The 121,896-nt window shown below is 38.1% G+C and overlaps 3 protein-coding genes, 1 long non-coding RNA gene and 5 other non-coding genes across 12 annotated transcripts in view; 5 read left to right on the top strand and 4 right to left on the bottom strand.

Annotated features, from left to right (window-relative positions):
- Positions 1-18,214: 18,214 nt before the first annotated feature.
- LOC135084996 (uncharacterized) lies at positions 18,215-49,183 on the top strand. 2 transcript variants are annotated; one of them, XM_063979756.1, is made up of 6 exons: positions 18,215-18,472; positions 19,503-19,671; positions 21,100-21,211; positions 39,796-39,867; positions 42,584-42,744; positions 46,627-49,183. In XM_063979756.1, exons 1-6 carry the CDS (start codon positions 18,457-18,459, stop codon positions 48,977-48,979), a joined length of 2,883 nt encoding a protein of 960 aa, XP_063835826.1. In that variant the 5' UTR covers positions 18,215-18,456; the 3' UTR covers positions 48,980-49,183. The 2 variants fall into 2 exon arrangements, with proteins under 2 accessions (XP_063835826.1, XP_063835827.1); XM_063979757.1 differs by lacking the exon at positions 46,627-49,183 and adding an exon at positions 45,188-46,620.
- On the top strand, positions 20,254-20,327 carry Trnan-guu (transfer RNA asparagine (anticodon GUU)). Its single transcript has one exon. It is a non-coding gene; the product is annotated as a tRNA-Asn (tRNA).
- On the top strand, positions 21,794-21,867 carry Trnan-guu (transfer RNA asparagine (anticodon GUU)). Its single transcript has one exon. It is a non-coding gene; the product is annotated as a tRNA-Asn (tRNA).
- Positions 28,859-28,932, bottom strand: Trnan-guu (transfer RNA asparagine (anticodon GUU)). The gene has a single exon. It is a non-coding gene; the product is annotated as a tRNA-Asn (tRNA).
- On the bottom strand, positions 31,152-31,225 carry Trnan-guu (transfer RNA asparagine (anticodon GUU)). The gene has a single exon. It is a non-coding gene; the product is annotated as a tRNA-Asn (tRNA).
- Positions 35,654-35,727, bottom strand: Trnan-guu (transfer RNA asparagine (anticodon GUU)). The gene has a single exon. It is a non-coding gene; the product is annotated as a tRNA-Asn (tRNA).
- Positions 49,184-51,973: 2,790 nt separating the features above from the next.
- On the top strand, positions 51,974-55,783 carry LOC135084992 (balbiani ring protein 3-like). The gene has a single exon (XM_063979753.1). The coding sequence runs from the start codon at positions 51,986-51,988 to the stop codon at positions 55,721-55,723; it is 3,738 nt and encodes a 1,245-aa protein (XP_063835823.1). The 5' UTR covers positions 51,974-51,985; the 3' UTR covers positions 55,724-55,783.
- A 51,477-nt stretch (positions 55,784-107,260) lies between these two features.
- On the bottom strand, positions 107,261-109,978 carry LOC135084833 (uncharacterized). 3 transcript variants are annotated; one of them, XR_010259942.1, is made up of 4 exons: positions 109,755-109,978; positions 109,448-109,656; positions 108,692-109,056; positions 107,261-107,546 (listed from the first exon to the last, which is right to left on the bottom strand). It is a non-coding gene; the product is annotated as an uncharacterized LOC135084833 (long non-coding RNA). The 3 variants fall into 3 exon arrangements; XR_010259943.1 differs by having other exon boundaries at positions 109,780-109,978; XR_010259941.1 differs by lacking the exon at positions 109,755-109,978 and having other exon boundaries at positions 109,448-109,732.
- A 10,442-nt stretch (positions 109,979-120,420) lies between these two features.
- The window catches only part of LOC135084840 (ephrin-B2a), a 4,673-nt gene continuing 3,197 nt past the window's right edge, over positions 120,421-121,896 (top strand). The window contains exon 1 of the mRNA XM_063979579.1: positions 120,421-121,896. This exon is cut by the window's right edge and continues 3,197 nt beyond it. Coding sequence (XP_063835649.1) covers positions 120,878-121,663 — 786 coding nt within the window. The 5' untranslated portion in view covers positions 120,421-120,877 and the 3' untranslated portion in view covers positions 121,664-121,896.

The raw sequence follows: 121,896 nt of genomic DNA, 5'->3' as shown, positions 1-121,896 counted from the left end.
AATAATAAAAAAGAAAAGGTAGCCCTTATGGGGCACTTTTAACTTTACATGTCTCCTTATCTTTTGGGCCCTACCAGCGCTTCGAGACAAACATATGGCAAGTGCTGAGAAGAAACGCCGGAACAAACTCAGTCACCGGTAATGAGTCAAATAATATAATCAGTAGACAGCTATAAAATAAATAAAAATAAGTTCGACACTTGAATAACTTATCCCCACTTATGAATCCGCCTTCTGGCGCAGTCAGATAAAAATATATTGCATTTTAATAGGCTAAACCTGTCTGAAAAACTATTAAAATGGACAGCTTCCTTTTAAATAAAGTTTAATAGAATTGTTTCAGCTGAAAAGAAAAAAGGAAGACCGTTTAGTGCAGATCGCCGGGTTAAATATATCGAGGGTTGATATGCTGTTAGGAGACGGTGGAAGATATAAACTGATAGCGTATCATAACGTAAGAAAAGTTTATTTATTCCACCTGCTTGACAATAGTATACAGGGAGTAATTTGCAAACATTATCCATTTTAAATTGATTAAGTTACTGATTCTGAGTCGCTAATAAAATTAAGACACTGATTGAAAAATCACCTGTCATGTAATTTAAAGATAATAGGTAATTCTATGGAAATAAACTTGTATGAGCGATTTCATTATAATTATGTACCTTTGTTTGAGATTTTCAAGAAAATTCGCTATGGAGTCGGGCAATGGATACTTACTCGTACCTACATAGCAAAAAAGACCGTTGCCAAATACGTCTCATTATCATCATTTCAACCACTGGACGTACACTGCCGAACATAAGCGGCCCCCAATGATTTGGATATTGACCGGTTGGTAGCTGCCTGCATTAAGCGCTTTCCTGCTACCTTAAGTCAAAGTGGACTCCACTCCAGAACCTTGTTGTTTCCTCCGGACGGCCGTCAGTTCTGCGTACTATGTGCTCTACCCATTGCCACTTCAGCTTAAGCGGATTAGCATGTAGCTTAAATATCAAAAATAATAAAAAAATATATTATTATTATTTTTTTTTTTTGTGGCAACCAAATCTCTTTGGGAGGTTTATTTCTGCCAATGTCGAGTGAAAAATATTGACATAGTTATCAATAGAACGTGGGTGTTTCAGTTCTATTGATTTTTCATGGATTCCGTGGATTTAAGTATGCCCGTAAGCAGGTTTCGAGACGCCACCGGGTTGTTCATACGACAACCCACTCGACACTCGATGCGCGCTCAAATTCGAAGTATTTCAATGTTTTTTATAATTTATCACTTCACTGCACTTTAGAACACAAAATAACACCAAATTTGTACGCTAAAGTCCATTAAATAATAAAATGAAACCATTAAAACAGATCGACCATGCTTCCCGTTCAACTACCCTCCACGGAATCTAAAAAAAAAATTATACCCCGCTCCTCTTGAGTTTCAGTAAAGTTGTGGCACTTTAAAGAACGAACGACGATTTCTTGACATTTTCAGCCACGTTCTCCAAAAAATCATGAAGATGCCAATGTATTTACTGCCACAGCAAAATCGCCATCCCCTCTCCCAAAGTCCCCCCATTTCCACTCGGAGAGCGTACCACTAATTAATTACCTTTCAGCAGTGGAAGCAAAATGGCCGCCGAAGATAAAAATACACGACACACGAAACCTTTTATTGAGAGCAATTGGACGTGGAAAAAGAATTGATCCATTTCAAAAATGTATTTGAAATAAAACAACTAACATGTTATTAAGTTTCAGTTATCTACTTATTGAAGTTTTGTCAATATTGGTGATGATACTATGGACGAAATGATACTGTAGACATAATGCCACTATGGACCTTATGCACCAGAATGGGTTTAAAGAGACATAATCCAAAACTACATTGAAAAACTTAACCCTCCTTCTGGCGCAGTCGGGTAAAAAGTTGACCGTTTTATCAACTTTCTAAGTACCTGTAATTTTAAAATTAGAGCAATAGCTATTTAAGAATATATTTTTGTGTCCAATTTATCGAGGAAAATTTTAAGCTGTTAGTTATACAGGGTGTTAGGTAAATAGCCGACACTAGCCCATGTCAACATGGGCATATATTATGGTATTGTGAAGTCAGAAAATTTATATCTTCATTTCAATTATTTTAATTTTCATACAAATCGGATTTTATAAAATTTATTTTGTATGAAAATTAAAAATAAATAAATAATGACATCAAATATCTGACTTCACCATACCATTTATATTCCCATGTTAACACGGGCTAGTGTCGGCTCATATACCCATTTACCTAACACACTGTATAACATCACCCTACAGCCAATAGGTGCGGAGCAGTAATGAAAAATGTTGCAAAAACGGGAAATACCTATTATTCAACGCGTACGAAGTCACGGCATAGCTCGTGTATGACGTTTTACTTTCTCGCCAGTTTTGATAAGCATTTAATTACCCAAATAAATATTAAACCTCCATCCTAACCAGATCAAAGACCCGACCGCAGTAAAGAGGGTAATGTTTCTAGTTTCCATAGCAAACACTCTTGACCGCCATAGACAATTTTTTCCCTCCATAGAGTTAGTCTATGGTTTCCCCAGCTGCCGGCCAGCCGAGTAGTCGAGCACACTCGACTGGCAATCTGGCTTGAATAGATTTATTAATTATTAATTATGTTGTACTGGGATTGTTTGGCGTCCGGCCTGCCATAGATTTGGTAGAACAGAGTCTCCACCACTCTGAAGTTAGTAATGAGTGATTACCAACATAAGTTTATACCTACCTATTTTAACCAATTTGAAAAAAAGAGAAGATTCTCCATTCAGTATATTTTTTTAGGTAGTAGTCATGTGCCTGATTACTCAATGATACTTGGAATGATTAAAAAAACATTTTTTTTGACAGAAAGAACATGCAGTATTCCATAAAAATGTTTTATGATAGTACAGTAGGTAGTTTTTTCAGTGTCCTGAAAATACGTAGTCGCAATCATCACTTACCATCAGGTGAGATTCAGGCTAAGAGCTTCCTCGTTGTGGATAAAAAAAAAAAAAAAAAAAAAAAATTTTTGATGATTCTTTGTTTGTTCGAAAGATCAAAGTTTCGAGTTAGTTTTTTTAATCGTGCTTATCATCTATTTTCTTTATAGAGGTTGATTGACACATTAAAATTATTTTAATCAATACTCAATAACTTTAATTTAATTTAATTATTTTATTTCTTTTTTATTTGTATAGGGATTGAAGCCTTTCGATCTAAATTGTTGGATTCAACAGTAACTAAAAGAGCAGCAAAATATTTTTTTATTAATACAAAGTCGTTTGGCATCGTAGGCATATTAATATAGAGTCACTTCTGCATCACGTGCATAATCTATGGCAACATCGACCGCCCTAGTGGCCAGTGCCATGCACTACCATAAAGTTCAAACAAATAATTGCGCATTGTCTATACCCAATTGCTTAGGGCTGGGGTCCGAGACATTTTCATGTTCTGAACTACTTTTTGTTTTGAGTATTTTTGTCCTTCCATTATTGTAATAGACTTTAAATTTTCCTGTCAAGTTTTAGAAATAAGCATTTGTTAATATTTTTTCTAATTACGCTGGACTTAACTAAAACAAAAGAAAAATATTGTAATGGATGCAAATTAGTTTACCTTTGGGCTGGAAAGTAATAAGCATTTTTTCTATTTTCCGTTTTATCGGTTAGTTTTAATTAAGATCTTGAGACCACCTTACCGAAAGAGTATAATGTATTTATTTTGCGTAAAACATTATAATAATGAGTATTTATAGTTTTTTAGACACATTTAATATCAGCATAAGAATTTTCCGTTTTGAAGATTAGCTGCAATAAATAAAAAGGGAGACAAAATAATGTAGATCTTTTTTACAAGAATCTTACTTTTCACGCATACCTATAGCACAAAACTGTTATTTCGATAATATCAGTTAGATAATAATATTCGATTTCATTCATTTAATTTTAAATTATAAATAACTTGAAAAAATCGAACTTGAAAAGATGGGACTCTTAACACTAAAAATTAAATTCATTAATTGAGTTTAGAATTAGATTTCCTTTTAAAAATATTTAAAAGGGCGAAAATAATGTCCTCTATTTTAAAATGCATTAATTTTAATAATACTTTAATTAAACGGTTTTGCACTTCACATTTCACACATTCCGCGTTCACGCCTTTTCACATTGGCCTCACACGGGCATAGACAAAACTATTGTCTATCGCCTTCCAATGGGCCCCTATGGCGACACCCCTTTATTTCAAACAATCAGCCGCTTTGAATGGCTAGCTTTTGGTCTATGGTCTAGGAATATAGAAATTTTTAGCCGTTAGCATATTTGGATAGGCTGGGAGAATTTACAGGGCTTGCGTATACCTAACTCAGTCAGTGCCTGAGGTATGGGAGCGACACGGAAAGTTTTTGGAGATGTTATAGTCAAACCTCGAAGTTCCGGCACTCCTAGGTTTGACTAGTCAATCCTCAGGTCTGACTAGAAGTCTTAGTCAAAGCCCAAACATTTCGGCCTTTGACTAAATAATGTTAGTTAGTTTGAGTAAATAATTTGGTCAGGCAAAGGTCGAAACTCAATTTAATGAAATCGGGGTCTACTTTTGACCGAGTCTGTCAGTCGTTTCTAAGATTGACTAGGCAAAGCCCGAAACAGATTATTTTAGTTTCGACGTTTGACTGAACCGTTTAGGCACTTCTAGGTTTGACTTAGTCAAAGGCCGAAATAAGAATTTACTTCGGGGTTTGCCTGAAGGCCTTGGTCAAACCTAGGGTAGACCAGTCATTCCCCGAAGAGACTGCATATCGACCTTTGACTATGACATAGACATCAAACGTCAGATTTGTATGCTCTGTCACATCTTAATGTGACAATCCCGCTCCTCCCGTGCCGCTCCCATACCTCAGGCTCTGACTCAGATATACGCTAGACCTATAGATTGTAATAGTTATTCAAATTTATGTATGCGAGTCATTTCTACTAGTATCTTAATATGTAAGTCTAGATATTAGCACGTCACTACCTTGTTTAATATACCACGCAATCTTGTATACCCATTCTTATAAGATACACCATACAAGAATGCATGGTAAATTCAGTGAACTGCTCCTGAATTGAATGTACCTACTACTACTATTTCTATTTATTTATATTAACCGGCAGACAGCTGTGGTGACTGAGTTTGTTGCGGCGCTTCTTCTCAGCACTTGCCAAATGTTGGTCTCGAAGCGCTGGTAGGGTAAAAAGATTATGAGACATGTAGAGGCTCCTTAAGAGCAAAATGACGATTTGTAAGAACTATTTATTAGTCTAAACAAATAAAGAAATTTTGACTTTGACTTTAGTATACTGCCCCAACGGCCATTGTCTCTACGAGCTATGTGCCCGCCCACTGCCATTTGATTTTAGCAATTCTGCGAGCTATGTCAGTCACTTTAGTTCTCCTGCGGATCACCTCATTTCTGATTCGATCACGCAAGGAAACTCCGAGCATAGCCCGCTAAATCGCCCTTTGGGTGACCTTGAGCCTTCTTAGGAGGCCCATAGTAAGCGACCGCGTTTCAGATCCATATACCATCACTGGCAACACACACTGGTCAAATACTTGACTTGAGAAGTTGAGACATTGCGGTATTTTGGACGTGAGATTTTTGTTTGATATTTTATAGCACGTAACTCGCATGAAATAATTTCATTCTACCCTCACAGACGGAGTGCGTTCAATAGGCGCTGAGGGCTCTCACTTCTCACATATTATTTTTCACGTTATTCCTGCTTTATGACGAGTACGGAGGGAGGCTGCAAGTGCGCCTTTGCGGAGGTACGTTGAGATCTGACTCCAGTGAAAGATGTTGGAAAAGATATCCATCGCTTTATAAATGACGACTAAAAAATGACAAATAGAAGAAAAAGAAATGAACGTCGATAAAAAAAATATTAAAAGCAAAAACAACTGAATTAGAGAGGGTCGTGCATCTGTAATGGAAACTAAATAACGATGATGTTTCACACATTTTTATAACTTCACATGCAATAATGCTCTACCCAACCTCAAAATGGTGGCAGGCCAGTCGTTTGTCACCCTGGATGAAAAAGTAGAGTTGAAAAAATCTTATCGGAAGAGGCTTACGTCCAAGCTTTCGACATAGTGGATCGCCTTGGGCTAAAATAATGATGATGAATCTGAAAGGTGACTGAGTTTCTTGCGCTTTTTCTCAACACTGGCTCATTTATTGTCCCGAAGCAGTGATAGGGTTAAAATAATACTGGGACGTGTAAAAACGCCTGTTCTCAAAAAATACGACTAAGATTTTTCCGCCACTTCTTCTCAGCACCATCCCATATTATGTTGTCCCGGCGAAGCAGTGGTAGGGCAAGCTATATTTGGGTTGTGTAGAAGTGCCCAGAGGGCCTATACAGCCTATAGACTAAATAAATTATTTGATTTGATTTCATTAATAAATCACTTTCAAATTGTGAATTTCGTCTTTCTAATTTCTCATATATTTTCTTCATCGCTTCGCTTGCACTGGACCCAATAACTCTACAATGGTAAGAACGTTTTGCCCGTTTTTCCTTGTCTATGCCTGTTAGTTTAACATGGCAACATCTTTCAGATTATTCACGCCGTTTAAACAGGCTGGCAACACTGCCGAGTGCTTTCATGGTGTACCTTTGATAGGCTTTTTCAGCGAACAAAGATGGAAATGTTCTGTGCTGTAAAACTGAGGGTTGTGGTTTTTATTTAATTTTTTGTTATTTTTTCTGTAAATTAAAAAGTGTTTCATTGTGTGAAAGTAAAAAAGTTTAAAAACCATCTAGCAATACCTTTGTTCCTTCTAAAATGTTGTCCTTTAATGCCATTTAAATTGGTATACCTACGAAGGCGAACTTAATACCATAAAGCATTTTTTACCAGTTAGCCTTCGGGCTAAACAAAAAAAAAATCGTTTGGTCCCCAAACATAACGTCCAAATTAACTTTTTTACACCCAGTTAGCTGGTGGCGGAAAACGCATTTTCCTTTTTCGTTCTTTTTTTGAAAACGCTCTGTTGTTTATGCCCCAATGCGCAACCGATAGAAAACTACACTTTTTAAATGGCAACCCGGTCACCGGGAAACTATTCAGCCTAGCCTGTCGCATAGTCTATGGTCCAAAATTAAAAATACCTTAATGACTGTAGAATGTATGTTATTATAAATCCTATCCAGTCACACGCCCGTATTCACAAACCATGCTTGCTTAAGTGAAGCTGCAAATCGAATGCACAGCATTGAATAGAGACTGATTGGTTCGGGTGACCCTGTGCGTCCACGCGCACTGTGAGACCTCATAGTAATGTTTGTGAATACGGGCGACACTGTTACTGCTTAGGACCTCTGTTTAAAATAATTATCTTTCCAACCAGTCACACTGTAGCCAGTAACAGTGTGACTCGTAAACACTACTGTTAGTCGAGTAGGTACTAAATTAAGAAATCTTTCTTTATTATTTCCCAACGGCTCTTAGCTAATGTCTTAAACTTGGAGTGCAAGTGTGGTTGTGTTCCCTAGTCGATGAAGCACATGATGTCTAAACAACTGCACGCGGGAAGATTGAATGAATGCTACTGACAACGCCACTCTTATAGCGGAGATTTGGGCTGACACTGTATAGGTTTGTTGTCGACAAGAAGAAGATTTCCCAACGGTTTTCACTGTAATTTTAAGCCATGATAGAGAGCTTTCGTTAAAAAGACCTATAAGATCGTTTCATCCACGAAGACGCGCCCCACCATTCTTCCGCTAATGTTAGAGTGTTATCGGTACACGCTAAATCACACTGCACACGCATACTACAATAATGACGCTCGGATTGCTCGGATCAAACTCCCCGCACCCCGCGCTTTGCTCGACCAAAAATTGGTGGGGCGCGTCTTCGTGAATGAAACGAACTATACCTATGGATGAAATCTCACACCATATTGATTTCTGGTCTCTTTAAAGTCCTGTAGTCCTGAGTCCCGAGATGTAGGCCACGAGCCTTGCATTATGCGGCCGCGCGCGCTAAACACCTATTACTGCGCCATAGACTACGCCCATAGACTACAGATCTAGAGCGGTTTAAGCTGCTATTAATAAAAAAGAGGCTAAATTATAACGGCATCATACGAGTAAAGAGTAGTAGAAATCAAGCTTTGTTACTGCGCCATAGACTACAGATCTAGAGCCGATTAGAGCTGCCACTCATAAAATAAGAGACAGGGAGAATCAACCTAAACATCTATTACTTATTGCACTATAGACTATGCCCACTGACTACAGAACTAGAGCGATTTAGAGTTGCCACTTTAAAAAAATAAGAGACAGGTATTTACTAAACATCCACCAACTTACTGCATCATAGAATAATTATGGTTTCCAGCTATACCTAGGAGCTAAGTACTTAACTAAGTACAAATTAGTTGTTTTGTTTTTACACTCGTTTTATTTATAATGATTCTTTTTTTGATTATATTACTAGCCAGTTCTAAATTATTTTCTTTTTGTTTTTTTTTTATTATTCCACTGCCAGTTCTATCTGTTGCACAGTCTATACCACATATTTTGATCGTTGGGGGGCCGCGGTGCCAAATAGTATTTTATTTAGTTTTTTTTTTTTTTTTAGTTTTTCCCTTTGCCAGTTCTATCCATTGCCCAGTCTATGCCACCTTTGATCGTCGGGGCCGCGTTGAGCGCTTTTTACCCAAATTAGACCATACGCAGCCACGCATTAATGTGACAAACGCAGTTTATGCAAACAACACCTTTGGCCGACTGCAGATGTGATGATAATGTTTAGGATAAGAAGTTACTGCAAATGAAAGTGGAAGGACTACCTTTGTTTTATCTTAGGATTTCTCTTATAAAGGATTGGATGACCCGGCGACTTCGTACCGCCCTATTTTGTTTTCTTATTGTTTAAACCTTTTCTGGACTTCCGACAAACATATCAAAACTTTTAACTGAAGAATAAGTTTGGCATTTAACAGTTTCAGTATGGGTAATATGTCAAAATGATCAGCCCCCTTAGACAAAACGCACTTTTTGATCGAATCGAAAATCGAATCCGTCAAAACTCCATACAAAAATTTTATAAAAAAAAAATAAAACCGACTCCAAAAAACCTACACTAAAACGTACTTAGAAAAATAATTACTAATTACCTACTTATTTATTAGGACGAATTATTAATATTTATGTAGGTATACCATGATTGATACTTCTGGAGTCGGTGCCAAGATTATGAAACATGTAAAGTTTGCCTGCACCGACTCCAAAAGTATCAATCATGGTATACCTACATAAATATTAATAATTCGTCCTAATAAATAAGTAGGTAATTAGTAATTATTTTTCTACGTTTTAGTGTAGGTTTTTTGGAGTCGGTTTTTTTTTTTTTTTATAAAATTTTACTTATTTCTTGCTTTTTAGTTAACTAATTATTACCTAGATGTTACCACTAAAGGTAGGCAGTACACTGAGACCAAAAAAAATTGATTCATAATCGGCGGAGATATTGCGTATAAAAAAGTTCATCCCCAATTTTCCACCCTAGGGGGTGAAATATTTTCATCAAATTCGCATGAAACCACCCTTTTGATAATACCTATTCAACAAAAAAATAATCGTTCAAATTGGTTTATAATCGGCGGAGATATTGCGTATAAAAAAGTTCATCCCCAATTTTCCACCCTTGGGGGTTGTTTTTTTTATTATTAAATTTAAATGGGACCACCCTTGAGGTATTACCTATACGCAGAAAAAAGATTTGTTCAAATCGGTTCATAATTGGCGGAGTTATCGCGTAACAAACATAGAAAAAAAAAAAAAAAAAAAAAAAAAAAAAACATACGGGTCGAATTGAGAACCTCCTCCTTTTTTGAAGTCGGTTGAAAAAGGGGCTTTTCGACCACTTTTCGACTGGTTTGCGATTATAATTTGCACTTTGTCTAGACCCACAGTTTATTCTTCAGATATAAGTTATCCGACGATGGTAAAATCAGCCCTTAATAAATGAGCTACGAGTAAATCGGCCTAATTCTTATAGATTGTCGCCCTTCGATGCATATTATGGTATGGGTCTTACGAAGACTTATCGAAATAAGTTGAATTTTTAAAAGAATGAACGATCAATTTGTGTCTCTCCATTTAATTTAAATGAAAATCATTATTTTTTAAATTTTTTAGTTTATTGTAAATTACTTAATTGTAAATAAATAAAGCAACAGTCAACATCTTAAAAAAAAATACAAAAAAATATTATAATTATCATAGAAAAATATTCACATCCGCATAAATTAAATTAAATTAAATACCATAATAATGAGGATTCTTTACAAAGAACTTATTACACTGTTCCTCTGTTTGTAACTGAATAAATATTTGCGATTTCCGGCGTTCTTTATTGCGTTATATTTCCGAAAACTGCATCCTCTTTTCCGCGTTTTCCCGGAAAAAATATCAAACGTTTATCCAAACACACAATAAATGTAAATTCCAGCTTTTCATGAGCTTTCCGCTGCGAGATGAAAAACTGGGGAAATATTTTGATCGAATTGGCTTATTATTCAGATGTGAGACGGCTGAGGTTTTTCTACGAGAAATGGAAGAGATTTTAGGAAATACTAGCTGTGCCCGCGTCTTCGTACCTATGCGTGAAAATAGTTTGAACCAGCGGCCTAGTTGATGGTTGAATTTAGCAAAATCCCGTCTTAGTGAGTACCTACGTTCTAAAGGAATCCCCCCATGCACAATTTGAGACTCCTAGCACTTGTAGTTTCTGAAATTTCGTATTGAGTGAGTGACCGATAGATTGATGAATTTGGTTCAGTAGTTTGTCTACTAAAATATCTGACTTTTCAAGAAATCCGTTCGTTTTTTTAAACAGTAAAACTATACTATAAGAAGTAAAATATGTATATTTTGAGACCATGTGTGTGTTCTCATCATCATCATCAGGTCATTCAGTCTCCACTGCAGGAGCACGACTCTCTAATTTACCAGAGGCAAATATAGGATTTGGCCTACACTCCCCACGCTGGCCAGACGGGTTGGGAAACGTGTCTAAACTTATTTAATGTTTAACAAACAAAAATATAAATACACAAGAAAGGTGATATCGATACAATACAGAATGATAAGGCACGATTTGAAAAGGTGAATGAACTAGCAATTGATAACAATCATAGAAAAAGGGCAGAATACAAATTGATTTGTACGAAGAGCCCACCCCTGCTCAGCCCTTCTGTAATGTAATACAGAAATTGAATCAATTTAGCAAAAACTTTTGAGAAGATTTCATTATTTTAGTATCGAAAAAAGATTTTCTCTTGACCAACGTTTTATAGAGCTTTATGGTACTAGCTTTTTCCCGTGGCTTCGCCTGCGTATTTATTTAACTAATATTATAAAAATATTTGATTGTTTATTCTTATTGAATACGCTCCGATATTTACTGGACCGATTTGAAAAATTCCTTAACCATTTAGTATCATACTTTATTTCTGATGAACGTGATACGTAGTTTGAAAAAAAATTTATGGGAGCTCACAAAAGGCATTTGCGAGTGTGGTTTTTAATGCGGACGCTTCTTGCATAGAAAAATGCGTCCTGCAATTCTATTACATTTTCACACTACTCATCTAGCGATATTACGCAATTATTTTTAATACCCGGCCCTCCAAGAAGCCCTAGGTGCGAGCTAGTACCTAGACTTATCTAGGCGAGGGGACTATCCCTTATGTACAGGGCCCTTTGATCTGAAGAATAGAAATATGTCAAGAGAGCGCCGCCATCTTGTGCGTAGGGAATGCAGAATTGGCGGGAGACGTGCGTCGGATTAAAACCTCTTTTCATGGCGTGGGTTTAATTATTTTTTAAATTAAAATGTGGTTGTAATTTATGATGGTGCTGGTTTTTGTTTGGATTGTGACTAACTTCGTCGTCGAAGTATACTTACTGCCTATGTTCACCAGAATAATAATGTAGGATTTTAATCGTGAAACATTTATTTAAAATCGGTCCAGCAGTTTCGGAGCCTATTTAATACAAACAAACATTGAAATTACTTTAGCGATAATTTTGGGTCAATTTTCTCTTTAATTAAGATCAAAATACAAGACATACTGTACTACTACATATTTTTTTTAAACTTATATGCACATAGAACAGTGTACATAAGACGGACTTAATGCCTTTCGGAATTTTCCTCCGGTCAACCTTAGGGCCAAATGCATAATATTATGTAGTGTAAGATTCATAAAAATAATTATGTACCATCCTAGACTTTTCACCAGATGCGATTGCAATCAAATACCTCGTGCCTTGTTATGAATAAAAAAATCTATAAATAGGCTTGTTATGAGCACTTTTTACAGTATCACTTTTAACCCTACCACTGCTTGGGGACAAAAGGAAAATCAGTGCAAGAAACTTAGTAACAGTGTGTCTCGCATAATACAGAGCGGAATTTTGCAATGCCACCTGGAGGGAAAGTCCTACTCTTAATATTGTAGATAGAATTTTTTTCTCAAAGGAAACATTAATTTATTTTTGAAAAGAAGTAGAACTGCATTCAAAGATTTCCAAAAAATTCCTACATATTACGTATTACGAGTAATATCATAGTTATAATATGATATACCACTAGTGTTCCATAAACACACAATCGACACAACGCAGATGGAACCCCAGCCGCGTGTTTTATTTTAACTCAAACGAGATCCATAGAGAATGGGATATGACGCGCCATAAAGGTGGATCCATCATGGCAGATTGAACTACTAGCTGAGCTGGCGTACTGCCTATGTTCAGCAGAAAAAAAAATCTAATGGTGTAAGAATTTTTCAAATCGGTCCAGTAGTTTCGGAGCCTATTTAATGCAAAAAACAAACAATCAAATCTTTCCTTTTATAATGTTAGTTTTCAAGGTTTTGGAGTGGAAACCACGTACCGGAAAATGAGAACCAGAATGAGACCTCCACCCACGAGGTTGACCGACGACCTTATAAGGTATGCTGTTTGTATGATCGTAGGCGCTGGATGCAGACCGCTACCAACTGGGTAAATAGAAATCATTAGCATCCCTTTTTTTCTTTTTCTTTTTTTGTGCCAAATAAACATTTCTTTCTTTTTTCTATGTTTTTTACAGGTTATTTTTTTTCTTTTTTTTGTGCGAACTAAATAAACTTTCTTTTTTCTTTTTTTTGTGCCAACTTAATTTTTTCTTTCTTCCTATAATAGGTTCCATCGCCAGTGTGGACGAGTCCTGCAGCGTCAGCTGGCCACCGAGTCTGTTATAATATTTGCCTAATGCAGCGGTTTGGTCCGCCATTAATGTCTAGCCGCTGTTATGGGGGTTTTTGTAATGGATTAGTTTTGCGACTAGATTTAGATAGATTATTCCACGTTTTTGGCTGATTCGTTTGAAAATTTGCGATGAGCAAGTGGGGTGCAAGTACAAGTCTACCTTCGGTTGCACCATCTTACTTTAATATACAAACGTCAAAAGTCTGTCAAACTACATTTAAACACACCGGTTAATTAGAATAGTAATAATAACTCATTAATAAACGTCGCGTTAGGACCCGTGTCTTACTATTTTAGTTGAAATGAAACGCAAAAGTTTAAAATCTTACACCGGTTAATTGTAGTTACGGTTAAAGTGCTACTCTATCCATCTTAGTAAAGACACACAGTAATTTGAAAAATGAATCATGATTTTTTTTATTGTATCTAGCACGTTCAATAATTTACTACGACAGCTGTATGTACCTACATCAGATTCTGAGTTATAAATTTCTGATTTCAGGACATTTAATTGTGTATAGTTCAGTAAAGTGTACCTATTTATCATAGACATTATGACGTCACGCCTTTGCCAATAATGGCGTCACATTTTTAAAACTCTATCCTGATAATGACCAAAACCTGCCATCGTGTTTCGAGCCCTAACACAATGACACAAGGTCTATATTTGCACGTAATCATTAGCTATTAACCCTGCCACTGCGATTTTACTATAAATGAAAATTTTATGCTAATTTAACCTTTTGGGTGCCATTAAAGGTCTTCAGCATTTTTAAATGACCTATCTTTGTAGGTTTTTTGAAGAAAAAATGGGAACAAATTGTGCCTGAAAATTTCAAGAATCTGGTTGGGCGGATAATTTAAAAATGATTATCAAAATCAATGAAAATAAGATTAATTTTGTAACAACCAACTTTTAATTGGAATGTTTTTAGCTTGCTTACTTATTAACAAATTTAATATTGATAGACTGCATTAAATAAATTAATAAAAAGGGAAAAGAAAGAATGAAAAAAAAAATTGGTACGAAAAAGGCAGACTTTTAAAGTCTATTCGGATATTTATTGACAGCAATAATTTTGAAAAATAATCTTATATAAAAAATGCTAATTTACAGGATACATTTTGAAAAAAAATATAATTGAAGCTTCTAAAAATAGTAATTTAATGAAGTAAGTATGTGTTTATTGCAAAAAATTCAATCATTTTCTAGAAATAGTTTCACACAAAGCTTACTCAACTGAAATTCCTTTAAGTCGGCTAAAAGCATTCAAAAAAGCAATCCATTCATTCTGATCATTTCTTTCACACCAACTGTAATAGAGAAGGCTTCATTCAAATCGTTTTAATTGAGGGTAGAGACGTCCCACACTTCTCAAGTGGCCGATAGGTGTGAAAAGTATTGGGATCTTTTGTCCATAGGTAAATTAAATGGAAGAAAAAGAGGCGCGGATTGTGAGTGTTAAAAAAAATATTTATTTATTTGAATATCTTTATTGCATTCAAAAAATGCGATGCAAAAGGTAAAATTTATGCCATGTGGCATTCTCTAAAACCTTTTTAAAAATTGACGCAATAAAAAAATAAAAACAAGTTTATTAACTTTGATGTATTTTTGGAGTTTCCTTTTGAAAGATTTTTGTCCAAAAGTTTTATTCATTCAAAGAGGCATTAAAGCGCTTTTAATACAATATCTTAGTGCAATTATTTTAACCCTATCAATGCTTTGATACAAAAATGTATAATGTGAGTTAGAGCTGAGAAAAAGCGGCGGAAAAAGTATAGTGTAATAATATTAATTCTGATAATAATTATGATGAAAGTACGTAATTGTATTATTTTATATTATTTTTGTTTTTTTTATGCATAACAAGGTTTTTAGAGAAAGGAAATCATTTTCCTGGTTATCCCACAAAATTAAATATTTAGAAAAAAAAAAAACTTATTTAAAAAAAATAACGCCTGTTTCAACGCGCGTTTCTAATTTTTTGCTGTCAATTTAAACAAAGTCGGCAAAAGCAACGAGTAGGAAAAGGTTAAAGTGTGTCAATGAAACACTGAAATTAATCATAAGATTTTTTTAAGTATCAGGGCACTATTTATAGTAAAATCAATACCATAACTACTGGTCCTTCTAAACTTCTTTTGTCTATGGCAACCGAATAATAATCTCAACCACAGTCGAGGTGTTAAGAGGGTTCCACTCATTGTGGACTTATAATGGGTATTGTACACCACTGACACGTCTAAAACCACCATAACATTAACCATGCTTCAAGCTCTAACCGTTCGACCCTCAGAAGAATTACAGTTCAAGTTAAACTGGCCACGATATCTTATATTAAGGAGGGAATTTATTTTCATGTTTTGTTTTTGAATGGTGGGGTGTTGAGTGTGAAAGAGATGGGTATGGTGACACTTCTTTTGGTAGACAGCAGGTGCATGAATTGAAAGGGGTGACGTGACGTCACGCGATGGAAAGAATACGCATTTGCATTTTTTTTATACAAAACGAGGAAGCTCTTGGCCTGCATCTCACGTGATGGATAGTGACGATCAGGCCGAAGGTGGAAGCGAGATTCACCCGGAATCCTTAACCACGGAGGAACTGGCGACCTTGCCTCTGACTGCCGGAACACAAAAATGCTGTTAACATTGTTATGGCGCCATTTTTAGGTGGTGGTTGTTAGTTTTATGCCCGTTTTCACCATCAATCCCTAATTTTTAAGTTACCCCTATGAAAACAAAATTCCTGTTATTTGTTACCATAGGGGTCACTAAAAATTAGGGATTGATGGTAAAAACGGGCACTAGACGTCCACTGCTGGATAAAGGCCTCCCCAAGGTATTTCCACAACGACCGGTCCTGCGCTGTCCGCATCCAGGTGCTTCCCACGACCTCCACTAAATCGTCGGTCCATCGAGTGGGAGACCTACTACATCTTCCTGCCCATGGTCGCCATTCGAGAATTTTCTGCCATCAGTTTTACAAGCTTGTGCCCTTTTTCTTAAAGGTTTGAAACCTTTGTTTGTCACCTGTCATCCCGTATATCATGAGGGAAGTCGAACCTTAATTTCGAACTCCTCCTATGTTCTTTTGATTAATTTCGTTGCGGGTCCAATGACAGTTTAACTTTCCCCCGGGACAAACTTGACCTTCATTGGTTGGGTTTATGGCAGTCAAGCTGTAGATCCTGGCTACACAGGAGTTGCAGCGGTGGGAACGAGAGGTGGTAAGCTTGTGCCCCGGCAGCCTTTGGGCCGAAAACCCTAAAACAGAATTATAATATTTTACCTCTTACCTATTTATCTATTTACCTACTTTCTAGGAACTCTACCATTGTCTATGCAGTCTAAAATCTAAGTCTAGATTGGAAGTTGAAGCTCGAGGCGTCTAACTCGATTTAATTCTAATTTTGAGTGATTACCCGACGGTGTTTAGGCTTGCACTACACTGCGAGTAAGATTTAGTTTACATTAGAACTTCCAATACAATATTATAATCAGGCTGGTAACTTTTATTTTAATATTTAGTCTCTAATGCAAGAACACGACCCTGTTTATTTACCAGAGGCAAATGGAGAATTTGGCTTACATTCGGCTGAAACGAACGAACGAACTCCCCACGCTAGCCAGACGGGTTGGGGAGGCCTATGTTCGCATATTTTGTCCCTTAAGGTAGCCTTTCGAACTAAGCGTCACAGACGCAGCGTCTTTAGCTTTGGTCTTGTGCCACCAACGCCGCGGCACCAACTCGCTTAAGGCTACCTTTAATACCAAAGCTAAAGATGCTGCGTCTGTGATGCTTAGTTCGAAAGGCTACCTTTAGTCGCCTCTTACGGTATCCATATCTTAAACCACAATTGAAGATGATCGCTTTGTGATAGCTTCAGCTTAGATTCTCAGTGAAAGTGCTATTGATTCATTGTATTCGACGTAAGAGCGTTTGGCTGACTGTGGTGACAATGTTAGCACTCTACACAATCAAAGAAAGTCCCTTAGAGGTTTTAGCAGTTTTGCAGTATAAATGTTCCTTTATTCACTGTATTAGCCGCTGCAAGTGCATAGCGCGTGTCTGACACAAAATTTGTGTGAGTGGATACCTACGATCTTTTTTTTATCCACAACGAGGAAGCTCTTGGCCTGTATCTCACCTGATGGTAAGTATGATATATCTACATAAAACACTGATGAAGATAGCTTATTGATAGCTTTAGCTCCACTTAGCAGTGTAACTGTGCCCTTAATCCGGTGTAAGAGCGCCTTAAGTGGCTGGCTCCTGATGGAGTTACTTCATCCTGACCAGGATTTTAACGATAACTTAATTTGAGGGTAGTCAGCCAATAAATAGGGAGATTAACGTTAAGCCTTGACCATAATTTAGTGACATGTTAAGTTTTATTTATTTTAACTTTAGTCTTTAGGGTATACTTTCATTCCCTACACTAATCTCTACAATAGGTAATTAAAACAATGTTAAAACATCGCATTGGATTGCAATGCGATTTATTCAATTTAAAATTAATTTATTTTCAAGTAGGCTTACAAAAAGCTCTTTTACATGTCCCAGTATTAACCCTTCCACTGTTTTGGGACAATAAATAGGCCAGTGCTGAGAAGAAGCGGCGCAAGGAACTCGGTCACTTTTGTCAGCCTCTTTTTCAAAGGGTTATGTATCATCAAAGATAGGTGACACAAGGGGAAGGTTTGAATAGTTTTAAGAGGTTCCTTTTGTAACAAAAATGTAGCCTGATGTGCTGTCGACTGCGCAAAATATTGATTTACATAAATAAAAACTCTTGAAAACTCATTTCTTGAAATACAGTCAAATACCCAAAGATAAAGAAAAAGAAGAAACCAAACGTCACTCAATTCAAAAGAATGCATCAAACAAAATAACATTTTTACCACCTATATTTTATAAGAAAACCTTTTAGTTTATACAAAATGTATAAAATATCAGTGAAGATGTAGTTTTACAATACACGCAGTTGGCAAAAAACATCCGATACAAATAAAACTGGTATGAAAATGGAAAAATACACACTGTGAACAGAATCTGGTCATTCCACAAAGTTTTTCCGTGAAATATACTCTGAAATAGCCAAAAATGTTTACAGATGAAGGTATGTATGAAAAAGTGTAATATTAAGTAGGTATTCCTAGTATTTAGGACTACATAGTTTTATAAGCTAAAGGTGTTTAGACTTTTACCTTGCCTTTCGCTTGCCGAGCGACTGACCCACAAAGTATTCTGCTGTTTGTATCTAATGGGAATCGAACCTAAAACCACTGAGGTCCAGACTTACCACTGAGCTTGGGAGGTGGATGTGTTACAAAATACCTACCACTATAGTCTAGCCATTCACGGTGAAATAAGGTAGGTATTGAGTTGACGAATAATCAAGTTTGTATTCTCAACTTTTGGGCAAAATCTACACTAATATTATAAAGAGGAAAACTTTGTTTGTTTGTTTGTTTGGTTTGTAATGAATAGGCTCAAAAACTACTGGACCGTTTTTAAATTCTTTCACCATTCGAAAGCTATATTATCCACGAGTAACATAGGCTACATTTTATTTTGGAAAACAATATGTAGTCCACGCGGGCGAAGCCGCGGCCGGAAAGCTAGTAACAAATAAAATAAACGACCGACTTAGTTAAGATAGTGAAAGCTAGCCAGGCAAACTCGAAAGAGGACCTTCTATCAGCCAAACCGAGGAGAAAGTATCGCCCCTATTGGGAAACGAACCCAGGACCTCTGGGTCTTAGGTCTTTGCTCACCCCGTTTTCAATGTCATGGGTCTGAGGTCTTTGCTGACCCCATTTCCAAGAGGCTGTCAAATACAATCATTATAACTTAGAATAGAAGATGATTGATTAAAGCCACACCTTTCTAAAAATGAAATATCTATAAGTCTAGCGTATACAGTGCCTGAGGTATGAGAATCGCACGGGAGGGATGACATTGACATTATGACATGATAGAGCATATAAATCTGAAGCACATCTGAAGTCTCACTGACGTTTGACATCACAAAAACTCCCTCCCGTGTCGCTCCGATACTCAGGCACTGACACAGTTACTGTTATAGGTACGCAAGAACTGTCTGACCTATAACTTCAATCCTCTGTACTGATCACCTCGTTCCTCAGAGGATGAGAGCTCCCTCGGCGCGGTGCGGTACCCCTGCATGCCCTCCCTGGTGGCTCTCCAGCAGATGAGGAACCGGCTCCACCTGGCGTATCTTGGCAGGAAGCTGATGAAGTGGACCGCGCTGGCTACAGGCAGGGAGCTGAGGAGAATAGCCATGGAGATGCACTCGTGAGTATTGTTCGTTTGTTCGTTTCAGCCAAATGATGTCCACTGCTGGACAAAGGCCTCCCCCAAGGATTTCCACAAAGACCGGTCCTGCGCCGCCCGCATCCAGGCACCATGAGTATACCTACCCTAGAGCATTCTTGTCACCATAGAAACTAAGGTTCATCAGCATATTTTCAGCCACAGGACGTCCACTGCCTCTCCCAATGATTTCCATACTGACCGGTTGGTAGCGGCCTACCTCCAGCGCCTTCCTGCACTTATAGTGGATCGACGACATCATAAAGGTAGCAGGAAGGCGCTGGATGCAGGCCGCTACCAACCAATTTGTATGGAAATTATTGGGAGAGGCTTATGTTCAGCAGGGACGTCTTGTGGCTGAAATGATGAAAATGATGATGACTCATTTTATTATCTCAGTTTATGACAGCTTCATCTGTTTAGTTATAAGACTGTAGTCTCTATAACTTGTTTTATTACGGATGGTCAAGGTGATGCAATAAATTAATGAAGTATTGAATTGGTATTTACCTAAGAATCTACGCTGTTTCAAGTATGGATACGTAGTTTAAACCGCCACACATCGCCTTCGTGGCGCAATAGGTTAGCGCGTTCGGCTGTTAACCGAAAGGTTGGTGGTTCGAGTCCACCCGGGGGCGGTATTTTTTGATCCAAAATAACCAAATGAATAATAATGGGACAGTATAATAATAGGAAAAAATTAGAAACTCTTTTTAATGTTTTAGTTTATTTAGGGTTCCATACGCCATATGGATTAGATTCTGGGTTAAATTCCTTCCGAAGTCTAAATAACTGGTCTGGTCAGCGTAGGGAGTGTCGGCCTAATCGTCCATTTGCCTTTAGTAAATTATACATAGAGAGAGAGTCAACAGGAGAGGGTAAAATTACCATTTTTACGGAGAAGCTCTTGGCTTACATCTCACCTGATGGAAAGTCATCAGGCGGACTCCTCAACCACAGAGGAACTGGCTATCTTACCTCCAACTCCAACTGCCGGAGCACAATACTAATGCTGTTAACATTCTAAGCCCTACCTACCACCAACCAAGTCGAGCAAAAGATGTTTTTTTAATGCATAACAAGGCAGGTATTTGACCACAATCGCACCTGGTGTTAAGTGGGATGCAGTCTAGGATGGTACATATCTGCCCTGTACGTGACTATTCACTCTCGCCTTGAAAAACTCCGGATTATAGTCTTCGGGAAAGACAACAGCAGGCAGCGAATTTCAGTCCCTTGCTGTTCGCATTATAAAAGAGTTATTGAAATGCTTAGTGCGAGCTGGTGTAGGAAGGGTACACCCTCACAGGTTACCCTCACAGGGAATTGAATCCGGGACCTCTGGATTCAAGACAGGTGGTTTTACCATAAGAACACGACCGTTAACCTGCTGATGATGATTTGTTCCAGGATCTACGATTCGTTCGCCGAAGACCTTGGCAACGCCTTCATGCTCCTGGCCCGTGGTAGATACTTCTACCCGAACCTCAACAAGATGGTGCTTGAGAACTGTCCCGCTAAGGTAAGACAGTCATTTATTATTTGCGAATAGGCTTTTAAAAAGCGTTTTTACAAATCCCGGTATTATTTTAACCCCGTCGAAATCCAGAGCACAGGAAAAAAGCATTTTTGGTGTAGGATTATGAGCTAGGAGAAGCTAAGTGGTGAAATGGTATGGGTATAAATGACGTTTGGGAAAAAATCGTTACTCAGGTAGGACGTTCATAGTATTTAGGTAGGTATCTATCTGTCTATAGTAAGAAAGGAAAAGAATAATGACAAAATATTAAGTAGATTTAATCAATTTTGTTTGTAATTAATTCAATTATTTCCACGTTTTTCATTTTCTGTTTGTTTTTCCTTATTGTTTTTTATTTTGTATTACAAAATCAGATTTTCTTTTTCAATTGCTATTATTGTTTTCTTCTAATTGATGCCCATTGTTATTATTAATGTTTACCTTCTTTTGATTCGTAATTAAGATTTCACTGAAACCATCTGAGTAAATAATAATTAAAGATAACTTTATCTTTGCGTTGACATGTTAATTATTTGTTTATTAAGTAATTGTCATGTATATTTTGTTTTGAAACATTATCGTATCGCCTTCGTGGCGCAATCGGTTAGCGCGTTCGGCTGTTAACCGAAAGGTTGGTGGTTCGAGTCCACCCGGGGGCGGCCACTTTTTGAATCAAAATAACCCAAAAAATATAGGTCAGTAAATTGGAAATAAAAAATGTGGAACTATTTACTGGTATGGTAACCCAATTTCTTTAAAGTAAGTTAGTATTTTCAGGGTTCGATACTTTACAACAGTGGTTCTTAACCTTTAAGTCCCGAGGGACCATTTTGCCAAATTTCTGTCTTGTCAGGGACCACTTTTTTTTTCAAAATCCTATGAAAGGGGAGGTCGATTTCTCGCCCACTGTGCGCCGTTTGCGTTGTGTTGACTCGACTCATCACGTTACGTCACTTGTTTATTACGATGTCTTCGTGGACCACTTGGAATGCCTCCAGGGACCACCAGTGGTCCGCGGACCACCGGTTAAGAACCACTGCTTTACAAAGAACTCATTTTAAGGAAACGAATTACATAAAAAAATATGGCTCTTTGCACGTTGTATTTCTGTCTTTTAAGACATTTTTAAGGAATCACTAGATATGGAACCGTATGAAAAGTAATTTTACGATAATCGAAACTTTGGTAAAGGTAGGGTAAGACGCTTGATGGACCGATGACCTGTAAAAGATGGCAAAAGTTGGATGAAAAAAGTTAAAAGATCGTAGGGAGGGAGGTTTTCAATAAGGGTTCCTTACTCGCCAGTGGCGCCAATTAGTGAGCGAAGGAACCCGTCATTGTTATGGTAGGAGAGTGTAGAACTTTACTGAACCCTTGGCACATTAATCTGACTCGCTCTAGAACGGTTTATTTAAAATATTTACAGGATTCCAATCAAAGCTGTCATTATAAGAATAAAATTAATAATTCACGTGGGAGACCTTTTCACATGGTGTTATTATTGAATTTCCATGGCTACTTATTAGGTACTAGCTGACCCGGCGAACTTTGTTCCGCCTTAATGGCAATAAATAAGCAGACTTTTTTTTTAATTTCGAACGGGATAAAAAGTATCCTATGTCCTTCTCCTGGCTTTTCAGCTAAATCGGTTCAGCCGTTCTTGAGTTATAAGTGGAGTAACTAACACGACTTTCTTTTATACAGTGTGAGTCACGTTAAAGTGTACATATGAAAATAGATGAAACTAGACCTATTTTTATCGACAAAAAAGTGGTCAAAATTTTTTTGAGATTTTTTTTAAATTTTTTATAGAATTTTTTTTCTTTCAAGTACTTATTGTAAAGAAAACGTAATAACTTTTAAACTAAGAGGTATATCCTGATAAAATATAAACACTAATAATGCTAAATAACAGACGATACTAAAAAAATACATAAAATACTCAGAAAATGCCAACAAATAATAAAAAATGATAATCTTTGAAAAAAATCTGCTTAAAAATTCGTGTTTTTTTGGTTATTTGATAAATTTCTCCAAAAAATGCCCCTATAAAAGGTGGTTTTTATTACTTTGAATTATATTCTATCGTATTACCTTTGTAAAACCAAAAATCGCATGTCTCTATCCCTATCTCAACATTTGCTATGATCGTTTGAACTAAGCCTCTCCGGGCGCGCCATTCAACGCTTCGTTAACAACGAAACTGAAAATGGCTCTAGATTTGTAATTTTGATTAAGACAAGTTAGATTTCAAGTAAAAACAAAAGATTTCGAAGTAAAATAAGCATTTTAGTTAAAATTAAAATTGTCCCTACCTGTAGAGGAGAATAATGTTGTGATAGGCCTTTGTTCAAACTATCATAGCAAATGTTGTGATAGGGATAGAGACATGCAATTTTTGGTTTTACAAAGGTAATACGATAGAGAATAATACAAAACAATAAAAACCACCTGTTATAGGGGCATTTTTTGGAGAAATTTATCAAATAACCAAAAAAACACGAATTTTTAAGCAGATTTTTTTCAAAAAGTATCATATTTTATTATTTTTTGGCATTTTTTGTGTATTTTATGTATTTTTTTACTATTGCCTGTTATTTAGCATTATTACTGTTTTTATTTTATCAGGATATACCGCTTAGTTTAAAAGTTATTACGTTTTCTTTACAATAAGTAATTGGAAGAAAAAAAATTCATACATTTTATGGGAGTAAGAATGGATTTAATTAGAAAAATACATTACTTTTTTCACTTCTTTTTTAGTTATTTTCCAACACAAGAAAAACCAGGTCGTTAAGGTATGTTTTATTTGCATTGTATTATTAGTATTTGATCTATTCTACAAAACGAATGTAAATTTATTAGTCTACGTCTATTAGTTTCGACATAATTGTTGAACAAAGATACCCCTTCCCAGCTGTTTCCATAGTAATCGGAATAGGCTGAGTGATTCTTTCAGGCAGTGCATTTTCGCATGTCGCGTGCGCTATGGAAACCGCTGGGAAGGGGTATCTTTGTTCAACAATTATGTCGAAACTAATAGACGTAGACTAATAAATTTACATTCGTTTTGTAGAATAGCTCAAATACTAATAATACAATGCAAATAAAACATACCTTAACGACCTGGTTTTTCTTGTGTTGGAAAATAACTGAAAAAGAAGTGAAAAAAGTAATGTATTTTTCTAATTAAATCCATTCTTACTCCCATAAAATGTATGAAACTTGTGTCTGCTTTCTTCTTCTACTAATAGATAATTTTATTGGCTATCGCATGATATAAAATATTTGCCTATTAATGTTAAGCTACCCACGCTTTCACTTGTTTTTTAAAGAAGAGGTGTAAACTAAAAATTAAAAACTTAAATCGATGTAATTTTTCGAGAAATGGGTCAGGCCCCAAATTTGAAGTATTTTCATCGATAAAATTGTCCATAGATTACGCCCTTAAAGTTTGATCACTACATGCCCGGACACACTGTATATAGGCCAGTAGAATTAAACACAAAAATTGATTAAATCGGAAATAATTCCTACAAAAGATTTTTTTGCTTTAATGGCTTCATTGGTTGCCCATTAAGATTCTCCTAAGTTTTCGACTTCGACGGAGTTGTGCTTAAGTGGTGGGGGCCCCCGAAAGGGGCGTTTTTTCGGTTTTCCGGTTATACCGCGTAAAGGACTTACCCTATCGAAAAGTGGTCTTCATGACGGTTAAAGGGCACTTAATCCTGCATTGAATAAGACCAAATTCATATGTTTTGGACAAACCGTTCTCGCGCTAAAGTTCGGCAAAGTAGAAAATATACGTATAATTAATGACCCTCTCCACGTCCAATGGCTTGTTACCCACATGCTTCCAAGCCTTGTAAAGGGTCGCCTTAACCAGTGTAACCCTAACAAGGCTCACGAGTTTAATTCGCTTATCCTTGTTCATCCCAGCCGTTCCTTAACTGCGGTTGCTGCACCTCTTCCTGGCACTCTCCTGAACGACTCTGTGTTACCTAATGTAGCTGCCCCTCTTCCTTGTACCCTCCTGTACGATTTCATTGCTTAGCCATATGCCTGGTCCAAGGTTCGACGCCACAAAATCAAGTTCGTACGAGTGAAAATAGTTTAAATACTATTTCCCGTGCTTGCAACATTTTTCTTTACTGCTTTGCCTCTATTAGTCGTAGAGTGATTGTATATATCCTATAGCCTTCCTCAATATATGAGCTATTCAACACAAAAATAATGATTTCAATCAAACTAGTGATTCTTAAGATTAGCGCAATCAAACAAACAAACAAAAAACTCTTCAGCGTTTTAATATGAACTTGTTGTTGTTGATTTTTGGCGTCGAACCTTAGACCAGGCATACGGCTAGGCAACGTAGTCATGCAGGAGGATACAAGGAAGAGGGGCAGCCACAGTAGGTAACACAGAGTCGTTCAGGAGAGTGCCAGGAAGAGGTGCAGCAACCGCAGTTAAGGAACGGCTGGGACGAACAAGGATAAGCGAATCAAACTCGTGAGCCTTGTTAGGGTTACACTGGTTAAGGCGACCCTTTACAAGGCTTGGAAGCCTGTGGGTAACAAACCATTGGACGTGGAGAGGCTCATTAATTATACGTATATTTTCTACTTTGCCGAACTTTAGCGCGAGAACGGTTTGTCCAAAACATATGAATTTGGTCTTATTCAATGCAGGATTAAGTGCCCTTCAACCGTCATCAAGACCACTTTTTGATAGGGTAAGTCCTTTACGCGGTATAACCGGAAAACCGAAAAAATGCCCCTTTCGGGGGCCCCCACCACTTAAGCACAACTCCGTCGAAGTCGAAAACTTAGGAGAGTCTTAATGGGCAACCAATGAAGCCATTAAAACAATAAAATCTTTTGTGGGAATTATATCCGATTTAAAAGCTAATTCTACTGGACTAATAGATGGTATGGTGGAATTTACAATGCTGTATTTCAAATAATAAAAGAGTCAGAGGTGGAATTGTGTAAAGCAATTGTAAACATTTGACAGTTCATAACGTACGATAAAGTCAGTTAAACAAAGCGTTTGACAGAATAATTGTACGATATGAAACTGTCAAATGATAACGATTGCTTAAAGGTTAGACCAGACCAACGCGTGCAGCCGGCGTGCACGATGACGATGGCGATGGCGACCAGACAGCGTGTATGAATTTGTAGCGATGTGTTCACATCAACGCGTCCTGTCATTGGTCGCGGCGATCTATGCAGCGTCTGCACGCAGCGATCAGCGATCATCGCGACATTTGTCACTGTGACGTTTCTGTTTTTTAAAATCGATGTAATAAATAGTAAGTAAGATCTGTTAAAAAGTTTTTACACAATTAAAAATGAATTATTCATAACATACCACGACTTCTAGTCTGACCTACTTGAATAATAAAAAAGGTTTTAGAATAAAGTATCAAAATCAGAATTTATTTTTATGTAATAAACAAATTATTCTAGTTTTCTCGAGAACCTGCTTCTTCAACTTCATAAATAAAATTGGGATATTATAGTTCCAAAATACTGGACTGTCCTGTCGATGACATTGACAGTGGGGCGCCACCGTCAATACCGGATCGCTGGTTAAGATTTTTGCCATGTTGGAAACCATATAGTTGAACGATGGTAGCGCCCCCCTGTCATTGAGTTTGGTGGGACAGTTCAGCGTGGGTCATCTATATCTGCAGAACAAAATAATTGAGAATGTACATGTCTGCAGCTTTCTCAAAGGCCCTAGAGCAATTCTAAGTATGCCATAAATAAAAACCTAATTAAAGTCATCAAACGTTTAGTGCCACTAGAAACACCTAGTTGATCAAAACTGATGTCTTTTTGTATTTTTGGGTTATTATTAAAGACAAAAAAGATATTTGGACTATTATGTACTCTGTGGTTTGGGTGCATAATGTAATTCCTTTGCCTTAAAAAAAGTTAATGTCAAGATGACTTGCACCAAAAATGAAAATGAAAATTGATTTTGATAGATGTTGTGTTGAGTTCTGTGTAGTTTTGTGCGATTTAACGATAAGAACGACAATGGTAAAAGATAATGGGGGCAAATTTTTTCTATCAAGGAAAAAGATGAATTGGTTATAATCTTACTTGCCCACAAGGATACTGTACGAGCACGTCAGCATCGACCGCGACCTACAACATGCTAGCCGACTGGCCCATGAACCCTGAACGAACGTGCACCGTAGGCACTCTACACCGACGGCACATTGGACTGGACACATTGAATTGTGTACATTATGTAAATCTTGTATATAGCAATAGCATAACAGTAATAAACCAGATATCAACCATCCGCGTTGTTTCATTTCCCCCACTGAGGCCAAGAAAGCCTTAGTGCAGTCCTTCTTCCTATCAAACCTTTCTTTAAATCTAATTAAAAGGTATTGTTAGGGCTCTAGGGACTACAAACGAAGCCAGAAATATAGCTTGGTTATGAGTAACCAATACCTACTACCTATACCGCATGTGATCCTGTCTCATTCTATAATATATGGCCGCCTGAATAAACTTGAGTGAAAAAGTGTTTCCACTGTCTCAATTGCATCAAAAGCTCCAAACAAATCATTTAATTCAGTTTCCATTTTGCCGAATAGGCGTGATTGACAATATGCGTGACAGTTGTGGTGACAGTGACAACCTGCACGCGCAGTAATCGCCATCGCGGTCGCGGCAGTGTGAAACAACTTTTGCACGCGCAGTGGTCGCCATCGTCATCGCCATCGCTGCACGCGTTGGTTTGTCCGAACCTTTACACAATTCCACCTGATTTTACTTTGCTTTAAAACTTTGTAAGGGATAATAAAATATCCAAGTAAATATTATTTGTGTTACGAGTGGGTTCAACACAATAGTCCACTGCGGGGTTCGAACCAGCTTTCCTCGGACTCGAGTCAGTCAATCCAAATACACCTTTTTTATCACAACAAAAAAGCTGCATCTCGCCTCATGGAAAGTGATGATCAGGCCGAAGGTGGAAGCGAGCTTCACCCGGAATCCTCAACCACGGAGGAACTGGCTATCTTACCAACTGCCGGAACACAACAATGCTGTTAACATTGTTGTTATGGCGACAGACTTAGATAAGATGGTGGTAGCTACCCAGGCGAACTTAGAACAAGCCCTACCACCAACCAAACCGAACAGAAAAATCTTCCCCCACTTGGAATCGAACCCGGGACCTCTGCGTCTGATTTCTCTTAGTTGCATAGCAGCATTCGCCTGTAATGTAAGTTTTACATTCGTCTCAGAGAACTACAGTACAATACTGCCCAACTTAACTTTAAACCCCCCCCTATGTTCTTCTTATTAATTTCGTTGCGGGTCCAATGACAATTTAACTTTCCCCCGGGACAAACTTGACCTTCACTGTTTGGGTTATTGGCGGTCAAACTGTAGATCCTGGCTACACAGGAGTTGCAGCGGTGGGAACGAGAAGTGGAAAGATTCCCTTATACCCGTTTTCACAATCAATCCTTAATTTTTAAGTGACCCCTACGTAAACAAAATTCCTGTTATGTATTACCATAGGGGTCACTTAAAAATTAGGGATTGATGGTGAAAACGGGCATTATTGTTTTAAAAACAAATTTTCGCAAATTAAATAAGAGAATTACAAAAAAATAACCGCCCTCGGGTGGACTCGAACCACCAACCTTTCGGTTAACAGCCGAACGCGCTAACCGATTGCGCCACGAAGGCGTTGTATGTTAGCCATAAAAGAGTTATTTTCATGAATTTTTCAATGTTATTTGATATCCAGCTGTTAGTTCCGCACTTAAGATGTAACGACAAATAGTTAGTCTAGCGCAAAACTCAGTCAGTGACTGAGGTATGGGAGCGGCACCGGAGGGTGTTTTTAGGGTTCCGTAGCCAAATGGCAAAAAACGGAACCCTTATAGATTCGTCATGTCTGTCTGTCTGTCCGTCCGTCTGTCCGTCCGTATGTCACAGCCATTTTTTTCCGAAACTATAAGAGCTATGCTGTTGAAACTTGGTAAGTAGATGTATTCTGTGAACTGCATTAAGATTTTGATGCAAAAATAAAAAAATAATAATAAATATTGGGGGCTCCCCATACTTAGAACTGAAACTCAAAAATTTTTTTTTCGTCAAACACATACGTGTGGGGTATCTATGGATAGGTCTTCAAAAATGATATCGAGTTTTTAAAATACTTTTTTTCTAAACCGAATAGTTTGCGTGACAGACGCTTCCAAAGTGGAAAAAAGTTGCCCCCCCCCCCCCCTCTAACTTCTAAAATAAGAAAATGAAAAATCTAAAAAAAACATATACATCATAATATGTTTTTTTTTTAGATTTTTCATTTTCTATAAAAACTACCAACGAAAATTGTTTTGAACGAGATCTAGTAAGCAGTTTTTTTAATACCCCGTAAATCGTAAACCGCTTATTACCGCGTAATCTTTCATACTAAGTAAAAAAAAAGAAAAGTAAAAAGTATTTTATTTGCCAACAAAAGAATTACAGTTTGTTTATCTAGCGGCTGCTGCACTAAGCTGTGCTTGTGTCGCGGCAGCCTTAAGTAACACAGGTTAACAATGTTGATAAAATATAGTGAGGACACACGGTACATACTAATAACTTAAATAAAAAATAATAATTTTAATTTCATAAATCAATGGTACGGAACCCTTTGTGCGCGAGTCCAACTCGCACTTGGCCGGTTTTTGTTATGTCAGCGAGACTTTATGTCAAAACCACCCCTCCCCTGTCGCTCACATACCTCAGGTGCTGACTGAGTTAAGCGTAATAAATACAATAATCATCACATAAGATTCCGTAGAATAATGCCCGTTTTCACCATCAATCCCTAATTTTTATGTGATCCCTATAAAAAACAAAATTCGTGTTATGTGTTACCATAGGGGTCACTTAAAAATTATAGGGATTGATGAAATGGGCATTTAAGGAAGTCTTCCACGCTTCCTGTGGATGTGGATGGATGCGGTGTTTCCGGACGGATACGACCTGCAAGCTTTCAAGAGAAGAGCGTATCTTCACCTTAAAGGCCGGCAACGCACCTGTAACGCCCCTGGGTCTGCGGGTGTCTATGGGCGACGGTAATCACTTACCATCAGGTGATCCGTCTGCTCGTTTGCCTCCTGTCACAATAAAAAAAATGTCGTAAGAGGCGACTAACTAAGGGACAAATATGCGAACATCAGGCCTCCCCAACCCGTCTGGCCAGCGTGGGGAGTGTAGGACAAATCCTCCATTTGCCTCTGGTAAATTAGAGGGTCGTGCTCCTGCAGTGGAGACTGAATGACCTGATGATGATGATGATGATGATTATGATGTTAAAGTCCCAGGTAGAGCAAGTTTATTAAGAAAATTGGTATAGTGGATGTGAAATCCATAGATGGAAGACAGCATTTTTGTTGATCAAATCATTTCTGAAAAGACAAGATTCGATTTTTTTGATTGACCAATTAAATAGAACATCGCGGTTGGTTAAAGCAATTTTTATTGAGTCTAGTTTTATAAATTAACTAGCGGCCGCCCGCGACTTCGTACGCGTGGATCCCGTTTTACCCCCTTAGGGGTGGGTTTCGTAAAATCCTTTCTTAGCGGATGCCTACGTCATAACTTCTACCTGCATGCCTTTCAGCCCGATCCGTCCAGTGGTTTGGGCTGTGTGTGCGTTGATAGATCACTATGTCAGTCAGTCACCTTTGAGTTATATTTGTTCAGAGTTGAATAAGCTGCGTTTAATACGCTTGTTAATTTACACAAACAAAAAGATTTTAAATGTATTTGATTAAATACATTCAAACTAATACGAAAAAAATTCAAACCTGACTCTAACTACATTATACCATTGCATGCCCAATTGCCCACCATTTTACCTACTTTATGCTATTTTTAAGGGTCTTAATTTCTATTTACCAAAAAATGGCCGCCCCCGGGTGGACTCGAACCACCAACCTTTCGGTTAACAGCCGAACGCGCTAACCGATTGCGCCACGAAGGCGATGTGTTTTGATACAAAAGTATTGTACGCAAAGAATTTTAAGCGTTGCATTATCCCATAACTTTTTCCATGGCTTTGTCCTATTATTGCTACCATAATTTGAACCTTAATCACTTAAGATAAGGTCGAATATCAATCAAAACTTTTAACGCGTGGCTAGAGGTTAAAGCTCCGCTATACTTCTCCTTACTGAATTTGACTCTACCTAAAGTGGATTAATTTAATTCAGTACAATTTTTAGTTGCACTCACCATTTATTTCACATGAACATTCGGATAAACATATTATTTTTTTATCAAAACAAAAAAACTAAAAATTACGCTTACTTTCTCGCCAAGATGTCTCTATCCTACTAATTTTATTATAAATGCAAAAGTTTGGATGTCTGGATGGATGTTTGTTACTCTTTCACGCAAAAACTACTGAACGGATTTTATTAATGAAACTACAGTATCTTATCTTACTAATATTATAAAAGCGAAAGTTTGTATGGATGTCTGGATGTTAACATGTTCATATTCATATTCATATTCATATTCATATTCATATTCATATTCATTTATTTGCTCACTAAGTGTAGGTACATAAGGTCTTATAACTAAATACAGTGCTTAAAACTTAGTAACCTAGTTTAGGTATTGCAAATTTTTTGGAGGGCTGCATGCATGCTATATAATTATTTATTTTGTAGGTAAGTATAATTATTATATTTTAAGTATTTATTTACAGTCCAGAGCGCCATTAAAAGTTATTCAGTTTACGTTAGTGTATTAGTTGTATCACAAAATTAGTCCTGTATTATTATTTTATTTATTATTTAAATATTCATCTAATTTATAGTAACATTTATTTATTAAGTATTGTTTCAACTTTTTATTGAATGTTGTGTACTTTTGTTCATTTTTTATTTCTAACTTGATGGCCATGTAATATGGGCTGGTATTTAACATTTTTATTCTGGAGTATGGGAGGCACAGCTTTTCTTTGTGTCGAGTATTAACGTTATGGGTGTCTTGCATTTTTTTGAATAAATGTGTATTTCTATAAACAAATGAGCATAGGTCATGGATATATATATTGCTGTTAGGGTCATTATTTTGTATTTTATGAAATAAGGTTTGCAACTCTGTGTGTTATCTATTTGGGCTATGATTCTTATACACTTTTTCTGCAATAGAAATAAATCATTGGCATTAACGCTGTTGCCCCATAGCATTATTCCATATTTAAGCCAGGAGTATGCATAAGCGTAATACGCTGTTAGTGCTGTTTCTGTGTTTGTGCTGTGTTTTATTTCAAATAGGGCGTATGTAAATTTTGATATTTTGGTTCTTATTTGATCTATGTGCGTTTTCCAGTTAATGTTTGTGTCTATGTGTAGTCCTAGTAAATTAAAAGTTTCTACTGATTCTAATTGTACATTTTTTCCAAGTGTTATATTGATGTCTAAAGGGGCTTTTGTATATGGTCGGAATTGTATTACTTTTGTTTTTTTAAGATTAATTTCTAAGTTATGTAGTTCCAGCCAATGCGTTATATTTGCTAATGTGTCACTTATAAGGATGTCGGGGTTCGAGTTTTGTTCGCACTTAATTAAGATTGATACGTCATCTGCAAAAAGTATAGGTAATGATATTTCTTTGTTTAGTATTTTTGGAAGATCGTTAATGTATATCAAAAAGAGGACACAGCCTAGTACACTCCCTTGAGGAATGGAACAGGTCATGTGTCTCTCTTCGGATGTTATGTTTCTATCTCGTTAGTTGTAGTGTTGTGGAAATCAATTTGGACTATTTGTTTTCTGTTTGACAAGTATGATCTAAACCAGTTAAAAGCTGTACCTCGTATACCTGAACCATATAATTTTGACAATAGGATGTTATGTGAAACTTTATCATATGCCTTGGTCATATCTAATAATATACCCAAGGCATATTTTTTATCATTTAGATGTTGCAGGGCGGCTTGGATGTATTTATATACAGCCAAGGTAGTTGATCTAGTTTTTCGGAATCCATTCTGGCAATCATCTAGAATTTTAAACTTTTCTAAAAATATGTACAGTCTATTACACATGGCCTTCTCAATTACTTTTGAAAATGATGGTAGGATGGCTATTGGTCTATAATTTTTAGGGTTGCTTTTGTCGTCTTTTTTATGAACCGGTTTGACTATTGATATCTTTAACAAGTTGGGAAATTCTCCGTCGCGAAAACTTTGATTAATTAAATAGGTAAGAGGTTGTGATAATTCTTCAGCACACTGTTTTATTAGTTTAGGTGGAATCCCGTCTACACCATAGCTATGTTTGTTTTTTAGATGGTTTATAATTTTAATTACTTCTTCGCGTGTTACAGGGTTGTACCTAATACAATGAATTTATTGGGGAGTCAATTACAGGTTGCCCTATATTGATCTTATTGTTATTATTTTGGCCAACGGTATTACGGTTTGTTACTCTTTCACGCAAAAACTACTGAACGGATTTTGATGAAACTTTATAGTATTATTATTTATAACCCAAAATAACATAATATATTATAAGCTTTAATTTATGACGATCTATGACAAAATAAATTTCACGCGGGTGAAGTCACGGGCAAAAGCTAGTATTTCGTAGTTTCGTGATATTTTCACATAAGGGCCATTACACACAAAGTTTTTACAGCGACATAACGCGTTTTATAATCGCGTGATTTTGCGATGCAATCGTTGCTCTTGCTTCTTTATTCATCTCTGCTGAAAAAGAAATTATACTTAGGTACTCATACCAGGCCTGTTCATCTCCGCTAGTTTACATCGAAAACAAAACACGCACGATGTCCCACCTACAGGATACTATTCGACAAGGCCTCACATACGAGCGAACATTGACTCACGCACGCGTATTCTTGTGTATGATGGAAGAAAATAAAGAAAATGGTGTACTAAATACTGTGCAGTATTTAACTGCCTAAATAATAATAAAAACACAGAATGTACTTTTTTAAGTTGCCTCAAGACACTGAGAGGTAAATAAGTAATATTATTCATGATAATTCATGCTAAATCATGTATTTCCTCCGCCATTTTCCGCAGTTTGGCACCTCACGTCACATCATTTTACCGAAGTCAGCCCTATAGCTTCGGCTCAGTGCCGATCACTGACGTTTGTCAACAAAATGGTGCTTGACTCTTGAGACAGGCTAAATTACACCATATTGTTAGTGACATTGAGCATACATTTTTTTAAATATCTTCGCGAAGTAAAACTTCTGTACGTAGTACCAGGCCTGTTCATCTCCGCGAGTTTACATCGAAAACAAAACACGCACGATGGCCCACCTACAGGATACTATTCGACAAGGCCTCACATACGAGCGAACATTGACTCACGCACGCGTATTCTTGTGTATGATGTAAGAAAATAAAGAAAATGGTGTACTAAATACTGTGCAGTATTTAACTGCCTAAATAATAATAAAAACACAAAATGTACTTTTTTAAGTTGCCTCAAGACACTGAGAGGTAAATAAGTAGTTAATATTATTCATGATAATTCATGCTAAATCATGTATTTCCTCCGCCATTTTCCGCAGTTTGGCACCTCACGTCACATCATTTTACCGAAGTCAGCCCTATAGCTTCGGCGCAGTGCCGATCACTGACGTTTGTCAACAAAATGGTGCTTGACTCTTGAGACAGGCTAAATTACACCATATTGTTAATGACATTGAGCATACATTTTTTTAAGTACCTTCGCGAAGTAAAACTTCTGTACGTAGTACTTATTATTATTCTGTGGTAGTACTTATTATTATTCTGTGCTCATACGTCATAATTATCCTGTCACCATGGTCGGCTGGAAGAAATCTCTTTATTTATAGCGATAAGCTCACCAATATGTACTTTCTATAATTCTTAACTTTATCTTAATGTTTAAATCTGTGTACGAACTGTTAATAAATCTAGAGTCGCAGTGTAGAGCTTTGGAAACAGAGGATGACGTCATAGGTCGATCTATTTATTGATGACCTCATACAGATTATTTAAAAAACTATTTATTGTAGTAAAAGTGTTATTATGTATTTATTAAGTTATATTATTGTATTTATAATTAATTAGCTTTTATTTTAAACTGATCACTACCTCCACCTCTCTCAAATTGACTGGGAGAGATCATACATCGGCGATTAGACCGCCTACGCTTAACAAAAGCATTATGTAATCGAAAAAAAATAATGAAAAAAAGAGAAAAAAGTACTATCGATGTGCTTTTGCAAATCCTATTCAAAAAGAATAAAATAAATAATATGCAGAAATAAAAATAATAAATTTATTATTTAAAAAAGAAAATCTTGAAAAAAAATCGTAAAAATGTAAGAAAATATTTTTTTTCAGACTCATTCCCGTTTTCTTTTTTTACTATTTTTTTATACAAAAAGTGGCCGCCCCCGGGTGGACTCGAACCACCAACCTTTCGGTTAACAGCCGAACGCGCTAACCGATTGCGCCACGAAGGCGATAGTGGTTTCATCCAATTTTGTAAAGCCGTTGGACTTAGATAAAAAAAACGTAGGTGACTAAACTTACTATTTATCATAATCAGTGCTATTATTAGCTCTTAGTAGTTGTTTAAATTTTTTTTATTGAAGCTATATTACATAATAATTACTATTATACGAAAATTTGAGACTATAAGAGCCAAAGCACACGATTCGTTGCGCCGCCGCATCGCAAAGATTTCGTCGTATCGCGCGGCGCCGGCGCCGCACCGCTCGTGTGCCCGCCACAGATATTTCAACGACGAAGACGACGCAACGACACCGCTCCGGCGTCGCACCGCTGCCGCAACGCATCGTGTGCTTTGGCTCTCATATATCTTTCTTCTTCTTAGCACTGGCCCATTTATTGTCCCGAAGCAGTGGTAGGGTTAATACTGGGACGTGTAACAGTGCTTTTTAAAAGCCTATTTGCAAAAATAAATGAGTTTTATGAGTTTTTATTGCCGATATTACAAAATTGGCCAATAAAAAAATACAGAATTATTATGAACGGCACAATTAAGGTGGTCTTACCGCTAAGGAACGATCTCTACCAGACAATACAGTGACAGATTTTTTAATTGAGAGATTATCAAAAATAAAATCAATTTAGTACCATCTCTACATTTAAAACATGAAAAACCAGTTTATTTTATAAACTGTCTTCACTATCAAATAATACGCCCGTATTCACAAACGATGCTTGCTTAAGTGAAGCAGCAAATAAACCGCACAGCGTTGAATAGAGCTCTGTGATTGGTTTGTGTGTGACTCTGTGCGTCCGCGCGCACTGTGAGACCTCATAGTAATGTTTGTGAATACGGGCGTTAGTCTACGAGCATAGCAAATATTTCATAATCACCTATTGTTATTATTAAGCATTGAAATAGACACATGCTTATGTAACTATTTACCTATTTACTCAGCTGATGTGTCATTGTCACTGAGAACTCTATTATTATAACCTAATAGGTCTATTGCTTAGCTCAGTGAGTGCCTGAGGTATGGGAGCGGCGCGGGAGGGTGTTTTTGTGACGTCAAACGTCAGCGAAACTTCAGATGTGTTTCAGATTTGTATGCTCTGTCACGTCATAATAAATCAATGTCACCCCTCCCGTTCGTTCGTTCGTTTCAGCCAAATGACGTCCACTGCTGGACAAAGGCCTTCTCCAAGGTTTTCCACAATGCACAGTCCTGCGCTGCCCGCATCCAGGCTCTTCCCGCGACCTTTACGAGATCGTCGGTCCACCTAGTAGGAGGCCTGCCCACGCTACGTCTTCCAGCCCGTGGTCGCCACTCGAGAACTTTTCTGCCCCAACGGCCATCGTCTCTACGAGCTATGTGCCCCGCCCACTGCCACTTGGTTTTGGCAATTCTGCGAGCTATGTCGTATACCCCTCCCGTACAGCTCCCATACCTCAGACACTGACTGAGCTAAGCGCTAGACCTTTATACTTTACTAGCTTTCCGCCCGCGGCTTCGCCCGAGTGGAATTTTTCGGTTTTTTATATAACCTATGACACTTAGCAATAATGTGGCTTTCTATTGGAGACATAATTTTTACAATTTAACAAATACAGTGTGAGTCACGTTAAAGTGTACAAATGAAAATAGATGAAACTAGACCTATTCTTATCGACAAAAAAGAGGTCAAATTTTTTTTGAGATTTTTCTTCCAATTACTTATTGTAAAGAAACGTAATAACTTTTAAACTAAGCGGTATATCCTGATAAAATAAAAACAGTAATAATGCTAAATAACAGGCGATACTCAAAAAATACATAAAATACACAAAAAATGCTAATAAATAATAAAAAATTAAACTTTTTGAAAAAAATCTGCTTTTGAATTCGTGTTTTTTTGGTTATTTGATAAATTTCTCCAAAAAATGCCCCTATAACAGGTGGTTTTTATTACTTTGTATTATTCTCTATCGTATTATCTTTGTAAAACCAAAAATCGCATGTCTCTATCCCTATCACAACAGTATCATTTTTTATTATTTGTTGGCCTTTTTGTGTATTTTATGTATTTTTTTAGTATCGCCTGTTATTGAGCATTAATACTGTTTTTATTTTATCAGGATATACCGCTTAGTTTAAAAGTTATTACGTTTTCTTTACAATAAGTAATTGGAAGAAAAAAAAATCTATAAAAAATTAAAAAAAAATCTCAAAAAATTTTTGACCTCTTTTTTGTCGATAAAAATAGGTCTAGTTTCATCTATTTTCATATGTACACTTTAACGTGACTCACACTGTATACAAACACACAAACTTTTACCTCTTTATAATTATTATTATTAGTAATAGATTACAAAATATTGAATTCGCAAATTCAGTCTTATCATAAATTATGTAATACTCGTAACATTATTACAGCACTATCTCCTTATCAATCAGTTCAAAGATAATTAATTAATTTATATTGGTATTTTAATTATGACGTATTATTATCAGCATTGATGGTTATTTATCTAACATTGATTGGATTTGTTAATTAAAAAAAATCTTTGCAATCAAGTATGCTACGATAAAATTTCCCCACTTTTGATTTCAACAAGGTCAACAAAAAAATAAATAAACAAACGATAAAGCTATAATTAATTACTTTTCTGGTATAATTATTATATTTCTGGAAAAAAACTCATAAATAGAAGCTTCTAGCTCTACTCGGCCTAACTTCACAAACCCTACACTGTAGTTAAAACCTACGTAGGTACAATAGTTTAAGTTATAGCACAGAATAATAATAAGTACTACGTCATCATCATCATCATGTCAGCCATAGGACGTCCACTGCTGAACATAGGCCTCCCCTAATGCTTTCCACATTGATCGATTGGTAGCGGCCTGCATCCAGCGCTTCCCTGCTACCTTTACGATGTCGTCGGTCCACCTTGTAGGTGGACGTCCCACGCTGCGCCTTCCGGTACGCGGCCTCCATTCCAGAACCTTGCTGCCCCATCGGCCGTCAGTTCTGCGCACTATGTGCCCTGCCCAAGTACTACGTACAGAAGTTTTACTTCGCGAAGGTATTTAAAAAAATGTATGCTCAATGTCATTAACAATATGGTGTAATTTAGCCTGTCTCAAGAGTCAATCACCATTTTGTTGACAAACGTCAGTGATCGGCACTGCACCGAAGCTATAGGGCTGACTTCGGTAAAATGATGTGACGTGAGGTGCCAAACTGCGGAAAATGGTGGAGGAAATGCATGATTTAGCATGAATTATCATGAATATTATTAACTACTTATTTACCTCTCAGTGTCTTGAGGCAACTTAAACAAGTACATTCTGTGTTTTTATTATTATTTAGGCAGTTAAATACTGCACAGTATTTAGTACACCATTTTCTTTATTTTCTTCCATCATACACAAGAATACGCGTGCGTGAGTCAATGTTCGCTCGTATGTGAGGCCTTGTCGAATAGTCTCCAGTAGGTCGTAGTAGTCGGTGGGCCATCGTGCGTGTTTTGTTTTCGATGTAAACTCGCGGAGATGAACAGGCCTGGTTATAGGAACAAAACGGCCAAGTCACATATTTTGACTAAGGTGTAGTTCGTGAAGTTACGAGCTTTTAGAGTTAGAAGCTTGACTCTAAATGAGATCTGATAACTTTTTGACCATGCTGAATGGTCTCATTGGGGCTACATTTTCCTTGAAAACGTTTTTGCTTATATTAATATTTTTTCTGTGTTTATTAACTCAAATACTTTGTTGTTACTTTATTTCATAAGGTGGCTAGAAGGACCTCATACAGGTAGCAGGAAGGCGCTGGATGCAGGCCGCTACCAATCGGCCAATCTGGAAATCATTGGGGGAGGCCTATGTTCAGCAGTGGACGTCCTGTGGCCGAAATAATGATGATGATGATGATGTTGGAAGCTGCTAATTGCAATAGCACAAAATATGAGCAGGGTTGGAAAAAACAGATGGGTTGGAAAAAGAAATGATGATGATGATGATTATGATGATGATGATGATGATGATGATGATGATGATGATGATGATGATGATGATGAACTTATGTTTTGTTCGCAGGCCAGCGTCGTAGTGGGAGGGAGAGGCCGCATGATCACTGGTGTGAAGGTCATGCGCTATGAGATAGTCGAGGTAATTATGCCATTATTTTTTCTAGAGTTTAAGTTGGTAAAGCCTGGTCCGTGAGCACGTAGAATTTTGTCCAATGACCCCAAGCTACCCATCCTTATCGCTCGCGCGTAATTATGTTGCTGTCTCGCTCGCACACTCACTGCGGGCGCCCGTCGCACAGTCGCGACAGCAATATAATTACGCGCGAGCGATAAGGATGGGTATATTGGTGTCATTGGATAAACTTTTACGTGCTCACGGACCAGGCTTTAGATCTATGTAATAATTAACGTCGTTTCACTTTAATAATACATGTGTAAATTTAAGGTTGTTGAAGTGACAGTTTTTCCATACTGATCCACAAGATCATACACCGTGTTACTTTGCATTCTTGCCATATTCACAGAGATAAAAGTAGGTAACAATACCTATTATTTAAGATAAACAAGAGACTCCCATAAAGAAAGTACACTAAGATTTTAGTAAATTTGGTTTTTCAGTACAAATTGGAATAAACCAATTTTGTCTCGCACATTCTACAGGTGCAAGTGGAATAAACCTAGTGGGCGTGGCCTAGTTCTTAATTTTATGGCTTTGGGTACCAGCCTTTTTGTCCAGTCATAATAACTATTTTAAAATACTCTTCAGTTGATTTCAAATTTTCCTTTCTACTTTACGGGCTTAGGACCGTCAAAAATACGTAATAATTAATAGGGTTTCAATTAATTTACAACATTGTACTCTATTTTTACAAATTAATAAATTAAGTATGAAATGAAATCACCTTATTCACAATTCATTATTTATTCATAAGTTCCTACTTACAAAGTTTACGTACTGCGAAGCAAGTGTTCAAAGTGTCCTCCGTTCTGATGAAGGCACAGTCTAGCACGGCGAAGCGTAGGTTTTTCGCTTTAGTTTTCGCAACACATAAACGTTTTGTATCACAGTTTCACTAAAACAATCCTTTCATGTAACGTGTTTGTTTACACTGTTTATCTCTTCTGCGCATACCTACCAGTCGTTTCAAGTCACTCCAAAAATCCATTGGTGTCAGGTCCGAGGATCGTGGTGGCCAAGCTACTGGACCCCTCGTCCAATCCACTGTTCACCAAACGTATTATTCGCGCACTTGACGTCCTTATTGTAGGGGAGCACCATCCTGCTGGTAGTAGCTAGAGCATTAATTTGGTGTAACGCTAAGGGTACGTCATCAAGCATTTCGTCTAAGACGTCTTGCAGACACTCCAAGCACCATTTTGATTAAATTATTCGTTGTTTGAATACACTTCAGTCATTTTTGTATTATTTATAACGTGATTTGTGTTTGATGGATTTCTCAGTTTTTTACAAGTGTCAAAAAGACATTTTAAAGACAATAGATTGTAATAGATATTTAAAAATACAATAAAAAGTAAAAAAGTCTCCATCGCCATCGCCAGCAAGTGATGTGCATGCGTTACGATAATTAGTGGTGTGTTTAACAGATTGTCGATAAAATAAAATACTCAAGATAAAAAAAAATTTTTTTTCGGGCATTATTTTTTTACGGATTTGTGTTCAGTATCAGTAATATAGTAACCTCTGTAAATATGGCAAGAATGCAAAGTAACACCCTGTATAACGTAACTGCTAGAACCTATTTACATTACTAAGTAAGTAGCATATTCTTTATTTTGCGATAGAAAATCGATCCTTTTCTTTCAAAATACTTTATCAGTATTTAGGCTCCTTTTAAGGCAGCTGTTTGAATAATATTAATTTATTTCGGTAGATTTTTGTACAGTAGGACCTGGGTGAAAAACAATCTTCGCCATCCTTTGTCTGAATAATAGGTAACTTAAAAGAATCTACTTTTATCCCAGTTTTTGAAGAAGGGTGCTTGTGACATTTAATTTTCTACGACTAAGGCCCAGAACAGACGGTGAAACGCAACTGCAACGAAACTGCAACTGCTAGTTACTTTTGAGTTGCATCTAAGTTTCTGCCATAGCGTCCGTTGAGAGACCACACTTGACGCGACCAGTTTGAAACTTTCAGTTTCAGTTTCATTCATCAGAATCATCAGAAAATTGCAGTTTCGTTGCAGTTGCGTTTCACGTTCTAGGCCTAACTGAAATCCACGAAAGCAAAACGGCTCGTCAAAGTTACCACCTCTCTTTTCTTATTAATTTCGCTCTTGGTAGAGCGATCGAGGTCACGTTGAGGCGTTGTTCACATCGGTTGTAGAGGCGGATACAACTCTCCGCACGATCTCTCGCCATCTCTCTCTGTTGGCAGACTGTCTGGTGCAGTCACATACGCCCTCACTACCAATTTCACTTGGTCGGTCCAGCGCATTGGTGACCTGCCACGCGATCGGTTTCCTTCGACTTTTCCTTAGACCAGTGTTTTTCAACCTGTGGGTCGCGACCCCCTGGTCGGAGGTCGTAAAAACTACCTCAGTAAAAAAACAGTAAAGTTTTAAAGCTAGATTTATCCGAAATCTAATTATGCAAATGCATAAATGTTGTATAGATTGAAGAATTCGTTCCCTGCAACATCTTCGTAAAAGGCATGAAAAAAAAGCGAAGGGTCGGGGGGTCGCAAAAATTTTTTTCATGCTAGGGGTCGCATCATGAAAAAGGTTGAAAAACACTGCCTTAGACGATCATTCGCTCTATGGAGTTATCATCTCGCCTTGAGACATTTCCGAAGTATTGCCTACTTATATCTAAATAAAAATCTTCTGTCACAGTCAGGATTCGAACCGTACGAGCACCTGGGCATAGAGAAGGGCGGGCAGCAGATTCACGAGGCCAAGCTGGCGTGGCTGGAGCTGCTGAAGCGAATGATCCTGATGCAGGAGTTGAGGAACAGCTTCATGCTGGTCGAGGAGGCCCACAAGAACGCCACCAAGTAAGTTTGTACTTAGGGTTTGTGTCTTAAGGTCCGTATTACAAAAAGGTTGAAACTCGAATCAGTCTTAGTCATAGAGTCGTAAGAAGAGTATAGACTAGAACAGGGCCCCGACTGCGCTAATGTGTAATGTATCCAATTCATTCGCGTTCCATCTTTAGTCCACACTCCAGTTACGCTCCAATTTTATTCCAGCTGATATGAAATTCGGTATCGCGCTTTAGCGCTTAAGTTCACGCGTAAAAAATCAAACAACGGATTTATGCACTTTCCATTAAAAGTCCGAAGTCCGAACACCTTATTTTTTCACTAAAATACAGCAAATTTTCGTGACGCGTTTGACTTGCGTTTGAGAAAAAGTAGCCTTCTCTCAGTTTTTACACAAAGAAGCAGTTTGCTTTCCGTTTACGTTACAGCTTCGTTTTAGCTAACTGTCGAAACGACACCGCGATACGAATTTGTACAGCTGATTTTTCGTTCGTCGTCCAGTTGCGTTGCAATACGGATCGTAAGCTTAGAATCCAAAAATGTTTTTCACACTAACTTCTTGTAGTTTGTGTTGTAGTCGTGACGTTGTCGCCACGTACTCGGTGCGTGAATGTTTGAGACGGGGATATTTAAAAAATCTTAGGTCAAAACTTATCATAACTCTTTTCTGTTGCATAGTCAATGTACTGATATTCCTCGTCTTAGAAATTCACCTTCTGTAAATATAGCTTTTCAGAGAAAAGTGAGCCTTTTTGTGCATGAAAAAGGTCTCTTTTCGCTGTATTTCAGTCAACAGCACATCAGCTATAGTCTGATCGCCGAGCACGTAGAATTTCATCCAATGACCCCAAGCTACCCATCCTTATCGCTCGCGCGTAATTATATTGCTGTCGCGACTGTGCGCGGGCGCCCGCAGTGAGAGTTCGAGCGCGACAGCAACATAATTACGCGCGAGCGATAAGGATGGGTAGCTTGGGGTCATTGGACAAAATTATACGTGCTCAGAGACCGGGCTTTATATATTTTTGTTTCAAAATATAACTTATTACTTCTAGGTGCAAATGTTTAGATTGATGTGCTCTTGTCTAATAATGTATTTAATTAGTAAAAAATGCCCTAAATTTTGGGCCTGGCTGCCGATGAACTCACCCTTCTTCCTTTGTAAGGACTGGACGGGGTACCCTCTATTTTGATTATAAAACTACCCGCATTTTAAAAAAAAACTTTTTTTTGCGTGCTTGAATGTGTGTAGTTTTTTTTGTTAGCTTACAATCTTTTATCGGTATTTATTTAAAATTTTTAAGGTAAGTCTATGTAGGCTTTTATGATGACCGCATATGAAATAAAAATAACTTTCAGTTAATTTTATAAGTTTCTGGATCTGGAAACATAATATCTAAAGATTCGACTCGACCTGAGACCGCAAAATTAGAAACAAATATGAAAACACAATCATAATTAAGTACTTATTAAGAAATTTTCGAATACTTATATGGGGATAACTATCCTTTAAAAATCTGCTTTTAGTTACTAACGAATGCTTCAGCATTAAATTATTTTACGTTTTATAATAGACTTTTGCCCACATGAAATTTTGCCTATACAGAAAAAACTATCGCGTTCGTGTCCAACTTAAAAACCGGGTCTCGAACTATCTCTATACCAAAGTGCATCAAAGTCGGTTTAGGCGTAAAAGGGTAACAAACGTACATAGTTACTTTTCGCATAGATAGGGACGATGAATGACCTTGTAGCTGTGATTTAAATAATATCCCCATGGAAAACCATTCTCTTATAAAATAGGACGATTTTCCTTAAAATGAAAGGCCTCTTTATCTTTTAAAAAATAACAGATTTATTCGTCCAGCTGTTCTTCAGTCTTCCTCTTAGTAACGCCATTTTGAAAATAATGTTTAGACTTACAGAACGATAACAATGAATATAATTTCTTTTAAACTCGAAGAAAAACTTATTGAATTACCTCCTTGAGGTTGGAAAATTGTCTATAACTTTCTATAGTAAAATGTTTGAATTACGTAAGCTGCTAAAAATCAGTCTTCGTAGTTGGTTTGGGCTGCAGTCGTTTGGGAACAAAAATCGGTATCTTATGCATGGGTACTTTATTTAAAATCTAGATAGGATCTGGTCTGTAAAATTTACATCTAATATGACTGACAAATTATGTATTTGAGATTCCTCAATTTTAACTAATCTGTCCAAATAATGCCTTTAGTATTCACATCTAATATCCGAGTTCATCGCCAGCAGGGCTTCTAATCTGACCATTAAAACAGAAGGAAACAGAATGAAAGAGAAGAATTTTGTAAATGAAGAAGAATCATCGAAGATTATTGATTCATTCTTTGGGAATCCAGCGTAACCTGTACAGTCCTTAAGAGGAGAGCGACTCGGCAGCATTTAAAGATAGACGCTAAAAGATAAACTTCTTCTGCAGGCGACACCATGTGCTATGTAAAGTTGTTGTGCCCAGAACAAATGCAACCTTGGCATACATTACAAACGAGCTCGAAGAAATGGAGAGAGAGAACTTTTTTAGACTAAAAAAGATCTTGAACATTAAAAGAAAAGGCAAGGATCCTCAATGTGCACACACATCCCCAGTAGAGAACTGCGCGTCCTGCAAAATTAAATTCAAAGATCTAGAAGAAGAAAATTGCGCTGTTTGCGGCATAACTTTATCAGTTTTCCCTAAAATAGAGCCTATAGAAGAGGAGGAGGAATTTGAACCTGAAAAGAGACTGAGCAAATTAGATTCTAATATTTTAGACGCGTTCAAAGGTCATATTGCAGATATTATAGAAATAACTGAAAATATGAAAGGGAAGGGAATAGGCGCAGCTAGTGTTGAGAAGTTCTTGAGAACAGCCAGTGAGCTTAGAGATAAGTTGAATAATAAACGAAAGTCAAAAGATTCAGAAACAGCCGAGGCGGTAGAGGAAGAACTTCAAAAGATAGCGTCTAATGTATCCGTGGACAAATTGTGCGATATGTGCATCAAAAGATACGAAGACGAACAAGCTGCTAAAGGAGCTAAACTGGACAGGGTTAGAGAGGATGAAGCAGAGGCTAAAACTGAAGCTGCTAAATTAGCAATCAAAAAAGAGGATACCAAACAAATAGATTTAGAATTAGGTGTCTTTGAAACTGAGTATCAACAAATTACTAAAATTATAAGAGTGAAAAAAGAAGACGGCACGATTACTGAGGAAAGAAAAGTGATAAAAACTAAGAAAGAAAGCAAAACACCTATCAGACCACCTGATAAAGATGAACCGCAACACAGCGGGAATTTAATGTACCAGGCTTCGGGATCGTCTTCGAAGTCGAATGCTTACGGATCTGGTTCAAAGACTGTCAATATGGTCGCAGTAAACGACAGGTCTATCTTCAAATTCAAGAAAAATGTGGACAGAAAAGTGAAGTCCGAAGTATTGTTATACGTTTCATCTCTGACGTGTCCGATTGTGAGATACTGTATGTCGTCGGCTAGCATGATCTCTGCAAGTGATGATTTTGAATTCTGTTACACAACTCTCATAGAAAACAACGATGATTATACAGAAATTTCTGATATAACACTGAAAGAAATTTACGCTTCAAGTTCTGAACTTGAAAAGACTATCAATTCTTTTGAACAGTCCACAACGCCAGATAGCTCTCGGAGTGAGAGACATGTCCACCTTAAAACTGATTAAAAAGTAAAGTTGTAGTTAGGTTTTGTTTTCGTAGATTGTAACTTCTCTTTGGCAAAAACATGTCTCTTTAGTCAATTTTTGTGAAATTTCCGGATAGTCCTTAGAGGAATTAAAAGGGTGGTTTACGGCAGCAAAGCAAAATTACATCAAAAAGTAAATTTAAATAATTTGTCTCCAGACGGCTCAACGCAATTCGAAAGATCGTGGTACCAAGAACACAAGTCACAATACATTATATTCTGCTTGAATTAGAAGAAATGGGCCGCGAAGAACTATTCAGAATTAAACTCGTTAAGAAGTGGAAAGCACGTTTAAACAAAGAAAAGGAGCAAGGGAAAAAAGAAATATGCCCAATTTGCAATAAAGAAATCACTCCAGAAGAAATGAAAAAACATAAAGAGGAAAGCCAAACTAAGATCAAGACGAGAACTGAATCAGCACCTAAAGTGATAGTAATAGAGCCTGTACCGAAAGCAATACCGCCTGTCACGCCACCCTTACCTCCTAAACCAGTACCAACTCCACCCCAAGCAGAACCTAAAACACCACCTCAGCCTTGCCTTCAGCCACCTTGTATAGCAGTGGAGCTACCGCAAAAATTAGAGTCTATAAAAGAGATTTATAGACCTCCGTCAGCACGAGCTGTTGTGGAATTGGACAATCTGACCAGAGTCCTATCAGTAGGACGACCTGCTGAAGACAATAGGTTGGATTATTTGAAGAAGTTATTAGCAGAAATAATTGGAATAGGCAGAGAAATGGTTGAATCTGGTGTCAATAATATTGATATGGATGAGTTCTTGAGAGTATGCGAAGAAGCTAAGGGAAAAATTGATAATTTTTTCAGCGAAGAAGAACAAACCTCTCAAGTAGATCCAAATTTGCAAAACCGTCTCCAACATTTGAAGCTGCACTTAAGAGAAGTTATAGATTTGACTCAGGATTTTAGGAATGAAACCATGTTGACGACTAGTGTCGAACACTTTATTGAGACTTGTGAGGAAGTAGACGAAAAACTAGATGTGTACATGAAGAATGTTGAAAGCAAACCCATCTCAGGAGAAACTAAAGCAAGATTGGAAACTCTCAAGCAGCACATTAAAGATGTCGTAGATATGACTGAAGACTACAAACTACAGGGCCTATTAACACCCAGTGTGGAAGATTTTATAAAAACCTGCCGATCTGTTCAATCTAAAATTGATACATACAGCAAAGAACCTGATAAAAATCTTGACGTTGAAAGACTAAATCATCTAAAAGACCATGTGGGTCAACTTGAAAAATTAACGACAGATATCAAAGAAGAAGGAATGGTATCGTCTAGTTTGGAGAAGTTTTTACTGTCTTGCAAAGATTTCAAAACGAAATTGGATGATTATAAGAAGAGAGCTAAATTGCCACCGCGCGCAACTTTTGGAGATATTAATAAATTAGTTGAACAGATTGATGAAACAATGGACTTGAGTGAATTAGCTAAGGATGAAGGCTTGATTTCAGAGAGTGTTGATGAGTTTATAAGATGCTGCGAAAACATGAAGAAACAGTTGGAAATTAAAGATGAAGAACCAAAACCACAGACTTTGGGTGAACTTAGAACCAATATCGACGGTGTTATTAAACTTATTCAAAATCTGAAAGCTGAAGGTTTGATCACAGAAAGCGTTGAAGACTTTTTGAAAACGTGTGAGTCGACGAAAGGAAAGATTGATGTATACGACCGGTATCCATTCACTGAGCCTGAGATAAAGAAAACTTCAATGCCTTGTTCTGCTAATTGTACTTGTGGTGATGATAAGGAAGAACCGATGGACGAAGACGAAGTCTGTGAGAACTGTGAGAAGATGATGAAAGAGCCACTTAAACCAGTATTACCTTATGCTATTGAGCCTTGCGATAGTTGCAGAGGCTTGGTCAAATATGAAGCAGAGGAAGAATATCCTTGTGATAATTGTTCTCAAGTAATTGAACCGAATCTCTGCACGCATTGTAAGCAAACTAAGGGTGAAGAGGAGTGCCCATCAATTGAATGCCCTCTGCATCCAATAGAACCGCTGCCTCCGCCACCAGAACCAAAACCACCAAGTCCCGTTGATAGCAGCCTCGGTTACTTTGAAAAGAAGATCAAGAAGATCACCAGAGTAACAAGAACGTTGAATGATGATGGGACTATCCGGGAAGAGACAGAGACAATTATTATCAGAAAAAACAGACATGATCCGAACGAAACTGGTTTGATGGACGACGATGATGATGACGAAGGTGATACGGCATCCTTTGAAGATATACCGGATGAAAATGATGAGAACTGCTGTGCTTTGTGTTTGACGTTAAATCAAAACCAGTTAGGGTTCCGGAGGTCAAAATCTGAGGAGACAATCAAGCTGCCTTCAATGGCTGAACCAAATTTGAGACAATGCATTTCAATTGATATGAATATGTTTAAAGATGATAGTTTTCCAGGACTCGATTTCAGCGATGAAGTTTTTGACTCTCTAAAATCTGTTGAAGAAGTTTCCTTTAAAAATTAAAGTACAAATTTATTACGCTCTACAAGAACTATCTGGAAATTTCACTCAAAAACATGAATTTATTATCTTTATTACTATTTATTTTTCTAAAATATTTTACTCTTTTGAAATATTGTTTCATATTCGAGGCATACTTAATTAAACGTACATTTATTTCCACTTTTCCTATTACAATTATGTTGAAAATATTTAATAAACACTGAATACCGCGTTGTTATTTGTTTTCTTTTTTAAATCTAAATCTTTCTTTGAAAACCTGTCCAGTAAATAAATAATTTGAAGGATGAGGGTGAGTTATTGGCGGATGGCATTAGAAGAACGAATTCTTAGATACACGGTTTGTCCCACAGGAAAAGGAATGTATTGACCAAAACAGTTGTACCAAGGATTCTGGCTAATATTGGTTACATCATGAATGAGCTACAAGAGATGGAAAAAGAAGAAACGTGTGAACATAAAAGACAGCCAGAAGAAAATGGTACTTATCGCCCAGATAATGGGGTTGAAATTATTTGTTGCTGTTGCCTCTCATCGTACGATACTGGCAACGAAGAGCCCAAAGATACTGAATCAGTATGTCCCGAGTGTGCTGATGATACCGGGAATGAAGAGCCTAAGGACACAGAATCGTTATGTCCCGAATGTGCCGAAGGAGTATCACAAGAAGATACCGGGTCACTTTGTCCTTCTTGCGCTGAAAGTGTAGCCGAATCTGTGTGCCCAGTTTGTGCTGCCAGTAGCACTAGATCTTCAAATTCTGCCACGTCTATAAATAATCATAAAAACACAGAAGCTAAGGAACAGGAAGAGAAAAAGAGGTTGGAAAACCTCATGTCTCACATCGATGACGTAATGTTCGATTTGAAGAACCACGCTGAAGGCATGGCGTCTAGAAGTACAGAGAAATTCATTGAAACATGCAATAAGTTTAAAGGGACTATAAAATCCTTCGCAAACAATCCTTTAAGTTTGTCTTTGTGTGATCTATGCAAAAAGTGCGAGGACAAGGGCAACGCAGTTGCTAAAAGACCATCTCACACTGGTTCAGTGAAATCTGTAAGTTTTCCACCAGAAACCGAAAAGACGGAAACGCCAGAAACGCAAGAAACGGATAACGAGGAGCTTGGATTCTTTGAGACAAAAACTGAAGAGATAGTCAAAGTCAGTAAGTTTTTAAACAAGGATGGCAGTGTTGGAGAAGAAAAGCAAGTGATAACAATCAAGACGGAAAGGAAAACTCCGTCAGGGCCCAAAGAAGACGAAGAAATGAAAGAGACAGAGACGCCAAGACTTTGCTGCAGCGAGAGCTGTTTCTCCAAGACACCATCTACTCAATCGAAATCTGAATTGTCAAGGAAATCGTCAAGGTCATCATTCCCAGATCAGAAAGGTACAGGCACTGGAGAAAACAAGGGAACGTGTTGTGTAGACAGAATAAGCAGTGAAAAACTCCATAATGGTAAAAGATCAGGGTCAACTGACGCAGTATGGAGAGATGCGCGAACTTCAACGTCAGATTTAGACACCATGGCTGGTAATACGCCATCTAGTTGCCCGTTATGTTGCGGTCAAAACGCAAGTAAACAAGAGGTTACACAACCAAGCAGTTGCACTATAAAAATTATTAACAAGCCCGGTCCAGCTCCTTTAGTTATATGCCCTCAACATGAATCTAATAAGTCCAAATCATCAGGTTGTGTCACATGTAACTATGGTTCTAAGACGTCTGTATGTAAATCATGTAGAGACGATCAAGGCGGTGCAACCGCTTCTGAATCTTCCTTATGCTCAAAATGTGCAGGCAACGACAAACCCAAGCGCAAATGCCCTAGATGTGGCAAAGAAAAGAAGCAACCGCCTGTTAAACATACCTGTCCTATATGTAAAGCATCATCGAAACCAAAATTATGCAAGCATTGTGAAGAGAAAGCTGCGAAACCTGCCAATACTTGTCCGTCTTGTGGCGTTGAAAAACCTAAGAAACCTAAGAAAGACAAAGATTGTCCACTATGTAAAGAGATGTCTAAAGAATCTAATAAAGGTTGTTCTCTGTGTGCCAAAAAGTCAGAGTCTAAAAGCGAGGTTGGCTGTCCATTATGTGGCGAGAAACCTCAGGAAAATAATGATAACTGTCCGTTATGTATCAAAAAAGCTGAAGATTCAAAGAAGAAAAACGGTTGCCCTCAATGCGCTAAGAAAGCAGAAAAATCTAAAAAAGGTAACGGTTGTCCACAGTGTGCTAAGAAATCAGATTCAAAAACCAGTTTGGGCTGCCCTATGTGCAGTGGCAAGTCTCAATCGAAAACTGACAATAGCTGCCCATCATGCGCTAAAAAATCTAAAGAATCCAAAAAGGACAACGGATGTCCTAATTGCAGTAAGAAATCTGATTCCAAAACCAGTTTAGGCTGTCCTTCATGCAGTAAGAAATCTGGATCGCAAACCAGTTTAGGCTGCCCCATGTGTGGCAGTAAGTCTTCATCAAAAATGGATAACAGTTGCCCATCATGCGCCAAGAAGTCTAAATCTAAAAAAGATGATGGCTGTCCTACTTGCAATAAGAACAATGGGTCGAAGACTAGCTTAGGATCTGAATCAAAAACCAGTCTAGGCTGCCCCATGTGTGGTAGTAAATCTTCATCAAAAATAGATAACAGTTGCCCATCATGCGCCAAGAAGTCTAAATCTAAAAAAGATGATGGCTGTCCTACTTGTAATAAGAAATCTGGCTCTCAAACCAGCTTAGGCTGTCCTACATGCAGTAAGAAATCTGGATCGAATACCAGTTTAGGCTGCCCCATGTGTGGTAGTAAGTCTTCATCAAAAATGGATAACAGTTGCCCATCATGCGCCAAAAAGTCTAAGTCCAAAAAAGATAATGGCTGCCCTACTTGCAGTAAGAAAAATGGGTCGAAAACTAGCTTAGGGTGTCCTACATGCAGCAAGAAATCTGAATCTAAAACCAGTTTAGGCTGCCCTATGTGTAGCAGTAAGTCTTCATCAAAAATGGATAACAGTTGCCCATCATGCGCCAAGAAGTCTAAATCTAAAAAAGATGATGGCTGTCCTACTTGCAATAAGAACAATGGGTCGAAGACTAGCTTAGGATCTGAATCAAAAACCAGTCTAGGCTGCCCCATGTGTGGTAGTAAATCTTCATCAAAAATGGATAACAGTTGCCCATCATGCGCCAAGAATTCTAAGTCCAAAAAAGATAATGGCTGCCCTACTTGCAGTAAGAACAATGGGTCGAAGACTAGCTTAGGATCTGAATCAAAAACCAGTCTAGGCTGCCCCATGTGTGGTAGTAAATCTTCATCAAAAATGGATAACAGTTGCCCATCATGCGCCAAGAAGTCTAAATCTAAAAAAGATGATGGCTGTCCTACTTGCAATAAGAAAAATGGGTCGAAAACTAGCTTAGGGTGTCCTACATGCAGCAAGAAATCTGAATCTAAAACCAGTTTAGGCTGCCCTATGTGTAGCAGTAAGTCTTCGTCAAAAATAGACAACAGCTGTCCTTTATGTGCTAAGTCTAAAGAATCCATAAAGGACGATGGCTGTCCACAATGTAGTAAGAAATCGGGATCGAAAATTAGCTTTAGCTGTCCCATGTGTGGGGATAAATCTCAAACGAAACTTGATGATAGCTGTCCTCTATGTTCTAAGTCTAAAGAATCAATAAAAGACAACAGCTGTCCGCAATGCAGTAAGAAATCGGAATCGAAAGCCAGCTTAGGCTGTCCCATGTGTGGCGGTAAATCTTCATCAAAAATAGATAACAGCTGTCCTTTGTGTGCCAAATCTAAGGAATCCATAAAAGACAATAGCTGTCCATTATGCTCCAAAAAATCAGAAATAAAACTAGACGGTTGTCCAATATGCGCTAAGAAATCCGAGCCCGAAAAATCCTGTCCTATTTGCAAGAAACCTGATGACAAAAAATGTCCTATTTGCGACAAAAAAGAAGAACCTAAGACCTGTCCTATATGTGACGCAAAAAAGGAGGAGCCAGCCCCCGAAGAAACGGACAAGTCTAAGAAAAAAGGCAAGAAAGACTCTAAAGTATCCAAAAAAGATAGCAAAGATCTTCAGCACAGTTGCAAATTTTGCGGCGTTAAAGGCAAAAAATCAAAATCTGATAAAGATGTATGCCCCATTTGTACTAGTGTAGAATCCAAGGAACAAGAACAAGATAAAGCCAGTGAATGTCCAATATGTGGTGCAGCAAAACCTGAAGAACCAGAAGACGATAAGGGCAAGAAAAAGAAGTCAAAAGATAAAAAGAAAGAAGAGAAAGCACCAAAACACAGTTGCAAATTTTGTGGAGAAGCAAAAGGAAAGAAAAAGAAGGATGGCGAAAGCTGCCCGATATGTACTGCGGCCGAGTCCGAATCTCAAAAATCTCTGGAAACTGCCTCATCGAAAAAATCTCTATGCGGTTTTTGCGGTGACAAAACTGAATCTAAGAAATCACTTTGTGGGTTTTGCGATGATGATAAAAGTACGTCAAAGAAATCATTATGTGGGTTTTGTGATGACAAGTCTGAAAAAGAAAGTAAAACTCCAGCCGGCTGTCCAGTTTGTGGCAAAGAAAAGCCTAAAGATACAACACCTGGGTGTCCAACCTGCAATAAACCTAAAGAAGAGCCAAAAGCTTGTAAGATTTGCCAGGAGAGAATGGACAAGAAAAATGCCTGCCCATTGTGTGCTGCACAATCAAAATCTGCTTCTGACACAACAGCTTCTAGTGCAAATAAAGATAGCCCATGCCCATCGTGTAAGAAAGACGGTAAAAAATCTAAGTCCGAGTGCAAAATGTGCCTTGAAAATGCTGCAAAGAGTAAAGAAAAAGATGTCTGTCCAATATGTGGACCAGATGAACCAGAAAAGCCAGAAACTGAACCTGATAGTCCATGCCCTTCGTGCAAAAAGGATGGCAAAAAATCCAAAGGGCAGTGTGGTATGTGCCAACAAAACGCAGAGAAAGATAAAGCTAGTAAAGAGCCAAAATGCACGTGCGCCGAAAAGAAAGGGCCCGAATGTAGTTGCCAGAACAATAAAGAGCCAGAATGTTCATGCCAGAAGGGGCCTGAATGCTCCTGCCAAAAAAACAAAGAACCTCAATGCTCATGCCAGAAAAAAGAATGCACTTGCCAAAAAAAAGAATGCACTTGTCAAAAAAAAAACGACCCTGAATGTTCGTGTCAAAAAGATAAGGGACCTGAATGCTCTTGTCAGAAAGGAAAAGGTCCCGAATGTACTTGCAAGAAAGGAAGTCAGCCTGATTGTACATGCAAGAAAGGAAGTAAGGCCGATTGTACATGCAAGAGTGGGAGTAAACCCGACTGTACATGCAAGAGTGAGAGTAAATCCGACTGTACCTGTAAGAATGATAAAAAACCTGACTGTACATGTAAGAATGAAAAAAAACCTGACTGTACATGCAAGAATGATAAGGACCAAGGACCAAAATGTTCTTGTTCAAATGACGCATTATCTACAAAGTCAGTAGAATCGTTATGCAAGTCTTGCTCTGACAGCCAAAAGCAAGAAGACAGCTGCCCCAAGTGTAGTGGTGACAAACCTGCAAAAAAGCCAAAAAAATCTTCTTCTAAAACGTCACTATGCAGTCATTGTAAAGAGCAATCTAAACCTAAGAAACCTAAATGCACTTGCAAAGATCCAAAGCCTTCGAAGTCAAAAGAGTCATTATGTAAATCGTGTTCAGATATTCAGAAAGAGGAAGACAGCCTTTGCCCTAAATGTGGCGGAGACAAGCCCCAAAAGCCAAAGAAATCTGCTTCAAAAACCTCTATGTGTAGTCATTGTAAAGAACAATCTGAACCTCCAAAGCCATCTTGCCCGTGTGGTGACGGTGGGCAGCCTGCTAAAGCCAAAAAATCATCGTGCGAGGTTTGCTTCGACGACAAAAAACAAGAAGACGATATTTGCGCTCAATGCGGTAGAAAGAAACCCCAGAACTTAACCAAGTCTGTATCTCAATCTAGTTCTTTATGTAAACATTGTAAAGAACAAGCTGAACCCAAGAAACCACCATGTGATTGCAGTCCCAAACCATCTAAACCAGCTTTAAAGAAATCATCAACATCAGTATGCAAAGAATGCGAGAAGAAAAAGAAACAGGAAAGCGATAGAAGTGGATGTCCTTACTGCGCTATGAAGTCACAAACAAGAAGCTGCTCTTTCGCTCTTGACGTATCATCTACTGGGTCAGAATCGGGCAGCGATTCGTCCTGTTGTTCCATTTCAAATAAGAGCTTTGGCATCGAAACTGAGGACTGTGTGCCCTCTTGTAGCTCTTGCAAGTCCGCGTCCAGCGAAAAAGAGTTCAGCGATGAAGATGCCGCCGATGCCTTATGCTGTAACAGCACCCAGACTGTCATGAAATCCTCATTGAAATCTTGCTGTTCCACCAAAAAGAAGTCCTCAGAACGCACCTGTTGCTTTGCTGAGCCTAAACCACCTCCGAAGTGTCCCATATGCGTCCCAATGGCGGACGCATCTGTGAACACGAAGTCAGCAGACAGATATGACGTCAGACCCATCCTGATGATACCAGGTGCAACCAATAAACCCACCTGCTGCTGCAAAGCAGAGCCTAGCAAAGTCTGCAACTGCAGATCCGAGCCAAACTGTACGCCTAGCAAGAAAAAATCCTCATCAAAATCTAAATCATTCTGCGAAAAAGACTGCACCTCCTTTGGCGGTCTATATCTCTGAAATTGAAGTTTTAGTTTGCAAATTGATGAATCTCAAAACTTTTTTTGTCATTAAATATTACATCAGTACTGAAATTGGATTTTATTCTTCCAACTTTATTCTTGAAAATTCTATTAATTGACAAGAATGCGCAGACTTACTTACACTTACTACTAATGTAAATTATTGTATCTTGTAATATTAAGGGGCTGACAAAGGTGACTGATTTTTTTCCACCACTTCTTCTCAGCACCAGCCGATATGTTGTCCCGAAGTGGTGGTAGATTAAGCTATTTTGGGACGTGTATAAATGCCCTGAAAAGGTACAGTCGCGGAATGAAAAGGTTCGTCACCTTAGTGTCGGTTTTCGCTTGCACTAGGTACTGTAAGAGTCAAACCTGCCAACATAACCGTGCAAGAAACAGTGCTGCTAACATTTAAATAAATATGACGTTTGCTAACGAATAAGGTTTTGCTTGTTTATTTTTCTATCCCATCAGTGCAATGTTACAAAATTTAGTTTTTTTTATTTAATAGATAATGGCAGGTTGAACCAACAAGAAGGTTGTAGTTTATCAATCACTAGCTGACCCGGCGAACTTTGTTCCGCCTTTATGGCAATAAATAACGGAATAAAAAGTATCCTATGTCCTTCTCCTGGCTCTAAACTACCTCCCTGACAATTTTCAGCTAAATCGGTTCAGCCGTTCTTGAGTTATAAGTGGAGTAACTAACACGACTTTCTTTTATATAATAGATATAATAATCTTCTTGACAAGTTAAATCGTCAAACAACTTTGATCTGAATAATTTTGAACTTTACTGACGAACAGTTAAAGATTATTTTCTCTAATTCGAGATTATTCTGTAACATAGTTTCAAAAGGTAATATTATGTGCTCGCGATTCGTTGAAGGAATCAATTTGAAAACTGACGAACCTTTTCATTCCGTGACTGTACATACTCATAGAGGATTTTAATTTGAATATTAAATTGAAATTATGGTTCCCTTTACGATAATCCTGAATGCTCAAACGCAGTCAGATTGAAGTAAAGTTTAGAGCATTGGTTCCCAAAGTGGGGGGCGCGCCCCCCAGGGGAGGCGCAAAGACCTTTAAAGGGGGGCGCGGGCCACCTGTCTGTGTACTTAAGTATAAAAAACCTGCGACCGCTGAGAGAATGCATTCCAGACTGCTCGATGCGACCAATAAATAATCTTGACTGGAGGAGGAGGGCGCAGAATTTTTGTATGGGCGCGTCTCAAATAAGTTTGGGAACCAATGGATTAGAGGATCTAACTTTAAAACCCCAGCCAGACATAACGCCCATTTTTTTCTTCTTGTAAGGTACTTTCCAGGATTTCCCCCAGTTCCCGTATATCACCCAATGCGGTATCGCGGTGACCCACTTGGTTTGTTGCCAGTGCACTGGTTCGATTCCCGGCTGGAGCAATAAAAAAGTGCTTTAAAATGTAGAGTTTATGTGCGGTTTTAACCTCAGATTTAAAGAGTGGTATAAGATTGTTGCCCAAATAGCCCATATTCAAATTTTAGTGCAAAACAAACGACTGTTTCAAGAGTCAAAATTAATAAATGAACTTCATCAAAAACTTAATTTGATAATGATAAAAAACAAACGGGGTAAGCTATAGGTTAGCTAGCGTTTATCTCAGTCAATGCCTGAGGTATGGGAGCGGCACGGGAGGGGTGACATTGACATAATTATGACGAGACAGAGCACACAAATCTATAGTTCCAAAATACTGAACTGTCCTATGCATGACATTGACAGCGGGGCGCCACCGTCAATACCGGATCGCTGGTTCCGATTTTTGCCATGTTGGAAACCATATAGTTGAACGATGGTAGCGCCCCCCTGTCATTGAGTTTGGTGGGACAGTTCAGCGTGGGTCATCTATAACGCACATTTCAAGTCTTGCTGACGTTTGACATCGCAAAAACACCCTACCGTGCCGCTCTCAGGCACCGACTGAGTTTAAGCGCTATTAAATAAAACCGTTTAAAACAACTAGAAATAGTCGATAATATTCCAATGATCGTAATATTTTCGGAAAATGACTTTCTTTTAAACGACTTCATTAAATAGGTTTTTTTTTACCCAGACCCTTATTATTACATCAACATCATTATGCTATGAGCTAAAATTTAGATCCAAAATAAAGGCTTCGCGAACTTCATGAGTTTTTATGAGGTTTTCCCTATAATTGCTCTATTGTTTTCAAGCTTTAAGATCATACTTTGATTCCCAATGGATCCACGGCATTAAAAACAAAAAAAGCATTATTTCCCAGAGAATTTTTAATACAATCGATAGTAAAAGCTAGGTATCTTTTGCATGAGCTGGAGGTATACCCTCAAATTACGGCACGTGCCCCTAGTGACAGTGCAAGAATAACTACTACAATACTACCGTCTATATGCGTCGTGTGAAAATTCCAAAGGTGCGCGCGCGCAGACGGCATCCCGTGACGTCACAATAGTAGCGGGAGCGCTGCCAAACGTAAGCCAGGGCTGGCAGAACACGTAGCCAATAACTGGGAAAAATAAAAAGGATTATTAAGGTTTTTAGGGTCATTTAGTTCAGGAAGATACAGGCTAACTACTAATTGGGAGAAGACAAACTCAAAATAAAAAAAATATAAATATTTCATCGCCATTATTTTGGCCTTTCGGGCCCAGTTTTTTGATCCGTAGCTAAATTAACCAACGGTTAAATTTGACAGATGTCAAATGACAACTGGTTAAATATCAGAAAAAAATGTTTTTCGAACAATGGTTATAGTCCAGTAGAATTAGCTTTTAAATCGGAAATAATTCCTACAAAAGATTTTATTGCTTTAATGGCTTCATTGGTTGCCCTTTAAGACTCTCCTAGGTTTTCGACTTCGACGGAGTTGTGCTTAAGTGGTGGGGGCCCCCGAAAGGGGCGCTTTTTCGGTTTTCCGATTATATCGCGTAAAGGACTTACCCTATCGAAAAGTGGTCTTCCTGACGGTTGAAGGGCATTTAATCCTGCATTAAATAAGACCAAATTCTTATTTTTTGGACAAACCGTTCTCGTGCAAATGTTCGGCAAAGTAGAAAATATGTGTATAATTAATGACCCTCTCCACGTCCAATAGCTCGTCACCCATCTGCTCCCAAGCCTTGTAAAGGGTCGCCTTAACCAGCGTATCCCTGTCTAGGCTCACAAGTTGGATTCGCTTATCCTTGTTCGTTCCAGCCGTTCCTTAACTGCGGTTGCTGCTCCTCTTCCTGGCACTCTCCTGAACGACTCTGTGTTACCTACTGTGGCTGCCCCTCTTCCTTGTACCCTCCTGTACGATTGCATTGCTTAGCCATATGCTTGGTGTAAGGTTCGACGCCACAAAATCAACTTCGTACGCGTAAAAATAGTTTAAATACTATTTTCCGTGCTTGCAACATTTTTCTTTACTGCTTCGCCTCTATTAGTCGTAGAGTGATTGTATATATCCTATAGCCTTCTTCAATTTATGAGCTATTCAACACAAAAATAATTATTTCAATCAAACTAGTAATTCTTGAGATTAGCGCGTTCAAACAAACAAACAAAAAACTCTTCAGCGTTTTAATATGAACTTGTTGTTGTTGATTTTTGGCGTCGAACCTTAGACCAGGCATACGGCTAGGCAACGTGGTCGTGCAGGAGGATACAAAGAAGAGGAGCAGCCACAGTAGGTAACACAGAGTCGTTCAGGTGAGTGCCAGGAAGAGGTGCAGCAACCGCAGTTAAGAAACGGCTGGGACGAACAAGGATAGGCGCATCCAGCTCGTAAGCCTTGATAGGGTCACACTGGTTGAGGCGCTCCTTTTCAAGACTTGGAAGCCTGTGGGTAACGAGCCATTGGACGTGGAGAGGGTAATTAATTATACACATATTTTCTATTTGCCGAACATTTGCACGAGAACGGTTTGTTCAAAACATATGAATTTGGTCTTATTTAATGCAGGATTAAATGTCCTTCAACCGTCAGGAAGACCACTTTTCGATAGGGTAAGTCCTTTACGCGGTATAACCGGAAAACCGAAAAAGCGCCCCTTTCCGGGGCCCCCACCACTTAAGCACAACTCCATCGAAGTCGAAAACCTAGGAGAGTCTTAATGGGCAACCAATGAAGCCGTTAAACAAGTAAATCTTTTGTTTGAATTATTTCCGATTTAATCAATTTTTGTGTTTAATTCTACTGGCCTATTAGCTTGACGTTTAGTACATTTTTTAACTATTAGTTTACATTTTGTTAATATTTAACAATTAGTTATTTTAACTAGGAATCAAAAAACCGGGCCTAAACGACCATTTTGACAATGGGCTCGACTCTCTCTAATTTACTGGTCTGAGAGACCAGGGTGGGAAGTGTAGACCAAACGGAGGATTTGGTCTACTCTTTCCACCCTGGTCAGATGGGTTGGGGACGCCTAATTTTCGTATTATTTACTTCTTGGTCACCATATTTACGACATCCACGGGAACAGAGGATCTATTCCGTGTGCTGAAGTCATGCGGCTCTGAAAATAAATATTTTTTTATTTAAGTAATATTATGGTCCATTAAACCTTTACCTGGTAGTGACAGAATTGTTGCCACCATATTTTGAACCTTATGGAGAAAACATAAGGTACAAAACTAATTAAAAATATTTTTCTCTATACCAGTTAAAGAACCCATTTGCCATTACTCCTTCACCTTAGCTAATGATAGTTTTTCTTTTTAAGTCATCGTCATTCTCTACTACTGTGTTATTTTACCGTCCTTTTTTTCGTTTGCATCCCATTGGTTTTTGACTACGTAAGGTCATGTAGTTTCCACTGCAAGCCTCTGTAATTATTTGGCCTACGCTCCCCACGCCCTGGTCAGACGGGTTACATGATATTTAACTAACTGAAATAAACTGGTATTAACTTCTGCCACCCCTAGTCGACAATTTGCGAGTCCCCGAGACGAAACGGTTGTTCTATTTAATTGTTTTACTACCTACTAATTATCCGCCTCCGAATGTCGAGTATCGGAGCGATGCTGGTCATTCTTTTGTCATTTATTTGCCAGTCTAGACGCCGCCATATTTATGTCGGACGCAAATAGACTTTGCAAGTGTTGCGGGGAAGTTTGGTTTGATGTTGTGATTGGCAAGGTATAAATAAAAAGGAAAAAGAGAAAACATAATGCTTCGCAGGAAAGTGAAGGGTCATGTTTCATCATCATCATCATCATCATCATCATCTCAGCCATAGGACGTCCACTGCTGAACATAGGCCTCCCCCAATGCTTTCCATGTTGCCCGGTTGGTAGCGGCCTGCGTCCAGCGCCTTCCTGCTACCTGCTACCTACATGTTTAGCAGTTTTGTTTTAATTTCTAAAATTTATTAAATAATGGTACGTGAGTGTAGGCACATGAAACAAGACAATACAACTTATCAAGTTCTTTCAAGAAGTCCGCGACAGGTTTCAGTAAATTGCCACATCTTTACTGAAACACAAGAGAAAGGGGGGATTTCATCTCATGTACCGTACGTATTAATGTGACTTACTTTTGTAAATGTACCCTAGATGAGGCAGAGGGCGTCCACAACAGTCCTCCATCGCGTTCGGTCTTTAGCTTCGCGTTTGATCTCGCTCCAAGTCTTGCTGATTTTTTTCGCCTCGTCTGCTACAGTGCGCCGCCACGGGGAGACCACGTTGGCGTTTTCCTTGCGGGTTCCAATCCAAAGCCTGCACGCTTAACCTGTGTTCAGTTATAATGTAGACTGACTAAATCACACCAGTTATCCTCTGGTAAATTAGAGATGGTCGTGCTCTTGCAGTGGAGACTAAATGAACTGATGATATTTTATGATGAAGTAGCTGGTGAAAGTCTACTATCAGCGATAAGATCTTTATTTATTTACAGATATTATGTCACAACTAATAAGCTTCTACATTATTCTACCTACACTAATTATTATAAAGAGGAAATATTTTATTATTTTGGTATTGAATAGGCTCCGAAAGTACTGGACCGATTTGAATAGTTCTTTCATCATTAATCCTACATTTTACTTATCGGATGAACATAAGCGGTACGAAGTTCGCCGGGGCAGCCAGTCTAAAAATAAACAAAAACTAGTTCTTAAATAACTTGAAATTACTCAACCAAACCTTCACCCAATTCTCCCAAATATCAATTTAAAAGTGAAATTGCTATACAATAGTCATCACATGTTCATTATAGGGTGACAAACGGACAAACAGGCCGTGACCAGTATTAATAGTGGAACAATGTGCTAGGTTTCGAAACGAGAACGAAAATGTATTGTTACAATTCTATTATAGAAGACTGCTGGAAGTTTGGACTTGGGCAAAAACGGAGAGAATTGGTTTCTATCTTTTGACCGAATTAAAGAAAAAGTTTTAAATTGGACTCGTGTATCAATCAATGTAATTATTAAAATAATAAGTAAGATGGCTCCCAAACTAATAGAAGAAAATTTTAAGGCTCTATGATAGATACAAGTTGTTTGTCTACACAATTTTTTTTACTGTGAATATTTCATCAACATTAGTTGAGCTATTTTTATGGATTGCTTAATTTACTGTTTATTAATTATTTATGAGCTTATAATGTTTATGAGCTATAGGTATTTTATCAAAGATAAAGTGAGCAATATTTCAAAACCTTAATCAAACTAAAAATTACGCACAATTTTTTACTTACCTAACTTGAAAACAAAAAATATGTTTTAATTTTATATTGTGAGTGCCAGCGGTCTATACATAAAATTAATTAAATACCTGAGTGCCAGCGGTTTATACAAGGTAAATTGAATTACCTTTTTACCTCATCATCATCATCTCAGCAATAGGACATCCACTGCTGAACATAGGCTCCCCCAATGCTTTCCATCACGACCGACGACATCATAAAGGTAGCAGGAAAGCGCTGGACGCAGGCCGCTACCAACCGGGTAACATGGAAAGCATTGGGGGAGGCCTATGTTCAGCAGTGGACGGCCTATGCTATGGCTGAGATGATGATGAATGCTTTCCATGTTGCCCGGTACCTCTTTACCTACCTACCTATTTTTTTTATCTACTTCGCCAAGTTTTCAGTGTTCGTGGTGGCCCTATGCGCTCGTAGCCGGTACTTACTCAAAGCGACAGCGATCATATTGTAACCTATGCCTGATTATTGCCTTGCGTACTTCGACTTAAGATCAGGCATCAGCCTTGGGTTCTAATCATGAAATAAGTATCGAGACTTGACTCAAAATTAACCTTAATTTATTGTTTTTAGACTCACTTTTTGTTTACCCCCCTGGAGAGGCATTATATGATGATTTTTCATCTCCCATATGAAAATAATCATTTTAATAGTTAGAGCCACAGAAGTTAATTAATGGGTAGATACAACTTATATAAAAATGTTTTCATTCTAGTCCTTAAAATTAAGTTTTTTTTAAAACATTAATTAGCAATTTGTATGACACAAATTCCTAATAGTCCCATTAGGCTCTCGTGTTAAGCTAAATAAGCTTGTGTTACGAGTGGGCTCACCACAATAGTCGAGCGGCGGTGGGATTCGAACCCGCGTTCCTCGGATCTCGAGTCGGCGAGTCCGACCACAATATCACCGTTGGGCTATCGTGGCTATAGTTTTCAGTTTGCTATAAATATTTTGATTTTATTATAATGTCTTATGCCATTCAGGGATTATTTATTGCAAAATGGGTTCAGCACTTCCAGAGATTACTACTTGCTACAAACAAACTTACAAATTTTTTTGAAGTTGAAAGTGTAGGCCAATCCTCCATCTGCCTCTAGTAAATTCGAGGGTCGTGCTCCTGCAGTGGAGACTAAATGATAACTTGATGATGATGACAATAAAGTTCGTTCGTTCGTTCGTTTCAGCCGAATGACGTCCACTGCTGGACAAAGGCCTCCTCCAAGGTTTTCCACAATGAACGGTCCTGCGCTGCCCGCATACAGGCTCTTCCCGCGACCTTCACCAGATAGTAGGAGGCCTGCCCACGCTACGTCTTCCAGCCCGTGGTCACCACTCGAGAACTTTTCTACCCCAACGGCCATCGTCTCTACGAGCTATGTGCCCCGCCTACTGCCACTTGATTTTCGCAATTTGGCGAGCTATGTCGGTCACTTTGGTTCTCCTGCGGATCTCCTAATTTCTGATTCGATCACGCAATAAAGTAATATCGAGCAAATAACTGCCCCTTAACTGGACATTGTGACGTCACTCAGTTGTGTCAGCTATCGCGGTAAGAATATGCTTGCCTCGTGACTGCGCTGACCTTCCATCAAGGAACACGATTATGTAAGAATTTAACAAATGTACGACAACAACGCCCGTATTCACAAATATTACTATGAGGTCTCACAGTGCGCGTGGGCCGTGGACGCACAGGGTGACACACGAACCAATCACAGAGCTCTATTCGACGCTGTGCGTTCGATTTGTAGCTTCATTTATGCAAGCATCGTTTGTGAATAGGGGCGTTAGGCTGAGTTGCACCATCTTCTTCACTTCAACTTTGACAAACGTCAAAAGTCTGTCAAACTATTACATCCGTTAAAGTTACCGTTAAAATGGTGGTGCAATTGAGGTTTAGGTTCTAATGAGTCTTCCAGTGAATTGGCCCACTCTTAGCTTGGTAAACGGGCCAAGTCACCGGATTGAATTTTTAAATATTTTTTCTTCCGGCAACTTCAAGATTCTAGAGTAGATTTTTGTTGATTTGGTGTTTAATTTATTATTAAAAACATTGAAAGTGGGCCCAGTTGTTGTAAGAAAAAATATTTCTAAATTCAATCCAGCGACTTGGCCCGTGGACCGCTTGTTTTAGCTTTAAAAGTGTGCCAAGTCACTGGAAGACTCTTTGCATTGTAGGTAATCAATAGGTAAACAACCCACCAAGTTTGTTCAAAACCAAACCACCACTATCTTTCATCTCGCGGTCTAAAACATGTATCGACCCAACGCTTCCCTGACGATTGTCAGGTCGAATCATCGAGTAGTGCACATCACTATTAATCCGATAACACCGATGTTGCAGTGATGTGACGTGACGTGAAGTGACAGATGTTATGGTGTACAGTTGGATTATTAAATAACTGAATAGTACTTAACGCCCGTATTTACAAACGATGCTTGCTTAAGTGAAGCAGCAAATCGAACGCACAGCGTTGAATAGAGCTCTGTGATTGGTTCGTGTGTCACCCTGTACGTCCACGCGCACTGTGAGACCTCATAGTAATGTTTATGAATACGGGCATAATCTTAATAAATCTAAAACCGAAATGTACATTTTCTTATTTTATTTAAACATGTTGCACGAAAGATAATGTACAAGTGGCGGACTTAATGCTTGGTGGCAGAGTCTATAAGTCCACAGGCCAAGCAGAGAAAGTAAGGCAATGGAAAATTAGATTAGGCTAGAGAGAGAGAGACCCATTATTATTGAAAAAATTTGATCTGCTAGAATTTTTATCGGTTTAGATAATCGGTTTTAATAGTAAATTAAATATTTGTATAATATCTGTATTTTAATAAATTGTAAATAAATAAACACGGAATCAACAGTGTGACCCTAAAATAAAGCTGACTGTATCGGCAGCTAGTAGGCAGGTATCGCATGTTATTAAATTTCATAAAAGTTTGTAAAATCATAGAAATAAAATACTCCAATATCTTAGTTCGACTGTCCACCGGGCAGGTCAATAAAAAGCGTTAGAAAATTAATATACCTAGCACTCAACTAACGCAAAGATAATTTCTTTTAAATGTTTATTAAGTTAGGTATTATAATCATTGTACATTTTTTCTTTCTAGTTTTTTTGCTTATTGCATAACTTATCCATTCTACACATATAATTTTTTCTTTCTCTTTTTGTTCATTGAATTTATTCTAACAATTCTTTCTTATTTCATAATCAACAAGGTCCAATATAAAATAATTTTCAATATGTAACAGTATCAGCTCGTAACTCGATACGTACAAAACGCGGGCACGCAACCGGTGCTTGGTGTCGAAATAGTCAACAAAAAACAAGAAAAAACACCAAAAAAACAACAAAAAACAAATAGCCCAGTGGCTATACGATACTGTGGCGTGTTAGTAAATGAACGCTAGACTAATTGGCTATAATAAGAATATAAAGCAGGATGGATGGTTGGTTAAATGGTCGCTGGGTATATTCCCGACAGGGTCAATTGAGGGAAAATGAGTGAATGCTTTTAGTGAAAGTGTAGCATTCTGGGTATTTATTATCTAGAAGAGATAGAGTCAAGTATTTCTTCTCTACAGTCAGTGTCAAATACTTCTAAAGTGGCCAAAAAGTTGACAACACAACCTTATTCCAATTGTAAAAAAGACGTTTTCCGAACTTTTAGGCTACTTTGGGTGTCACGAACTAATTGACGCTGACTGTACGAAAAATCCAAATAGGTACCTAAATCTAGAATAGTTAATTTTATTTAAATCAATTCCCCCAAGTTAGTTTTGGATGTTGCAAAAAATTTAAAAGGATTATTGTTTTTTAATCTTATCATAATCGAGTGGCGACCACGGGCTGGAAGACGTAGCGTGGGCAGACCTCCTACTAGGTGGACCGACGATCTGGTAAAGGTTGCGGGAAGAGCCTGGATGCGGGCAGTGCAGGACCGTTCATTATGGAAAACCTTGGGGGAGGCCTTTGTCCAGCAGTGGACGTCATTTGGCTGAAACGAACGAACGAATCTTATCAGTTTAGCCCATTCTTTTCGTCAGTTTGGCAAAAGAACCTAAGCACCATGGATCATGATCTTCTAAAGATCATCGGTCTATCAACGAGACCTAACGAACTAAGAGCTTATCAACACCAAACCTTGTGGTCTACTTATTCCAAATTTCATCTAAATCTGTTCAGTTGTTTTAGTGTGAAAAGGTAACAAACCAACAGGTTAATATAGAAATAGGCCTATACATTATTAAGGCAACACTAAGATTAATTTTTTTTTCAAATACGTTTTAAATATTGATTGTCTTTTAGTGTATGTCTTATTGGTTGTTGTCCTATTAAATTAAATAAAATAAAAATCTGGGGGCACGGCAGTGCCCCCGCCAAGTCGAGTGCGAAGCAAACACTGCCGTACCATCATTTACTGGAACCATTTCGCCGCATTTTCAGGCCCCTATTTGAGAACCTCTGGATAAGACCAGAACGCAGAAATTTTCGTCATCTAGTAAGCTATAATCACATACTAATAATACAAAATTTCAGGTCTGTAGGTCATTTAGTACCGAAGTTAAGCGAAAGCAAAGTTTCGCATTTATGACACTCACTCACTCACTGATGATCATCAAAATAGAACTAGTACTTCCCATAAACTCAGAGAGCTGAAATTTGGTACAGAGTTAGGGTTTAATGGCCACATAAAGGGAAAACTATAAAAACTAGGAAAATCGAAGATTTGGAGTAACACCACATTCATAATCAATACTACTAGCGCCACACTGGCACCGTGTTGTTCGCCTGTACCGCTCACCGGTAGATGGCGCTAGCACTTTGAGTGTCGATTTTCTGCACCGCGGTGTCCAGATTTTTTTTCCTTTCTAGACCCCCCCGTCGATTAAGTTGAATGTTGTGTAATTTGCATTTCGTTGATTTCGTTTATTAGGGGTCATCCCTCAGATCATAGAAAGAGAATAGACTGATATGAAGTCGCGCGTAACTACAACGAGAACCAGTGTCCCCACATTTCCCCCACCACAGCTCCCACACACACATTCAACTGTGTAAAAACAAAGCGACTGAGAGTCTACGACAACATGTGCAACCGGCTTAAAAGTGCTGTGATTGGCCAGAAGGCGTGCCTTATGGCCAATCAATGGCCGCGTGACGTGACGCACACTTTGAAAAAAGCAATTAGAGAGAAGAAAGATAAAATGGAGTCGATAAGATATCGATACTTTAAATCCTGGGGGCAAGGCTCGAAATTGGTTTAACCTCGTAAGACCGAAGAGTAAATTTTGTCGACTTCAAAGTATCGCCGAATGTGCTTTCAGAAGAACGAATAATTTGAAGTAGTAAACGCCGAGCACTTCGAGTAAAAAAATTTCTATGTTAGAGATTTTCTTTTGCATTCATATTTTCAGGGGCCCTATATAACAGTGCATAGAGCTTATTTTAGGTGAAAAATAATAAAAAAATGTTTTCTCTTAAAAGAACATTCGGTATTACAGACTTTAAAAAGGAAAAGTAAATAAATTGTATTTTATACTTTAAAGTAAAACATAAATGTAACCTTCTTAATAAATTAATACTACATAAAGATGCAATAATGATATTAATAAATGTAACTGAAAAGGTACAACGGTTTTTATTTTATTTAATGTTTCATAATTAGTACTTTTAAAGGTAATATCGGTTTTATAACATACACTAATGATAGGTTAGAATGTATAAGAAGTAAAGTGAAAATTCATGTTAATTATAATATTTACTAAACTAAAAATCAGAACGTTCTCATGGTAAATTTTCTCAATCATATCATAATTTTAAAAGTCCAATACTCAATTCCATCTCAATAGAAAAAATATACAAAAATAAAACTTTCACCATCAAGACCGAATGTTCCTTGCAAAGAACTATTATTTTCAAACGAAAAAAAATCTTACAAAACTACTTCAAATTGGGAAAAATAATTTTTTTGCTTATTTAGCAGTATTTTAACTTAAATTATACTGATCAGTTTTGCAATGAAACTACGTTAACGCGAAGAAAAAAAAAAATCGCACATCACGTCTTCTCGGACGAACCACCTTGTCAAAGGAAAATGATTATTTGACAGTGACGTTTTGTTTTTTTTATATTAATAAGTTTGGATACCTGATTTTGAATACTTTAAGCCATAGACTATCACTCTTTTTTTTCGATAGGCGCGAATTTTTGAACTTAAATTTATCGCTAAAGTTTTAGTTCTTCTGAAGGCACATCCGGCGATACTTCGAAATCACCTCCGAAAATGTCTCGGCGTTACTGACTACAAAGTTTTAGTTCCTTCTGATGCACATCCGGGCTTACGAGGTTAAAAAATGCTTGTATGAAAACCTTTTTATTATTATACGTTATTATTATGTTCTTTAACGATTTTTGCATAAAGGAGTCAGTTCCATTTTGTATGGACGAAAAACTCAGAATCAATTATTGGGACTAAATGAAGTTACCTTATATTAATTTACCCCAACCAAAGCTCAATGTCGTTATCGATGGAGTATAGAAGTTATAGACTGACAAAGTTTGTATGAAAAGTCATGGGTTAAGTAGGTACTTGCGATTTTTACCAGTATTTACAATATTGGTAATATATTATTATTTACTTTAATAATAATAACAGGATCACTGTAATTATTATTAACTACTATCGCGCATTAACTTTTTAATTATGGCGAAATTCGTACCGCCTATGTTTATCAAAAATAATGCCTATATTAGGCTTTCAACTAGCTCTTATAGTAATTACATAGTTGACAGTTACTAATCCCTTCTACTATTGTTATTGTTTTTGTAAAAACTTAAAAATCGCAAGCAACTCATGATTTTTTCATTCAAAATTAGAAAATAGAAAATAATAATTTACTTCTATTTATCGATAATAGGAAACCGTATTAGAACACGAGCCCTGCACTATGTTACGACCGGCACATGCGGCCGTACTGTGTATTTTCACGCGTCAGTGGATATCGGAAGAAATAAAATACATTGCGCAGTAGTTACGCATGACATAAAGTGGTTGCTAACTAAATCGTCAATGTACAACGTGTTTGAATTTTTATCACCACTAATTTCGATATCGCAGTAAATGTCACGGCACTGAATTCGTTCGTAAAAATGTTTAGTTTTTTTATTTATAAGCAAAATACCAATGGATTTGCAATACTTACATGTGGTAAATGACTTCATTGTTCCTGTAGTTCTTCGTTTCACTTATGTTATTGCACGTTACGACGCATTATCCAACAATATCGGAGAACATTTCCTCAGTACGACTGAATCGCGACTAACCTGGCGTCGCGGGCGATGTTCGTTTCTGGGCATATCGCGGAGACACGCGCCACGCCCCCGTTTCACATCTATTCCCTTCTATGATCTGAGGGTCATCCATAAAGTACGTCACACGTAAAGAGGGGGGGAGGGGTGGGAGGGGTCCTAAGTTTCGTGACATCACATTTCAATTGTTTCAAATATTTGATATAATGTTGATTTCCTTAAAAATGTACTTAATTTAAATGGAAATAAAACTACTAATTTCGGAGAACTGCTGTTAATTTAATAATTTTTCGATGTGAAATTGCAAAACATGTGACGTCACACTAGGGAGGGGGGGGGGGGGGTTAGTCTTAGAAATGTGACCACTTGTGACAAGGACGGAGGGGGGCTCAAAAATCATGAAATTCGTGTGACGTACTTTATGGATGGCCCCTTATATCGTGAGGTTAGCTAAGGTTAAGTTATTAAAACGATTCTTATTCGTTGTACATTTTAAAGGTAAGTTTATTTGTGTTTAATATCGTAAAAAATGTCGATAATACTTATTAAAGGACGACGCCGTTAAATAATTATGCCACTTTCTACAAAAATAAGTGAAATCCCACCAAAAACATTCAGTAAAAAACTAGCCAAGTCTCGATGGAGCTGCTTGTTTATCTCTAAAAAGTAATGAAATCTAGACAAAGTCGTGCCAAGTCTATGGTCCCTTACTGCGATTTCTTTATTATTATAGTTAATTTTGTGTGACTTGGCCGTTGAACAACCTTTATTAATAAATAATCATAGGTTAAGTATTATTGAAATACGCTCAACGTTTTCCAAGTGGCAATTTATTTTCCATCGTCAATGGGTAGTGGTTCTGGTGACAGATTGGTGCAATGGTGTCATGGAGCACCTGGTTTTGTACCCTTCAACGGCCAAGTCACACAACATTAACTATAATAATAAAGAAATCGCAGTAAGGGACCATAGACTTGGCACGACTTTGTCTAGATTTCATTACTTTTTAGAGATAAACAAGCAGCTCCATCGAGACTTGGCTAGTTTTTTACTGAATGTTTTTGGTGGGATAGGTATTTTAGCAACTGAAAAAAACAGTCATTCATGCCAAGAAGATGAGCATTTTCACCTATATATCAGTTTCTCGTTTGTCTGTCGATACTACAGAGGCGTTAATGTGCCGAAATGTCTGAGCCAATTTCAAGAGAAATGTCGGCTAAGGTAGCCTGTCTATAGGGAATGGATGGGGAAGACATTTTATTAAAATAGGTCATACAATAAATTAGTGGGTTATAATTTTCCCATCGTTCGGAACTGTTACTTTTTTTAATTGAATGTTATGGATTTTCATTATTAATTTTTAGCTTTTGAAATGAGCAAAAATCTTCAAAAAATGTATGACACTTGAGTGGTGTTTAATTCCTAGAAAAAAAAATTGTAATGTTAATATCCAAAAACAACGTTTTGTTCTATTCCCAGTATTTTTTTAGCTTCTCTATTGATTCTTAATAGTAATAATCATCGTATATGTCAACATGTTTAACATTAACCAAGCTAATTCCACAGCTATTTCTTGGCAAGTTCCATCGTGTAAGTGGACATTCCACCTTATAATCCCGGATGACGGATACGCTGGGACCGCTCCAAATTGCGGGTAAATGACACGGTTATTTTAATCTTTGGAATCCATATTATCCACTAATACCGATAACATTCAGTGGGAGAATCCACTGCGAATCTTAAGGCATTCCACTTTGCCCCACCAGTGGTGGCTTGTTGGTAATTCAGTTTAAAAAAATCCTCCCCAACCCGTCTGGCCAGCGTGGGGAGTGTAGGCCAAATCCTCCATTTGCCTCTGGTAAATTAGAGAAGGTCGCTCCTGCAGTGGAGACCTAATGATGTTGAAAGCCTAGAGCGGAGATTCTGCAAGCGTTCTGTAGGACACCCTCAGGTATATTATATCGTTTCATCCACGAAGACGCGCCCCACCATTCTTCTGCTAATGTTTGAGTGTTATCGGTACACGCTAAATCATCCACGAGTGCACACGCACACTACAATAATGACGCTCGGATTGCAAAATTGGTGGGGCGCGTCTTCGTGGATGAAACGATCTGATCTATCGGTAGAATGACGACTTGGGAAGTTGTTGAAGAATTCAATTTGATGACGTTCAGTCATAGACCGGTATTCACACAGGAAAATGACTTTCTCTTATTACCTACAGTCCTCTCAACTTAAGCTGAGAATTGCATTTGTGTGAGTGCACACCGATAGTTTAGAGTGGCAATCGGCTTGAAGCGCGGCGCGTCCCGCGCATGGTTTATTATAGCAAGCGGCCTGAAGCGCGGCGCGTCCGCCACGCACCGCTTCCTTGTCGCTCACATACTTCACTTCACCCCCGGTACTGGTAGCAGATACGTGTAATTTTATGTAATTGTGTTCCAAATATTAGTGAAATGGCTCCTACTGTAAGTGAATTTCCTGTACGAAATCCATTAAGCAGCCAAGTGAAAGAAATTTTATGCAAATTGAATACGTATTTAAAGGTGTGAACGAAAAGTTTTTAGTCTGTTTTTATTTTGTAATTTTATAAAGTTTGTCTTTTTGTTGTATTTTGTAAGGCTGGCTGGACGCCCTCTCTATAAACGGTGCTCGCAGAATATCAGCGTCGAGGTACTTCGTGCCTTGGCATATGCTGAGCGAGGACCTGTTTTTATTTATTTTTTTATTTAAAAGGATGTGTCAAGTGTCGTTACATCGGCCCAATTGGTAGCAAGTGTTTTATAGACTTCCTTTTAATAAAACATTAATTTTATTTGTATGTGTTTTACTAACGGTACTTTTGGCGATCACTCACACAAATGCAATTCTCAGCTTAAGTTGATAGGACTGTATTGGTCACTGAAAACCTATTTTCAAACACCTACAATGTTCCAATCACTTTATTAAAATTAAAGCTTTTTAAGCACGTTTTTTGCCGTCATACCTCCCAGTAGATTGCGTGACGGCATGCGCGTACGCCGGTGACGGATCGAGTTGCGTCCGGTAGTCGTCACGCGATATTTTATCACCTCACTCGTCAACCGGTAACAGGTAATGTGAAGTGACGTGTCTAAGCTGTTATATTATGAGGTGATTTTGTTTTAATTGGTGCGGATTTTTATTATTAAAAATTGATTTTTAAAAGAAATGATTTATAATTAGCCGCCGCCCGCGATTTCGTACGCGTGGATCCCGTTTTACTCTTTTAGGAGTTGAATTTTGCAAAATCCCGTCTTAGTGAGCACCTACTTTCTAAAAGGAACCTCCATGCAAAATTTGAGACTTCTAGCTCTTGTAGTTTCTGAGATTTCGTGATGAGTAAGTCAGTGACATTTCACATTTATTTATTTCAGTCCACAGTCACTGCTGAACATAGGCCTCACCCAATGATTTCCACATCACCCGGTTGATAGCCTGCATCCAGCGCCTTCCTGGCTTCCTGCTATCTTTATGTAGTCGTCGGCCCACCTTGTGGGTGGACGTCACACGCTGCGTTTTACGTAAGAAATTATTAGTAACCTCTGAAAGAATTTTACATTTCATTACGGATTTTTTTACTAAAAAAATAGAGAGCTCTAAAAAATTTTTTTTTTTCGTACTTTAAGTACAAATTATAGTATTTCTTTTATGATAGATGTTAATGTAAGTACTAAAGAAGTTATTGTGAGCATCGGCCTGCGCAGCCAGCTCGGGACATGATTAAAATGCGAACGTTCAATGTTACGGGTAGAGGTTGATTACAAACTTACCATGTGATAAGGTTAAAAAAAAAGAATTTTTAAATTACACTTGAGAAAACAATTAGCCTAGGCGTAGACCACCGATTTTTAGTTGACCGATAGTTGGGTCAGGTTGTTGATCAGTATGGAGATGTATGAAAGTGCGCACATTACACCGATTTGGTATTGGCGGATTATTCATACAAATTAGAATCGGGCCCCAACTATCGGCCAACTAAAAGTTGGTGGTCTGCGCCTAAGCATAAATATTAAAAAAGAATAAAAAAGACAGGTTTGTCACTTGACAACAACTTTTTCTAAAGAATACAGATTGTTTTAGGTGGCGAGTTTTATGTTAAAGACTCTAAACAATTAAGTTCTCGAGATAAATAAATACCCACTCAATAAATACCGGCCAATAATCAAAAGTCACGTGTATCTCTCTAACTACTTGACATTGGCAGAATCACTGCGTGGCGCCCTGCGCGCTTCAGCGGGACAGTCCAACCCAAAAAAAAAAAAAAAAAAAAAAAAGAATACAGACTCATACCTTTAGTTTTCGAACGAAATGTCCTGAATTTAGAGAAAATCAACTTTGAGCTAGTTTTAAATTGTCATGCTTTATTAAAAGCCGTCTAGACAGATGATATCAGTGAATACTACTAATTATAATTAAAATAATATCTCTCATTGTCTTTATACATCAGTTCAATGATCTAATACCTAAGCTAGAACCAGTTAAATGGTATTACTAGATTACAATCTGAACTAAACTGCTTTGTTATACATTTTCATTGTATGGACGTATAGTCAGCGTCAAATACTTCGTGACACCCAAAGGAGCCAAAAAGTTCGCAACACGTCTCTGTTACAATTGGAATAAGGTTGCGGCTTTTACCCGTGGTCCCCCCAACATGTCCCCATTTTAACCATGGTCCCACCGCACTAAGTGGCAAACATTGCATGTCACACATGTGTGATGTGAAGATATTATAAAAAAAATTCTTGCAATTATTAATTTCGATGTATCCTTTATTCTCAAATAAATATGAACTTAGGAATTAAATCTTATAAATCCATGGTGCCGTACCTACCTATAATTATTTTGTATAATTAATTATAGATTTTTTTATAACATTATAGATACCTAGGTGACATGCAATGTTTGCCACTTAGTGCGGTGGGGGGACCATGGTTAAAATGGGGACATGTTGGGGGGACCACGGGTAAAAGCCGTAAGGTTGTGTTGTCAACTTTTTGGCCACTTTGGGTGACACGAACTATTTGACGCTGACTGTGCAAACGGCGAGCCATGCTAAACACTGGATCATTGTATGTTAATCCTACTATCCTTCCTACAAATATTATAAATGCGAAAGTTTGGATATCTGGATGTTTGTTACTGTTTCACGCAGAAACTACTCAACGGATTTTGATGAAACTTTACAGTATTATTGTTTGTAACCAAGAATGACTTAGGCTATAATTTATGACGATATTGTTTCAAACTAAATTTCACGCGGGTGAAGCCGCGGGAAAAGCTGGTAGTTGAAATAAAGTTTATTTTGCAAGAAAAATGTAATCTAAGGTAGAGTCTCATGTGGTTGACTGTACTTATTGCTGCTCTTGTTTTGTGCCTAGAGCTAGATCTATTGTTTTATAACTTACTAGCTTTTGAAAGCGGCTTCACTCGCATGAAATTCAGTTTATCGCAGATTAATATTATAGCCAATCTGTTAGTATTTATGTCACATTATTTATAGTATTTATATTTAGACAATTTATATTATACTGTATTTTTATCAAAATCAGTTCAGTAATTTTGGCGTGAAAAATTTTCATTTGTATTTTTTTATTGCATGATTGAGTTGGTTTCTAATCGAGTAGGTATTTTAAAACCAAAGCTACTTTAATATCTATAACTCGTATTCATGGCTGAGATCGTGGAAGATCTAGGCACAATGCTCGATGGCCTTAATAGAGTCTCTTAACAAGTGGGTCTCAAAATGAACATGGACAAGATTTAAAAATCATGTCTAAAGACCGAGTTGCACCCACTCCTCTAGAAGTAGGAGACTCTACACTCGAAGTTCTTGAAAATAATTACCTGGGACAAACAGTCCAGTTAGGTAGGTCTAACTTCGAAAAAACAATGTTTTTCAGTTGTAATCCAACCTTTTCAAACTGAAGAAGGTTTTCAGGCGCCGCCCACCGTGCCGTTTCCGCCATATTTATTATTATTACGACAAAAACGTGTGCGGTTAACCTACATTTCTTTTTTTAGGGTTCCCTATGGTTATTAAAAACCCCAGAATTTAAATTTTTTTGAGTGTATGGACTAAAATATAACGCAAGTTACACCTAACATTGTAAATTGTATTTATTGTTTAAAAGAATAGCCTGCTGACAAAGGTAGATAGAAAAATCATTATTATAATCAGGAAGTAGTATTAAGTAAGGAAAAGTATGCATCAATTTGGGATAGTTAAAAGTAGTCAAAAAAAGTCAAAAGATTTTAAGAAACTATTTAATCAAAGCCGATATTATGTTTATCTGAAGTGGTGGTACGGCAAGCTATATTAGAAGATAGCGTTTCGAACTTTTATTCGAAGCAGACAAAACCTTTAAATTAAATAGTACGGAACGCCGACTCTTCGCGGCGGTCACCGGCTTAACCAATTATTTTTTTTAATTTTCTCACTCAGCCTCTCGGCCGTTCCGCTTTAATATCGGCAACGTCTTAATTTTAACGTTTATTTGCTTGCTATTGTTTTACTAATAATTTGTTGTGATTTGAATTGAAGGATTGAATTTACTTTAGAAAAAGAGTAGGATTTAAAAAATCATTTATTTGGGAGTATAGTGAGTTATGTATGATTTTCGTACGGCTCTTCCCGTGTTGATATCGGTTTGTCACCGAAAGCTTTATCGCCTATTTTTTATTTATTCCAGGGTCTCAAACGTATCGTTCGTTCGTTCGTTTCAGCCAAATGACGTCCACTGCTGGACAAAGGCCTCCTCCAAGCTTTTCCACAATGCACGGTCCTGCGCTGCCCGCATCCAGGCTCTTCCCGCGACCTTTACCAGATCGTCGGTCCACCTAGTGGGAGGCCTGCCCACACTACGTCTTCCGGCTCGACGGTTAAAACATCATTGTGACAAAAATATTCCTTACTAGCTGTACCCGCGACTTCGTACGCGTGAAAACGCATTTTCGCAACATTTTTAATTGTTGCTCTGCTCCTATTAATCGTAGCGTGATTTCGTATAGCCTATAGCCTTCCTCAATAAATGGGCTATCTAACACTGAAATAATTTTTCAAATCGGACCAGTAGTTCCGGAGATTAGCGCGTTCAAGTAAACAAACAAACTCTTCAGCTTTCTAATATTAGTATAGATTTCTGATATTATATATAGGTATCCTTAATCACGTCACCACGGAACCCCAAAACGTGTACATGTCGCGTCGTGTCGAACAGAATATCTTCGCTGCTGAAACCTGATAAATCAATTCAGAGGGAAAATCACTAGCGCCAACATGTCACGCAATTATGTACCTTAGTGGCCGCAATTTATGTGCGAGAGCGATTTAGACTTACTTGACTTAAGGTCCTATGTGTCCCCTAGATGGGGCAGAGGGCGTCCACAACATTCTCCATCGCGTTCGGTCTTGAGCTTCGCGTTTGATCTCGCTCCAAGTCTTGCCGATTTTCTTCACCTCGTCTGCTACAGTGCGCCGCCAAGTTTGCTTGGGATTTTATCACACATTTTTAGGGCACTGATTCGGAGTTTAAGACGAAATTCTGCAATCAGTGTGTGTTACCAGTGATGGCATATGGTTCCAAAACATGGCCTCTCTAGGCCTGAAAAAGCTCAATGTGGCACAGCGTGCTATGCAGAGGGCTATGCTCGGTATTTCTTTACGAGATCGAATCAGATCAGGAGATCCGTAAATAAACTAAAGTCTCTGACATAGCCCGACGGATTAGCAAGCTAAAATGGCAATGGGCAGGGCACATAGTACGCAGAACTGACGGCCGATGGGGCAGCAAGGTTCTAGAGTGAAGGTCACGTAAAAGCGAAGCGTGAGACGGCCATCTACAAGGTAGACCGACGATCTCTGAAAGGTAGGAAGGCTCTGGATGCAGGCCGCTACCAACCAGTCAATATGGAAATCATTTGCTTTTGTTAAACCAGAGAGGGTCATTTTCCTGCAAATGAGGGTAAATGATGGGATTTAAGACTTACCTTTGCGCCACTTGTACATGTACCTACCTACTAGTCATTGTGTGCTGTTTTAAGCGGTTAAATCAAGCGCTATAAAAATCTACTTAATTCGCTTTAGCATAATATCTGAAGTCTCGCTGACGTTAGCCATCTCAAAAACACCCTCCCGTGCCGCTGCCTTACCTCAGACACTGACTCAGTTAATCGCTAGACCTTTATTAGTTTTTCTGAGTCGCTGTCGCTCACGTTTCACGCCAGAGCGTTAAATGCTAACGCTTGCAACCAGATAGCGGGCGCGGCGAGCCGAGCGGCCGCGGCGTAAGAGCGACGGCACAACTTTTAATTACCGATAATAATATAACTATAGGTCTTTTTGCATGGAAATTGTAATGAAACTCATATTTACAGAACAAAATATCTATATAAATAAAAATGAATTGCTGTTCGTTAGTCTGATTAAAACTCGAGAACGGCTGGGCCGATTGAGCTGATTTTGGTTTTAAAATGTTTGTCGTAGTCCAGGGTAGGTCTAAACGGTGAGCAAATAAGGAAAAATTGCGATGCTTATTTATTGCCTTTAAGGTGGAACAGAGTTCGCCGGGTCAGCTAGTTTTCTAAAAAAAATTAAGGTTAGCGTATATTTTCAGACTATTTTGTAACTTACCAGAAATCGAGCAGAACTTAACCAAGTGCCTTTTTCGCACGCGTTTTCAGGAAAAAGACCTTAACGCCCGTATTCACAAACATTACTATGAGGTCTCACAGTGCGCGTGGACGCACAGGGTGATACAAAAACCAATCACAGAGCTCTATTCAACGCTGTGCGTCCGATTTGCTGCTTCACATAAGCAAGCATCGTTTGTGAATACGGGCGTAAGTACGGTATTGGCAAATACACGACTAAGTAACATCCTGCTTCAAACGTTAATTTGAAAGAGTCCTTTTGAAAAAGCTAAATGCGATCTTTACAAACAAAGAATGAATTGTGATAAATTTTCTAATAATTTTCTCAAGTATGGGAATACTTGAGAAATGTATTGATTCCCTATTCAATTCAACCCTTTACTAGATTATACTTTTATTTTCGAGACAAAAACAGCTTAGTATCCTAGCTCTAATATTATTTTCTAGGTAAGTATAGCAAAATTCATTAAAATTACTTTATTTCATGTGAAAAAGTAACAGACATGACTTCGCCCGTGTGAATATTTTTCTGTCACAGAAAATCTTTCAAAAACCGGGATAAAAACTATCCTCTATTTTTCCCGGGACTCGTTTATCTCTATAACAAACCTCATCAAAATCCGTTCAATGGTTTAGGCGTGAAAGCGTAACAGACAGTCTTATTTTCGCATAACACATTAACTAATACCCATAAAGTTCACGAGTCATCCATTCATAAACCATCAGTTTTCCCATAGACGGCCTACCCCCGGGGTGAACGACCCGAGGGGAGGGTAGGGCTGCGCTCTCATGCTCCGGTGGTTTGAGGTGGCAAGTCGCGGGTTCGACGCGTTTTACGCGTGTGTGAAGTTTAGAGATTTGTTTTTTCTACTTTGAAATTGGTATTTTTTTGCTTGAAAGTTTTTTCTAATCGCACATTCAAGTCGTTATTAGTGCAAATAAAAACTCTAGAGTGTATAGATTTTTGTATAATCATTTTTAGGTACTTAATAGGTATTTATCTTTTAGTTTTTCTCTTCTGTTGATTTCTCTAAGATTCGATAGCGCTAAAAAATCATAAGACGTTATTGCAAAGGCTCCTCGAGTTTAAGAGCAAGACGATAAAATTGTATGTTTGATTTTGATTTCAATTACAGTATACTGTATTTAATTTAAGTACTCTAGTTTTAATTTTAATTGTAACTTTTAAATTTTGGTTGTGGGAAACAATAAATGATTTTTATTTATTTATTATTTATTTATTAAAATTATTGTTATAAAATAAAATTATTTTTGTGATTGATTTAATTTGATGAAGTTTGGTTTTTAAGAAGATGCAAGAATCTTTATCATTTTATTTTTATCGAAACGAAATCAAATAAGATTGGACCCAAACGTTTTAATAAATTAATTAGGAGTTTAGTGGCTGACAATAGTGACTGAGTTTCTTGCGCTGCTTCTTCTCAGCACTGGCCCATTTATTGTCCTGAAGCAGTGGTAGGGTTAATACTGGGACGTGTAAAAGTGCTTTTTTAAAGCCTATTTGCAGAAATAAATGAGTTTTATGAGTTTTTTATGAGTATTTCGACACATTTTCCAATTTCCAAACTCTCAAGTACAAACCGCGGTCCGAACCACTCGTGGTGCGAAACGCTTACAGACCAATAATAGACTTCAACTCGCGATTTCGAACTTCATCTACCAACCCTGCCCCGCCTCCCCCCACCCTTTGCGTCTCGACGCTTCCCAAATGTTATTTTTGATCCGGCATCGATCGGATAAGGTCGTGTCTGGCCAGATTTAGGCTGCTGTCCACTGAAGCGGAGAGAGTAGCGGAGCGGAGAAGGACTAAGGGCCTGTTTCCACCAAAGAAGAAATGAAAGGAGTATTTCCGAACCGAAGCTAAGCAGAGAGGTTATAAAACATCTTCTCTCCTCTCCGCTTTGGCTAATGCAGAGCGGAGTTGCGGACTGTGTCTATCCACTGAAACGTAGCGGAAAAAATATGAGGATAGTTAGGGAGTTTGCTTTTCCATACATACAGCTATTAGGCCGCATGCACGCCATGCGAGAGTGACTGACATAGCTCGCAGAATCGCTAAAATCAAGTGGCAGTGGGCGGGGCACATAGCTCGTAGAGCTGATGGCCGCTGGGGCGGGAAAGTTCTTGAGTGGCGACCACGAGCCGGAAGACGTAGCGTGGGCAGGCCTCCCACTAGGTGGACCGACGATCTGGTGAAGGTCGCGGGAGGTGCCTGGATGCGAGCGGCGCAGAACCGGTCTGTGTGGAAATCCTTGGGGGAGGCCTATGTCCAGCTGTGGACGTCTTTCGGCTGAAACGAACGAACGCCATGCGTCATTTGTTTTTCTAGCTCCATTTCTTCGCTTCTCTCCACTTCTCTGCTCCGATTCTTTACTCCACTTTTCCGCTCAGCTTCTCCGCTCCGTTTCCATGCTCCGCTTCTTGGTTTGGTATGAATTTTTAAAAACTACCAACTCCCTGTCCATGTCCAATGAAACGGAGCAGAGATTTTGTGCAATTCTACTGTCAGATTTTTACCTCCTTCTCCGCTCCGCTTCCTCGCTCCGCTTTCTGTGGACTTTCGGTTTTAATGTTGTGTTAATTTTTGATACACACTGAGTGTTAGTTGGAAGCGGATTTTCGGTTTTAGAATTAGGTATTTTCGGTTAAAGTGCTGTGCTGCGGTTCGGATTTGAATAAAACACGTTTTGAGTACAACAAGGTTTATTTACAGGTATAGAATTTAGATGTAAAAATTATTTTTAGGTGATTTTCAGCTTTTTCAGGCTATTTCTTTAAGATCTATGGCACGTTAACGTGAGATCGGGACCTATTCACAGAAAAGAAAAGCTTTCTTTAGAAAAAAAAATGAAGTTGGTCAGTCAGTGCTTGGGGTATTGGAGTGACAAGGGAGAGGTGATTTTGACAAATGACGTGACAGAAGTCACGCTCCCATGTTGCTCCCATACCCCAGGCACTGACTGATTTAAGTTATGCGCTCGACCTAAGGTTTCCGATAATAAACATGAGATTGATATAAAAAAAATACAATTTTAATTAGTTAAATAAATAATGCTGGGACAGGAAAGTTCTTGAGGGGCGACCACGAGCTGGAAGACGTAGCGTGGGCAGGCCTCCCACTAGGTGGACCGACGATCTGGTGAAGGTCGCGGGAGGTACCTGGATGCAAGCGGCGCAGGACCGGTCTTTGTGGAAATCCTTGGGGGAGGCCTTTGTCCAGCAGTGGACGTCTTTCGGCTGAAACGAACGAACGAACGAAATAAATAATAAATATAAATAAATATCCTTGGACATTTACACTGCGCTTCAAGTCCCAAACTAAGCAAACCATATCTTTAGAATCATAAGTTATAAATTGTGTGCTTTCATGCTTAGAAAAAAATTGGGTATTTATTTTATAGTAAAAAGAAACAAATACTAAAGACTTTAGACTATGTATTTACACGAAAATCCTAAAACGTACTCAATACCTATATCCTAATGACTAATATCCAACTACCGGTTTATTGATTCGTGCCAAAGCTAAGGGCAATAACTTCTAAAGTCCGCAGAACTGGCTCCATGAATGGAATGGGAAAATTTTCCTATGTCGAAGACAAAACAAGCGATCCAGGCTTGCACAGTGGAAATAGGGGTGGTAGACCCGAAGGCACGGGTTCGGATCTCGAAAAACTAGCTAACCCAGCGAAGTTCGTACCGATTATGTTCATTAAAAATAATGTAAGATTCTAACGACAAAATCATTTTTGAAATCGGTCCAGTATTTTCGGAGCCTATTCAAAACAAAAAAAAACAAATCTTTCCTCTATAATATTTCTATGCATAAAATTGCGTATAAATATTTTGCATAATTATGTTTGTTTAAGTCATTTTTAGCTACAGTTCTTGGCCTATCTGACATCTAATGGAAAGTGATGATCAGGCCGAAGGTGGAAGCGCTTCACCCGGAATCCTCAACCACAGAGGAACCGGCTATCTTACTTTCAACTACCAAAATGCAATAACGCTGATAACATTGTTGTTATGGTGACATAGATAAATAGATAGAACACATTTATTGTACACCACATAAGACAAGAAAATAAAAAGAAAGAAATGTACAAAAAATAAGGTCAATTTAGGTGGTCTTGTTGCTATAAAGCGATCTACATTGCAGCAGTGGACGTCCTGTGGCTAAAATGATGATGATGATGATGATTTCTTGTACCTGGTTTCTGGATTTTCTCTTTATTTCTGCAGTGAGCCTTCTGTTCCCTTTTTCTTGTGTACAAACCAAACTTTGCTAATTAGCGGCTTTCATAACATAATCGGTTTAGGAACCATTTTTTTATTCTTATGAACATTACTTGATTTTTGGTCCCTTCTGGTTTCACGCTAACTGTAAATCGCTAATCCTGGTTAAAATCCTGTAAGGGTTAGCTGTTGTGTGATGGGCCTTTTTAACATTCATTATCATCATCATCAACGGAACTATTCCCACCTCTCGTTCCCACCGCTGCAACTCCTGTGTAGCCAGGATCTACAGCTTGACCGCCAGCAACCCAACCAGTGAAGGTCAAGTTTGTCCCGGGGGAAAAAACTGTCATTGGACCCGCAACGAAATCATCATCATCAGGTCGTTTAGTCTCTTCTTCAGGAGGATAATGTCTCTAATTTACCAGAGGCAAATGGAGGATTTGGCCTGCACTCCCCGCGCTGGCCAGACGGGTTGGGGAGGCCTGATGTTCGCATATTTAATTTTGTCATTGTATCGCCTCTTACGACTTACGCCCGTATTCACAAACATTACTATGAGGTCTCACAGTGCGTGTGGACGCACAAGGTTACACACGAACCAATCACAGAGCTCTATTCAACGCCGCGCGTTCGATTTGCTTCTTCACTTATGCAAGCATCGTTTGTTAGGGCGTTAGACTTCTGAAATAGTATATCGTAGTAACGACGGACAACTATGGAACCCTACACTGTGCGTGCCACGACAAGCACTTGGCCGGTTTTTAACTGAATTGTATTGACTTTACTTGCCTTTCATTTGTTATTTACAATACCAAACTTGCTTGAGTTTAATTTCAGAATAAATAATGATTTTGGAAACTACAATACTTATTACAACTTTCCTATCTTTTAAGTTTTGATTCACAAAAGAGAGCTCACAGACGAGCGACATTATGTCGGCGACTGCTTGCGATAAAGCGACTATTCCCACCCCTCGTTCCCACCGCTGCAACTCCTGTGTAGCCAGGATCTACAACTTGACCGCCAATAAAAACCCAACCAGTGAAGGTCAAGTTGTTCCCGGGGGAATTGCTTGCGATAGTCGTAGACGGTCAGCGACTGTAGGCGACCGTGCCATTCGCTGTCATGACTCATGTTGACTCTCTGACTATATGTTAGTGACGGCCCGTCTTCGAGACTCGAGATACATCGGCGACTATCGGCGACCGTCGGCGGTTAGACCCAATATACTGACCTGTCCTATCCGTGACATTGACAGCGGGGCGCCACAGTCAATACTGGATCGCTGGTTCTGATTTTTGCCATGTTTCGAAACTATGGAGTTGAACGATGGTGGCGTCCCCTTGTCAATGAGTTTGGTGGGACAGTTCAGTATAGGTCATTTATATTCGCAATGCATCGGCGATGGTCGTCTAATTTTAATGCGACTGTCGCCGATCGTCGCAGAGTTAAGTCGCAAGCAGTCGCCGATATACTATCGCTCGTCTGTGAGCTCCCTAAATGTTATCTATCTAAGACTAAATTCTCTCTAAGTTCTAGATCCATTTTCTCCCTAGAACGCGATTTGTTCGAAGGATTTTCCACGATTTATTTTCCATAGATAGCTCTAAGAGGAACGTGTTTTCACTGAATCTCTAGGGAATTAACAAATTAGGAGTTTTTCGACTGAATCTTATTGGATCTGGCATTTTGTAAGATTGAAAGAAAAATCTTGGGTTTTGTTTCTTTTCTAGGAATTAAATGTATCTTTTTGTTTAACACTATAAATAAATAAATAAACACCGTGTTGATAAATAATGACCGTGAAATAGGTACGTATAGATATAGCGCTTCTAAGTCAGTGGCGGGTGCGGCACGGGAGGGGAACATTATACAGGGTGTCCCAAAATTTGCACGTCACACTGACACCAGAGGTAAATGAGCTTAAGACGCATCTAACAAGTATATTTACTCCATTTTTAAAAATAACTGATATTAGTCATTATTCAAAACTCATCAAACTTTTCTATGGAAATGAATAAATAAAATTGGTCATATCTTAAAACTTATGAAACTTTTCTATGGACATAAAGCTTGTTCGATGCGTCTTAGACTCAGTGGGTCTAGACAAAGTGCAAATTATAATCGCAAATCAGTCGAAAAGTGCTCGAAAAGCCCCTTTTTTGTATAGAGTTTTGACGGATTCGATTTTCGATTCGATCAAAATGTGCGTTTTGTCTAGGGGGGCAGCTACCTCTAGTGTCAGTGTGACGGACTGTAACGTGCTAATTTTGGGACACCCTGTATGTATAATAAGACGTGACAGAGCATACAAATGTAAAGGAGATCTGAAGTCTCGCTGACGTTTGACGTCACAAAAATACCCTCCCGTGCCGCTCCCATACCTCAGGCACTGACTCAGTTAAGCACTAAACCTGTAGTACATTTCTAGCAAAAACAAATGACATTTATTCAAATATAGCTTTTACTGGCTAACTTATCTTTTGAAAGACCGACTTACTTATTTACGATTTATCATTGTAATTTACTTTTAATTCAATATCCAATTAAAAATATTCTAACTGAAAAAGAAGTACCTACTTTTAAACCTTTATTTAAATTTCAAAGCAACTTAAATAAATAATTAGTTTCAAACAATTTAACTGAAATTCTCCCGGACAAATAAACTGGAAATAAATTATTTGTAACATAACTGGATTGAATTCTACGAAGCCACGTTCTAATAGGCCATTTTAAATTCATGTTGTCGTTGGGCACAAAATGGCCGACTATACGATTGAAACAAACATAGAAGTAACTTTTGAAAATCTAACGCCCGTATTCACATTACTATGAGGTCTCACAGTGTGCATGGGCGCCACACGTGGGTGACACACGAACCAATCACAGAGCTCTATTGCTGCTTTACTTAAGCAAGCATCGTTTGTGAATACGGGCGTAAAAACATCAATCAAGTTGGACTTATAGAGTAAAGGATTCTGGGGAGAACTTTGCCTAAAAATGAGATGAAAATAAGTAATACTTAGTGACTGTATTTTACCTACTCTCTGCACCACGGCTTCATAGGGTGCTTCTATAGCTGCTCTCTCTCTTTTTTACCCACAACGAAGAAGCACATGGCCTGCATTTCACCTGATGGAAAATGATGATTAGGCTGAAGGTGGAAGCGAATTTCGGCCGGAATCCTCAACCACAGAGGTCCCTATCTTACCTCTAACTGCCGAAAATGATGGCAAATTATTATGGCGACAAACTTAGGTAAGTCTCGCTCTCCCTCTCTCACACACCCTCACTCTATCTCTCCTTCTTTCTCTACACCTGACTATCCTCCTCTTTTACCCTATATCTATCCATTTATCCCTCTCTCCCCTCCTTATCTCCCTTCTTCTCTCACCCTGCTCTCCCCCTCTCTCCATCTATATATACCCCTCGTTTTCCCTTCCTCTTTTCTGCCACTCGCTTTCACTCTGAAAATAATAACCAAAATAAGCATTAAAAGTCGTTGACATAGCCCGACGGATTAGCAAGCTGAAGTGGCAATGGGCAGGGCATATAGTACGCAGAACTGACGGCCGATAGGGCAGCAAGGTTCTGGATTGGAGGCCGTGTACCGGAAAACGCAGCGTGGGACGTCCACCTACAAGGTGGACCGACGACATCGTAAAGGTAGCAGGGAAGCGCTGGATGCAGGCCGCTACCGCATTAGGGGAGGCCTTTGTTCAGCAGTGGACGTCCTATGGCTGAAATGATGAAGCATTAAAATTAGATCGTTTCATCCACGAAGACGCGCCCCACCATTTTTGGTCTCGGTCACGCGGGGTGCGGGGAGTTTGATCCGAGCAATCTGAGCGTCATTACTGTAGTGTGCGTGTGCACTCATGGATGATTTAGATTAGAGTTTAGGTACTATTCAAACATTAGCGGAAGAATAATGGGCCGCGTCTTCGTGGATAAAACAATAATTATAAATATTAGGCTATTTCTATGCGTTTCTTGTTCACCGCTCACGAGGCGTACGTCGCCATTTTGCCATCCCTAACGACATCCAGCTAGTTTAGTCACAAATAATAAATAAGGCGGATTACGGAGCGATTTGAAGCGAGCATAGATTTAAAATGGAAGTTCTCTTTAAAAGTCCTGTTTGTAGTAACGTAATATGTCTGATAACACTTAGGATAAGGGCCTTTTACTGCTATCCAGTTTTGCAGGATTCCGTAAAACTGGACTGTCGTGTGTTTGAAATTATAATTCCAAATTCGAACGGATCGCTTTTTAGCGGGACACTGCAAACGGTATGTTTGTTCGAATTTTTTTTGGACCACCTATTTTTCAAGGACAGTGCTTTCTTTCCAGTACTAAAACGAGTACCACTTGTTTATAAATCATCATCATCATCATCAGGTCATTTAGTCTCCACTGCAGGAGCACGACCCTCTAATTTACCAGAGGCAAATGGAGGATTTGGCCTACACTCCCCACGCGCCAGACGGGTTGGGGAGGCGGGTTGGGTTTGTAGTTGTTTTAAGTTTAATTTACTTGTTTAATTTTTACATAAAAAGTAAACTACCTATACCATATCATAACCCATTCGAATCGAATCTGTTAGACAAAATAAAATGTTTCCCTTCACCACTCGCTAGAAAGGTTCTGTTTTAACAGCGCTTCAAACAAATGTAAGCTTAGTGCACACTGCACTGTCTAATAACTAGCGGCCACCCGCGACTTCGTTCGCGTGGAACCCGTTTTACCCCCTTATGGATTGAATTTTGCAAATCTCGCCGTAAAAACCCTCCTTGGACTTCAACGAACATTTAAAAAAAGTTATTGGTAATATTGGCCCAGGCATTGAACACATTTTTAGATTCATTTTTATATTGTAGAATATTATCATAATAATTTTCAGGCCATTTCAGTTATCACTGCAGGATCCTCTCTAATTTACCAGAGGCAATTGGAAGATTTCGGCTACGCCCCCAACTTTACTGGCTTGACGGTTTTGGGATGCTTTGCAATGAAGCAAAGTCTTCCTCCTATGTTCTTCTGATTAATTTCGTTGCGGGTCCAATGACAGTTTAACTTTCACCCGGGACAAACTTGACCTTCACTGGTTGGGTTATTAGCGGTCAAGCTGTAGATCCTGGCCACACAGGAGTTGCAGCGGTGGGAACGAGAGGTGGGAATAGTCCTGTTTTGGATACCACGAGCAAAATAATGTTCGTCTTTCGTAACCAATCGTGTGTACCGACCCTAAAACAACACTGCGAGTGCGATACCTTCATACAGGAAATTGAGTTTGGGAAAGTTACGCTAAATTCCGCGTCTGTCCGTGTATCATTTATTTTACCATAGTTTATGGGGGCCGTAATGAGATACGCCCATGGGGACGAATGTTTGTAACTGAGGCGATTTGCCATTCGTGTGTAGGGGGCCTTATTTTTGACCGACTGCGCCAGAAGGGTTGTGTTTTTGCATATTTGATTGAAGTAAGGAATAATTATGTGTCTATAAATCTGTTTAGTGCAATTATTTTACCAATTTAAAACAAAATAATATGTAATAATAATAATATGTTAATTGTATTTTTCTTTACTACTCTCATAGCTCTCTAGGTGACCCAAAAGTTGAATGGCGGATAGTGCTTTAAACATTAAGTTCACTATTTTGTGCATTTGTTTTTAAATTAAATTAAGTTCCACTAACTTTTGCAGCTTCGTTCGTGTGAAATTCAGTATGTCGCAGATCATTATAACTTGTCTGCATCCAGCGCCTTCCTGCTACCTTTATGAGGTCGTCGGTCCACCTTGTGGGTAATATTGTACAGTTTCATCAAAATCCGTTTATCAGTTTTTGCGTGAAAGACTGACAAACATTTTCACAAACTTTCTCATGTGATTGTACGAAATAATATTTTTTTTCATTTGATTTTGATTTTAAAAGCTTCAATGAATAAAATGATAAATCAAAGGACAACGAATAAATATGTCCGAGCTAATAATACCTCTTATTCCGAGTAGAAATCGATCAGCATCGATACAATATTCATAATCGGGCCGAGACCGAGTCAAAGTGAATCAGCAAGTCTTGTATCGATTGTGAGTTGTTTTAATGGTTACGATTCGGTTACGATTATTTTTTATTTTGCATAGTAAAAAAATAATAAAATAGATAGAATTTATTATAGAAAATTTAATGAAAAACAATGACTTCCCTTCTGGGGTAGTTTACCCACCTGTGCTAGATTGCCTCCCTGAGCTAGATTGGGTACCCGCCTGAGCTAGACTACATTACCCACCTGTGCTAGATTGCCACCCTGAGCTAGATTAGGTACCCACCTGAGCTAGACTAGATTACCCTCCTGTGCTAGATTGCCTCCCTAAGCTAAATTACCCACCTGCGCTAGATTGCCTCCCTGAGCTAAATTACTCACCTGGGCTAGATTGCCTCCCTGAGCTAGAATAGGTACCCTCCTGTGCTAGATTGCCTCCCTAAGCTAAATTACCTACCTGGGGTAAATTACCTACTTGTGCTAGATTACCCACCTGGGCTAGATTGCCTCCCTGAGCTAGATTAGGTACCCTCCTGTGCTAGATTGCCTCCCTAAGCTAAACTACCCGCCTGGGCTGGATTACCCACCTGGGATAGATTACCTTCCTTAGCTAGATTACCCACCTGGGTCGATCGGGCCCACTAGAGTGAGCCCGCCGTAAGCTGGACTTCCAACACCGCGGTGGGCAACCCTCTAGCTGGATCGCTTCTTCTCCACTAATCGGGCGCCTTATGCGCTCGATACGGCCCGTTCGCGAACGTCGGTCTCTTCAAGCTACCAGCGCGCGTCCCTTAAAAAAACCCACCTGGGCTTGATTGCCACCCTGAGCTAGATTAGATACCCACCTGGGCAAGACTAGATTACCCTCCTGGGCTAGATTGCCTCCCTGAGCTAAATTACCCTCCTGAGCTAGATCAACCCAATCTAGCTCAGGTAATCTAGCTCAATTTTTAATTCATCATCATCATCATCTCAGTCATAGGACGTCCACTGCTGAACATAGGCCTCCCTCAATGCTTTCCATGTTGCCCGGTTGGTAGCGGCTTGCGTCCAGCGCTATCTTTACGATGTCGTCGGTCCACCTTGTGGATGGACGTCTCACGCTGCGTTTTCCGGTACTGCGGCCTCCACTCCAGAACCTTGCTGCACCATCGTCAGTTCTGCGTACTATGTGCCCTGCCCATAATATGGTCAATTTTTTATTAGTCCCGTTTAATTTTGGTCGCATCTTATAAGAATTCGAAATTCCGTCTTCGACTGTAAAGCCCACCAGTGGGAATTGACGTATGGATGGAGGACATTTACGTGAATAATAGAAACGATCGTCCCTTCGGTCATTACGGACTTAATTGCAGCGGTTATTAAATTGTAGAACGATGATTTACTGGTGACAGCACGTTTGATAAGTTTTTGCAGCAATGTAGACGTTAATACAACGGCATTAGATACTAAATCGTGTAGCTTGTCGTGATGTTATTCGTACTTGGTAATACACCAAGTATTTTGCAAAACTTGGATATAACGGCCATTCTCAGATGAGCTAGTTTTTGCGTGTCCGGGCTGTTAAATCGTTAAAAATGACAGATTAGAGACATGCAAGTATTTTTATATGTTACTTAACAACCCTATCCAGTTGTGCATTAAATCATAGGCCTCTATTTTAAGTATTTGTGACTTAATTAATTTCATGAACCTCTGTTCTCTAATTACCGTTACGCGTCCGCACACCGACTTAATGTTAAAAGTTGGCTGTAATTTTTATGTCGTATAGATTTGGTTCCCTCCATTCAACATTTTAAAGAGTACAAAAGATTGTCTTATGCATAGCAAAATATCTATTCAATAGAACCATTCTGTAAATAATTAGAATTAAAAAACTGCTTGTCCGAGCGAAAGTCCTAATTCCCGTGACGTTTTCTGTTTTTGGGCACACAAGCCTAAATAATAATATTTGACACATCATTTACGCGCGCGGCGCGAGCCCTTAGTTAGTTCTAAGACCTGTTAGCAAGTAGACGTCTATTGCGTTGGCGTACCGTCGATGAATTGCGTAAGAGTATAATTACCATGTCTTTGGTTTTCAATTTTTCTATTTACCATGTCCTTATTTTTATACTCGATTTTTGAAGGTAGATCCACGTTGTTAATTTAAATATAATCAGTACTTTGGCCTTCATACGTTGTAGTAAAACAGTATTTGCATACGCTGCAGATTTTGGAAATTTTGAAGAAAAACTGTCGTTTTATAATTTCCATGTACTAATTACCATATATTTATAATCACCGTTGTATGAAATTATTACCTACAAATTACACTCACGATTGAATAAGTATGATGATAAAATACGAAATATACCTAGACTTTTGCATAACAACTTTACGGACTTTTCTTCCAATCTGACATCAAAATTTTGAAAAGCTTTCGTTAGAGTAACCTCGAAATAGATTCGATTTCATGGCTAATGTTCAGCTTCAGTTGCTCAGTTGATGGTCAGGAGATGTCACCCCTGCGTGAAACATGTTTCGTACCAGATACTTATTTTTACTATTAATATCATTGATATTTACATGTTAAATCATTAATTAATTCTAATATAATACCATTAAAATCTATCCATATTACCTTTGCCCTAAGAAGATGAGATTGTCCAACAGTAACACTTACCTGGCGTGATCACATTAAGAACAAAAGGGAACAAATCAACAGATAATGGGACTTTTCAAGACAAGAGTGTATAGGCACTTTGTACCATCCTAGACTGCATCCTAACTGCTTTGTTATGCATAGAAAAAACTGGATACCGGGCAGAAGAAGCTTGGAGAACAAACTATATACAAATGCATCCTAAGACCCATGTAGACATATGGCATCGACCCAGCCTCGCAAATGTAGAAATACTTTAACGTTTTCAAAATGAAGTATTAAAAATCTTGAGCTGTGCACCTTGGTTTACAAAGTCCACTGAAGTGATACCAAACGTCAAAGAGGGTGTAGTTGCTACATCCCTTCTAAATTCTGAGAATTCTGCATTCAGGCTCCGGAGAAAGCGAATAGCATCAATCTAAAACTTATTGTAAAAGAATCGAGGTGACAAATCATGGGATACGCAGAGCTGGAACTGTCATTATTACAGATTCAATTTAATCTGATAATGGGTGATAGCTGATCGCAGATAGATTAAAAAGAGGAAAAATCACTTATATCATTAATTACTTTTTCGATATATGCATATCCGAAAAGTCTAATTTGTGAGACCTCCTGATCCATTATCTGTACGTTAAATCGTTTGTACCACATTTCAATCAAATAAATGATGATTAAGATTCTGATTCAGCTAAATGCTCTCATTTGAAATGTGACCCGTAGCCCCTTCTTGTTGAAACTAATATCCTGCTATAGCCTCGATTCTTGCAGTATACTGAAAATATCTTGATACAATAAATAATAGAAATTAATGTTTTTCTTTTTGCAAAGGGTTATTAAGTGTACCTACAGCGTTTTTTATGACGCTATATGTACATATATTTGTGTACAAATTTATCAATGCAAGATGTTGTTTTTTTTGCTATTTTACATATCTTTTCTAATTACCGTTAGATTAAGTATTAGCCTTATCTAATTACCGTGACCATAAAATTTTTGAATCTCATTTACGCGAAAACCGCTTTGAATAATTTGACGCCTTTACTATTTTCAAATTCGTACTTTTCATGTGTTTTATATTTAAATGCATTTAAGTCAACTAAGCCAAATTTCAAAAATGATATGGTAATTAGGCTGAGAACGCCTGATCGTGAGAATGACCGATAAGTACTCAACTGTGTTTCCGATAATTTAAAATACTTATTATTTTACGGAAAAGTAATGATCATTATCACTGTTCTGTCTGTCACAGAATGACTAATCTCGCCCTTGCCCCCCTTTGAAGTACCGGGATAAAAGCCCTATGTTTTTAACCAACTGAGCCAGATGGAGGTTCATGTTTTTTTCTGGGTTTTTAACTCCGTACTAAATATCGAAATCGGTTCTGTGTTTAAGTAAGCGTGAAAGAAAAAGGTAACAAACAATCTGCGCTTAACTCAATCAGTGCCTGAGTGTTTTTACAAGTTTTTATTTACATTCACATGTCTGGTGTCGTCAAATCTTGCAACTTAAAATAGACCCACTTCCCGGTTTCCAATTGAGCTGAAATTTTGCATGCATTATGATTACGTAGAGCTGATCTGATGATGGAGCTGGAAGGTAGCCATAGGAGCTCCGTTTTATCCTTTTTAGAGCATTAAAAGCTTGTTTAGTAAAATATTTGTTATTTTAATTTTATTGTAACTTCCAATTCAACGTCAGTGAGACTTCAATTCTACTTCAGATTCATATGCTCTGTCACGTCATAAATGTCAATGTCATACCTCAGGCAATCACTGAGTTAAGCGCTACTCCTGTAAGTATTGATAAAGAGTGTTCGATCCCCTCTATTTCTCTATATCGATCCAGAAAGTCCCCCCACTTCCGTGCTTAATACGTTTCTGGTATAATTAATTATTTTACCGTCTTATATTAAGATGCACTAGCTTTCAAACCCGCCCTCTTCGGGTTACCACACCCACCGCTTGATTTATTCCATTCGAATGAAATAAACTGAGTTTTTTGAGGATTTTTGGCGGCCATCTTGCTATTAATTTACATATTTTGGTGCTTTTTTTGCGTGTAATAGTCGTTTAAGATAAGTTAAGGTCTTAGCCTAGTAATGCCATGATTATTTTTTTCTAATAAAATTGTTATTAAATAATTAGTTGTCTGTTAGTTGGGTAATTACACTATTTCAGCACAGATTCCGAGTTCAATTCCCAAAGAGGACACGTGTAAATAATTAAAATTCATTATATGCATTTGTTCTCTGTATAGTCAGGCAGGGCACATAGTACGCAGAACTGACGGCCGATGTGGCAGCAAGGTTTTGGAGTGGAGGCCACGACCGGAAAAAACAGCGTGAGACGTCCACCCACAAGGTGGACCGACGACCTGATAAAGGTAGCAGGAATGCGCTGGATGCAGGCCGCTACCAACCGGGCGATGTGGAAGTCATTGGGGGAGGCCTATGTTCAGCAGTGGACGTCCTATAGCTAAAATGATGATGATGATAAAATAAATAATTTTCCAAACTTTAACTTATATCAATCAGTTAGCCACTTATGTATAATTGAATTTATATCCGACCTCATAAACAATTCGTCTGCGTTTTAAATCTCTATTTAATACGAAAGCAGAGCCTCGTAATAGAAACGTCTGTCTTACGTTCAATTATGTCGACTACTTAACTATCTGGCAGTTAGTGTGCTTTTAAAAGCTTCTGTAAGTGTGCAATCCAGTGCTAGCTATAATATCGTTCGTTCGTTTCAGCCAAATGACGTCCACTACTGGACAAAGGCCTCCCTTATGGCTTTCCATAATGAACGGTCCTGCGCTGCCCGCATCCCGGTTCTTCCCTCGACCTTTACCAGATCGTCGGTCCACCTAGTAAGAGGTCTGCTCACGCTACGTCTTCTATAATCAGCTATAATATAAACGGGACTATTCCCACCTCTCGTTCCCACCGATGCAACTCCTGTGTAGCCAGGGTCTACAGCTTGACCGCCAATAACCCAACCAGTGAAGGCCAAGTTTGTTCAGGGGGAAGTTAAACTGTCATTGGACCCGAAATTAATAAGAATTTCGATGGTTTTTTGATAAAATTAAACAAAATTAGTTAAGCCATGATACTATCCTATACATTGTCGACAGAACCGACGCGACAATATTCTAACAGTACGAAATCTTACGCCCGTATTCACAAACATTACTATGAGGTCTCACAGTGCGCGTGGACGCACAGGGTGACTCACGAACGAATCTCAGAGCTTTATTCAGCGCTGTGCGTTCGATTTGCTGCTTCCATTAAGCAAGCATCGTTTGTGAACACGGGCGTTAAAGTGATGTAGTGGAAGCCTGCCCTTTAGTTCTGGTTTAAAATTTTTATTCGTGTGAAATGCTTCAGAAAGCACATCTAGACGTATTATGTATAAAATAATCCCTTAGTTTTGCGTAGTAATTAGGTACTTTATACATTATTTATTAACTGACGTGTAAAATAAGGCTGAGTTGCGCCACTTTTTGACCGTAACTATAACGATAACCGGTGGTTTTTGTATGGAGTTTGTCAGATTTTTGACGTTTGTCAAAGTTAAAGTAAGATGGTGCAACCCAGCCTAAGCATTGCTTTAATTAAACATTAGTGTGACATTTAAATTTGATGCTTATTTTCAATATCAAGTTCAAAAGTCTCGAAAACTGTATAATTTCTAGCTTAAATGGGTTTTTATTTATTTTGTTGAATTTGAATATTTAGACCAAATAATAATTTAACAATTTACAGTGGATACTGTACTGAGCTTGAATCGATTATTAGCGTTGTTTTTACACATCTAAAAGAACCTTTTCATTGTGACGTATCAAGTATTTTTCTAAATAAACTCAAAGGTGACTGACTGACTGACATAGTGATCTATCAACGCACAGCCCAAACCACTGGACGGATCGGGCTGAAGTTTTGCATGCAGGTAGATGTTATGACGTAAGCATCCGCTAACAAGGGATTTTACGAAACTGCTCCCCTAAGGGGGTAAAACGGGATCCACGCGTACGAAGTCGCGGGCGGCCGCTAGTGTAAAACTTTTTTGTAAAGTGCCAATCAAGCTTCGTTCTGGGAGGTTTGTTTCTGCCAATAAAAGTAAAACCATGGGTAATAGGACATGGGCGTATTAGTTAAGGAAGTCATTTTTGGAATTCCGTTCCTGACTCACATTTTTGCCATCCATTTGTTACAAAATACTTCTCAGTATTTTACCATGATTTAGTGCTCCAAATACTCATTTACAATACGAAAGTGAAACCGGAATTACGTCAATAAATTATCTATTTGTAAACAAAAGCTCACTTTCGGGAGCTTAAACAATAGTTATTATCTTTACCTTTTTTTGGGTAAAACTACAGTTATTCGAGAAGTTTGTCAGTAAAGATTAGAGATGCGTTGACAAAGGTTCAATAACCCATAGAAAAAATGCGTTGAATCTAACCGTCTTTTTTACTAATGCTAGCCAGTTAGAAAGTGAAAAGACAGACAGTATAGTATTAAGTTAATTGAAATATTTTTTCACTTACCGTACAAGCCAAGAGCTTCCTTGTAGTGAATAAAAAAAATAGGTTTGTGTTTAACTCACCAGCTACCAGTCTGTTGTGTGTTGTTTTTCACTGTTTTCACAGTCTGAAAAAGAAAGCTGAAAATTTAAAAACCACAGCTCATTATAAGAGAACTCAGTGGAAAAAGTATTAAGTTACTATTTTGAATTCCGTCAATTTTACTTCAACAATAGTGTCGTCATAATTAATATCTTCTCTCTAAAACGGCAAGACCACCTTTTTCAATTATTATTTAATTTTATTTATTTACCTACATTTAAACTTCAATAAACATTTTATAACGTGAAAACGTTTGTGCCAAACACAACGTAAAACTACACAAAATCCATACGGAACCATAAGCTTATTTTGATCCATATCGGTCTTATCTTACAAACAAGTAGAAACATTAGATACCTGTGGACACAAAAACCACTGCTACCCATCGCTTTGTTATTTGTTTATTCTTAAATTCGTAGAAGCCCTAATTTGGTTTTACTTTTCGTGGATCTTTTGCGAATATTTAAAACCGAAAGTGTGAACGATAGTGTTTTGTTTGTGAATCCTTTTGTCTGTGGATGCGCTTGCTTTGATTTTGTCCCATTTGTTTGAAAAGTGAAGTTAGTCTATTGATGTGGTATTTACTGAAATCAAAAGTAGACACACTTTTTTGTGTAATAGATAGTCATGCACACAAAATATTAGGCGAGGTTCGAACCCGCGATCTTTGGCACAGTTGTATTCGGGTATGCAAACCACTAGGCAAGGCGGTAGATTGTGTAATAATAATGAAGTTACTAGGTGATGTTTTGCATTGAGTTTGATAGGGCTCTTATGCTAACGTGTTAATGTTAACATGGTTATAATAACGGAATCACGTTTAATTTAAGACTTAGTGTAAATCCTAAGTTCTCAAGTCTCTCCCATTTAAGCATTGAATCCAGGACCTTCGAATCTAGAATTTTTCTCTAGCTTCTTGCCATTTATGACTTTTTTCATTAACAAATGCAATGAAAAGTTTAATGTTTGTTTCAGGAAAGGAAACGTGCTGTCAAAAGTGATTGCACCCAGACTGATCGTCACCTGTCACTACATCAACAGCGAACTAGAAGAAAAAGAGAGAGAAGAGACTTTCCGCCTCAAAAGAGTGAAACAGAAGAAGGAGAATATGAAACTCCATGAGAACGAAGAATATGCTCTAAAAAAAGCAGCAGCTGCAGATAAAGGTGATAATATATCTGGTGGCGAACCAACTAAGCCTAGGAAAGTGCCAGATAAGCCAGCAGATGATAAGGAATCTGGTAAAGATCTAGTGGTACTTAGAGCTGAAAACTTTGTGAGAGTCAGTCAAGATATCACGTCACATTCTTTATCTAAAGATGCGCTTGATGAACTAAACTTCAACTGGGATTTCAACGAAGAAGACAACCTAACTGATTTGTTCTCTAATAACACAAATAATTCAACAGCTGGTACAGATCAAGTTCTAAGTAGTGAGTCACACATAAATCGGCACAGTTCTTTGAAAAATATGCTTTTTATAGAAAATTTCAATATGTTTGGAAATGACATAGTTTCGTTGGATCCAAATGAAGTTATAGTCGAAGATAAACATAATATTGAGATAAAGAAAATTGATGACGTCATTTCGAATTGTACAACATTCAATTGTGATCATGAACAACAACCAGAAGAGAATTCCATAAAAGTTAGAGATACTGAGTCATTTCCTTCCAAAGACAGTAAAATTTTATCAAAAATATCTTCAAATAGCACCAGCAGTAAAGTAGAATCATTTATTTTTTATGACGCCGACACATTTTCAGAAAACGAGACCGATATTTTCATCAATGAATCTGCTATTTCTAAGAAAGACTCAAAATCTTTTGACTTTGCTTCTATCAGTCCAATCAAAAGTTTTAATGATAACGACTTTATAAGATCAACAAGAGAATCAATAAGTACCTCAAATGATTTGTTATTTTCTAAGTATAACTCAATATTTGCTGGAAGCAGTTCTATGAAAAGCAGTTTAAATATCAACATAAATGATATTAAAACCACTGTAGATGAAAAGCTTAGTAACTTGGAAGATATACAATCAGAAAAATCATGTGAACTACCTTCAAAGGTTGTTGAAAATATAAACATAAATAAATTAAATGAAAAACCCGATCCCAATGGAAATTCTGATGATTCTGAATTAAAAATCTTGAAAAAAGGTGAGAGTAGATTAAGAGATTTTGGTAAAGTTAATCTGTTAAAGGAAACATGCGAAGGCATATCGTTTTCTCTATCTAGAGAGGTTTTCGATGAGCAGGATGGCTTAGATTTCAATTGGGATTTTGGTGAGGACGAAAGGATAAAAGAAGTTTCTTCCAAAAATCTGATCAGTGATACTTTAACAGAAGTGATTGGTTCTAAAGTCACAGCTCTACAATTGTACAAACCACTGAAAAATATGCTATTAATCGATAATTACCTATCACTTACAAAAGGACCAATACCAAAGATTAAACTAAATGAATTTAATGTCAATATTGAGGACAAAATATCAAAACCTGAAATTGGTTCCTCGAAAGATAATAATGTTGAAAATACAGTAGCAGTTATAAATAATGAGCCTTGTTTAAATGAAAAGGAAATCAACTATAATAACAAAGAAGAAATGGGATTTCCTGTCAAATCAATAATGCCTAATATGAATTCAGAACTTAAGGGTACAAGTAAAGCAGAGTTTGCTTATGACAATGAAGAAACTAACTATGATTCTAAGTATGAGGATACACTACGTGAAAATAACGACTCGCAAACCATAGATTTGCAGAAGAATAGTGTGACAAAATGTGGCAATTCAGATATAGCTGTCAATTTACCTGACAAATGTTTGACAAATGTAAACCCTAACGAAATGCAAATAGAATCAGCTGATGCCTTAGCTGGACTACCCTCAAATGTGCTGAACGTTTTTGCAATCGAGAAAATAATCGAATCACCTTACGATATACACAAATATTACTCTTTTGATTCTGGTCTCGATTCAAAGAGTGGCGATGAAAGTGATTGTTTTAATATTGCAAAACACGATTTAGTTGAATTTGAAGGAACTAGTTCAAACAATACTGCTGACAAGCAATTAGCGAATTTAGGACCACTCAATGTAAAGCTATTTTACAAAACAATTCCAGAAAACAAAAGTATTCATCAAGATTCAAATCAACAGATAGCAGAATTGAATGCAAAAGATAATCTTATGGTACAAAGTACTTTGGTTTTTGAGAATTTAAACGTTGAATTATCTTATAAATTCCCTATAAATAATGATAATCCAAGTTCCGAAACTAAAACAAATACAGTGAGTAAAGAAATTTTAGAAGAATCACAATGTATGATAGATAATGAGTATTATAGGAACCAAAATAATCAGACAAGTAGTGAATATTTAATAGAAATTGAAATCACGCCAACTATTAAACAGCTAAATAATTTTGTACAAAATGATGAAAGTAAATTAAATACTATTACTGATTTTGAAGAGCCAAAAATTGATAATAAAGAGACTGAAATGGTAGACCAGTCACGTGAAGGTGTTGAAATGACATTTGACTTAGACCATTTCGAAGATTTAATCCAAAATCGTAACATTATAGAGCCAGATAAACTACTTTTAGCAATTCATAAAGACAATAGTGAAAATGAAATACAATCAATATCAAATGAGGAGAACAGAGTGAAAGAAACTATTGAGAATGTAAATAGAACCTTAGAATCATCATACGACATTTTGTCAAAAATTGTTAATGAGAAAATCTCTCATACTGCTAAAGTTACAAATAGCATCAAAAAATCTATGGTCAAATTAACTTCTATAATCAAGAAGGGTAAAAATGAAAAGATTATAAGTAAAGATAGTCTTAATTTAAGCGAAAAAAAGGCAAAATGTAGTGAAAATTTACTAGCAATTGACAATGAAGCATTTATCAGTGAAGACGCACCAGATAAAAATTCTACAAATAAAGGAATATCTATTTTTAATACAAAAGAAATACTAGAACCAAGCAAAACCACCATAGAAACTGTAGAATCAGTACATTTACTAGGAGTTGACAATCACGCATTTATCACAGAAGAAACATCAGATAAGAATGCTACAAAGAAAGAAACATTTACTTTGAATACCAAAGAAATACAACCAAGCAAAAGTACAATAGAAGTTGTAGAATCAGTTGTCAAATTGATATCCGAAAGACATGTTACTGAATACAACAAATCAATACAAGATCTTACCTTCACAGATTTAGATAGTGATTCTTATGCAGTCGCGAGAAGCTTTGAAAATCTTTCAAAACGGACTTTGGATCCGTTTTTAATAAAATCTAAGCTTTTTAGTGGAAATAAGAAGGTAATAAACAGTGCAACTTGCATAAAAAAGAAATCTGTGACATTTTTGGAGCATTTACACCATTTTAATATCAAACGGGTTGTGAAATGTATCTGCAAGTCTGAGAAATCAAAAAGTCATGAAATTACAGAAGAAAATAGCATCTGGGGGCACGGTAGTGACCCTGCCAAGTCGATTAGTTCTTCATCAGAAGAATTTAAAGCTGATGTTGATGCAAAAAGTGAAAAACTGAGTGTAGAATCGAAACATTCTATTAAAACTCAAGTGATAAGAGTTAAACTAAAAGAAGATTTCTACACGAACAAAAATCCATATTATTTGAAAGGAAAAAAGGATTAGTTAGATCTTACTTTAATCTTTATAAGAATATCTATAGAAATAAAGTATTTTTTAAATATTAGCGTTGTTATTTTAATTGGATTTGAATTTGGTTTGAGATAGTAGTAGGGAAAAGTTGTGGATTCAATTTCCAACTGAAGCAATGGATTTTCATGATTAAAAAAAATTTTCAGCTGCGACGTCCGACGGACGAACACATACCATTTTTTGCAGGAACTGTTTTAGCAGGATCCCGTCTAGTATACATTAAAATTCATATTACCATCCCTTTGCAATGTCCCGCAAAAAACTAATCCGTTCGTGGTAGGAATTCTAATATCAAACACACTTGTGTGTTCACACGACTGTCCAGCTTTGAGGGGTCCTGAATTACTGGGTCCTGCAAAACTAGATGACCGTGGGAAAGGGCCGTAACTGTACCTATTTCATCAAATTAGAGCGCTTTCACATTAAGGCGTAAGAAGCGCGACAGTAGCATGGCAGCGGCGTTTTTATAATGTGAAGGCATGCATCCGCTGTCACATAGTATGAAATTATAGCCACGATAGCCGAACGGTGATGGGGTCGGAGTGGCCGACTCGAGATCCGAGGAACGTGGGTTCGAATCCCACCGCCGCTCGACCATTGTGGTGAGCCCACTCGTAACACAAGCATATTTAGCTTAACACGAGGAGCTAATGGGACTATTAGTAATTTGGGCAACACAAATTGCTAATAATCTTTTAAAAAAAATTGACAGCGCGTCTGTCGCGCGTTTGTCGCGCTGCTAGAAAGCGCTTTTACAGTTCCCATGTGCAAACCTGCCAACAAAAGTGACCTAAGGGTTGACCCTTCCTCACTTACAAATCAAATATCGCTATCTACCCTCGATATTTGATCAAACGCAACGATAAAGGGATTTAAATGTAATTCCGATGTTGGACATGACAAGTCAAGTTGCGCTCCTGTTATTTTTATTGTTACCTTTCTTAAAACAAATGTCGTTGAAAAATGGACTTTATGGGAACTTAAATAAGGGTTACTAAAGGGAGATGTGGGTGAATATAAATATGGGTTTTTTTTATCCTGATGGATCAGTATTTGAATTTTGATTGAAAGTGTAAACTGTGTTTAGAAAAGATAATGTTTCTTGGACCGAAAATACACGTTGTTATGATACTAGAAGGAAATAACCCCCAGTTCTTGTAATGAACCCCCAGTTAAGTGTGTAATTGAAAGAAATCTATGTTTTAATCAAATCAAAATAATTTATTGCAATTGTAAGTGACACACAGAAGAGTCTTAAATTTAAACGCTAACTCTGTCTTAAATAGCTAAGGACTGGATTTTGCTGCCTGCTGATGTCTTTCTTGAACACTATAATACGGGCCTTTTCAAGGCGAGAGTGAATAGGTATCTACTAGGCAGGTACTGTACTACCCTAGACTGGATCTTACTTGTCATCAGGTGCGATTGTGGTGTACCTGCCTAACTTGTTCTGCATAAAAATGTCCGCCTGGATAGCTACTACCATCTTAGCTAAGTGTCGCCATAACAACAATGTTAACAGCACTGTGTCCCGGCAATTGGAGGTAAGAAAGCTAGTTCCTCCGTGGTTGAGGATTCCGGGTGAAGCTCGCTTCCACCTTCGACCTGATCATCACTTTCCATCAGGTGAGATGCAGGCCAAGAGCTTCCCTGTTAAGGAGAAAAAAATTCAATTGATTAATATTTCCTTACTTCTACATTTTTATTTTTACTTAAAAATATTAACATAACTTTGCCTTTAAGCATGTATTTTTTATTTTCAGTCCGATTTCAAAACTTTTTGTTACTGCAGACTATCTAGACCTTAACTTAATTGTTTAAATTGAACTAAATAATTAGTTTCTAGCTTTCAAAAACAATGCATATTCCTCAATGTCATTGCTTTTACTAAATTAACTTCATACATAAACCAAGCTTATAATTTAAACTAAACCTGAAAACTTTAGCTCAACCAATCCTTCAGTAATTACTGTAGAAAACATTTTTCAATACACGTACACAAACTAAGCGATTTTAAACTATAATCCAACGGGATAAGCGGTAATAATTAACAATCCATTATGCACAGCTCGGGATTCAAACGCGGACCGCAAGCAAGTCACAAAACTTTTCAAATAACTGATCCCTCGGTCGAACCGTAATGAAATTTGTTTGGAGTTAACTTCTGTTTATATTTTACCAGTTAATGTGGGATAAAGGTCATAGCACACTTATCAACCTGGAAAGGGATCAACACCTTTCGCAGCGTTTATGTTACGGTGCAGATAAGTGCGTTGCAAATACGGAGTTTTATACAAAGATTAGCAACCGCCCGCGACTTCGTACGCGTGGATCCCGTTTTACCCCAGTTTCGTAAAATCCTTTCTTAGCGGATGCCTACGTCATAACATCTACCTGCATGCCAAATTTCAACCCAATCCGTCCAGTGGTTTGGGCTGTGCGTTGATAGATCACTATGTCAGTCAGTCAGGCAGTGACCTTTGAGTTTTATATATTTAGAATACTGACCGCCTCGAGTTGATACGGTTACGAGCCGTTTTCGAGTTGATAGGTGTGCTTCGTCCTTAATTGTAAATAGAGACAGTAGCTCTACTATTCCCGCCTCCCGTTCCCACCGCTGCAACTCCTGTGTAGTCAGGATCTACAGCTTGACCGCCAATAACCCAACCAGTGAAGGTCAAGTTTGTCCCGGGGGAAAGTTAAACTGTTAATGGATCCGCAACGAAATTAATCAGAAGAACATAGGAGGAGTTCGAAGTTAAGGTTCGACTTCACTCCAGTGCGAAGCGGATGGCAGGTGACCGATGATGGGGCAGCAAGGTTCTGGAGTGAAAGGCACGTATCGGAAAATGCAACGTGAGACGTCTTTCCACAAGTTGGACCGATGACCTCATAAAGGTAGCAGGAAGGCGCTGGATGCAGGCCGCTACCAACCGGGCGATGTGGAAACCATTGGGGGAGGCCTATGTTTAGCAGTGGACGTCCTGTGGCTGAAATGATGATGATGATAATGAGATTTTCATGTAACATTATTATCGCTATAGGAAGAATATCTACCATTAAATAAAAGGTCTAAACAACGCCAGATCATCGTTCAATACATCAAAACAATATTCCCTTTCAAGAGTTGCCAAAACTTTAATAACTTATATCGATATTAAACTCGCTGTTTATCATCGTTACCGTCCGGACAGTCCGGACAGTCCGGGTGTCCGGGCCCGGACAATCGTTGCCTCGCGCTTCCCGATAGCCAAACTCCGACAATAGATGATTATGATTGATCGATGTCTCTCGACAACGATATAGCTAATGGCTTCGATGTAGTGATGTTCCAGTATCGATAAAACTGTCGATAAATTGCGTCGAGAAATTTGGCAAAGTAAAGTGAACGGATCGTGATGTTCTAGAAAGTTTGTGTACCTAGTGAATTTATTTAAAAATATTTCGTCTTGAAATATGGAAAAATATTTTAAAATATACTTGACACCCAGGTATGCGTAATAATTGCGTGGTCTAGTTATCAAAAATACTTTTTCAATGTAAAAAATTGTTTTGCGGGTTTGAATCAAACTTATTTTGTCAGAAAAGGCATTTCATGCTTAGGAGGGCTGAAAAGCCGTCGCAGCGTCGGTTTAATTGAGCTTCCAATATCAGACAGCTATTGTGGCATTTGAAGTTTGATAACAGAATGTGACCCCAGTTTATTATAAGGATATAATAAGAAGTTTTTTTATGCAAGACAAGGCAGCAACTGTTTTCTAAAAGCATGCTTCCGCTTTCTTCCTGAGTTCCGTATTTAATTTTATCGATATATTTTTTATCGATAGAGCAACAACACTACACCATCTTTAGCGCCAACAAAGAAAAATTGGGCAATCTTAACTACATAATGACAATTCAATATTTTTGTTAAAGCATCGCATTTTTTCAAAACACCATTCTTCAAGATATTTTTCTTTTCTCCATTCTTTCGCGGGTTTGAAAGTATTTAGAAAGATATTAAAGGGTTTTTTAAAGGACAACTGTTATCTTTTGAAGTTTAGGGTTTTAAACTTGAAAGAACTTGTAAGGTACCCTTTTTTGTATTGTTTTGTTATTGACAATCTGTATTATTGTTCATTATATTTGAGACTAGCTTTTGTTCGCGGCTTCACTTTCGTGAATTTAAAGTTAAACCCAATATTACTCAGAAATAGTGTAGCATTCTAGAGGTTTAAGAATTATTGAAAACGGTCGAGTAGTTTTTGAGTTTATACGTGACAAACATACAGATATTTTCATTAATAGTATGATAGGATTTTTTATAAATACATACTTGAAGTTAGTGGATCTTTATAAATGTGGTAATTCTTTCGCTACGGCTTCAATTAGCTAAATTACGTCCACAGCTGGACAAAGGTCTCCCCCAAGGACTTCCACGACGATCAGTCCTATGCCAGCGTCCAGGCACCTATCGCGATCCTTATCAGATCGTCGGTCCATCTAGTAGGGGGCCTGCCCACACTACGTCTTCCGGCCCGTGGTTGCCTCTCGAGAACTTTTCTGCTCTAACCGCTATGACCTTAAAGTAAGCTTAGGCAGAAACTACACAATATTGTCAATAAATACTTTTAACATACAGTTCTTATTGAAAACAAATTTTAATCAAACTACAACACTATTAAGAAGCGCAGAATCAGTTGCAATACCAACCTTAAAGCATTACAATAAGAATCACTATACGAGCATGTACTAAAAATAAACACCACTGTATGTCGCACTGACCGCGTACGGTAGTCGTAAACATTATTATACTATGGTGACCACACTGTGGTTTGTGAAATTGGGACTAATGGAATACTCTGTAACAATGTGGTCAATTTAAGGTATAAAATGGCGGACAAATTTGTAAATTAATGAAGTTATTATCACTGTAATCTATGCTAATTAATGTGAAAATAGCACTGTCTGTTATGATTTCTCGGTTAACACTGAATCAATTTCGATAAAGTTTTCAGATGGAAAGAAGCCCCACACAAGTGTGATAAAGATTTTGTGCAGTGTACAGAATGCCTAAAACGTAGGTAATGTATGAAATACATAATCCATAACCATGTGCAGGCGACCTGCATCCAGCGCCTTCCTGCTACCTTTATCAGGTCGTCGGTCCACCTTGTGGGTGGACGTCCCACGCTACCAACCGTGCGATGTGGAAGTTATTGGGGGAGGCCTATGTTCAGCAGTGGACGTCCTGTGGCTGAAAATGATGATGATGATGATGATGTGTAGGCGGTGCATAAAGGTTGACATTTCAGATGTTAAGAATTTACTTTTACAAGTTAGTGTTCATAATAGTACAAGAAAGCATCTTTTCTGATTTTCTTTCTTTTTACTTTTATTTTCGTTTATCTTGAAGCACTGATAGGGCACAAAATTACTAAGCACAAATCTAAATCCACCCTCCAATCATAGCAAAGCTACAAATAGTTCTTCAGAACCAACTTTGTCGAGTAAAGTGGCACATGCTAGACAAAGTCCGGTGCACATCGTTAGAAGTTGGTTAAAGTTGGAAATATAACCGTTGGATTGTATTAGAATATTATTCTGGTGTGAACTAATTTTATACTAACTTAAGTAAAGGTTTCTTTTATTTTCAATTTCACATGGAATTCCGGTCGAATTAAGGTCGGCCGTTTGGTGTAGTGGTTCAGAACGGACTACTATGCCGAGAGGTCCCGGGTTCGATTCCCGGCCGGGCAGAAATTGAAATGATGAATTTTAATTTCTGTGACGGGTCTGGGTGTAAATATGTATAATATGTATGTAGGAATTGAAATCCAGGTTGTATTTCTTCAGCTTTATTTGTATTTACTCCAGGATAAAAACCACAAAAAATAGGAAAATCTTAACCGTCTTAATACAAAATCGTCTTGTCTACGAATCACGTCTTTCTTGCTCCTTCACTCATTCGTTCCCTCTCACTCACTCCCTTGCGTTCCGTTTCACACTCCTACACTCGGCCATCCTGCGGACAGTCTGCCCTCGGACTGTTTCATTTCAAAATTTTACAATAAAGCATCTTATAACTAATCTTGTTCTTATAATCTTCTAATCCTTTGAAATACTTTACTAGCTTGAACATTACACAAGACTACTTTGCAACACAGTTCTTATAACAATGTAATAATAACACATCTTAACACTGGTACAACCCTTAAATACTTGTTACAAAATTACAAATAAAAATTTGTTGTTTGCCAAATTAAATAAATAATATCAAACTACTTTAGTCTTTTATTCTTCCCATTCAAACACAACTTAAAAATATCATATTAACTTAACTCTAAATCCATTCATTCATCATCTTTCTTACCTGCTGGCCATCTCTTCATATGATCACATGAGGTGGTGGTTACTCTGGGTCCTTCGGTAGAGTCGGTTACTTTCTCTACCTGGTACCGATCTGTACCTGTAGCTTTCACTACTTGATATGGACCTAAAAACTTGGGTCTCAATTTCATTCCCACCCCAAACTGTGTTCTTTTTATTACCACCAGATCACCTGCTTTATATTTGATGCTCTCCTTACGCTTTCTGTTAAAAGTTCTCCTATTTTCTTCTTGTATTTTTAGTATGCATTCTTTAGCTGATTTCCTCAGATCATCCCTTTATTGCATAAAACAGCATTGAGTTTCTTCGGCCAATATATCATAGAGCTCAAAGTCCTCCTTGTTCTTCATTCTGGTTCCAACCAACAATTCAAACGGGGTGGTTCCAATACTACGCTGGAATGTACTATTAAGTGCTCTCTGCACTCTGCTCACATGCTTATACCACGCCATCGGTTCTGAAATGCAAAGTTTTGTTAGTACAGATATAAGAATTCTATGAATCCTTTCCACCTGCCCATTTCCACGGGGTACACCTGTGGTGATTGTGACATGTTGTATATTTTCAGTTTCACAATACTCCTTGAAATCGCCGCTAGTGAATGCTGTACCTTTATCTGTTATATAACGTGTAGGATTTCCAAAAGTCTGCTGCAAAATTAGAAGTTTATCAATAGTCTCTCTGCTGGTTGTACTCTTGGTAGGAAATAACCACACAAACTTAGTAAAAGCATCAACTACTGTCAAAATGTAATTATACATCTTTTTTGTTTCACATAGAGGACCTATATGATCACAATGTAAAGTGTGCATTGGAATACTCGCTTTCTCAATGCAATTCAGCCAACCTTCTTGTTTACCTGATTTTCTGGTTGCTAGCAAGCATGGAATACAATTCAGTATGAACTGTTCAATCTTTTTATCAAGGTTCGGAATAAAATAATCTTTAGACAATAATTCAATCATTTTCCTCTTTGAAAAATGACCATTCTCATGTACTCTCCTAATAACATCGTTTTCCATTCCTCTAGGTATTACTAAACATCTTTGCAATCCCTTGTACAACAAGTTTTGATCCAAAATGTAATCTTCATATGGTTTTTCTTTCAATATTTCCATGATTGCTTTCAAACTTTCATCATTAGCCTGAGCTCGTCTTAATTGATCATGAAAATCACTTACCACAGCTACTGTGCATGGATTTCGACTAAGTGCATCCGCATGTCTCATCTTATGTCCTGATCGGTGTTCAACCTCATAATCATACTCATCTAATAATAGAACCCACCTTGCAACTCTAGTTGTCAAATCCTTTTTTTTTCAATGTTAACTCAAATGCTTGGCAATCTGTTATGATTTTGAACTTAATCCCATACAGGTAATGCCGGAACTTCTTGACGCCTTGAACAATCGCAAGAGCCTCTAATTCATAACTGCTGTACTTACTTTCAGCATCTGTGGTTCGCTTACTCATATAATGAACTGGATGTAGACCATCTTCGTGCTTCTGCATTAATATTGCTGCAAATGCTGCACTCGAGGCATCTGTATGCAACTCTGTTGGAAGTTTCGGATTATAGATCTTAAGGACAGGTGAGCTTACCATTTTCTCCTTCAACATAGTAAATGCTCTCCTATGTTCATCATCAAATGTGAAGTTACTATTCTTCTTCAACAAATCTGTCAACGGCTTTGCAATTATTGCATAGTTTTCTATGTATTTCCGAAAGTAGGATGTTAATCCTATGAAACTGTGAAGCTGCTTAAGTGTGCTGGGTTCAGGATACTTTACCACGGCATCTACCTTATCTGGAGACGGGCGTACCTCACCATCTCTGATCATGTGCCCCAGATACTCAACTTCCCGACACATCAGCTTGGCTTTACTCCATTTGAACTTCAGACCGTACTCGGAAGCTACTTTGAGCACTTCCTTCAATCTTTCCAAAGCCTGCTCTTTATTTTGCGCTGGAATCAAAATGTCATCGATAAATATCATAACTATACCTCGTGCAATCAGCTCCTGAAAGATTATAGTCACAAATCTCATGAAATATTTAGGACAATTCATCAAACCAAAAGGAGCACGCAAAAATTCATATTGTCCGTGATGAGTTACGAAAGATGTGTACTTTATAGACCCTTCAGCAACTTTCAGGTGAAAAAATCCAGTTTCTAAATCCAAGACACTAAAATATTTTGCAGCCTGTACCTTATCAATCAAATCTTCTATTATTGGCAATGGATATTCATCTTTTACCATTTTTTTATTAATGAGTCTATAGTCGACACATACCCTTATGCTTCCATCCTTCTTCTTGACAAGGACCAGTGGACTAGCATATTCAGAATGACTTACCCGAATGATGTTCTTAGCCAGCCATTCTTCAACTTGATCCTCCACTACCTGCTGTTCTCTGAGAGACACTCGTCTTGGGCGCTGTGCAACAGGGATGTCGTCTTTAAGCACTATTTTGAGTTCAATGGGAGCCTCCTTCACCTGTAGTGGTTGGTAAGTTTCCACTAATTCAGTCAACTGTTCCTTAAATTGACTGTCACCCACAAAACCTGGAACATCACCCAATTCACACGTAAACACATCAATTTGCTTCATCCATTCATCGTCTTTCGGTAATAATTTCACACATCCATCTTTCATAACCAACCACACTCTTTGTAAAAATTCCTGACCTAAAATGACACTATATGGCAAACAACTATTATTAACTACATAAAATAACACATTTTTGAAACAGTCATTGTCTATCTTCATTGACAGAATCACTTTTCCCAACGGGACAACTTCGGTCCGTCCGAGTCCACTCAACGTCAAACATCTTCCGTCGTCGTATTTTGGGGAGCCGATAGTTTTATACACGTCTTCCGTCATAAGGTTCATCTCGCTGCCCGTATCAATAAGACCCGCCGTAGTTATCGCGTTGTTGTCAACAAATTGAACTTCTTTTAGCGGCCTCGATGTTTTCACACTTTTGTTGTTTACGTCCGATACCATCAAGTTGGCAGAAGTGTCATCTGTCAGTTCTGCGTTTCGTTCTACGTTCGGTCTCGATCTCCAGTCAGTTGTTGATTGCGTCATGTTGGCAACACTGTATCGTTCGGGTGTTTCCGTGAACATCGCTCGTTTCGGACTAGCATGACGTTGCTGACGATTGTCTGACTGCCATTTGGAATTTTCACTGGTCACTTGTTGATGATTTGCAGGTTTTGAACATTCACTAGATCTGTGTCCAAACTCATTACACCGGAAACACTTAACTCCTTTTTCCTTGTGAAAACATTGAGCCGAAATATGATTGCTTCCTCCACAGTTGAAACATCTTGGTCTTGTCGTCTTATTGTAGTTACCCGGTGCCGTCGTGCTGCTACTGGAGGGTTTACGTCGTTCATCCACCATTTTCGCCTTTACTGTCTCGTATACTTTCAGTTTCTCTTTCAGCTCACCGTATGTAGTTGCACCGTACAGCATGATTTTATTGGTTTCTACGTCAACAATGCCGTCTATGATGTATTTTATTGCGACGTAGTCGGGCATTTTTCCGCGCCTTCCCAACTCCTTCATGACAAGTAGGTAATCAGTACAGCTCTCACTATTGGCCTTCTTTCTCGCACTCATCATTTCGTGGACTGTCTTCACGTCTAACGAATCCGGGAACTCTTTGAGTAAACCAGTTTTCAACTCGTCCCACGACCTGAATGGCTTCTCCGACCGCAACCAGAGTGCCGCTGTTCCAATGAGGGATCTGCGTCCCACAATAAGTTGGTGTAATGGTGACCAACCAAAGATCTCAGCGTTCTCCTCCACCTCTTGGACCCATCTTGATGCGGTGACAGTTTGGTCTCGACCACTAAATTTTGGGATCAGCTCCTCGGCATAGGCAAAAGTAGTAGGTATGCGCTGCTCCAGGGTTCTGCTCGGGCCAGCACCTTCCGCATCTTCGAAATCATGTTTACTAGCCCGTCGTCTCATGATTGATGAAAGTACGTCTCACGTCTCAATCCGTCGTAATCTTCGTGAATCGTCGTATTTCCTTTTCTTGGGCTATCCCGGACGAGCCCCCAAGCTGTAGGAATTGAAATCCAGGTTGTATTTCTTCAGCTTTATTTGTATTTACTCCAGGATAAAAACCACAAAAAATAGGAAAATCTTAACCGTCTTAATACAAAATCGTCTTGTCTACGAATCACGTCTTTCTTGCTCCTTCACTCATTCGTTCCCTCTCACTCACTCCCTTGCGTTCCGTTTCACACTCCTACATGTATGTATTTAATAAAAAAAAAAAAAAAGTATATAAGTAGTATATCCGTTAAGCTAGCACCCATAACACAAGCATTGAGTTGCTTACTTTGGGGCTAGCTGGCGCTGTGTGAAATTGTCCAAAGATTTATTATTATTTATTAATTACATTTTGGGTTTGATTAGGTATTATTATGTTCACCCAGTACATAAAGTCGCTCTACTAGTGCTAAGATAGAATCCGTAGTTAGAGGTTATGGGTTCGATTCCCAGCTAAAACAAGGAATTAAAATAATTTTGACATCGTTTTAACACTATAAGGTTTACTTGTAACAGAACAACGTACTCTTTGAAATGTTCCACTATGGCTGAGGATTCCGGGTGAAGCTTGCTTTCTTCAAACTGATCATCACCTTCCATCAATGATATGCAGGCCAAAAACTTCCCCATTTTGGTGTAAAATTAAAAAAATATCCTTCAAATTCTGTACAACATGGTCACCCTAAAACTATACTATAACTGCCATTTTTTTAGACATAACATTTTCTCAAAGTTAGCGACAATAAGACCGATTGTTCTCGCTACATGCGCACACGTCATCTTTCATAACTAAATCTCCGCCATTCAAAAGTCAATCTTACTGCCTTAGCGTAAGGTATAAATTCAAACGCGTTTATAATCAAACGCACCGAAGACACAAAAGCGCATGCAAAACTAATTTCAACTTAATGGTTAAAAAAGTAAAGCACAAATTGCAATGAATGATTTTGGTGTTTCAAAAATGCTCAAAACATTTACGAGTCAAACGCAAAACTTTTGCTTTGAACAAAATCACGTATTATTTAGGCTGAGTTGCACCATCTTACTTTAACCGTAACTATAAACGTAACCGTTGTTTTTGGATGAAGTTTGACAGACTTTTGACGTTTGTTATAGTTCATGTAAGATAGTGCAACCCCGGGGTATAGAAGCATGAGGTAGGTACATCATCATCATCCTTCATGCTACCTTTATGAGGTCGTCGGTTCACCTTGTGGGTGGACGTTCCACGCTGATTATACGCTGAGCATAAGGTACAAAATTAAATGAAAGATAAATTGGCCAAAAAAATGGTAACAGAATCAACTTTTCACAAATATTTGATGACCTCACAGATATTGTTTCCATTACGAGGACTAAATAAGTTACCCAATAACTGTGGTATCTTTAACCCGATTCTTTTAATTCTATTCAATATTCATCATCATCTCAGCCACAGGACGTCCACTGCTGAACATGGGCCTCCCTCACTGCTTTCCATGTTGCCCGGTTGGTAGCGGCCTGCGTCCAGCGCCTTCCTGCCCTTTATGATGGCGTCGGTTCACCTTGTTGGTGGACGTTCCACGCTGATTATACGCTGAGCATAAGAAAGAAAATTGCACAGAAAAGTTTCGTAACAGAACGCTTAATATGTATCAACACTTTTGTCATAGTTAAAATATTTGAAAAAAAAAAGACGAATTAATATATTTTTTATTTGCACAAATATAGGTATTTGTATGACCTCACACATATTTTTTCCATTACGAGGACTAAAATCCAAATTACCCAATAACTGTGGTATTTTTTACTGTTAGTTAAAAATTACTGTGTTTCTTCTAACTTTCTTTTAAAAAGGGTAAAATAACTGTTAATGACTCTACATTTAATATTTTACAACCTCCCTCACTGCAAACATTGGCCTTTCTTTTATTGTTTATGTGATTTTACGAACCCTTCCTTATCAACAAACCGACAAACATCGAGTTTATTGGTGTCATAATATTTTTGAAGACAGTTCAATACCTTTCTTTAACTACAGTTAGGCAATAAAACCCTTGCAATTACGCCAAAGGGTTTCTTAAAACAGTTTTGAGTAATACTAAAGGGTATTGTCAGGAATTACCAAAAAAAAACGGAACTGTAATTGGTTTTTTGTTTTGACTTTCACCGCTTCTTTTTAGGGCTTTTAACTGTTTCTGACTTACGCGCTATTCTCAGGAACTACTAGTCTGATTCGAAAAAATATTTCGTGTTGGATAGCCCATTTATCGACGAAGGCTTTAGGCTATATAACATCTCCCTACAGCCAATAAGAGCATAGCAATAATGAAAAATGTTGCAAAAACGGGAAATATTATTCAAAATCTTCTCTCACGTACGAAGTCGCGGGGGCACAGCTAGTTCACCTACTTATGAGTTATTATTATCATTAATTTCTCTGACATTCCGTAATTATAGTTCTTTGTGTATTCACAATACAATTAATTAATTTCTTTTAATTGCAAGTAGGGGAGACCGAGGAAAGTTGTAACAGAGGTTAGTTGTCACAAACTAAAGCCAATTTCGTTACACCTATGATTTTAATGCGGGTTCTCTCAAGTAGTCCATATCAAGTCTCAGTAAAGCACCACAACTTTACTGAGACTCAAAGGGTGGGAAAGGGTATCATCTATCATCCTTCATTTAATCATTACTTGGTCTCATTTTGTAACTCGTCTCACTTTAAACTTGAAAATGGCACAAATCAAGTCCACCTCGATGTGTATTGCCAACATCATCAAAAAAGAAGAAGAATATATTGAATGAACTGACAGTTTCGTGCAATCTATGGAATATCGACAAAGCAAGGAAATTGCAAAGTTGCTAACTCGATAAACAATTTTAGGTTCAAAGAAATTGACTTTGACAAAACCTATTTCTGTCACAACTCTCCTCGGTCTCCCCTACATAATTATAAATCAATACAAAAGATGCATTGTTTGTAGGTATGTAAATTGACGGCGATTATTGATTATTTGCATGTCAATAGTTTTGTAAAGTTTGATTATGATAAATCTTTGTGGAATTAACTTTCTTTACTAGGTACCTACTTAATAAAAATATTGAGTTTCAAATGAAATTATTTAGTTCGTTGCTTCACCCGAAATCACTACAAAAAAACAAAGTTGTTTTCATGTCTGTCTGACCCTTTAAAACTACGCAACGGATTTTGATGAGGTTTTTTTAATAGAGAGAGTGATTCAAGAGGAAGGAAGAGAAGCAGGGGCGGATTGCTAGTTCTCAAATAAAGCTGAACTTTTGCCGAGGATTCCGTCAACTGGGACCGCAATTAACTGGGACCGCGGTCCCAGTCGCCGGATGCGTAAAAATTAAATAATTTTCTTCCGGCGACTGGGACCACTCATGGATTTTAGTACTGTACCAATTTTAGATTGAATAATATTTTCTTTTAAGTTATCTATTAGTGGTCCCAGTCGCCGGAAGAAAATTATTAATTTTTTATGGATCCGGCGACTGGGACCGCGGTCCTAGTTAATTGCGGTCCCAGTCGCCGGAAGCCTCCTTTTGCCGACACTATGAATCGAACACGGGAACTCTAGGCCTGACACAGCTGGTCTTACCAGTACACCACAGAAGCGGTAAAATGTGTTTACGACAAATCACTAACTTAAAATCCCTTAATTATAAGCAAGGTTAAAAAAAGTTCAACAAAAGATTTATCACTTCAAGTCTAAACTATGCACACTGATAGTAAGTATACAAAGATCATAAACAATAAAGGTTATGATCTTTGTTTAAAATTGTCGGTACGTTTGTACGGTTTGGTGCAGTTAAACTCTTTTGTCAAAAAGGGTTCACAGTTTTGTTATTGCCAAAATATAAACCGTTATTGAAAAAGGAAGTAATGACCAACCAATAGTACTTTTTAATTTTTATAATGGCTTAATAGAGGTACTAGGAAAAGGATACGACTGCTTCTAAGTAGTTCTGGTTAATTTCGTTGCGGGCCCAATGACAGTTTAACTTTCCCCGGGACAAACTTGACCTTCACTAGTTGGGTTTTCGGCGGTCAAGCTGTAGATCCTGGCTACACAGGAGTTGCAGCGGTGGGAAATAGAGGTGGGTTAATTCAACAGAAAGTGCCTTACTTGCTCATTTGCAAATCAGACTAAGTTTACAAAACAAGTTGGAAGTTTCTGGTTGATGATTCCATGGGAATGTTACTGTTTGTAAAACATTGTGATTCGAGATCAATAATAAAGGAAGCGAACCAGTGGCGGCGTAGCATGGGTTGGCACCCGGGGCGATCACCACCCCCCCCCCCCCCCCCCGTCATAAGTCCTAAGGCACCCCCTGGTACCCGCCAGGATTTTGGGGTTACCTACCGATTAGAAGATTGAAAGGCAATCTCGCACCCCCTCCCATATCATGCATGACATAGACCGTAGACTTGCCATGCAGATGCGCCAGTGAGTACTAATCTGCGCGACTTGTGTCACCCCCTGATGCTTGGCACCCGGGGCGGCCCGCCCCCACCGCCCCCCCCCCCCCTTACGCCGCTACTGTAAATATACTGCGAAATACAAAACAAAGAACATGCGTCAGAGCCTTCAATATTACGAAATTAATTTCAAAACTGTCTGCTAACTGTCACATAAGAAAAAATCAATTACATTGATTGGAGCTTAAAATTATGATTCTGTTGTTCATCATCAGGTTATTTTAGTCTCCACTGCAGGAGCACGACCCTCTAATTTACCAGAGGCAAATGGAGGATTTAGCCTACACTCCCCACGCTGGCCAGACGGGTTGGGGATAGGCTTGATGTTCAGTAGTCTGACACTAGGGTTATTGTGACTCATAGCACCTATACTAAGTATAGAAGAAAAAGCTAAAATATCGTTCTTCTTTTACTACATTATTGACTATTCCCACCTCTCGTTCCCACCGCTGCAACTCCTGTGTAGCCAGGATCTACAGTTTGACCGCCAATAAAAACCCAACCAGTGAAGGTCAAGTTTGTGTGTCCTTTTACTAGGTTAGGCGTCCATCTTTAACTCATATAACTGCAAAGTTAAATTCAACCTTGGTATTGGTTTATATAAAATGCATTGGACCAAATACATCCAAAACTAGACAACTTATATAAAATTCTAGGATCCTTAGCTTTAGAACTTTAAGCTACTGAATTTCAAAAAGTCGTCGAGCGCAGTTGCTTTAGGGTTCCGTACAAAGTGCCTGAGGCACCCTGTTTTAACGAAAATTAGGTAACACACTTGAGGTAACAAGAAGGCGCTGGATGCAGGCCGCCACCGACCGGCCATTGTGGAAATCATTAGGGGAGGCCTATGTTCAGCAGTGGACGTCCTATGGCTGGAATGATGATGATGAACACACTTGACGTGAATTCAATCATAAGACTTCCACTGCTGAACGACCCGTCCTGCGCTGCTACATCTAGGACTCAAAATCAAAATCAAAATTATCTTTATTTGTTTAGACTAATTAAATTAGTACTTGCAAATCGTCAAACTAGCGACTAGCGTGCTTCTTACGACCTTCACCACATCGTCGTTCCACCGAATGGTAGGTACTTTGCCCCAAATAGGCAAATTTCCATGCAAGAGACGTAGAAGGTATTCTCTTGTATAATGCGAACAGCTAGGGACTGCAATTCGCTGCCTGCTGCTGTCTTCCGAATAAATCCAGGCCTTTTCAAAGCGAGAGTGAATAGGCACTTACGGGGCAAATATTTTATGTACCTACCATACTAGACTCACCAGATGCGATTGTGATCTAACTGCCTTGCTATGCATAAAAAATAGTTATAATTAAAAGTTTCAAGAAGATTTCAATATGTGCATGTGGATTGAGTGATCCTTGCTTCAATCTTAACAAAAATCGAGGAAGTTTTACTTAAAATATGTTAAAACATTGCGATGAAGTTTAAAAATTTGTTAAACCTAAGATAAAAATGTTATGGCCAATAAATAGGAGCACTCATACCGCACGCTTTAAGAAAACGTCAACATGTTTATTTCAGAAAATAAAGCCTTTCCACTTCTTTTTATAGTATTGAAAAATTGTTAAGAATATGTTAAAACTATTAACAAATTCAGAAATTCCTTGCACGTCCCGTTCAAAAGTTATGACGATTATTTAGGATCACTCACACCGCACACGGGCCGTATGAGTGCTCTTCAAAATAATGACTTTTTATTAATAAATACGTTTTATTTCTGTTGGGAAATGTGTGCAAACTGACGAGCGAATTTGTTAAAGAATAAGTGTGACAAAACTTAAAAGCTGAAGGAATAAATTAACCTTTATTCTTTCCTCCAATATGCCGTGTGAGTGATCCTTACTTTTACCTCTATCTGCTCATATGTAGTTCGTAGGCAGACTGAGATAGTATCTAAAATTGTTAATTGTTTTTAACAATTATTTGGCATATATTTTGCTTTTATTAAGGTCATAATTTAAGAAATATCAGGCTTAGATGATTCCTAAAGGAAAATGTTGATTAGGGTACATATGATTTTTTATTTGTAATATCTAGGTAAATACGTTCTTAACCTTATGCTATGGAACCTTCGTGTGCCAGGTCCCTCGCACATTGCCTGTTTTTTTAACATTGTGATACTTTAAAGATGAACATCTTTAAGCTTAGTTTAAGTGTTTGTAGTTTTCAACGCCTCAACAAGCTGAAATAGATGAAAATAGATATTCAATAACTTGATTTAGTATTAATCATACCTAGATTCAGTCCTTAGAGATTTTAATAAACTACATTAATTACAATCAAAACAATTATCTCTATTGTAAAAATGTACCCACAGGTCTGTGTAAAAAAACAAAACTTTTCGACTACATTCAAGTTTGATCCTCATAGTTCACGGTAAAAACACTATAAAACCAGTTCTAAGCCATGGGAATGTATAGAGGGCACGTCGAGCTAAGCCCTGTGGCTTCTTATGTGGTTATAATAGAGTCGAAATTGCTATAACAATGTGAAGTTTGACGTGATTTGTAGAGTTAGGTTGATTCATGCAACAGTTCTCTGAAGCTTCGATAGATGGCGTTACGGTACTTTCAACGGAGAGCTTCTTATAATGTAGAGGTAATAAAAGAGCTGTTACTTATTGTATTTTTAATTAGGATTTATTTATGAAAAACTTATTGCACATAATGTAACAGAGTACCTAAAAAAAGCTTATTGCCATATGGCATTCTCTTCCAGTCAACTTTTTGGGCAAACAGAAAATTAGAGTAGGGGGTCAATTAAATAATTATTTTTTTCCCGTAGATAATGTAAGAGGCGACTAAGTTAGTAAAAGAAGATGTCTTAGTTGTAATAATGTACTATGTAGTATCATTATGGCTCCCCAACCCGTCTGGCCAGCGTGGGGAGTGTAGGCCCAATCCTCCATTGGCCTCTGGTAAATTAGAGGGTCGTGCTCCTGTAGTGGAGACTGAATGACCTGATGACGATCATTATAATTCATTATAATAATGAATGATAATTATACAGGGTGTCCCAAAAAGTAGTATCAAGCCGATGCCCAGATGTAGAGCATCACTAGGGCTACTACAATCACTGCGACTTTTGATAGTTTTCTAGTTATGATTTTTTTTTACAACAGGATTTTTAACTTTTTTTAGTTTAATTTCGTGCTATCGATGTAAATACTTCTGAATCAGCTAGGCCTAGTATTCATCTAATAATAATAAAAAAATCAGGCTTGTAGCTTATCTATTCGCGAACCAAAAAAGTGCCTAAGCACAGTTTAAAACAATCATAACTCGAAAACTATCAAAAATCGCGGAACATACATGGGGGTGGGGGTGATAGCCCTAGTGATTCCCTGGGCTTCAGCTTGACACTACTTTTTGGGACACTGTATATAAAATGTAAACTTATTAATCAAACCGCATTAGTGTTATCTATTACATTATACAAATATTGACGTTAAATATTTCGGTGGCTAACTCTAACTGGCTATATGTAAACATGTCTGACACCAGATATGTGTGGATGTCAATACGGTAGCTTATTATTTGTCTACAAGATATTAAAAGAACATGGCTGTCTTGTTTGGTGACATGAGTAACTTAACTAATAATGTGACTGGTTTTTTATAGTTTTACCTATTATTTTGTTAAAAAAAACATGTTATAATGTATATAGAGGGGGGCAGGCACATATGGGGGCAATTTTGTCGATAAAATTGACATAATAACATCGCCTTAAATTATCGCTAACCCTATCCCAAACACACTGTATACATGAATTAATTTAAAATATAATACATTTATTAATGTAGGTATGTATAAAACAAAGCTTTGCTTTAATTATTTTTATTATCAACTAAGAACAAAAGCTTGAGAAAGCTTTTTTAAGTTTTTATAGTGAATCTTTCGTTAGACCTCGTTTTTAATATTTAAAAGGCATCTTTTATAAAAAAAAATCATTCATACATAATGCGTTTATTTTATTTATTGATATTTCATAAAAATAATAGGTACGAGTATGGTCATGAAAAAGCTTTGAATTATAAAGAACAAAAAATTAAAGGTCCTATTCATAAAAAACAAACAATAAAACTCAATTTAATCAATACTCGTACGTTCTAATAAATATTACTCATCGTCAGAGCTTTTGACTCTCCACGGCGCCGAAATAAGCAAATTGAAGGTGTGACTCTACCATACATTCTCTACCTATATTATTATAGGTAACTATATCGACGCCGTAACCAGCTGACAAAGAAAATTGGGCATTTCGTTAATACTAATACAAAACATTCATTTATTTATACCTTAGGTTAATATAGACAAGATTTATTCAATCTTTAATGTGATAACACAAGTGTAAAGGTATTTATAGTATTCAAAATTGTCTCGCATTGCATCCTATGACCCCAGTTTTACGAGCTTGTCTCACTGAGTCTCGCTTCGGATCGTGTAAGCTCTTTTTTTACGCCTTTGCCAATGCGTTCACCGAAAATTAAAAAGAAAGCTCGAGTTCTGTTTTCAAAAAATACGTTTTGAATTAAAAATCGAACGTTGATTTGTTTAAACGTGTTCAATATTAGAAATTTAGGATTCGAAAAGAGTTTTGTTCGAAAATTGACAGCGAAGAGTTTTTGTTCTCCAAGAATGCCAACTGTAAAGTATAAGCTTTCGTGAACGCGACCGTTTGCGAGGGGTTGGAGAGGGGCGGGGGGAGGCCGCATGCGTACAGGCTCGCCTCGCATACCAGTAGTTCGGTAGACCGCCGCGCGGCGCACGGCACGTACGAAACGCGTCTCTCGCCCACAATACAAAGAACATCCAAGTATTGTAAAAATCCGTCATGTATTGATTAATTCTGACAATATACTTACACAAAAAGTGTTCCCGCGGCAACTAGCATCCAAAATAACTAATTTGTACCGGAAAAAGTGAACAATCCGACGCGTTAAAACTCAAGCCACGTCTCGGAATTCCACATTTATCGACGAATAGAATCTAACGTGAAACGAAACATGGAGGACCCATCGGTTGAGTGACGAAAATTGAACTGTTTAATAGTGTTTTCTGTGTGAATTGTGTGTGTTAAACTATGTTGGAACGGCCACAGTGGATTTTATAACTGGAATATGGATTGGTGTGAGTGCGTACCCAGCAGGGTTTAGACGCCGATTGTCCAACGCGAGTTCGATCGGATTATGCGAGTTGGCTGAAGACAGAATGGTGTCGCTAGCTTATTTTGGCCTTCGGCAGACGCCTTGGACCTTATTAGTGCTCATATTTTTCATCGAAAGCGTGATGGGGAACTACGCGAAGTCCTTCTACATACATTGGAACACAACAAATAGTATATTCCGAATAGACAACACCGATCACGTATTCGATCTCAATAAAGGCAATGCCCAGTTCGAGTACGACCAAGTGAATATAATATGTCCAGTGTACGCTCCAGGGACGTTTGAGGAGGACACGGAGAAGTACATAATATACAACGTTAGCAAAGAGGAGTACGATACGTGTAGGATAACGAATCCGAACCCCCGTATAATAGCGATATGTGATAAGCCTCATAAGTTGATGTTCTTCACAATAACGTTCCGACCGTTCACGCCGCAGCCTGGTGGGTTGGAGTTCCTTCCAGGGAAGGATTATTACTTCATATCCACGTCGAGTAAGGACGATTTGCACCGGCGTATCGGAGGCCGTTGTCTGACGCACAACATGAAACTGGTCTTTCGTGTGTGCTGCAAGGCGGAGGACCAGTCTCCGGCGCCGCCGCCGCAGCCGACCTTACCGCCGCCGCCGCCGCCTCCGTCACCATCAACCAGCACTACAACCTCGACGACAACGCCGAAGCCGGTCACGAAGAAGACGCACAAATACGACAAGACCCAGAACGAGGTCGTCAAAAGCGAGGAGCTGTCTTACTCCCGCGGGGCGGCGCTGGCGTCGTCTCTGGCTCTTGCTTTGGCAGCGTCGGCGGTGTTGGCGCCGCTGGCTCGGTGAATGTGCGCCCGGGCGGCCCGACCTGCGCGCCCCGATCTCCTCGCCAAGCCGTGTCCTGCCCACAACACGCAGACCCTGCAGTCTCTCCACCTTCGGCCAGACACTCTAGTGTTCACGTGAATGTGCTGTGTTACATTGTGGATGTTGTAAGTATAGGTCCACTAAGACTGACTTGTGACGGACGATCCTATCGCAAAGTTCCGAATAGCATAAGGACTGGAGAGCCTAATTTT

This window comes from Ostrinia nubilalis, chromosome 27 (assembly GCF_963855985.1).
Source record: "Ostrinia nubilalis chromosome 27, ilOstNubi1.1, whole genome shotgun sequence".
NCBI lineage: Eukaryota > Metazoa > Arthropoda > Insecta > Lepidoptera > Crambidae > Ostrinia > Ostrinia nubilalis.
This window is presented reverse-complemented; position numbering and strand designations above follow the sequence as displayed.

Excerpts from the sequence above, each read along its gene's own strand:
- LOC135084996 (XM_063979756.1), top strand. Across the intron at positions 21,212-39,795 it reads TTGAGAACTGTCCCGCTAAG|GCCAGCGTCGTAGTGGGAGG; the intron begins GTAAGACAGTCA and ends TTTTGTTCGCAG. Across the intron at positions 39,868-42,583 it reads TGCGCTATGAGATAGTCGAG|TCAGGATTCGAACCGTACGA; the intron begins GTAATTATGCCA and ends CTTCTGTCACAG.
- LOC135084992 (XM_063979753.1), top strand. The coding sequence starts at position 51,986 with ATGGATAACAGTTGCCCATCATGCGCCAAGAAGTCTAAATCTAAAAAA.